This window comes from Delphinus delphis, chromosome 6 (genome assembly GCF_949987515.2).
Source record: "Delphinus delphis chromosome 6, mDelDel1.2, whole genome shotgun sequence".
NCBI classification, from domain to species: Eukaryota; Metazoa; Chordata; class Mammalia; order Artiodactyla; family Delphinidae; genus Delphinus; species Delphinus delphis.
This window is the reverse complement of record NC_082688.1, coordinates 48,611,631-48,755,809: the sequence shown is the minus strand read 5'-3', so window position 1 is coordinate 48,755,809 and position 144,179 is coordinate 48,611,631. Positions and strand designations below refer to the sequence as shown.

At 42.4% G+C, this 144,179-nt stretch overlaps 1 protein-coding gene across 1 annotated transcript; it reads right to left on the bottom strand.

Moving 5' to 3' along the window:
* Positions 1-31,726: 31,726 nt before the first annotated feature.
* Positions 31,727-120,055, bottom strand: LOC132427661 (transient receptor potential cation channel subfamily M member 3). The gene is made up of 14 exons (XM_069540807.1): positions 119,993-120,055; positions 117,892-118,032; positions 116,487-116,516; positions 113,904-114,193; positions 113,022-113,250; positions 110,461-110,628; positions 105,604-105,744; positions 98,834-98,962; positions 94,106-94,357; positions 87,883-88,057; positions 47,711-47,861; positions 47,391-47,590; positions 45,300-45,432; positions 31,727-35,262 (listed from the first exon to the last, which is right to left on the bottom strand). The coding sequence occupies exons 1-14, from the start codon at positions 120,053-120,055 to the stop codon at positions 33,810-33,812; spliced, it is 3,555 nt and encodes a 1,184-aa protein (XP_069396908.1). The 3' UTR covers positions 31,727-33,809.
* Between the last annotated feature and the right edge of the window lie 24,124 nt (positions 120,056-144,179).

Below are 144,179 nucleotides of genomic sequence, written 5' to 3'. Positions count from 1 at the left end.
AAGATGGATAGTTAGAGCCAGCATGAGCTTGCAATGTTGTTGTGACCGTGTTGCCCCTTTCACTTCATCCCTGGTATCTTTTGGGGCACCTGAAATTACAGAAACTTTCCAACGTGATGTGAGCCAGGAGTAACTGGTCACCATGACATCGGTGGTGTGGTTTAGGTAAATTGGGTCTCAGTTTAAGCATGCTCAGGTGTCTTTTGCCTAGAAAACACCTTTGCTTGACACTGCTGTTCTTCCCTCATCCCTCTTCTTCTTTACCCAGAAAATAGCCTGGTGTGCTATCTGCCATTTTCTCACTGTCTCCTTGCCTCTTTTACTTCCTCCTTCCTCCAAGTAGATGGTTTTTCCATTTGTCTCCCTCTCTCCACAGATCCATTCTCTGCCCCTCTTGGGCTCCTCTGCTCTGGGGTTTCTGGTTGGTTCACCCAATGGGAGGCATGGCAGGAAACTGGAGGGTGTGAGGGCTGTGGGATGAGGTGGGGGCTGCCTCTGACCCTCCATGGCAGCCTCATGAAGGCTCTGGTAGAGGCTGTGTCCCTCTGCAGCCCCAGTTCCTGGTGGGAGGGTTTCCTCCACGGCTCCAGTGTCACCACCCCCTCTCCTGCTCCTTCAGGCACAAGGATGGAAACAGCTTCCAGCAATCATGAGTCTCTGGGTGACTCATTATCTCTTTCTGGCTCCTTTAATCCTGCCTACACCTTATAAAGCCCCTTCGTGAAATTCTTTAGAGTCCAACTTTTTTGAGTGTCCATCTGTTTCCTGCCAGGACACTAACTATACAGCCTTCGTCCTCGCCACTCTTCCAGAAGAGCTTCCTGGCTGGTCACCAGGGACGCTCAAAACAGGTACCCAAGAAAACCTCCCTGCTCTTCTTTTTAACCCCTCGTGCTTAGGTTATTTCTTCCTCTTTATCCTCTCCTCTCCTAGATGCTACCCTATCCTCCTTTTCTTCTACCTTTCCACTCATTCTCTGACAAGAACTACTCTTAATTGTTTCTTAAGTGGTCCTCTAATTTCCATTCCATCCTGCCCTATCTGGAACATCACCCATTAAAAAATAATATTCCCAAAACCCCTGGAAACAATTTATGGAGCAGTCTCACTCGGGATGGAGACGTTCTGGAGAGCTTCCATTTGCCCCTCTTGATCAATTCCTCCTTCTCCATCATGCTCTGAGTCCTGGGAGACAGACCTTTAGGGAGGTAGCAAAGGGCTCCCTTGTCCTCTAGCCTTCCACTGGGCTCAGCCAGTTAAGAATCACTGGCAAGGACTCTAAGGGCAGGAGGAAGATAAGGTTGCGGTATTCATCTCCCAGGCTGCCTCCCAGATGGCCAGAGGGTCGGCAGTGGCTACATTTCTCTCACATAGACCACAGCCCCCTGCTGGGTAGCCCTTTCTACAGCCACACCTACTTTCTCGCCTTTGGACCTCGGGATGCTAGCATCTCCCTGCTACTGCTAGGCTTAACTTGCCCACCACTTGTAAATAGTCCTGTCCTATTAAACTCTCTTAAATTACCTCCATTTGAAGGTACCATGTGCTTCCTGCTGGGACCCTGACTGGTCCTGAGGCCCCAGTCACTGCTGTCAGTCAAGCTCTGCAGACTTTCCCTCTCCTATCACTGAGGGAGCTCTCATTGTATCCTGGTCATTTCAATTTATCACCACTTAGGTCCAGTCTGGTTAGAAATTTAATCTCATCTCTGACTTAATTCTCATCTCTTCTCTTCCCCTCAGGAATAGGGACCTGAGGGGGAAGGCATGGTGTACTCTTTCCCTTCCTGCCGCCTCTACCAGGCATCTCCTGTATGCAGGTGCTGGAGGAAGGATGAGGAAAAGGTACGGGTCTCTCTTTTCATAACCAGCTGCTGAGATAGTTTGGTCTTTCTGCCAGTGTCTCTGGCTAATGGAGGCTGTCTATGGAGCAAGAGTTCACATGCTGATTCTTGCAGGTTGGGCTAGGTTATGCTGTGGTAACACATCATTCCCAAATTTAGTAACTTACATCATTAACGGCTTACTTCTCTTTCCTGCTACATGTCCACTGCAGGCCACGAGAAGCTCTGCTCACCGGATCACTCGGACGCAGGCTCATGGGACAGCCCTCACCTCCAACACTGTCAGAGCCTACGGCGGGAACAAGAGCTTGCAGAAGATCTGACACCAGGACTGAATCCGGAGGCCTGGAATGACTTCTACTTGCATCTCATTGGCCAGGACTGGTCATGTGGCCCCACCCAACCAGAATGGGAACAGGAAGTACAATCTTACCACGTGCCCAAAAGGAGTGCCCTGAACATTTGCACATTTGGGAGCAGCACTGATGATTACAACAGGGCACCCGTGTGAGTTCTCTAGAAGATTCAGCATGGCCTCCTTCTCTGGCAAGGAGGGTCAAACTCCTGGCTGAAGACCACTGTCCCTCCCCTCACATTACTGGAAGGATTACGTTCCATGGCATCTTCCTTCTGGATCTCCTCCCCTCACAGGCAGCCCTGGGTGACTGACAAGATGGCTGAAGCCCAGCTACTGTTTTTTAAGGAAAAGTATTGTGGTCAAATATACAACATGAAATATACCAATTTATTTTAAAGTATACAAATGAGTGGTATTTAGTACATTCATAGTGTCGTGCAACCATCACCACTATCTAGTTCCCAAACCTTTTTTTTTAAGCATCTTTATTGGAGTATAATTGCTTTACAATGTTGTGTTAGTTTCTGCTGTATAACAAAGCAAATCAGCTATATGTATACATATATCCCCATATCCCCTCCCTCTTGCGTCTCCCTCCCACCTTCCCTATCCCACCCCTCTAGGTGGTCACAAAGCACCGAGCTGATCTCCCTGTGCTATGCAGCTGCTTCCCACTAGCTATCTATTTCACATTTGGTAGTGTATATATGTCCATGCCACTCTCTCACTTCGTCCCAGCTTCCCCTTCCCTCCTCCCCTGTGTCCTCAAGTCCATTCTCTACATCTGCATCTTTATTCCTGTCCTGCCCCTGGGTTCTTCAGAACCATTTTTTTTAGATTCCATATATATGTGTTAGCATACAGTATTTGTTTCTCTCTTTCTGACTTACTTCACTCTGTATGACAGACTCTAGCTCCATCCACCTCACTACAAATAACTCAATTTCATTTATTTTTATGGCTGAGTAATATTCCATTGTATATATGTGCCACATCTTCTTTATCCACTCATCTGTTGATGGACACTTAGGTTGCTTCCATGTCTTGGCTATTGTATATAGTGCAGTGAACATTGTGGTCCATGACTCTTTTTGAATTATGGTTTTCTCAGGCTATATGCCCAGTAGTGGGATTGCTGGGTCATATGGTAGTTCTATTTTTAGATTTTTAGTTCCATACTGTTCTCCATAGTGGCTGTCAATTTACATTCCCACCAACAGTGCAAGAGGGTTCCCTTTTCTCCACACCCTCTCCAGCATTTATTATTCGTAGATTTTTTGATGATGGTCATTCTGACCAGTGTGAGGTGATACCTCACTGTAGTTTTGATTTGCATTTCTCTAATGACTAGTGATGTTGAGCATCCTTTCATGTGTTTGTTGGCAATCTGTATATCTTCTTTGGAGAAATGTCTATTTTGGTCTTCTGCCCATTTCTGGGTTGTTTTTTTGATATTGAGCTGCATGAGCTGCCTGTATATTTTGGAGATTAATCCTTTGTCAGTTGCTTCGTTTACAAATATTTCCTCCCATTCTGAGTGTTGTCTTTTCATCTTGCTTATGATTTCTTTTGCCGTGGTTCCCGAACCTTTTAATCACCCCAAAAGTAGACCCTGTACCCATTAAGCAGTAACTCCCTATTTCTCATATCCTCTAGTTCTTGGTAACCACTAATCTGCTCTCTATGAATTTGCCTGTTCTGGGTATTTCACATACATGGAACCATACACTACGTGACCTTCTGTGTCTTAAGCACAGCTACTTTTTGAGGTGTCCTGGTGACCACGGGAAGCCCAGGCAGAACTGTGGTACCAAATGGTGGCTGTGCAGGTGCCCCACAGCTGCCTTCTCTCTCCACCTGCTGTCACTCAGATTTCCTTTTCCTTGGCTCAGAGGGAGAGCAGCACCCTGCTGCCTAAGCAGGCAAAGGATGGCTGCCTCCCTGTCTTCCAAGTGCCTCAGTCTCTATGGGAATCCCTCCCAGACACCGGTGGTAGGTGGGGCGGGGAAGAAGGCGTGTCCCTGCTACACGGAGGAGGCAAAGCCACTGTGTCCGCATCCCTCCTGATCCCCAGCCCCTCCCCAGTGGAAGTGCTTATACAGCTCTTCAAAGTGGGGGGGATTAGAGTGGAGCCACAGTTAATCAGTTGCGGAAGAGTGTGGTATCTGGCCCATCTTTTTCCTTTATTTTTCACAATATGTGTTACTTAACTGCTGTTGTTTTCAGCTGTGGTCCGAGCACCAATCCTGCTGCAACAAGAAAGGCCCTAGTTTGATATCTTCTTATACATCATTTTGATGATGTTCCTCTCGCTCCTCGAACTTCCATATCTCACTATTATGAATGGAGAAATTCCAAAGGCTTGTCTTGGCATTCAAGGCTCTCTTTACCCCCCCACCCTTGCCCCTCTGCCCCAGTTATCCTCAATAGGATAGGTCAAAAAGCAGCCCCAGCCCAGAGTGTATTCCTCCTTGGCAAACTCCTCTGTGTGCTGTGCCCAGCTTTGTTTTTGTGTTTCTGGTTTAGTTTGTTTCAGTGGGAGGGACTGACTTGTGCCTTGGAGGAATTATTCCCAGCCCTGGAGAAATGCCTAGCCCAGAGCTATGGCCACATCCCAGTGCAGTCTGACCTTTCTCAGGATGGCCTAGAGCCACCCTAGACCAGAAATTGCCCTTGGTCATGCAGGCACTTGGAAGTGGGCATGCCCGGTGCCTGCTGCCCCACAGCCTGCAGGGGCCGGGTGCACTCTGTCTCCTTTTAGGGTTCCAACTAGCCAACTAGGTCTCCCTACGTCAGACCAGGCTGGCAGCATTCTGTGTTGAGGCACTCTGACTTTTGCAAATCCCTTGCTCCCCTAAAAGTGAAGGCAGAGGCTAGAGGCACAAGGTGTTTCAAGAAAGTTCGCCACACTCCAGGCTTCTGTAAGGCCTATGACTTGGCTTGCATCCAGGTGAGGGGGGCCCACTGCCCTCTGTTGTCTAAACATTATCTCTTCACTTCAATAATGCTAAACATTATTCCCCTTCACAAAGACTTCTCACCTAGACCTCTATGGCAACTCTCCAAGAAGCTCTCTTCCTCTAAATTCTCCCCTCCAATCCATTCTCTCTGTGGCTGCTAGATTCATTTTGCTAAAGCCCTGTCGTATCTTGTTATTCCTCCACTCAAAAACCATCAGTGGTTCTTATATCCTGTGGTATAAATAATTAGTCTGTGTAATCAAGGTATCCCGTGCTTAACTCCAGAGGGTACAGACCCCATAAATTCTGCCACCCCTCCCTGAGTGCAGGCCTGGGAGCTGAGGAGAAGGAGGGACAATATGTCATAACCCACTCCCAGTTCTGAGGGGTGCCACTTGGGGTGCTGGTTCTGGGATGCTCCTGCCGGTGCCAAACACCCTTTACATTTGGGACCCCCTCTTATCCTAGACTTTCCATCAGGCCCTCTAACAACATGACTTATATGTACCAAAAAAGGGAAGTTCTAGATGAGATAAGAGTAAGCCGGTGATGGCTAGTTCTTGGCACACATGCGATCACATTTCTCCTCCCCTCCCGATAGCAGACGTGACTAATCCACATTTGCCCAGTGAGCCCAACCGAGGCCTCAAAAAACCTTTTCAATACTACTGTAGGCAGCCCCTACCAATCAACTGAACTCAGCAAGTGAGATGAAATCTGTTACCCCTACACCCAGCTCTTCCAGGGAGTGAAACTTTAAACCTTGTCAAGATGGATACAAAAGACACGGACAGGCCGCTAAAGTGGACCCACAAGTGGCCAGGGGCTCACTATTGTGGGATAATTGTATTATTTTGAGAGTTAACCACAGTTTTCCCGCTCATTTCATTATGCCCCTAGTCCTTCCCTGAATTCAGGCTAATGACATTCTGCTTCTAGTCTCTTGGTGAATGAATGACTCTGAAAAGGCAGAGAGAGAGCTAAGAGTCTAAACAGACTTTTGAAACTCCTGGCAGAGATGGTACTTTGAGAAAAAAAAAAGAGAAAAGCTTAAGTTCTGGAGTTTCAAAAGCATGTGTCATAAGGGGACTCAGAGCACAGAGAATATATGATGAGTAGGAAAAAAGAATGAAAACAGGCAAAAAGCGAAAAGCTCTTCAAGCGTGGAAGTCAGAGTGGGGAGAAGAAATATGGGGAGAGGTGGGCCTTTGGCAAGAATTTCTGTGCCCTGTATGGCCTTGGGCCAAGTCTGGGGGAGGAATGATGGCACCCCAGGTAGTTTTGAGAAACTGAGGCACAGGGCATGAAGGTTGAGCCCAAGGAAGTGCCCAGCAGAGTGTGGAATATGAAGGTCCTCAGACAAACCCTCTGAGTTTCTTGAAGCCCAGGATAGTGTGAGAACTGCAGCCTGGACCCTGTGCTTCTGAGAGTAGCACAGACGAGGCTCAGGGAGCCAGTGAGCAGGGGGGACCAGAACAATATGGCAGAAGACAGTGGGGGTGGGGACCCCTCTGTGATGCCAGCATGGTGGATGACGACACGGAGGACCTGGCGACACCTTCCCCTGAAATCCTGGGAGCCCTAAAGGAATGCGGATCTCCAGGAATCCTGAACTTACTGAGATTAAAGTCCTGCCATTGAGCAGAGTGGGAGCTGAAAAGGGGAACTTAATCACAGAAAGGAGAGTTATACACTGTGGGCACAGTTTAGCTGCTATCTGTATGCGTTACACATAGAAAGGCTCTCCTCAAACAATGAGGAGGAGGTAACATTCTCTGGCTCTTGACTGTGGCCTGGGAAACATACCGGTGGTCTCTGGTGGGAAGCGTCCAGCTCACGGCAAGGCTCCCCTGTATCTGTAGTACTGGCTGTGGATCTGGTCCTGCACTCCAGGAAGGAACGGCTGTACGGCCTTGGAGAAGACGCAGGGATGGGCAGCGGTGAGAGAAGCAGGAAAGTTGGCGGGGACAGTGCTGACTCCCAATACAGCGGTGTAGTTATGACTGTGGCCTGGAATGCACGGCGCTGATAGGACATTTAATCAGAGTCGGCAAGGTGAGGATTTAATCCATGAGGGCCCCATGGATTGTTCGTGAATTCCTGGAGCACTGTAGATATATAAACCAGGCCGACTAAATAAGATTGGAGGGAAGGAAAGATTTTATGGCTCACAGAAGGTAGTATATTTCTGGGCCTGTTAGCCCTGTAAGAATAGGCAGGTTGGAAATATAAATATTTTAAAGAAGGGGCTAATTTAGGGCTTCTCAACCTTGGCATTATTGGCATTCTGAGTCAGGGAATTCTTTGTTCGGGGTGGGGATTCTCGTCCTGAGCATTGGAAGATGTTCAGCAGCATATCTGGCCTCTGCCCATCAGAGGACAGGAGCTCCTCCCCCACCCACCCCTGTTCTGATAACCAGGAATGTGTTCAGATAGTACCATATGTCTCCTAACGTGCAAAATTGCCCCCAGTGGATTAGTTTAATGTTCTCCTCAAATGCAGCATAGACTAGGGGGTCATACAAAAAGAAAGTGGGGTCTATAGTCCAGTAAGTCTGGAAATGCTGAATGAAAACAAGCTAAACAGAGCATTTTATTTGTAGGGCTTCCCAGGTCTGCAATATGCTGTCGGATACATTAAATCTCCACGAGGGAAGATGTGGCATTAGCGTGCATTCAATACATGCTGGGCATTGCATTTAGGTACGTTCATGGGCTGTAAACACAAGGGTTAATAACAACAAACGTGTCATTAGTGCTTTACAAGTGTTTGCCAAATAGATTTTGCATTTTCCTTATCACAATTCTCCAAGGTAGGTATAGTTATCCCTTCTCAGAGGAGAGAGAATCGGGACTCTCTCGATTAAAGTACTTGCCCATGGCCACCCAGCCAAGAGATGGGGAGACTGGGGCTGGAACAGATTTAGATTCTCAGTTCCATATTCTCAACAGGGCTCTGTGCGGCCTCAGGGGCACGGCCCTGCGTTCCTGAAATGAATGTTTAGCCAGGGTCAAAGCACATCCTCACTCTTGGGGACATGGACTCCTTCATATTTACAGTTCTCCTGAGAGACACTGTTAGCTGCATCCACATTTATGCGGGCAAACAGGGGCTTGATGGAAAAATACTGGCTTATCTGTACGGTGAAGAAAGTTTCTTTTCATTACAATTCCTATGTAAAACTTTTTTCTCCTTTCTGAAAATGAGAATTATATAACTATGCTGTTTTATTTTCCCTTGGTTGCCAGGAAGCTCAGATTCAAACTTTCCATCTTGTCTGACAGTCTTGTGCCCTTTGCCTTTGCTTCTATTAATCATGTATTGTATGTACATTTTTTTTTTTTTTTTTTGGCTGTGTTGGGTCTTCGTTTCTGTGCGTGGGCTTCCTCTAATTGCGGTGAGCGGGGGCCACTCTTCATCGTGGTGCGCGGGCCTCTCACTGTCGCCGCCTCTCTTGTTGCGGAGCACAAGCTCCAGACGCGCAGGCTCAGTAGTTGTGGCTCACGGGCCCAGTTGCTCCGCGGCATGTGGGATCCTCCCAGACCAGGGCTCGAACCCATGTCCCCTGCATCGGCAGGCAAACTCTCAACCACTGCGCCACCAGGGAAGCCCCTGTATGTACTTTTATATGGTATGAACACTGACTCAAAGGCTTTGTGGATAAGAAGGGATATAGTAATACATATAATTAATAAATGGAAACTTTTCAAAATATCCACCCCTTAAAAAAAACCCTACATTCTTTAAAAATGGTTCCACCTGATTTTATTTTCCTATTATATTGGAAAGCCCATGTGTGGATTGCAGCTAGGAGCAGTTACACTTGAGTGAAAGATAAGTAGCCATCTATATGGGATGATTAGTTTTTTTTAAAGAAATCAAACTGATATTTGCATAGTGTTCTGGGTGTACAAAGCCTTTGCATAGACATTCTCTTATTTGATCTCATCACCTGGCTTCTCCGAGAGCTGCAGCAGCACCATTAATGACTACTCTCATTTGACTGCTGATGAATAAACCCTGGCTCAAATATTTTAGGTGACTTATTTTTGCTTTCTAATGGTACTGGCCTGGACCAGCTAGTGGAAGAGTTTAGGAGTAGATCTGGGTCTTTTGCCTCCAAATGGGCTGTTGGTCTTGAGCAGGGGTGGCAAATCTGTGTTATGTGTAATCCACACATCCCTCCCTTCCCTCTGTCCCCGCCCAGACACACTCCAGGGGCTGAGAGGTGGCAGTTGCAGCCCCAATTGATCTCAGCTCTCTTTTCCCATTGAGCTCAACCCTAACCAGAGTCCTCAACACAGTGCCCCAAACATACCACCAGTGACATGATACAATACATCCCAGGACTAGACATCTTTTTAGAATTTTGTTAAACTCAAAAAATTCTCCAATTGTATGATTGTATACTAGATTAGAAACCCAAGATCATCAAACATGATGGATTTATCTGTAGCATCTGCATGGCAACTTTAAAAGTAGCAGTGTGTTAGCCTGCTTGGGCTGCCATAACAAGATACCATAGACTGGGTGGTTTAAACAACAGAAATTTACCTCTCACGGTTCTGGAGACTAGAAGGTCAAACTCTGGGTATTGGCCAACTTGTTTTCTGGTAAGGGCCCTCTTCCTGACTGGCAGACAGCCCAGATTCTCGCTGTTCTCACGTGGCCTTTCCTTAGTGTGTGGGCATGGAGAGACAGAGAGAGAGAGATTTCCCTTTTCCTCTTATTATAACTCCACAGTCCTATTGGATTAGGACCCTAACTTTATCACCTCTTTTAAACTTATCACCTCCTAAAAGCCCAATCTCCAAGCACAGTCACATTGGGGGTTACGGCTTCAACATACGAACATAGGCAGACAGTTTAGTCCATAGCAAGCAGATATCTCATTTAGGAGTAATTTTTATGCCCAAGGTTCATTCCAGTCTGGATGTGCTAACTTTTAAATCAGCCATTACTAATGGACTAAAAATAGCATAGCCAAACACCTAGAGCAAGTACTATACCTTAAAAAAAATCTGGTTGCTTCAGCTACATGGCACTGAATTCCCTTCTTAGCTGAGACTTGGAATCCTACACTCACAGTAACTGCAAGTCTCGCTCCGGGTCCAAGATTGTGACATAGGCCAATATTACAGGATAGTAGCTATAGAAGCTGTTTGGGAAGAAGGAAGAATGTCTTCTTAAAGGATGACTCAAGCAGAACCCAGTTCTCTGTCCTCATGTACTCCACAATGTCAGGGTTTTGGTTTAAAAACAAACCATTCATTTCTCCAAAGCCTTGCCTTGTGTCTGACTTGCAGAATAAATTAAGAGCGATTAAAATCAACATCCTCCTCATTGCACTGTATTGTTCATCATAAATTTGCTTCCTTTACTCTGGTCATAGATGATATAAGATCTCTATTATCATTGATGAAATCACAGCCTAGTGTTCTTCATCTAAGGATTGTTATTTAAGGCCACGTTCTTGTTCTTTTTGATCCCATTTTCTTAATTTCATATACATGTGCTAGAAAATGACCAAATGAAAAAGGAATCTTTGGACCATTGATTGACAATCATGGATCATCCTGTTTCCAACCTTTTTCTCTCTCTCTCTCTCTCTCTCTCTCTCTCTCTCTCCCTCTAAGTATAAGGGATCCTGAGCCTTGCACGATAAAGTCACAAATGGAACTAAATTATGCTGAGCAAAAATAACTTCTTTTACTGAGAATTTCCCAGGAGTTTTGATATTTTTGACTCTTACTCACTAAATATGGAAAACATTGAGACACCATGAGAAGCAGGGGAGCTGTTCTGCTTTTTTTAGTCCTTCTTTTAAGAAATCATTTCATCCCTTTAACGCTGTGTTCACAATATATCAGAAATTCCGTCCCTGTACAAAAGTCACAGCCCTTGGCATGGTCACAGTTTCTGGAGATGCTCTCTGAGCTTCCTTTTTTTTTTTTTTTTTTTGCGGTACGCGGGCCTCTCACTGTTGTGGCCTCTCCCGTTGCGGAGCACAGGCTCCGGACATGCAGGCTCAGCGGCCATGGCTCACGGGCCCAGCCGCTCCACGGCATGTGGGATCTTCCCGGACCGAGGCACGAACCCGTGTCCCCTGCATTGGCAGGCGGACTCTCAACCACTGCGCCACTAGGGAAGCCCTGAGCTTCCATTTTTATATAAAGAGTATATATTTTTATATATATTTTATACAAAGGATTTATATACTTTTATATAAAGAATATATATGAATTATAATTTATATTTTCTAATGGTCTGGAAATGACAGAAATGGACATTTCACAGCATCTTTCATCTTTAAGGAATCAGGCCCCTTTAGACATAATCTCCTCTGTCTCCCATTCAACACAGGTTCAAAGTATTATCCAAATTCAGGGGGTGCATCAGTGGAAATATGGTGGAAAGTATATATATATATATATATATATATATATATATATATATATACACTTGTGTATAAGGGCTAGGGAGGGAATTTTGTCCTTCCTCATGCTTGTGTAAAATGCTTCCTTATGAAAGAAAGACATGATCAGAAACTTCAGGGTTTATTTTGAGGATATGACTGTGGAAGTCAAGAAGAGGTGGAGCAATGTGAGCAGTTAGGTGGCTCAGCTTCACTGAAAATGGACACATTGTCAATAATCCTTAGGACTCATTAAGAGTTTTAGCAGTTTGACAGAGATGTCAATCCAAGAGCAACCTAGTAACCTGCAATACTCCTGTTTCACATCTTCCCCTGGTGCCATTTAATGCATTTCTCTATCCCTTGTGGTGCATGGTGCATGCAAATTTATAGTTAGACACAGACATTTGAGTAGATACTCCTCCTGCCCCCTCCCCCACGGCCCCCACTCTTCCTCCTCTTCCTTTTCTTGGCTAAGACTTCAGAATTGTTCTTGTATTTCTGTTTGGTTATCTCTCCCTTAGGGTTTGAGCCATTGATATTGATTGCCTGGATGCATCAATTCATTGGGGTTGCAAGATGGTAGCAGTCTAATTTTATCCTTCTTTACTGGCTGGAACACATCTATGAACAGAAACTTTCCCACGTCAACTATTTGGTTGCCTTGACATACAGCTCCTTTGGAAAGCAGAATAAATGCTTGATTCTTTCCTTCTATTTGTTATTTTTCAAGATAATGAGTTGGCTCATTAGCATCTTCCAAAAGTAATCAATGATGATGTTTTAAAAAAAGTCACTATGAAAATATAGATATAAACATATTTGTTGTGTTTTCAATCTCTTAGTATCTTTATCTTTATTGATTGCCAAGTTCTCCCATTTTTGACCAATAGGCTGGTCCTGAGTCTTTGGTATGATCCCAGTGATCTTTGGGAAATTCCTTGCTTTCAGGTATGACAAAATGTTCTAGGTTCATCTTGTACACTTTTGGCTTCAGACCAGAATCAGCAATTTCTCTAAGTCAGCCTGGTTCCTTATAGTGGAAAATGATCTTTAGACTTTACTGTCAGGGGTGCCAGAGGAGTTCGTTAACACTGGCCTGGTCATTGTTTCAAAGTTTTTTAAGGGACAGAGATAGGGAATTTTAATTTCTGTTTTAAAGACACATTATAAATTCAAAGTGAAATTTCAAATTTAAATTCAGTTCTACAGGGTTTTAATTTATCAGCCTTATGTCTGTATCTCCTTTCTCTCATGTTAAAAATTATGATTTCTAATGATACAATATAACTGCTAAATTGCTTTATTCTTGCCCCTCTCAGTCTAAAAATAAAAATACCAACACCACAACCAATAATTTAATGACTAAAATAGGGTCTTTCTTTTTTTTGCAGTTCTATGTCATGAAATGATTTAGATTAGTTCATCTCTATGTGGTTCTGCCACCAACTAGACATATGGTTAGGTTTATTTGCTTTATTCTGCTTCTTACTTCTCAGGTTGTTTTTGCATTATATTAACTTTGTTGTAATTATGCAAAATAGTAAATAGTTCCAAAGTTAAATCTACAAAACAAAGGTATATTCAAGGAAGTCTAGCCTTTTTCCTGTTCCCTCTACCTATTTCTTCCTCTGTCTATAGGTAACATTAAAAAATTGTTTTATTATTCCATTAAAAATTATAAGCAATGTGCATATATCTACTTATATCCTCCTACTTCTTAGATAAATGAAGTCTACCATACACACTTTTTCCCCTTCTTGTTTTTTTTTTTTGTATTTAACAATCTATCTTGAAGATTATCCTGAGTAGCATATAGAGATATTCCACATTCGTAAAAGGGCATATTTTTCACTGTATTCATGTACTAACCAAATCTTAACAGTCTTCAGGACCACAAAGGAAAAAACAAGACCCTATTAGAAGAACCTTCCATACACAATTGCTGGAACTGTCAATTGTTGCAACCACTTTGAAAGACAATTTGACAAAATCCGGAACAGACAAAAGTGTTCTGGCTATAACTCAGCAATTCTCTTTCTAGAGAAACTTAGTGTTGAAGGTGTACAACATCGTTCATACTAGTGTGAATAAAAAAAGAAAACCCTGGGCTTCCCTGGTGGTGCAGTGGTTGGGAGCCCGCCTGCCGATGCGGGGAACGCGGGTTCGTGCCCTAGTCCGGGAGGATCCTGTGTGCCGCGGAGCGTCTGGGCCTGTGAGCTGTGGCCGCTGAGCCTGCGCGTCCGGAGCCTGTGCTCCGCGGCGGGAGAGGCCACAGCAGTGAGAGGCCCACGTACCGCAAAAAAAAAAAAAGAAAACCCTAAATGTCCATCAAAAGGAGAATGGCTAAATTAAATCATGATATGTTTAAGTGATAGAAAACTATATAGCAGGGCTTCCCTGGTGGCGCAGTGGTTGAGAGTCTGCCTGCCGATGCAGGGGACATGGGTTCGTGCCCCGGTCCGGGAAGATCCCACATGCCGCGGAGCGGCTGGGCCTGTGAGCCATGGCCGCTGAGACTGCGTGTCTGGAGCCTGTGCTCCGCAACGGGAGAGGCCACAACAGTGAGAGGCCCGCGTACCGCAAAAATAAATAAATAAATAAATAAACTTATAAAAAAAAGAAAACTATATAGCAATGAAAATGAATGAATTAGTTCAATAACAACCATACAAAATCTATGGGATGCAGCAAAAGTAGTTCTTAGAGGGAAGTTCATAGTGATACAGGCCTTCCTCAAAAAACAAGAAAAACCTCAAATAAACAACCTAAACTACCACCTAAAAGAATTAGAAAAAGAACAACAAGCAAAACCTAAAGTCAGAAAAAGGAAGGAAATAATAAAGATCAGAGAGGAAATAAATAAAATAGAGGTTAAGAAAACAATAGAAAAAATCAATAAAACCAAGAGCTAGTTCTTTGAAAGGGTAAACAAAATTGACAATCCTCTGGCCAGGCTCACCAAGAAGAAAAGAGAGAGGACCCAAATTAGGTCAATATATAACAACAAAGATTTCAAAAACACAATATTAAATTAAAAAAAAACATTATAGAGTCAATCCAGTAACATCAGTTATGAAAAATTAAAATCTATGAAATAGTACTGTATGTCATGTATGGCTACATAGATAGTAACAGTATTAAAACATGAATAAACATCTTTTTTTTCCATGAAAGAAGGGAACAGAGAGTTGTACTTTGTAAATTGAAGTGGTTTTATAGTGTTTTTCTCTCTGTTCCTCTGCTTATTGCTCTGCCTTGCCTTTCAGCTTTCCCTGATGATTTAGGATTGATTGATTGATATTTTCACTTCGACTCATCTGTGCCAATGGGTACCAAGAAAAAAGTATTGACCATGCTGGGCAGCAATGCATCCTGGGGGACCAGGGGGAGGAAACAGTGGTAGCTAAAGTAAGACAGAACCCCAAGGCCATAATTACTTGGTTACCTCTGCAACTTTCCAGAAGGAAGAATATTCTTGTATCAACATGTCAGATCTGTCAAAAGTACACCAAATCAGCTCCTGAAATTGTGAAATATCAGTTACAGTGTTATGTGTTCTATGACAGTGTAAAGTGCAAATTTTCATCATCGTAGAAGACAGAAACAAAAACTGAGCCCTGGGCAATGTTAGGCAGGAGCCACAGTGTTTTGGGTTGGGGGAAACATTCTTACACCATGAGAAATGAGATTCAGAGCTACAGGACACAAACTGGCAGCCCACAGACATTTTTTGTTGAAACTGATTTCGAAAAAATAATTTGTTGAATTTTACTGAAAAATATAAAAAAATGTATTATTGAAAAATTTGTGAACATTTAAGTATTAGAGAAGTAGGTGAGGGAGATTAAGAGGTACAAACTTCCAGTTGCAAAATAAATGAGTCATGGGGATGAAATGTACAGGGTGGGGAATATCGTCAATAAGTATATAGTACCTTTGTATGGTGACAGATGGTAACTAGACTTATCATGGTGATCATTTTGAAATATTATATAGAAATATCAAATCACTATGTTGTGTACCAGCAACTAACACAATGTTGTAGGTCAATCATACTTCAAAAACAAAGAAACAAGCTCATAGAAAAAGAGATCAAATTTGTGGTTACAAGAGGTAGGGGGTGAAAGAGGAAAGGGGGAATTGGATGAAGGTGGTCAAAAGGTACAAACTTACAGTTATAGGATAACTAAGTACTAGGAATGTAATGTACAATATGATAAACATAATTAATACTGTCGTATGTTATATATGAAAGTTGTTGAGTGTAAATCCTAAGAGGAAAAAATCATCACAAGGAAAAATATTTTTTTTCTATTTCTTTAATTTTGTATCTATATGAGATGATGGGTGTTCACTAAACTTACTGTGGTCATCATTTCATGATGTATGTAATTCATATCATTATGCCATACACCTTAAACTTACACAGTGCTGTACGGCAATTATATCTCAATAAAACTGAAAGAAAAAATGTATTATTCGAAAATGTATAAACATCTGTTTCGGAAGATTTCACATAAAAAAAAAATCCAGATTTCTAGAATTTGTTGAAAAGAGAGATTTAAGAGAAAAGCTTTGATACCACGGGGCCCACAGTATAGTGAAACGGAGAGCCGTTGCCTGGAGGTGCTGCCCCCTTTAGGTGGAACATGTGCTCTCCTGCTAACCACAGTCCCCACCTGACAGTGCCACTTATTTACATTACCTGCCTGATTATCAGATTGGTAATGCCTGGTTTAGGGCAGTAGACAATGGCATTTGTATTTTCCCCCTAACACCTTTTCCTCCCTCTTAACATTTTAGTCATGTGTTTCTAAACTAAATTCAAATTGAAACTCAAAGGGTGTGCAAGACAGGGCACCTAGGACCTCACCATCCTTCCTTAGGTCTTTTGTGTTTTGGGGAGGGGGCGTTGGACAGTGTGATTCAATTAAAATTACGATCAGAAGGTCCTAGAAACCCTGCTTCCTCAGTGGCAGGAATATGACCTTAGAGCTCATTCTTGGTCCTATGTGGCTGTGAAAGATGAGTAGGAATAGCAGAGTGCACCAGGCCGCCAAAAATAATTTTCACAATTCAGAATGCAGACCACTCTCTAATATTTATAACACCCACAGAAACAATTCCCAACGAACTAAGTCAAATTAAGGATTCCTGCTCATCTAGCGAGAAAATAGATTAGAATGCGTCCCAGACTCCGTCCATGCCTATGGCATGGGGATGGGGTGGTGGGAGGGTGAGGGCTCCCCAGGTGGTCTCTGTCAGGAGAAAGGGAGGCCCAACAATAGGCTCAGATAGGTCATTCAACCAAGGGACTCATTTCTGCAGGGCAATCTCTCAGAAGATTTCCTATTCTATGCTGTGGGCGGAGGTGGATTCAGACGAGTCAGTGCAGATTGAAAGACCCAGATGTGGCATGTAACTATAGCTAGACTTTTTCCAAAAAGTGGTCGCATGCATTATGTGAACCTAAGGATGTCGGGAAGAGATGATCCAAGGAATATCCACCACCACCACCAGGTTTCAAATTTCACTTTCTATCTCTGCTTCCTTGCCTGCCCGACATCCCATCACTAGAGTCATTCTTTGTATTCAGGCACTATCCCCAGGCATATCTCTTCTTATATAAATATCTTTTGGAGAGGCATTTAAAAAGCTTAAAAAAAATTACTGCATGTGCCAGGCTGTTTCTTATGCATAAATTCATGCTCAAGGTTACATAGCTAGTAAGCGGTCACCAGGATTGGAGCTCCTCTAACTCCAAGTTCATTGCTCCATGCAGTGATTTTCAGTGTATGATCCTGGGACATCTGGGGTCTTAGAGACTATTTCTGTTGATCTGTGTAATCAGAACTATTTTCTCTTTTTAAATTATACTTTTTAAAATTTTTATTTAATTAATTTATTTTTTGGCTGCATTGGGTCTTTGTTACTGTGCACGGGCTTTCTCTAGTCGTGGAGGGCGGGGGCTACTCTTCGCTGTGGTGCACGGGCTTCTCCTTGTGGTGCCTTCTCTTGTTGTGGAGCACGGGCTCTAGGCGCGTGGGCTTCAGTAGTTGTGGCACGCAGGCTCAGTAGTTGTGGCTCGCAGGCTCTAGAGCACAGACTCAGTAGTTGTGGCTCACGGGCTTAGTTGCTCTGCAGCATGTGGGATCTTCCTGGACCAGGGCTAGAACCCGTGTCCCCTGCATTGGCAGGCGGATTCTTAACCACTGCGCCACCAGGGAAGTCCCAGAACTATTTTCATAGTAATATTAAGACAGTATTTGCCTTTTTTACTCTCATTCTCTCATGATTGTATGGTGGAGTTTTCCAGAGGCTACATGATAGGTGATATCACAGTGAAACAAATGCAGAAGCAGATTTGAGAATCCAGTTGCCTTCTCTTAAGCCAGACATGAAAGAGGTTTGCAAACATAAAACAATGCTGTTTTTCTTTTCTTTTTTTTTTGTTTTTTTTCACTTTGGAGCTTTTTGGAGTCCTCAGTAATTTTGAAGAGCATAAAGCATCCTGAGATCAAACTATCTGAGAACCACTGCTCTGTGGCATAGCTGGTGTGGTGCCTAGCCATCTTCATCAGAGTGTCGGCTGAATTCCTTTTTCACCAAGAAGAAAAGAGAGAGGACCCAAATTAGGTCAGTAAGAAAGGCACTGGGTGTGGGAGTGGGGTGGGGAGAAGGATGGCCTTTGTCCATGGAGGATGCAGACTTAGAAATGAGAAGATAGCATGAAGGTCTTCAGGAGAAGGAGCGGGCGCAGAGAGGGGAGTCAGGAAGAGCTAGGAACGAGACTTTGTCCTTGCGTGGGACTGATCGTTGGTTATTGTGATGTAGTGGCAGGAATCAAGACCTGGTTCAGAAGACTTGCTGGAGCAAAGCCACTTAGAAGTGGTGTGACCTGGGCAAATCACTTATCTTCACTGGGGCTTTAATTTGCTTGGCTGTTGGTTGAACTAAATCAGGATTGTCAACCCAGGATTACTATAGAATAATAGATAATAATATGTATAGCAGTAATTAAAGATAAAATAATAAAGTTGCAAAGTTTGTACACATTTACTTAATAAAAAAATGAAAGCAGATTTAGCACTGTCTCCTATCATAATGTCACTCAACTCACTGGAGTTCAGATGTGCTCTCTTGAATGAGACTACTGCTGGCACAGAATGGCTTAGCCCAGGGAGCAGAAGTCATCATAGCAGAGAAGAGAGGCAAAGAGCCATCGAAAGAGGATAGCTTAGTAAGTTTCTCTTTCAGCTCAAAGTTTCCAGAGACTAAAACAGTGTTTGATGCCCATCCTGTTGACACATGTTCTTAAAGAACAGAAGAGGGACATACTTAGAAGGAGGGTCAGGAGTTATCAGACTAACCAGCCACACAGACCTGGGATTATTTCTCAACTCTGTTATGTGATATCTGCGTGTCCTTGAGCAAGAGATATAATCTCTCTAAAAGGGGGATAATAATGCCCATCTCCTAGGGCTGTGGTAGCTGTTCAATGTGAACATGTGTCAAACTGGCTGGCTCAGAGCCAGCACTCAGTAAACACCGGCCCTCTTCTCTTTAATCGAAGTGGGCAAATAGAGAACAGAAAGACAGCACATGGAAAGTTTGTCTTTTTTCGGTGTCTCTTGATGAGAGGGGGTGCTGCCTCAGAGGAGTGAGATTAGAGGACTCAGATGCTGAGTAAGAGGGGAAGCAATCTGGCAATGCTGTATCCTGAAGCTGCGCAGGTACGGAGATGCCATGTTGGTGGCCGCTTCCTTCCTGGCGGCCACGTGGGAGGTCTCCTCACTCATATCTGCCCCCCTGAGTCTCACTTCCTGGGAGACATCAGGGATGAACCACAGCCAGCAAAGACTCTGCTCCCCATTTATCATCTCTGGCTTGCTTAGTGGAGCCATTTGCTTTCCAACAGGTGAGTTGGATGAAATGGATTACATATTGTCAAAATAGAAAGCAATGAGATGTTGTGGTCATTCTTTTGTGATGTGGAAGTGGGAAACATTTAAGCATTTCACCTTAGCTTCACAGCAAGCTCAGGAAATAGATATTCATGACTCCAGGCCTCTCTCCCATTTTACTTATTGACTTTAACACAAAAAGTGCCTTATTCAGGTGTTTTAAAAGAACGACTTGCTTGGCACAAAAGTATTTGGAGAAGATAAACACTGACTAAAACTAAACATCATTTTACAGTACTTTATTTAAATAAATATGGTAGGCAGCGATCTGAGAAGTGGTCTGATCTGGGCCAGACATTTGAGGCTGTGCAGGGCCAGTGTTCAACAGTGACACCCTGTGACAACAAGAAGTCATGGCAGCGGCAGACTGATCAGACCTAATTCTCACCTCACTTGAATGTGAAAGTAGGACTGATCCTTTGGATTGAGTGATTCTGGAGGGAGGGAGGGTGCATTTTGCAATCCGCTATGTAATAATTGATTTAGTCAAGGGCTGTATCAATGGTTACTAAAACCATTAGGTGAAAGGTCGGTGGGGGAACAGCACATTCACGTGTTAGCTAAGTATCACCCCACAGGTTGCTCACGAATTGTGGAGGTAAAATATATCTTTACATTGGAGAGATCTGGTGGTCAAACTTAGCACTACTATTCCTAGCAGAAACACCTGGCATTATGCGTTTCCTGGTGTGGTGTGAAAGTATGTAAGATACTTGTGAAGTATTCCTGCCATAAATGTTTAACCTGAATCTGATAAAGTCTTTAGACCAAGTTTTCAGTTTCCAGGAAATAAAGGGGACAGAGGAGCGTGAACAGGACAAAAGGAAATAATCATACAAATTTAGAGTGTGGGGCGTTCTGTAAGACAATTGGCCGGGACTCTTTGAAAAGTCATTGTTGTGAAAAAGTAGTGTTTGCTGGGGCCTTGCTCTAGGCTAAAAGGCTAAAGAGATATGTCAACCAAATGTTATGATTTGGGGAATAAAAATTAGCCACAGAAGTAATTTGGAAACAATTGGGGAAATTTGAATATGGACCAGATATTAGATGGCATTAAGGATTATTGCTTATTTTCTTAGGCATGATAATGGCATTGTGGTTATGGAGGAGAATATCAGTATTCTTAGGACATAAATTTTGAAGTGTGTGTAAGTAAAGTGTTTCAATTATTGCAACTTACTTTCATACAGTTTTGGAAAATAATATATACAGAGAGAAAGCACATAGAGCAAAAGGTCAATAATCATTGAACATAGGTAGAGGGTATGAAAGTCTTCACTGTCCTGTACTTTCAACGTTTCTGTATGTTTGAAAATTTTCATAGTTAAGAGTTAGAGGGAAAAAAGAGGGAGTGGGAGACTCAAGAGTTGTAACTTGTCTCAGCTAACAAGATGTGAGGGTTCAAAGAGATATGACAATAGTTGTACTGCATGTTTGTGGGACAGCAGCTCATACCGCTTTAAAAAAAATAGCAGACGAAGCCTGTTCACTTAGAATACCCGACAGAGAGGAAATCTAGTTACGTGTCAACTCCATAAAGTCACGATGAGAAAGGCTGGGTGCTTAGATAGGGGTGGCTTTCTCATCAGCAGACAGTTCTTCATGAGGTGGAGGCAGGAAGCCTGATCTCAAGACATACTGAGGTAATTGAGGAGACCATTGGTGAACCCTCATTTGCAGGCAGAGCTTCCAGTTGGAGGGCTGGGGAATCTGTGGTTTGCCGGAGACTTGAAAGTGCACAGATGGCTCGCACTGCCTTCATCGGGAATAGATTGACTGACTTAATTCGGGATCTTTCTGTATCGACTTCAGTGCATTTGTTCAGCAGCTGTGGGGGAGGACGGGTGAGCGCCTGACGCTTGCATGATGGCTCACCCAGCTGTCAGCCTGATTTCTTCTGCAGACAGATGTTTCAAAATGACCCTGTGCTCTCTGCTTTGCCAGGCTCCATGGAGTCTCAGAACTCTAGAGCTGGAGAGACATTTGGTTCTTAACCTGGGTTTCAGAGAGTCTTCCCTTGGTGACTCTGGGTGGCTTTCAGGGCTTCCAGGAGCCCCTTTAAACAGTCTCCCAAATCTAAGCTTTTTTCCCTAAGAAGGGTTCCTAGCTTTCAATAGATCCCATAAGTGGTTATAATTCAAGAAATTTAAGAGCCACTGATCTGGTCCAACTTCTAAGCTCCACATAACAGACAGAGAAACCGAGAGAACAAATTAGGAAAAGAAGCAGTTATTAAAATTTTTGGAATGTCTGTATACTTTAGGACTGACCTGGTTTTCTCCCACTGCAGACTGAGCTAATGGCCCGGTAAAATTGGTTGAATGAAACAGAGCCACTAGGGAGCTTTTGCTGTCAGCATAGAAACCCCAAATAGCAGAGACAAGTCTGGTCGAAAACCTTAAGAAGGCAACATAATTTAGGAGCAGCTCCTGCAGTCTCTGGAAGTCAGAGTCATGGGGGGAGACCAGTTAGGTTCTTTTGTGTGGATTACATTTGATCTCTGAGAGAAACTATCATTAAGAAAGATCTCTGTCAACAAATTCCATCCCTCCACCCACCTCCTTTCCCACATGACCCCTCCACCCACTGTCTTAAAAAAATGTGGGTCCCTTGGCAGGACTGACACAAAAGAGGCAAAAGAAAGCTTGATTTTCCTTTTCTTTTTTTGGCTGCACTGCCACGTGGCATGTGGGATCTTAGTTCCCTGACCAGGGATTGAACCTGTGCCCCTTGCAGTGGAAGGGCAGAGCCCTAACCACTGGACCGCCAGGGAAGTCCCTCAGTTTTCTTTCTGAAACAGAGACAGCACTCTATTTGATGAAGCACTGCTGTGCTTACCAAATAAGACAGAAAGTTTCTTAATTGAACACTGAGAAGGATAGGGGTGTGTGTGTTGGGGGGGAATTATTGGAGAATAATTATAACTAAGAGCAATGTCATTTAAGTAATTTTTGAAAGGCTTCAAGCATCTGGGTCCTGGATAGAAGGGCCTGGTGGGTCCTGAGGCTGCCTCATCTCCCCATCTCAAGATCCTTAACTTAATCACATCTGCAAAGCCTCTTTTGCCATATTAGGTAATATGCATAGGTTCTGGGGATTAGGACATGAGCATCTTGGAGAGACCACTATTTAGCCTACCACACGAGGAATTTAAAGACACTGATGTTTCTAGACCCCAAAGGTGAACTACAGTCATGTCCCAGGAAGAGTCTAGAATTTTTCTGTTTTCCATAATTGCTTCTGTCTCTGTATTCCTTGTTTCTGTCTTTCTCCTCAGACTGACTTCCTCTGCAGCTCAGCCATATGTTGGAACATGATGGTAGACAATTCCTGAGTCTGTAAGTTATGGTTTCACTAGCCAGAGACTGTCCCCACCCCTACCTCTATTCCAAGTTCCCAAGGAAAAAGCTCTGATTGGCACTCTTGGGTCAGTGTCACCTTTCGCCAAAGATGTAGCCAAAACTGTGGCTGAGGGAAAGGGTACAGCTCTTCCACATTGTATAAAACAACTGCCAGCAGGGAGGCATCTCAAAGGATGCTCAGCTGGGCACACAGTGAAAAAGAATCCTCTGGAAAGGATGACTGGTTACTCACCGGGGAATTAAGTTAGAGGTTGACATTTCAAACAGAATGTGCCAGCACTTGGTCAAGTGTTTTTCAAACAGTGAGTATCCATGAAACGTTTCTGGAATTAGGAAGAGTTGTGAAATTTCTTCAAAGTGTCTTTTTATCCAGGGGGTTTTATCTCCTTTTGCCTGGAATCCTGCAGTTCTTCTGACTGTACCTCTCCTTCCTCGGCCATGCCATATCTTTACATGTCACATTTTCGCCCAGAATTCTTCAGTCACTTTCTTTTTTATCTCAGAATAAAGTCCAAACTCTAACCTGGCATTTATGTATAAAGTGCCGAGTCACCTTTTCCCCATTCGGGACAGGAGAATAATAATGCCAGATTCACTGATGTACTGAGAAGATTAAGTGAATATTAGGGATTGTTATCCTTTCCCACAAGTCTCCAGCGTGAACCCTCTGCCCTTTCAGGTTGGCTGCCCAGGGCTCTCCCAGTGAGTTTTATGTGTTCTCATGGCTATGCATTTGTTTTGCCTGGGACTCCAGCCCTGGAAATATCTGACCCTCACCTCCTATCTTTTCAGTCCTGCATATTACTTTGGGCCCTGCTAGGCTACAAATACTCATTCTTACCTCTTACTTCTAAGGGCATCTCTCCTCTATTCTGTGCAGAGTGTCAGAGTACATTACGTAGCCCAATAGCCCAATTTCCTGCCCTAATGTGAAAAACATCCACACGTTGCCTTCCTGGTGGCCACGGTGCTTCTACATGAACACTTTTAGTGTTGATGAGCTAAACTTGGGCTGCTCATCCCGTTTTTTCAGCAGCTCTAATTAAATAACTGCAATGTGTAATTATCTTTTTAGTCACGACAGTCTTGCCTTTTTAATAAAATTTTCAGTTCTTCCAGAGGAACAAAGTACCAGCTGGAAAGGCATTGATTGTACTTGTGCCTACAATTTCATGACATTAGTAGTTAAACCATTGCTACCACTTTTTCTTTTCTTTCACCTTCACCATTTCTTGGGGGGAGAGGACTTGCCATTACAGAGCTTGTGATTATTGTGACCATGCCTAGAGCAGAAATAAGGCAAAGAAAACCCTCTTGATTGATGTCTATTTTTTTTTTTTTTTTTGGCCACAGTGCACGGCATGTGGAATCTTACTTCCCTGACCAGGGATCGATCCCACTCCCCCTGCATTGGAAGCGTGGAGTCTTAACCACTGGACCACCAGGGAAGTCCCTGGTTGATGTCTATTGATACTTAAGCCAACTTCACTTAGGCCACTTTAGATTAAACAGTATTTGAATTTTTGAAAAGAAAAATTCTACTGCAAAACTTTTACTCCTTTCTCTCCCTTTTGGTGTATTCTTCCAGTCTTTTTACTATTTATATACAAATATATCCATACCTATACACTTGGTTTAGTTTTTATAAAAATTGGGATTACACTCTATATGCTGCTTTGTATTTCCTTTTAAAAAGACTTAACAATATACCAATGACACTTTTTCATGTCAATGTACAAAGATTTAATTATTTTTAATGGCTCCATGCGGTGGCACAATTGATCTATATTTTTCTCCTATTGATCAACATATTTCCAATTGATTCTTGAATTCTGATCTCTTTACCTTAAAAGATATTTAAAAAGATAGGTGTGTGTGATAGTGTGACCATCACACTCCTATTCACAAATTCGGGTTAAATTTTGCCACCCCCAAATTTATACGTTGAAATCTTAGCCTCTAGCACCTCAGAATTTGACCTTATTAGGGAATAGGGTCATTGTGGACACAATTAGTTGAGATAAGGTCATACTGGGGCGGGATGGGTCCCATACTGGTGTCCTTCTAGAAAGGGAATATTTGAATACAGACCACAGGGAGAACATTCTGTGAGGATGAAGGTAAAGGTCAGGGTGATGCTTCTATCAGCCGAGGAATATGCCAAAGATTGCCAGAAACTCACCAGAAGCAGGAGAGAGGCCTGGAACAGATTCTCCCTCACAGCCCTCAGAAGGAACCTATTCTGCCAATACCAGATCTTGGACTTCCAGCCTCCAGGTCTAGATTCAATACATTTCGGTTGTTTAAGCCACCCAGTTTGTGCTGTTCTGTTAGGGCAGTCCTAGCAGATTAATACAGTCTGTAAAAAAAAAAATTGTTTAGTGCCCGAGGTAAAGAATATTGGGGCAACAGTTCATGAATTTGAGTGAAGGCCTTTCTAGGGTGTCTGCATTGTGTCATCATGTCTATCCGATGATATATTGTAAGATAATGACTGTGACACAGCCCAAGGCTTCTGGGAAACGGTTCATACTATAAAAAAGTAATGTGCTGTACGTTAGGGCAGAGGCCAAGTTAACGACCAGGGATCAGCCATGGTGAAAAGGAAATAATTACTGAGAACTTTCCACAGACAAGGGTGTGGTAATCCAGGCCTTTCTATGGTAAGCTGTCTTCCGGCTTTTAATCAAATTGGGTAATGTAAAAAAGGAAATGATGATATATTATCTCTAGAGAATTTAGTCTTTCTCTACCTCCATTAACACATCCTTCAAGGAAGCCCCATGTTGGTCTAAATTTGAGATTTTGGCAGCAAATGATGGTTGACCTGATTTTACAGGAAATCTGAGGGCACATGATTGAATATTGTATGTGTTACATAAATGTGCAGAAAGCTATGCCAGCCATTCCATTTTCAAAAAATTGACCAGACAGAGCCAGTGGGAAATGTAAAGATAAAGGTGCTCACTGGAACAAAGCCTCATTCTCAACATCAGGGTCCACGTTGGAGATGCAGCCCGTGAAGCTGGGGCTGCTTAGAGGTTCTAACCAGGGTGAAGCACTGTAACATTTGGGTGCTTATCAAATTAACGTTCCCCTCACCTTTAAAAATTGTGAATCACTATATTGTACACCTGTAGCTTATACAATATTGTACAGTAACTATGCTTCAATTAAAAAAAAATAATGTCCCCCTTACGTGGAATGTCCTCCTCCTATCGACTAGTTAAACTCCCCTTGTTTTTCAGGGCACATTCTGGTGTAGCCTACCCCATAGGGCCTTCCTTGCCCTGAGCCACAGAGCACTGTCACTCCTCTGAACCTATAGATTCTTACTTTTCATACTCTATTTCTTAGGCGGCGAAATGGTAATTACAAAACAATATATGATTACACTTTATTACAGTTAGATTTAAAACTCCACAGGGGCAGGGCCTTTGCCTGCTTTATTCACCTTGGCACACTACTGGGCACAGAGTAGGTGCTCAGCAAATATTTTTTAAAATAAAAGACGGTACATATATGTGTTCTGCAATTTCTTTTCCCACTATTATTTGAAGTGAAAATATTTGTGCTGGACAACAACACCCCTTCTCTGCTGGCTAGATATGACCCACAGACCACCAGTTGCAGCCTCTGCTCTACAAGTAATTTATGGAGCCCAAGGCAATTGTCTCTCTGTACCCCAACAATTCTTGGCATGAGAATGGTAGAGATCACATGGTGGCAAATAAATGCACAAGGAAGTCCAAGTCATGTTTTGAACTACTGAGTTTTTTTTTTTTATTGCAAAACATTTGTTACAGAAATTTCAGAAAGTTTCTCCCATAGTATCTGCCAACCTTTGCTTTGAATTATATATCTAAATGAACAAGCTCAAAGTGCACTGTGAATCCAATAAGAGACCTTTAAAAAAGAACAATTCCTCTAAGGATTTATATATATTTATAATGTCGATAGATATGCAAACCACTGTCTATCTATACACAAAGAACGAAAAGATGTATATGTCTTTAAGAAACCCAACTGCAAAATTGTTTATAGGAGTTCATTTAAAAATGATATCTGAATAATTTTCCCCATTATAAACTATGGTTAGAACGTTTACAAATGAGAGTCTAACTTCTGTGTTATGAAACGGCTGTGAGTACAGTACACTGCATGGACTGTTCTGCACAGCAGGAGCAGCAATAAAAACTCAGGTCAGACACTGTAGTGACAGGAAGCGGACAAGCCTCGATACAATGCTACGGTACTCTTCTTCTGAATCTCCCGCACAAAGATCCTGAGTTTAGGTACAGAATGATGCAGCTAGCAAATATACATGCACATATCATTTGGGAGAACAGAAAGAACCCTGAGTAGGGTGAGTTTCTTTCCCTCCCGCCTCCATTCTCAGTGTATTTTGTGTATATACTCACTAAGTTGGAATCAAGAATATGATCCTGGTTGGCTCTGATTCAGAGGTCCCAAACTATTGCCTCTGGGACTGAAAGCTGCTGGCAAACACGTTTGTTTGGCTACCACAGTGTTTGCACATCTGAAAGTGAATGTCTTTGCAGCAGGACACATGTTCTCTCGTGCCCTACAAACCCAACTCCTTCCTGTTGTCTTTCGCCAGCCCAGTTGACACACTTGTGTTCTGGATTCAGTCCCTCCACATATTTGAGTTTGCAACCCCACAATCTAGATGCAGATGGCCGGTGCTGATGACATGTGAGAAGCTGGGGTGAAGATGTGAGGGTTGGGATTCAGACAGGCAAAGAACTGATGAGGTTGATGCAAACACCAGCCAAGTTAGGAGCATGTGGGGTAGAGTTGCGCGGTGGATGAAAAGTCAGTGGGACGGTGAGGGCTGGACAAAGTCTGAATGTTTGTAACCACTGTTTCAGTTTACTGTGCCGGTGTCCAGAGGGTATTGAGGTAATAGAAGCAAGAGTCAACTGGTCTGGCAAAAAACACCTTGTGCTGGGCCAAGAGAAAGGAAGAAAGTTAAGGGGGTGAAGAAGGCTATGCATCCAGGCACAAGGCTGAACACCCCTCTGTGTCCCACAGCTCTCAGCAGCCTGCCTGCTCCAGAGGAAGGCCTGGGTCAAGGTTGGCATTGATGCTCATCAGAAAGCCTATGGCCTTCTGGCCACACATGTCCTTTTCACTTCCCAGCACACAACACTGTGTAAATAGGCAATGGCCTGAAGGTTTAATGGGGCCAGCAGACTAGGTAAGTTAGGGGAGGGAAAATTCACCTCACTCTTACCGCCGTCGGGATTACTTGGCCACCAAATTCCTCTCTTAGATGACATGTAGAAACGGTCATGTGTTGATTTCATTATCAGCGATCAGTGCAAGGAATTCATCAGAGAAAAGGTAACACAACTACATTCTCAAACGAATTACAAAAGAAAAGGAAGAAAAATCTTGTTTTCCTTAAATCAGAACCAACCCCTCCTTTGGTTGACTCTAATCTGAGAAAGAGACTGTTTGACAGGTAAAAAGAAGCGAAAGCTTAGGCCAGTGCAGGCTGAGAGAAAAGTTCTCTCTACTCGTTGAGAAGCCATCATTTATAAGATGTGTAAATTGTGCAAATTGGTCCCTCTCTTGTCCAGATGTTGAATGGCTTCTAACAATGAAATGGTGATTTCCTTACAAGGCAAACTCTTCAGAGTCACCCAGTGCTCAATCACACACCCAGTCACCCATCTCTCACCCTCCCCTGGGCCAGGCTCACATAGAAGGTGAAAAAAGCCCCAAGGTAGGAGCGTGGTCATATGTTGTCCACTGGATTCATTCATACTGATATGTGGATTTCTACACTGTCGCAAATGGACTTCTCCCTCTCATCTCTGTTTTAGCAATTTGCACCTAATGGCCCTAAAGAATCAGAAACATGCCTTTCATATATCACAGATGCACCAACACCTAGACCTTGGTAAACCCAAGTGGTATTGGCTAGCTATATCCAGGTCTCGCATAGCTATAGGCCCTGTGGTTAATACTTTAGTCCATATTATTTGTTCAGAGCTTAAAAAAATAATAAAAAATCCTTGGTTGCTTTTTTGTTTTTAATTAAAAAAACTGGACATAATCCCCAAACAGTGTAAGAAGCCCGACATTTTGAGTGAGTTCCTAAGTGGTTTAAGTGTCACAGCAGGCAACAGTAAAATGTTAAGTGCCTTTAAAAAGTCAAAAGAAATGCATAAAGCAGTGCATGCATTTTGTTGCCACAAAATTAAGACTGGATTTGGAGCGGGATTATTTCATTTAAGTCACATTACTATTATTAAAGAATAGTGAGCTATAATGCAATATCTAGAACAAGGATATAACCACCTACACACTAGCATCACTTTATCTAGAAACAAACATATCAGTGTTACTACATGAACATATTTATAAAATACTGTACACTGCTTCCACGTTGGGTTAGCAGATGTAAACAAACACCTAATTCAACTGGAGCTTAAAATACTATTTTCAGTTCATTTGTCATATAGTCTTTTGTATAACATGCCAGTTTGTCTTTCACAGAATCACAACTTGCCTACCACAGCTCACAGGGCTGGTTAGAAGATGCACATCAGCTTATACAAATATTTTACAGTGGTCTATGGGAATGTGGAAAACATAAAGCAGATCAGGAACAAAAGTGCCCATTTCACGAGGATGCTAAATAACATGGAATTGGGAACATCATTAATCCTTGCAACATGTGCTTCTTTATTGAATGTTACAGATTTGTAAATGATTATAAAGCTGTCCTGTAACGTTCATTAATACAACCACATGCTACAACTATGCTGAGTTAAACACGGGTTACATATATGTTTACATGTGTTTTATAATACAGCATTGCCCCATACACACTGAATGGTATAGCCTATAGATATAGCATGATCGATGACTGGATAATATTTATTATCATTACAGAAGTTAAACAGCCTAAACATTCAGAAAGATTAGACTGTACAGCCTCAGAAACTAGAATAAATGTGCTATCCAGTTATCTACCATAATATTATCTATAGAAACCATCTTTTAGAATACATTTGAAACATTCAGAAGAAACACATTTTGTGTTCTTGCAAGTACATTTTTCTCATTCGATTATTCTGATATATATTTTTTAAAGGGGGAACTTTCAAAGTATATAATATCCTAGACCTGGAAGCTTAGACTTAAAAAAAAAATCCAGTTCTGTAAAGTGCTGCATTCTGACCCCTAATACACCTTCTGGCTGGAGAAATACTCAAACTAGTCACGGCAATTACACTCAAGCTTTCCAGCTTCACTGAAATCCATTAAGCAGGAGGTTTCTAAGTATAAGTATAAAGTATGTTGGTTAATCAGGAATTTCCACGGTCATTTTCATTAAACATCCTTACTTCTTTTCTTTTTCAAAAGGACTGAGTAATTTAGAACAAATCATGACATATAGTAGTATACAAAAATTGGCACCTTAGAAGCACATGATTAAACCAAAGCTATTTACTTCCTTGAGCGCTCTATGACTTTATTTACATTCCTCAATAACTTGCTGCTCACGGGCTGCTTAATTCACAGAGACAGGTAATTAACGTCCCCTCGATCAGGGACATGGTGAAATAAATGAGCTGGACACAAGCTGACTGTACAAGGCCACAGAATCAATGCCACATCGGTGTGCAGAACACCCAGAAATGGAAAGAAATGGATGGAAACATAATACACATGTAAGTGCACAGGAAAGAAATGGCTCATGAAAGTTACACAGGTTGTGTTTAAAGTCACTTAAATTTGGCTTATATATTTCACACACTTCACAAAAGATGTAAGAACTTCATTTTCATGCACAACAAAAGGACCAGGTAGTCACAAGGTCAGGGCTGTTAAATACTTTGTTTCCCAGGTTCTGCTCGGTTCTCTCCAGAAATCACGATGAATGGAAACACTCATGCTCATAATTTCTTTCTCCTACTTTCAATCTGGTCCAGAATGAGGCCCTGGAGGTGCTGTGATATCCTGCTCTGTGGTCAAAGAATAACGATTTCACCTCCTTCTTAGATTTCTCTACAGATTTAGAGAGGCTTCTGGCTTTGTAAATGTGCTCCATACGTAAAACCATCAAAGTGTTAGGATGTAAGTACATCAAACTAGCAAAAGCTAATCTAAGGAACAAAAATAACAAAATCTTGGTTCAAACTCTGGTGCTGAGACTTGGCCTTCCCGAGAGTCACCGAGGAATGGTCTTGAAATGTCAAGTGCCTATTACAACTGCGTTGATTATGAACAAACATGGTTCCTCCTCCTCATTATCAATCAATATGGAACCAGGGGTGCATGAACCCTTTAAGGTATATTGCAACTTTGCATGTATGTACATTTTTTTCTGGGAAGCGGGCCCAGAGGTTTCATTAGATCCTCATAGAGATTCGTGACTCAAGGAAGTTTAAGGGCAACTGATCTATTCTCAAATGTGTGTTCGCTGAGGGGGAAATAGCCAATATGGAGTTCAATAAAAATTTAAGTGTTTCTAGAGCAATTATATATGAGGGACTCTGGTGACTTATTTCTTATTCACTTAAATCCAAGGAGTGAAGAAGGAATTCTTTAATTCTTTATATGTGGCCACATCATTATCTCTACAACTGAAAAGCTTGTTCAGAAGGTTTTGGGTTTTGTTTAAATATTTAAAGGCTAGAGATTTTGTCCATGTACTTACTTGATTTCACATAATGAGACAATTTGGAGTTCATAACTACAGAGAAACAAAAGAGCCAGGTAGTATTTGGGGCCAGAGACATTAAGTCCTTTTCCTTAAAGATCTTTTTTTTTTTTTTTTTTTTGCGGTACGCGGGCCTCCCACTGCTGCGGCCTCTCCCGTTGCGGAGCACAGGCTCCAGACGCGCAGGCTCAGCGGCCATGGCTCACGGGCCCAGCCGCTCCGCGGCGGCATGCAGGATCCTCCCGGACCGGGGCACGAGCCCGCGTCCCCTGCATCGGCAGGCAGACTCCCAACCACTGCGCCACCAGGGGAGCCCCTCCTTAAAGATCTTTGTTCGCTTTGAAATCAGTGATCCAAATAGGAATCCGAAGATTTCTTTATCCCACTTTAAATCCAGATTCGGATCTAGAAACGTATGCCTATATTCTCGAGTCCATAATACTATCTGGCTTAGACTGGCTTGTCTATTCTGATTGTACTTGGCATAATCGCTTTGTGTAGGAGAAACCAGACTAAATGAGACGTCATGACAGCAAGTGCTTCCGCACAAAAAGGGGCAGAGGGAAGGTAGTGAGTCATGTTCTAGTTTGGTACAAGGAAAAGCTGAGGTCATAGGGATTTAAAAAATTCATAATTTCAACATCTGTCAAAATTTAACATAATGAACTCTTTCAATGGAACTCCTTGGATATTAAAAAATCCTGGTTATATCTCAAGGTGATAGAAAAGTCCAAGCCTTTTAAGAAAGCTCTATATGTCTGTTTATATACTATATATTAACATGTCTCCCTGGGTAAATGCATATATATGTATATAAGCAGCATATACTACAGAACTCTTTACATGTTTATTTGTTTTCTATTTTAGTCTACTGTATCTTTTTTATAACTCTGTGTATAAGAAAAATATTCACGGTATGCGTGCAACTGATGGCTTGGGTTGATACCAAACTCCCAGTCAATTCTAAGGTTATTTATGGTTTTGAAACTTCCTTAAAAAGTGCTTTGGAACATCCCATAAAAAAGATACCAGCCCTTGAAAAACTCCAATTAAATTTACGCTGAGCTCAGATTAAATGGCAAAACTCTAGGTATGAAAATATCTACATGTAACCAGATATTCATATACAAAATGCTCGCGTGATGAGTGGTGCGGAAAATTGGCAGTTACATCCTGGAGACGTTCAGAAGACATGGTAGACTCATACAAATGATGAAGGTCACACAGCAGCATCACACATGACATGGATGGTGAGAAGATAACAGTATCCCATATGGCAGTTTTAGGTGAGTTCTGCCTACTATTTTTTTAAGTTCACTATTACATATTCAGTGAGTGGCTTCACTGATGACAGGTGAGATACAAAATAAATTAAAAAATATAAAATTATTTAATTACATTCATCCTGAGCTTGCTTGACTATACTTGAATGCCCACTGTTTATAATAAACCACTTGACATCTGTTTTTAACATCAATTCTTCTTTCATTTTGATTGCAATACAAAAAGGCATTTCTTTTCCCTTTATTTTCTTCAAAAAAGATAAAAGTTGTGGCACCAGAAACGAATACATAAGAGACAGGTGAACTATGACTGTTACCTTGTTTTTTCTTTATAATGATCAATTACAGAAGTGTTGGCATGAGAAGGATGTGGGACGTTAGGTAGAACTGCTTGCTGCCGGCTTATACTGAATAAAAAGGATGCTCTTCATCAGTCACCAGTGATGGAGCCAATGTGAAAAGAAAACAGAATTGAAAGTTTAGAATAGCTCATTTGTATGCTGGCTGTTCTATTTTATTTTTGCAATTTAGCCCTGCATCCTAAAACTCTCGATAACGGTCAGAAATGGAAAGATGACTCCTGGCACGGACAGTGCTTGAAGCCCCATTCATTCCCAGAACTCATGGCTTTCTGAAGTGACTAGTGATACACATTCATCTCAACCCTTCTTCTCCCTCTTTCCCCTCCCTGCCCATCAAGTGTAAACATGACTTAAATCCCATGTTTGGCACTGGGCCAAAACAAATGCTTTCTTGATCTCTGCCCAGAAGTCACCTTTGAATTAACACCTCCCAAAGCAATATTTGTTTTGCTCAGCTAAGAATAAAGCAGATAAGTTTCAAGAAACGGGAACAGGTGAATTTGGGGGAGACTTTTAGGGCTGGATTCTTGAGCCTCCTGCAAAGCTTACTGGGAGGTTTAGTTGTGTTTGCTTTCAAAGCTGTGGAAAGCGGAGGTTCTGGAGAGTCTCCTCATGGACAGACTGTCCCCTCGGCCCTCTGGCTTGGAGGACTTACTCCTCTGGAAGGGATTTCTCAGGCTTGCTGCGTTCCGCTGCCTGTCGAGCTTGTCACTGATGGAGAAGCTCTTCCTGGTGTGTGCATATGGCACACTTGGCTCCTCTGCTGAGTAGCTGCTGGCACGCTCTAGCTTGGGAACTGTGATGTTGTTGGACAGGGTTCTGTCTGAATTATCACCCTCCTGGGGGCGTATTGCAATGGCGGCTCTCCGGCCCTTGGCCTCATTCTCCTCACTGTCAGAGCTGGGGTGACTCAGTTCTGCTTCTCGTTCGGGATGGCAGCATGATGAGTCCTCCACTTTTCCTCCGAGATCTCCTGGGAAGGTGGCTCTGTCAGCAATCACTTGAGGGGCATTGACACACCTTGTGTCAATACAGTCTGTAATACTTGTGTATTCTGCTGTTTTCACAGGCACCCCAATGTTGGCATAATAGCTCCTCAAAGGAGAAAACATAAAGCTGTGAGATTTCACGATGGGGGCCTCTTCTAGAAAGAAGGGGGTGGTGGCTAGGTAGCGGCTACTTTTGGAACGCTCGATGGTGTGGTACATTGGAGGGTCAGTGTCCCACAGGTTTTGGCATTCCGGGTGGTGGGTATAGTCTGAAGAAAAAGATTTAGTGTCCATGGAGGTGATGTCCTCGAAATCAGTGTTCCGGCTTGGAGGTCCGTCTGTGGGTGCAAGAGTTGCATAGGCACTACTTGAAGGAGCTGTGGAAGATACTGGAGCCGAAAAGCTTGGCTCTCCCAGCCCAAGGATGTTCATGGAATTGTCCAGAGGGTCTATATCACAGTGGAGCTCATCCATGGCAGAGACATAGATGTCTATACATGAAGACGGTCTCCTGGAATCAGGAACAATGGCCAAGGTGTTTGCAGGGGCTGCAGGAACTTTGGATTCTTTTGCTACAGAGTGGGAACTAGTGGCCCGGTGTAGGCTCAGGGACCTTTCTTTAAAAAGACTCTCCAACTTTTCTATCCCACCTTTGTCTTTCATACTGACTGAATAGAAAGAATGGCTTCGCACACGGGGCATTAGGGTTGGAGAAGTTGGGGACAAGGTCTCCTCACCTGCAGGATCTATACTCTCTTGGAGCTTGAAGGTGTTCCCCTCCTGGCTGTTGAAGCTGCTCTGGCGGACAATGTAGGCTGCGTCTGTGCAGTCTGAGGAGGTCCGCGAGCGGATTTTGTTGGACTCGGCCCGCTCCAGACCCGTCAGGCGCTCCAGGGCTGTAGCCATGCGCCCGATGAGGTCCTCGAGCTGCGCCAGCCGGATGTCCACAGTCTGGAGCGAGGCCCTCATGCAGTGTTCCCTCTCGTTGACTTCCTCCAGCCGCATGGACATGTTCTCCACCCTGGGAGGGAAAAGAGAGCCAGAGTCAGTTGGGGCTGGTTTCTCTGCAGGAGGCTGGAGAGCACAGAGGGGATCAGAGTTACACCCAGACTCAGTGCCCTCGCTGTCCCACTGGAGGGAAACTAAGGGGGTGGGGACGAGAGGATGGCAGTGACCCTGTCACTGAGAATCACAGAATCTCCACCTTCTAGAGCTGGAAGAGGCTTTAGAGATTATTGAATCCAGCTGTTTTTAGCTACTAAACCCCTTTTCCCTCAGTGAAAATTAATGCTCAATCCTGATAAATAAACACCAAAGTTGAGTAGTTCTTCTTCAAGTAAAGTGGGCCGAAGCCCCACCTTTTCCCACCCTCCTGGCTTCGCTGTGGCTTGGGGCAGGGTTCAATGACCTAAATAAGTATTAGGGTGTTGGCTTATCAGTCACCAACAAAATGAGAATGTTACATTTGGATAACTTTACCCAGACTTTTGTAGTAGAATTGCAGAATGTAGCTATTCTTACTGCAGTGTACATTTAAATTTGTATTCTATGGACTGGGATTATGTTTATTTTACGTTTATATAATAATCTTTTGTTGTTGTTGTTATTCAAAACGATCCTTTTAGAATGTAGTGCCTCCAAAGGAACTGATATAGTACTGTCACTGGGTCACCTGGAGCTGATCTAATTTAACCGAATCCTTTCATTAATAAAGGAAAATCAAATATCAAGAAATTCAGCCAAGATTACATAGAGTAATTTATGGTAAATTACTCTGGAGTGGCTATCAATAAATAAATAGTCCTACTCCTCTGTCTCTGTCTCTCTGGGTAGCTGATCACAGATGCTTTATATTACAGTTATTTCTCCAGGTCTTGACCCTCCCCACTGGAAATTCTTAGGTGTGTGACCTGTCTCATATTCCTGTTCCCATTTCTGTGTTGCCAGCCCAATACATGCCAGGTGTCAATAAAGGTTCACTGAGTCAATCACCGTGATGAACTTGATTTCAACTGTCCAATAGGTTGCCTGGCCATTTATTTATAAAGACAGAGACCACACATTTAAAATAAAATTGTACCATATTTTCACCTGCTCAGATTAACTTGGAAGGGACAAACCAAAGCCAAGTTTTGGTTTGAGCTCAAACTTTCACTTTTAGATGCCCAAAGGCAAATCTTTTAGAGAATCTAAATAAGATCCATTCACAACTTTTTTGGGGAGCATAAAGATACTTTTCCAATACTTCCAATATGCACAGCTAATCACTGACTGCTGACCCTTAAAAGGAACATGGCTGCATGCTTTACGAAGAGCGGTGGGCATCAGAGCTGGGTCCCTCCAGCTGGTATAGTGGTGGTAGTGATGGCGATGGTGGGTTGACAGTAGCAGTGCCTCTATCAGAGAAGACTGTACATTTCAGTGCCAGAATGAAATGTGAGGCATGTGGTCCCCCTCGCTGAGGAACCTGAGGCCTTTTAAAAGCCTCCTCCTCTGCTGCTGCAGCCTTGGGGCCCATTTCTGCCTCTCTTAGCAACAACCTCCCAACTCACTCTACCTACTCTGCTCTTTTACCTCTCAGCTTCCCTTCACTGGTCCAAGGTTCTGGACTGCTCTCGAGAGCCCTGCTTTGGGAACATTTTTTTCTTTTGCTCCTTCCTGCTGCTCCACAGCCAATCCAGAGCCTCCCGGGGTCCAGGCACACTCTGCCATCATGTCCAGGTGTATTTCCAGCAGACTTATAAATCGAGCAATTCTGTGTCTGGCAAACACAATGCTATTCATCCAGCTGACACAGATGATTCAGAAGGAAAATTCAACTTTCATCTGTTTCACTTTGTTTTGTGGTATAAACATAGCCTGAGAAACAAATTACTTACAATAATAAGTTTGTGTGTCTTACAGACTTACAATTCACTTCTTCACCATCTAGCCTATGGAGTTTTCAAGTATTACAATTTCATTTTTTTTGGTAATTCAATAAGCTTTGCGTAAGTGGACAAAAATACTTCTTCATTAAAGTCAGGAGAAGGACAGATGGTACATTTCTATAGAATGAGGAGTTTTGTTTGGCATACCCTAGGTACTGGGTCCACCTAGCTTTTTAGTGTTGGCAGAGTAACAAAAGGCAGTATAGTTTTCTTCCTCCCTCTCCTGCCCTTTCCTGGAGCCTGGTGTATACAAGATCGGTATGGAAAGAGATAAAGATGCTCTCTGAGCATAAATGCATGCGATCATTAGTCTGAGCATGGTGAGCTATCTCCCTGCACTGTGGGGACCCTCCCCTCCCTGCATCCCACCTCACTTTAGCCCCAAGATCCAATACTGCAGAGAAAACTAGCAGGTGAGAGGCCAAGCTAAGGCACCAAGAGGCAATTGAAGACTAAGGCCTTGGTTGTGGGGAATAAACGGAACCCAGAAACTAAGGAGCCCAAGAGGATGGGAGGAAGAGAGGGGAGGTACAAGGAGGAAGAGGGTCGTCCAGGAAAGCAAGGAGGTGCCCAGTGGAGCCTCAAGAGCAAAGATAAAGAAGCATGGCTCCAGGGGATGGAAGTAGGGGAGGAAAGCCTGCTAGAACAGGGCCAAGGAGCTATTCTTCACCAAATCTTAATTCTCCTGTGGGCTCTGAGGTGCTTTGGAATGTAAGATTTGAATTTAAAAAAAGAAAAAAAAAAAAGGACTGTTTGATCCATTTCCTTTCAGAATTCTAGATGTGTTTAACCACCTAATTATATCATCAATTAGAGCACGGATATAACTGATAGGGGTTTAATGTAGGAGTTATAAAAGAATAAACGTTCCCAGAGTCAAGTTTACATATGCTTGTTCCATAAATAGAGTACTTCTCTTAATCTTTAAAAAAGAATTCTTGAAAAGTTATTTGCAAATGGGCACGCATCACAGATAAAAATAGGTCTGAGGAACAAACCAAGAGTTTCGAGTCATGATTGCAGTTTCTAGGAGCTGACTCTGGTCAAATAAATCAGGAGATAAAATGGAGATAAGAATTATAAGAACTTAAGGATCAATAAGAATTCTTAAGGAGATAGATATGGGAAGTGACTAAGTAAGAAAAGAAAAAGGAACTGTGGAAAGGAAGATGTTGTATGAAGGAACACTTTATTTTTCTTTCTTTCTTTCAAATCTCCAGACCTTGCATGGCTTATTTCAGAATAACTCACAAGGCAATCACAATAGGGACCCAGCAGAACCCTGGGAAGATGTGAGGTGGCTCCTGTTCCCGGGAGGCCAAGAAAGTGACAGCCAGAAGCCCATTAGAGAGGACACAATAGGCTGGTGAAACAAACAAACAAACAAAAACCAGGTAGTAAAACAACCAGCCTCTAACAGCCAATGTGATAAGGAAAAGGGCATTCAAAAGAAGATTCTGGTGGCACAGAAAATATCAACTTCAATATGTAATTTCTTAAGGATTATTGTATTACCTTCCAGAAATTCATCTTCTTTTCTGATAACCTCAAAATGTAGTTAAAGGAAATATGGTAAAAGGAAAAAGAGAACTGGCAGACCATGCCTGCTCTAAATTTCAAATATTCCCTGGAGTGCCAGCAGTAGAATGGGTGTAGGATGAAGAGCAAAAACAATCCCAGAACGCATGAGCCCAATTGTGGGGACTCTTGCGGGGGTGGGGTGGGGGGTGGGGGGTGGGGGTGGGGGGGCAGGGAGGGTATACTGACACAGGTTTTCAGATCAAAGGCAACGATGCAGAGCAGCTAAAGCGAACTCTTGCTTATCCACAGGCTTATCCACCTAATTTGTGAATTATTTAAGTGCTTTAGGCTTATCCACCTAATTTGTGAATTATTTAAGTCCTTTAGGGTCACCTACCCTTCCCTTTGGGCCAGTTATCCTTCTCACTAACTCTGGAACCAAAAAAAGGGAGAAAAGTTTAAACTTGGTTCTATCAATGGAGATATCAAAGATGAGTTTTAGAAAAGGTCATGGTGGCAAGTAGGTGAAGTTCATTTTTTTTGGCTTACATTATTTTTTGGATTATTTATAAATTTCATATATCCTAAGTTATTCCTCTCTCTTTGTTATGAAAAATTATAAGTTGTATATGCTATTAATAGTCATTGTCTAATACGTTTTAGATCCAGGTGAAGTGAAAAAAGGGCATAGAGCCCATTGGTTTGGGAAAGATAATGTTAGATTAAAAGATGACAGCAAGGAATAATGTATATCCCAGTTGCTCCAATTGTTACTGTCAAGGAGAAAATTCAAACTGAAACTTCTGACAGGTGCGGCCCTGCGGGTGGGTGATGGTGAGGATAAACTGGAAGCTCTAAGTTAGGGGTCTGAGAATCAAATGCCTATAGAAGGGTAGATCAACTGAGTAGGTGAAGCAGGCAAGGCGTAAGAGAACAGAGGCAAGGAGTCTGTGTCAGCAGAGAGCACACACAGTCCAAAGGCATTTGGAGTGAATTTTAACAATCATTGCAAGCTCAACACAACAGCCCTCTGTGGGCAGATGCTGCCCATGAGCAACCAGTTTGCAAATTCTGCTTTAAATGAGTTAAAGGAACCAGAAAAGAACTTCCATCTCTGATCAACAGAAAATGTACGTGACCCTTAAAAACCAAAGGGAAGTAAAAAGAAATGCCAGGGACTTCCCTGGTGGTGCAGTGGTTAAGAATCCACCTGCCAATTCAGGGGACATGGGTTCGAGCCCTGGTCTGGGAAGATCCCACATGCCGTGGAGCAACTAAGCCCGTGGGCCACAACTACTGAGCCTGCACTCTAGAGCCCACAAGCCACAACTACTGAGACCGTGTGCTACAACTACTGAAGCCTGTGCGCCTAGAGCCCATGCTCCATAACAAGAGAAGCCACTGCAATGAGAAACCTGCAAACTGCAACGAAGAGTAGACCCCTGCTCATAGCAACTAGAGAAAGCCCGCGTGCAGCAACGAAGACCCAACGTAGCCAAAATAAACAAATTAATTAAAAAAAAGAAAAGAAATTCCAGGAGACTGCAGATAGGAAATGTTTTTTCCTGACATTCAACATTCCTGGATTCTAGGAATTATGGGAGTTTGACATCAATTGTAGGCAGCATTACTGAATGGTTTAGTCGTAGGTTATTAAGCAGATGGTATCTTTTGAGTACTTTAAAGAGACAGGATTAGTTAACACGCAACTACATGGGCTCAATGTTAATCTTGTCTCTCTTTTGATAGTCTAGACTAATAGAGAGACACAGATGTATAATACTTTTGACGAAGTACATTGTGATTTTGGCAGGGAGGTTGACACACTGGAGTGACTAGAGAAATATGGACACCTGGCTGGCTGATTAACCGATGGGCCGATGTCATGAAGAGAGGTAGTTTTTGGAGTCATGCAATATCTTAGTTCTGTCTTGGTTCACCTGATCTGTGCTGGTGACATTTTGGTGGATTATGTTGAAGGCATAGTAGGTATGCTTATCAAGCAAACAATGATATAAAAAGAATAGGATGAAAAATTAATAGACTGATGATAAAATCAGGATCCAAAATTGTCCTTAAAATGCGAGAATAATCAGCCAAAGGGGGAACAACTTAAAGAAAAATTTCACAGCGATGAATGTTAAGTCTTGATTTTAGGTTAAAAACAAACATTTCACAAGAAGAGGTTTGAGGATATTTGAATTAGCTCACGTGAAAAAGCCCTGGTTTTAATTAACTGTAGTCTCACTCTGAACCAAAGACGTGACTTGGCTGCTATGATTGTAATGCAATCTCACAGCAAATAAAATGTATGGATCAAACAATAACTACCAGTTACTGAAAGCATAATATCTCATATATGTTATCTCAATAACTTTTAAGATTCTACAGTTAGGTATTAATACTTCATTTTACAGATGGGGACATAGGTTCAGAGGAGTTAAGTAACTTGTTCAAGGTCACACAGCTAGTTACTGCAGAATTAGTATTAAAATCTTTCCATTATACTGTGTTCTTTCTCTTGTAACATGAAAAGAACTGCTTGTTCTATTGTACTCTATGATTATTAGCCTAGCATATAGTAGATGACAAAAACAGTAAATGAATGAATAAAGGAATTGAATCTAGGCTCTAACTAAAACACAGAATTAAGTTCCATTTAGAGACCACATTTAAAGGGTGACGTTGACAATTTAAAGTGCACACTGAGAAAGTGAGCAGCGTAGTGGGAGACCTGCTGTATGCATGGTAAGTGGTTAAAAGATCTTGGGATATTTAGTTTAGAAAAGACAAAGCAAAGTGGGGAGATGATAGTGATCTTCACCTATGTAAAATACTTTCTCAGAGAGAAATGAATTTAATTTTTTTCTGTATTTATTCATAAGGCTGGTATCTAAGGCAATTTCTCCTCTTTCTAGGAGGTGCTCAAATAGAGGCTGAGTGTAACGACTATGCATTCTTTCAAAGCAAAGTCCTTATATCCCCACCCCAACCCAGGCTCTGCTCAGTACCTGCTTGTCAAAGTGCTGTTGGTCAGGTGTGGGGGAGAAACACTGCTTTGGGTACAAGTAATCTGTATTCACTGACCTCCCGAACTTATTCTGAATGTAAGGTGCCGAATTTTGTATGTTCCACAGTGAATAATTTTGCACCGTCCTGTCCTACTTTAACCTTTATCTTGTCCATCGTATTCTATTCGTGGTCCCCAAAGTGTGGTCCAGAACCAGCATCAGCATCACCTGGGAACTTGTTAGAAATGCAAATTCTCAGGCCCCACCTTAGACATAGTGAATCAGAAACCCGGAGTGGGGACGGATGCCCAGCAACCTATGTAGTAACAAGCCTTCCAGATGATTTTCAGGCCTTCTAAAGTTTGACAACACTGAGTTAGATGTTTCTGGTTGTTCCTGCCTTGGGTGTACACTGGAACTCAATGAGACTGTGGTTTTTGAGGACAGGGCCCTGCCTTATTGTCTGGTATACAGTAAAGATCCAGTATGCATGTACTGAAACAGAACTGAACTAGTTAAAGGATGATGAGCACAGAATTTGATGGAACAAACTCCAAGGATTGGTTATCTTCAGCCAATAGTCAAAAAATCCTCAGAAAAGAAGCCAGTCACCAATGTTGCTTAATAGTTTAGAAATTTGGTTATTTTAATATAATTATCACCAGCTAGATATTGTCCCAAATAAGTGAGGGCACTGGTTACAATCAATTAGCTCATTACATTCTGGAACTGTATTGCTTTAGATACATCATGGTCATTGCTATATAAAAATGGGAAAGTCGGGCTTCCTTGGTGGCACAGTGGTTGAGAGTCCACCTGCCGATGCAGGGGACACAGGTTTGTGTCCCAGTCCTGGAAGATCCCACACGCTGTGGAGCAGCTGGGCCCGTGAGCCATGGCTGCTGAGCCTGCGTGTCCAGAGCCTGTGCTCCGCAACAGGAGAGGCCATAACAGTGAGAGGCCCGCGTACCACCAAAAAAAAAAAAAAAAAAAGGGAAAGTCAAGGATTTTTCAGGATCAAGTTCCTCCAAGGTGTTAATGATCTCCTAAATATTGTATTGAGCCCTATACATACCATTTGGTGACAAAAATATGATTTAATAATGATCCATTTAAATAGACAATTATGGAAGTATATTTGTATTTCTAAAAAGATTCATGCAAATAGAACATGTATAAATAAATTGTATTTTAAAGGTAGTAGCAGGGGGAGAAGCATGGGGCTCACTATGTGAAAAAACCCTTTTCCCAAGTTTTTAGTAGAGCAAAGAACCAGCTCTTAATTTTTCTGATTTCAAATCTCTGTATTGAGGTTATCTAATATGAAGAGAAAATTATAAAATATTTTATATACTATATAGAATGTGCACAGTTAACTTATGTAAATTTAACATATGTATTCAAATGTGTGTTTATACATACTTATCTATTTATCACTCTCTATGCATCTATCTATCCATCTAGCTAGCTAGCTAATGTACAACAGGACAGGTGATTTCACATGCCACTCCACTTAAGGACATGGCCTAGAGAATGTGTGAGATTGGTAACATGGACCCACTCTTCCCTTGGTTGATTCCCTTATGCACCTCGTGGTGCTTCTATTGTGCTGAGTATAATCCTAGTGTTTAAAGATGTTATTTTCGGGTACAATTACAAATGCAAAACAAACCAAAACTACCACCACCAACAACAAAAGCAAAACCTCAAATAAACACAGACAGAAGCAACAGAAGCAGAATGAGGCCCGGGTTTAAGTTCACTTCTCTGGCACCTGGGCTTGGCCGAGAACTCGTCCTGGTCCTCTAGGCCAGTGTTACTCCAGGAGGTCAGCTAACGCCTGGGACACAGGGAGGGTGCGCCTGCACGCTGTCCTGATTTCTGGGAATTGTTCCTCTTGGTCATGCTCTGAAGGGTGGGGCTCTGTAACCACCCACAGAAGAATAGGGCCTTGGGGAAGAAGTCTCCTGGAAGCGTTTGTAGGTGTGGGGTGAGAGCCTCAGTTGGAGGTGCTATAGTTCCTTTATGTTTCCATCCAAAAGGAATTGGTGACAAGGTCACAGTTTACATGCCCTGGTGTCTGTAACTCTCATTCTAGTTCCCCAGAAAGAAAGACAAAGACTTCCTTGCATCTTAACACTCCTTCCCCTACCTTTCTTTCCTCCCAGGTCTGTGGTTTTCTGAATCCAAAAAGCATTTCAAACATATGCTTTGGAAATATGTCTGAGCAATGGACAATGTGTCCACAGGGCACAATTTTCTGGGAACCACATGGCTGTATGTCCATTAATAAATAGCTTTTTCAAGGCCTCAGCATGAGAGAGATCTTTAGATTTGCAGCTCCTTCCTCTGTTTGCTGGAAAATTGCTTCACACCATATCATCATAAAATGCTCTATTTTGCAATGACAGATGTGTATAAAATCTGTGCATGGCTTTAAACTTTATTAATATTGGCTGAGTACGTATGGATACAATCACTCAATAGCATATGTGTATATACTCACTTATCTAGACTGCATTCTTTCAAGAAATAAAGGGCCAGGGACAGAAAAATGCCATTTGTGTAATTTCTACAGAGCCACTAGAGAAAATGTATGACATGGGTAAGCAGACAAAATGTCATTTCATGAAAACTAGAGGCAACTGACTCAAATCTTAGAAGTCTGAGTCATATATCATCTGAAGTCATCAGTATATCATCCTTTTCCCATTATTTATAATTTGCTTCTGCCACCTTTATATTGAAAGTGCTTAAAATTTAAAGTTACACTGCTTTGTAACACTTGGGGTGTTCTTTAGAAGAGTAGTTCCTAAATGCTGGGTTTTGAGCGCCAGCCTGGAATGAAGTTTGTATTAGTCTACAGCAAAATGGGGAAAATAAGAAAATGTAAGTTCATTTACATAAACTTAGATTTATTAACCTTAAAGGATTCTCTTCTCTTCATTTTGAGATTTTTTTCTTACAGCCCTACTGGTCTACAAAACTATTTGGCCAATGAGATCTAAAATTATATAGTAAGTAAGTAAAAAATCTGCCCTTATTTCTTTGCTTTTATCTTGTTCTATAAGAAGAAAAAACAAAACAATTGAAAAAAAAAACCCTCAACCATTATTCTATCTAATTCACAAGTCTCTTGCTATTGTTTATTCAGAAGGTGTTGGGCACCCACATAAGCCAGGCACTAGGACCATCCTCACCTTTGGAGAAGATGCTCAGTGATCTACATGAAACACAAACTTGATGGAGAGCCTTGAGTTGGGCTGGGTCTCTCTTGGTTTATGTCTGGGTCAGAACTTTCCAATTTCTGGTCTGAGCCAGCAACTCTTGCCCTGTCCTGGACTCAACAATCTCTAGTGTCCAGGAAGGCGGCTGCTACTGCCTGCTGGAGAAGTCTAGGGTGTATAAGTCTGGGACTTTGATCTATAGACATTTCAGACAACATTCTGTTCTCTCATAAGCTCGATGATTTCTTGGACAATAAAAATAAGCACAACGGGGTCTCTGTTTTTTTGTGGCCCTGCAAACAAAATCAATTGATAAGGCATGCCATGGTATAAAACAACCCCAGGAGGCATGTACCCATGGGAACACACCTTTCTGAAGTCACTCGTATCCTCTCATCATTGGACGAGTTGAATCGGTCATCCTTTTCTCTGAAATATTCCTCTATGCACTGCTCTTCAAAATCATGTACTTTCTTGAGCTCATCATCAGTTATGAAGAGCTCTGTGGAAAAGAAATGAGAGATATGAGGCAGAGAAGTAAAAGCGATGGCACCTGACTTGTGGGTCGAATGACATTCCTAATCTAACTCAAGGTTAGGGAATGGGGCCCAGATTCTTCACTGAGTCTCAAACTAAATCCAAATCTGGTCAGGCAACTTGTGTCACTGTCCTCTTTCTCTGTGTTAGATTCATTATGGGTCTCTGAAGCTCACCTGAGTACACCTGGTTTACTGCAGAGACCGGTTAGAACTATATATATCATAAGGACAAAAATGTAGCTAAATAAAGGAAAGGGAAGCTATGCAGAGAACGGAGGTTTCTTAAAAACTCAACTTCTGGGCTGAGGAGTGTGGCAGACAGACATTGTTCATTCACCTTACTAAAAGCCCTTTGCAACCCAAGTTCCCTCTTCCCTCTTCCCACTACTGAGACTGGAAAGCCAAATACACATTTCCAGTGTCCGTTCAAGCTAGCAACAACCATGAGACCCAGTTTGGCTCAAGGAACAAAAAAAATCTGCTGCAGGAAAGGGTTGTGTATTGAGAAGAGATTTTGCTTTCCTGATAAACTGTACGTATGTGGCTGCTTCTTTCTACCTTTTTTCCCCTTCATGCTTCTTTCTGCCCTGAACATGAATGTGATGACTGGAAGTGCAGCAGCTATTTCGCTACCATGAGACAAGACAGTGTGACAAGGAATAGCTGACTTGGGGTCTTTGACTTCAGTGAGTCATTGTTGAGCTCTGGGCTATTTATTTACCTTTTCACTTTTTGTTGTGTGAGAAAAGTAAAACCTTACATATTTGTGTTACTGTTAGTCTGGTTTTCTATTTATAGCTGGTAAACAAATTCATAACTGATTCAGTGGTAGAAAGAGCCCAGTGGAAATCTGAACCTTTTCTCCCCCTGAGCTTTCTACTTGCCTAAATGGGTGTTTCAAATGGAAATAGTGAATTTTGGAATTCTTAACCCCTCTCCAACTTTCCAATTTTAATGTCTCGAAAGAAGTCAGGCATTGCTGTGTCAGAGAAGTTGTTAAAAGCTTCAGACTTAGAGAAGCAGTTGATTATTAAGTGGCTTTGGTTTCAAACTTTAGTTGCACTAGTGATCACCTGGAGGTCATTCTTGGGCCACAATCCTAGAGGCTCTGGTTCAGTAGATTTAGTGTAGGTGGTCTATCTGACACACTTTGAGAAACCATGGTAGGTTGCTTGTATGGGGGCTGGATTCCCAATGGTTCTTAACTGTGGGTGGTACCCAGGGGATATTTAGGAATCTGCAGGAGCTATTAGTATTCAATGTGTGGAGGCCTGATGTGCTAAATCTCCTGCAATATGTGGAACAATCCTATATAATGAAGAATTATTCCACCCCAATGTCAATCTAATTTCCTTCCAGAAACACTGGGCTAGAAGGTGGTTGGTGGAGGGTCTTTTTTTTTTTTTGTCCTTGGAATCATGGAAAGCAGGACTGGTTTCCTCATGAAGCCATATAGGCACAACCCTTAAGGCTTGGGAAATGTTTAAGACCTAAAAACATGATAGATCCAAAAATGACCATGGAAAATCAAACTTAGTCACCTACAACTCAACTCATGTCAGGATGCTTAAATTATATATACTGCAGCATTGGGAGCATATTAACATGGTTGATATATCTTGTGGTGGGATGTCTGTAAAGTAAGAAGCTTAGAACCTATGAAGGTGTTAAAACAGCCCTGCTGGAGCCTGGTTTTATCTCACTAAGAAAGGTGTGAGGCTAAGAGTGCTCGCTTTAAGCCTCTCCTGTCTCCCTTCCAGCACCATTTCTCATCATGCATACCCTCCCATCCCTCCCAAGTCTTCGGAGCTGTGGGCAGGAAGCAGGAGGACCCAGGTGCCCAGTGGTCCTGCACGGCCGCGTATAGACGTGGTGGGGATTTCTGCTCTGTAGTTGCGGGGGGTTGTCACTCAAAGCTTACTCAGGCCATAGTCCCTTTCATCTGGGTCACTCTCGTGTTTTCTCCATCGGCAACACAGGTGCTGGAATATCATGGTCATGTGGCTGAATATGATCAGAGGTGGGGGCAGAACGGGCCTTTCATGGAAAGTCATGATGAGCTGATACCTCTGAAACTTCCACACTTGGTTGGATATTGATTTTACCTCAAAAAATGTATTGCTGAAATAGAGACCAGAGAGAATCAAGTGAGGAAAACCCCTGCTTTCTGGAGCGTCATGCCCCGCTCCTGCCTCAGTCTCCCTACTCCATTTCAAGGGCTCTGAAGAAGGACCCTCTTACTTAAAGACAGCGATGAGGAGGTTGACCAGCAGGATGTTTGCCACTAGGAGGTAGCAGGCCATGATGGCCGGCACGATCCAGGCTCCTGTCTTGCAGGGAGGCAGTTGGATTATTTTACCATCCTCTCGAGTCTCATTCTGTCCACAGGGAGCTGGAGGAAGCAGCACAGGCAAGATGTCAGAAATCGTGTGGCTCTGTGATAGAAACCACAGACTGAGTTGAAGGAGGGGTTTTTACATGAAGGAAAAATACAGCCATCTCAAAACAAACAGAAAAAGGAATTCCAGAAAAGCCAAAACAAACAAACGAAAGCTTCATGAATATCTCTAGGGGCTGTCTCTGCAGAGGGGAGTTGGTTCTGCCAGTCTCCCAAGTTGTCATCTGACACGAAAGAGGTGGGTGGAGCCCCCTGCTGGCTTGCCGAGTCCCTGGGGCACTTGGTGTCCCCCCCAGGAAGCCTGGTGAAGGCTTTCCCAGGGAGCGCCGAGTCTCACTGCCCCGTCAAGTTACTTTCAAAATGTGCTGTGGAGGCCAGAAGCCGACAGCTGTAAGAGCAGCAGCCTCGAGGGGCTATTGACTCGGAATTAACACCGGGGCAGCTGTTAATTGCTTCAAGAAACAACCCAGGGACTCTGAGTTAACGATTTGCTGTCTCAGTGTGGAAGGAACGAAACAGGGCAGCACCTTGGGAAGTATTTAGGGGGACTGTTGCTCAGTGCTCCTGATGGATGGCATTTCATGGGGAGGGGCAGTGAGGGGAGATGGGCCAGGACCCTGGAGCCTGTAGCCACCTGTTTTTCCTGCAGCATTTCCATTCCAAAAATGTGCTTCCAGTGCACAGGGAACAAAACCCAACTGCATTGAATAAATGGGCAAATAGAGAAAAATAAAACATCTGACTGCACAGGGGACCATGTGGGGATCTTTAAAAACTGCCAATGCCCAGCTCCACCCCAGTCAATTGAACCAGAATCTTTGAGGGTGGCCCCGGCATCAACATTTCTTTCAAAATTTCCCAGGTAATTCTCAGGTGCCACTAACATGAGTCTACTGAACTAGAATTAGTCTAGAAACATTATATGATTTTTGACATGCTCTGAAGTCCAAAATACATCTCAATTTATGAGGGTTTTAGTAATATCAGGACACCAAGACTCTGTTTTTATAGCCAGAAAAAGATGGCCAAAGTGCTTCCTTTGGACCAGCCTGTAAGATGATCAGGTGTTGATGGACTCAGATGTTCTCAAGGAGCCAGCACCTTTTTTGTTGTTGGCAGCTGTGGCACTATGCACCCAAGACAGCCCTGTGAGAGGTTCTGATCATTTCCTCCTTTGGAAGGAAAACCCAATGATAGAGCCCGCATTGGCTCCAGGATGAAGTCCAAGCTCTGAGGGTAGCTAGCCTGGTGCCACCTCTTGCTACTTCCCACCTCTCCCTCTGAGCACAAACTGGACCAAGTTTCTTGCAGTTCCTAGAACTGTCACGCCCTCTCTTACTTCCTGATTTTTTTTTTTTTTTTTTTGCGGTACACGGGCCTCTCACTGCTGTGGCCTCTCCCGTTGCGGAGCACGGGCTCCGGACGCGCAGGCTCAGTGGTCATGGCTCACGGGCCCAGCCGCTCCGCGGCATGTGGGATCTTCCCAGACCGGGGCACAACTTGTGTCCCCTGCATCGGCAGGCGGACTCTCAACCACTGCGCCACCAGGGAAGCCCTGATGGGCTATTTCTTGACCTGGGTTGTCGTTACATGGGTTTTCATTTTACACTGGGCATATATGTTTTATGGACTCTTCTGTATATATGATATATCTCACAATGTAATATAAAAAGGAATAAAACAGACAGGCTGCTATCACATTTTCTAGATTCTAGTTAGAATGGATTCATTCATTCAGTGACATTTACTGAGCCCTATAGGGAAGCCCTATTTCCTGATTTTGAGCCATGCTTCTTCTTTCCCTTCCCAAAGGCCCCCTGACACCTTGCTCCCCCCACTCCCATGCTTCACCTGGATGAATCCTATTCACTTTTCAGTGCTTACTTAGCTTTCAGCTAAATTTCTGCTCCTTTCCAGCTGGGACTGGGATAGGTATTAACAAAGATCCTCTGCTTGACCAAACTCCACTCAGGCAGGCTCTTCTGAGCTCTTTTGTGGCCTCAACTTGTGGACTTCCATGCTTGTCTCTGCATTTGTCCAATTTTAGCAAGAATCCTGCTAAGTACGTTTAGCCAGAATCCCCATCCTCAATTTCTAATCACCATCGATATCTAATCAGTTTCCTCATTCTCCACCATCCTCCATCTGAAGTCTGATCACACTGGTCTGTCTTCAGTAAGAATCCATTACGTCAGGTAAGCCAGAACCCCCCTTACTCCTGATGTTTCCTCTTAGTGAACTTCCATCCACTGACCCACACCCAGCTCATGGCTATAAGTTTCCTTTTTTTTTTATTTCTTCACTCAGAGTCGAGCCCAATCTCTCTCTCCTATTACAGAACACCACTGCAGTAGCCCCCCTTGAACAAAGTCTTCCTTACCATTTTTACCAAATGTCATGAATAATTTTTTCTTTAACAAATAATCTTTTCTTTAGTAATTTTGTCTTCCATATAATCCCAGAACTCCGTTTGCTTGCCCCTTTGGGGGGTTTCTCAGCACTGTATCACTGCTGCCAATTTACTGGGCTCTGTGTCCTACGTAAGATTTCCAGTGGTAACATATCTCTTCATGGTTTCCAATTACCTGGCTCAGTGCATACACACAGCACATCCACACATATCCACACATGAAAACTGTTGAGTGAATAAAGGTCACTAAACACAGTTTGGTTGTTGAGCACTAACATTCCCCACAGCTCTGCAAGCCTACTCATGATGGACAGTTCTAGCTCTAAGCAGTTGCTGGCTCCTTCCTTAGGTTCTTCCCAGAAATCCTGCCCTTGGTCTGGCAAGAAGGCTTCTCAGGCTCAACCAGATACCTGGGTCTCTGACACCCACTTGGCTGCAGGCCTCATGGAATGGCTCACTTTGCTTTTCTCTCCTCATGAAGCTTGCCCGGCCACCCTACTCACTTCCTCCTGACTTGACCTCCCTTGGGGTTGTCACTCCTGTGCTGCCCTTTTCTTTGGTTCCTGCTCAGATCTCTATGGGGAAGCCGACAAAGAGCAGGAGAAAGAACTGCTTGGGGTAGGGTACAAAGCACACACAGTTCTTACAGGTGTGATCCCTGATTTCCATTTAATGATGTCCTTCTGAGATTTCTCTTTACATTCTGGGAGAACGTAAAATAAACTTGTGTGGCGCACAGCTCATCCAGCTTTTGACCCCGTATTTAGTGAAGATGCAGACACTTCCTCCACTAGAGAAGAAATCTTCTAGCCTAGAGAAAAACCCAGGGAGAATAGTAGGTGCTCGCTAGTTTCAAGTGGCCGGTGCGCATTTCCATGGGTCTTCAGATAGTGTCATTAACATGTCTCTAGATCTCTGCTTTATTCCCCTACTAGTTGGAAAATTGGACCAACTCATTACCTTTATACAAGATTTAATGTCATCATGATTGGCTCTGGGAACTCTCTGCCAATTCTTTGGGTATTAATTTATTCCACCTTCCCCCACCTTTTTTTCATCCTGCCTTTATAGAAGTAGTATTACTTTAGTGGTTAGGAACATGCATTATAATCCGGCAGACCTGGGTTCAAATCCCAATGCCACCATTTTCAAATGATGCGACATTAGCTTACTCCATGAATTTCAGCCTCCTCATCTGTAAAATGGGGTAGTAATAGTATATATGGGGGGGAGAATGTCAAAATCATTAAATGAGAATGCATGGAAAGCACTTGGCTCAGTATCTAGCATACAGCACTTGATTAACATTAGTTGATGTCATGACTGGTATTGTTATTTTGTAATTAATAGACTTGAAGCGTCTCAAGGTTAGGGACTATGTCTTATTCCTCTTTACTTTACAATCACTAAGCAGAGCACTTATTCTACAAACATTCATTGAGTGGTTATAATATGCTGGGTACGGGAGATGCTGGGGATTAAAGAGACAGTCCCTGTTGCTAAGGAACTCACAGTTTAGTAGGGGGCACAGAAAGGGAATAGAACATTGCATTTAACGGGTGACGTGAGCTCTGCTGGGGGCTCTGAAGAAGCACAGCAGAACTGCTGCAGTCCTTCTAGCCTCGGTCACACTGAGCAGGCTGGTACTCAGGATTAGCCTTGAGGACTACCATCTAGACTCTACAGCAACACGTGCAGTATAAGTGAATTAGATGACCCTTGTGATAATGAAAATAAAAATGAACCGGTAAGAAACAGCCTTCATTTGGTAATATCAGCAAAGAGGCAGTGAACATTATATGCAGCAGTTAGTGCAAAACATTGCTTTGTAATGGCTCCTAGTCGTGTCCTTGCTCAGAGCATTTATCTGCACTAGAAAGTGCTATGACTCAAACTTACAGATGTCTACCCCTGATGAAGATGAACTGGGTGCCTTAAAGCCCTGACAAGCAGATTTGGGGATAAGTTATCTGTTATAACTTATATAAGTTATAGTACCAACCAGTATCTGGGGGTTCATATTCCCAGGGAAATACTCCAGGGCACACAAACCCAAGATGGCCCACGGGTGGATGTTTAGGAACGTGTGGGCTGGTGGCTGCCATTGCGCCTCCTCCTTCCCTGCTTTGGAACCTGACACGAGTGGTTTTTCTCCCAACCCTCTTGCAAGAAGTAAATGCACAGTCACTACCACCCTCATACCAAGTGACATGTTGTCACCTCCCTCTTTGTTGATGACAGTCAGTGCAGGGTGCCTCTGGTGGATGTTTGGTGGTTCCACCTGCCTAGTATATACATTTCCCCTTCCTCTGCTAAGAGCATCCTGGTTTCCCTTTGTGGAGCTATTCCTCCCTACTCTCAGTCCATGAAGTGTGGGTGAAATGAGCTGCATGCAGTTCCATATTGAGGAAATTAATCAGTGTATTTTATCTCCTGATTGCAGTGATTAGTTCAGGGATGGACATGTGATCCTAGCCTGACCAATCAGAGCCAATGAGCATAAACCTTGGGACTTTTGCTAGAACTTGTATTAAAGAGAAGCTCTTTTTACAATGCGATATAAGTCTACCAAGCAAAGAGAGCCTGCCCAGGAGTGACTACATCACAGAGAAGAGAAACAGATTCCTGATTCAGCCATGCCTAAAACCAGAATTCTTCAGTTATATGAACCATAAAATTCCTTTTTTCCTTAAGTCAATTTGAATTGGGTTTCTATCACTTGCAGTGAGTCCTGGCTAATACAGTCACCCTTGCCTCCCTGTCCCCTGTCCACGGTCATTAAGGATGTTGATATTTTGTTTATACCACTCCTGGGAGGCAACATCTGGAGCCTTGGAGTAGCATGAAGAGATTGGAAGAGGCAACTGGCAATGTGAAATCTGACCTGACATCAAGGTTGAATCACAGTTTCAGGGTTTCAGGAGCCAGAGGCTCTGTTGCTCTTTTTCTTCCCCAAACATAGAAGAACTTAAGGGGTCTACACTGCTCAAAGCTCAATTGTCCTCTGACTCAGAAACTAATGATACAGATTTCACTTATTATCAAGTCAGTAGGGTAAACACACTTGAGAAACTGGTCAAAGTTTCCAGCTACTCCCAAAGTGAAGAAAACCTTGCTCTAGAAGCTGATCATAGATAGATTAGGCCAAAGAAGCCCCAGTGTGTGTGGGGGGTGCGGGTACAGAGTGTAAAGCCTACATCTATGCAATTATGGCCAAATGAGAAGGGATCAAACATTTGGAAATGCAGATTCTCTACAGTTTATCTACGTGGGTCACAATGACACATCACAAGGCAGAAAGTTGGAAGTGCATTAACGAGTAGAAGTGAAATGGATGACTGGGCTCTAGAACAATGATAGGTTGTGCAGTTATAATCCAGCCAGGTTACGCAGGTCAGAGTAAGAACGTCCTCCCCTTTCTGTACATGTTCTGGAGAGCAGCCTTCCAATGGCTAAAATTTTTTTTATCATAAATTTTTATAATAACTAAAATAAGGGTCAACAGAGTCCCTCACTAGAATGTAAGCTTCATGTGGAAAAGCATTTTTGTGTGTTTTGTTCACTAAAGAAACAACAGCTATAACACTGCCTGGCACATAGCAGATGCTCAATAAATATTTGCCAAATGAATGCAGGCAGGAATATCACATACTGTACATTTGACCTGCAATGTCAGGCATTTCTGTAAGGGTTACATTCGATCAATTTCACTGGGTCAGTGGTTGTTTTCCTATTTACTTCAAGATCTTAAGTGCCACCATGACCTGCTAACATGAGATGGTTCCTGTAAGAGCAAAAATCTGAAAGAGGGGAAAAAATAGATTCTTGATTATTTGTTTTTGCAATTAACTTGCAAAGGAACATGCCTGACTTCGGTAAAGGCTATAGAAAATCTCCCTTCTGAATGCTGTGGCATAAATCTCCACGGCACACCAGACATAACACCCCATCTTAAACTCACGGCAGACATTTGGTAATCAATCATTACACTCTTCTGTCAGGTTGTAGCCTTGGAATCCTTTTTACAACAAAACTCCCCAAAGCACGACTAATCAACTGAAGTTGACACAAGAGATGGAAACTTTCTCTTAGTTCTTTCAAAAATGAGAACATGAGGTCTCGGTGAAAGATAATTTCTATACCTCTTTTCAGGATCCTCCTTATGCCCGCATGGCCTGGCCTTTGCCCAACCTATACTACCTTGAAGTTGCCCAGGAACAAAAATGGGTCAAATTAGACATCCTGCTTTTCTTAGACCCTGACACTTTTGATGAAGGGCCACCTACATAAGTCCTGGGCTCCTGGACACTGCCCACTGCCCATTTTAAAAGTTACCTTTTAAAATGGATACTTCTGGGACTTCCCTGGTGGTGCAGTGGTTAAGAATCCTCCTGCCAGGGATTCCCTGGTGGCGCAGTGGTTGGGAGTCTGCCTGCCGATGCGGGGGACGCGGGTTTGTGCCCCACTCCAGGAAGATCCCACATGCTGCGGAGCGGCTGAGCCCGTGAGCCGTGGCCGCTGGGCCTGCGCGTCCAGAGCCTGTGCTCCGTAGCGGGAGGGGCCACAGCGGTGAGAGGCCCGCGTACCGCAAAAAAAAAAAAAAAAAAAAAAAAAAAAAAAAGGCTCGAGAAGAATCCTCCTGCCAATGCAGGGGACATGGATTCAATCCCTGGTCTGGGAAGATCCCACATGCTGTGGGGCAACTAAGCCCATGCACCACAACCACTGAGCCTGCACTCTAGAGCCCACGAGACACAACAATTGAGCCTGTGGGCCACAACTACTGAAGCCCGTGTGCCTAGAGCCAACGCACCGCAATGAAGAGTAGCCCCCGCTTGCTGCAACTAGAGAAAGCCCACGTGCAGCAACAGAGACCCAACACAGCCAAAAAAACAAAAAAACAAAACTAAATTAAAATGGATACTTCTAGTGGAACTGCTAATCCTAGTTTGTTATTTGGGATCCACTAAAGTGAAGGACAATAGAGATTTGAAATAAATAACTGTGGAAAGCATAGCGTGTGGCAGTCTCTGTGCTGTGTACTTCACATCAGCCATTGCACTTAAGCTTCCTTGCAACTCCATAACAAATGTATTATCCTTGCTACATAGTTGTAGAAACATGCACTGAGGGGTGCAATGCCTTATCTAAGATCACACAACTAATAAGGGAATATGCCAGAACCATTCATTCATCCATCCAAAAAATAATGAGTTCCTGCTACATGCCAGTGGGAATTGGCTCTGGAGATGCACTTATGAATGAAGCAGAAATGGGTCCTCCTCCCCTCTGACCCCAAAGCCTGTATGTATGCCTCTCTATCTCATACAGCCTTTCCAATGTAATATTGCTACTGACTACCTATGCAAGCTTCAGTGTAAGGCCCTGTGCTATGAGCCTTACCTATATCACCTTATTTTAATCTTTATAATACTTTGACATGGTGGATTTTATTGCCCCATTTAAAGGTGAAGAAGTGAGGCTCAGAAAATTTTAGTATCTCTGTCGGTTATTTCAGAGACAGTAAGAACAGAATCAGGATGTCCACGCAAACCTGTTCAACTGTAAAGTATCTTTTCTCTCTGTGCCTCTGAAGGAAGAGCCAACATGGGGTTGAGAGGAATCTCAACTATGAACAAATGTAAAGACAGATTGATAGACATCTGCATTTTTCTTGTTTCCATCAACACGAATAAAGCCTGAGCTGTTCAGATCATGTACAAATGTATAGAACACTAAAATTCGAAGTGTGGAGAAAGAAATTTGATTCATATAATAGGTACCAGCTGTAGGCACCCACATCCCAAAGATTAAGACACTTGCCCTTTTGATTTTATCCTATAAGGCATGGGGAAAAGAAACATTTGTTTACTTAATACACATACCACACTGTTTCCAAAAAGCATGAGAGATTAAAAACGAAACACCAATATGTGATATAATGAGCATCATCTTTAAAAATATGAAGAAGAAGGATATTTCCAGAAGATCATCTCTTCCTCACCTGGCTGAAGAAACGTCTCAATAGCTTATTCCAAATCACAGGCAATGGAATAAAGAGCTTAGTTAAACATATGACTACATTTATCCTATTTTTTTTAAACGAAGGATTTTCAACTAAAAATCCATCCTGAAAAGCTAAGGAGACAAAGAGGATTTCCCCACCTCATTTTGAAAATCCATACAGTTTGCCATGGAGGATTTAGAATGCCATTACACAGCTCCTATGGCTTACTCCAAGGAACCAGATAGCTCTGCCTTTTTGGCCTTTTTCCTGACACACTGCTTTCCTTGGCAAGAGAACTGGAGATGCCTCCTCTTGTATGGCTGTATCTATTTAGAAGCTCCTGATCTAAGAGTCCTGGATAACAGTACATCCAGGCAGAAGTCTTCTTTATGTAAGTAAGGGGCTCTTTCTGTTTCTTTTAATAGGCTATAGTCAATGTCCTCTAGAAATGGAGGTCAGGAAGAACAGAGGTAATTGAATACCAGGTAAGCTCCAACTTTGTAGAGTCAAAAGCACCACCCACCAGCTCTTTTACCTCTTTTGTGGTTCATTTCTTTTCCCTTCCCCTGCCCTAAGTGTTGGGCAAGATGCAAGTTGGTAGTGACATGGTACAAAGGCAACCATGAGAAAGGAGTAAGAGGTCTCAGTTCCTCCATCTGTGAATGGAGGGACTTGGACTATTGATATCCCCTACAGTGCACTGCCCACACAACTCAGGAAGTCCAAGATGATTGTGGGATACAGGAACAGCTCACTAAGTAGCACTGAATTGGATAGTGAGAAAGTGATGACCTTTTCAAGCCTCTTTCCATCTTCCTGACTCCATCAGAGAGAATGCGTCAGTTTGAGGATAATATTTCTTTAACACTTCCTTCACATCTGCTAAACTTCCTTTTTAGTAGAGACTGGGCAGGCTGAAGGCTCAAGCATCTGGACAGAATTTCCTAACAATGCGGTGTTTTCATTCTGTTTATTTTATGCTCATTTTCTATTACATCAAATCACACTGATTTTTCAACTTACGGCCATGATGTAAATATTTTTCTTTTCTTTTTTTTTTTTTTGCGGTACACAGGCCTCTCACTGTTGTGGCCTCTCCCATTGCGGGGCAGAGGCTCCGGACGCGCAGTCTCAGTGGCCATGGCTCACGGGCCCAGCTGCTCGGTGGCATGTGGGATCTTCCCGGACCGGAGCACGAACCCATGTCCCCTGCATCAGCAGGTGGACTCTCAACCACTGAGCCACCAGGGAAGCCCAATGATGTAAATTTTTAAAAATAAACTAATTTAGGTTTTAAAATTGAGCCAATTGAACTAAAAACATTAAAGAGTGGACAGATGTTACAAAACAGTGAATGGTTTATGTGACTAACTAAAGGTTGGGAAACGCTAGATGATCTCTAAGCCCCATCTAGTCCAGACATTTTATTACTCTATGAATCTAAGAAGAGGAGCAGAAGACCAGAATAAGCCCCAGGCTGGATTATCTATCCCAGGAGCTTACTGTAGGGCACCTATAAAAGCTGTATTCTTTTTATTCCTGTCAGAAAAGCAAACAAATACCTAGCCCCCACTGCACAACAGAGAACCCAGCCACCACCAAGGGGGAAAAAACTCACCAATGACAGAGCCTTTAACTCTTCACAGGGTTAGGGTTACACATGCTCAGCTTTCAGCTATTTAGGAAACACAATTAAATTAATAAGCTTTGTTTTTTAATCTGGTGAATCAGAAAGCAGGATGTGCAACTACGGAAGCCTGCATGCCTAGAGCCCGTGCTCTGCAACGAGAGAAGCCACGACAAGGAGAAGCCTGGCATCGCAACAAAGAGAAGCCCCTGCTCACCACAACTAGAGAAAGCCCGCACGCGGTAACAAAGACCCAATGCAGCCGCTCCCCACCCCCTAAAAAGAAATACATATATATATATATTATATATATATATATTATATATATATGAAGCAGGATGTTATAAGCCTAGGTATGTTGTGTGTGAATTGTGGGCGGGGGAGGGGGGAAGGGGAGAACATCCAATTCCCTCTGTTATCTTGGTTCTGTATTTTAGTTATTCTTAACTTCTAGCTTTACCTAGAGACAAACATGTCATTTATTTGCTGTTATTTGAGAAGGATTCAAAATTCCAACCTTGGTAGTTCATTATTTGGGATCAGGAGTTAGTATCAGTAAGATCCTATACAAATTTTGCCGGCGAAGGATGTGTATCTAGCCTGTTGTACGTGTCAGTGAATTTGTTGCCATGATGCAGCAGATTGATTGCATTAATAGCTCCAATTTCTCTCTCTGTAACCAACCTCCTTTGCCATGTGAGTTGAGAGTTTCATTTCTTTCAATAAACAGATAGGATCTATTTCCTTGCCCCTTGGTTCTGAGTTTAGCCATGTGAGTTTCTTTGGCAATGGGGATGTTAGCAAATGTGACCCATATAGAAGCCTGGAAAAAACCTTGAGTGTTTTTGTTTCCACTCTTCCACTTCAGCCATCACCACGAGGAACATGCTTGAGCTAGTCTTCTGGAGGATGAAACACGGGAACCTCTGCTCCCAGTCATTTCTGCTGTGGGAGCTAAGGTTGTTTTGGATCAGCTGACAGCCAGCTGACTCCCTGGCATATGCCCAAGCCCAGCCAAGACAGCAGAACCATCCAGGCAACCCACAGGCTCCTGAGCTCAATAAATGCTTACAGCGTTAAGCCACTGCCTTCTGGGGTGTGTGTCAAAGATATCTGATATACATGCTCCACTTCCCTTGACCTGCTCACAGCTAGAAGAGGTAGCCATAGGTCACACAGGTTAACAAACCCGTTCCTAATTTCTTCATCCTCCCCCCTCAATTCAGATCAAATCCCATCATTACCCAAGGAGCGAGGAGCAAATCCATTGAATGACCAACGGCGAATCAGACTTGGTTTTTAGAAATTAAACTGAGATGCAGAGACTTTAGTTAGGTGATGGCAGGTACTTAATTGAAGATCATATAGAATCAGACCAAGTTAGGTCATTTAAAAGTAAAGCCAGGGACTTCCTTGGTGGCGCAGTGCTTAGGAGTCCGCCTGCCAATGCAGGGGACACGGGTTCAATCCCTGGTCTAGGAAGATCCCACATGCCATGGAACAACTAAGCCCATGCGCCACAACTACTGAGCCTGCAAACCACAACTACTGAGCCCACGTGCCACAACTACTGAAGCTCGCACGTCCTAGAGCCCATGCGCTGAAACTACTGAGCCCACATGCTGCAACTACTAAAGCCCGCTTGCTCTAGGGCCTGCGTGCCGCAACTATTGAGCCCGCATGCTGCAACTACTGAAGCCTGCACGCCTGGAGCCTGTGCTCCACAACAAGAGAAGCCACCGCAAGGAGAAGCCCACGCACCACAACGAAGAGTAGCCCCCACTTGCTGCAACTAGAGAAAGCCTGCAGGCAGCAACGAAGATCCAACACCGCCAAAAAAAAAAAAAAAAAAAAAAAGGAAAGCAAGCCATCTGAGAGAGGAGAGGGGAAGGAACGGAAGGAAAGCAGACAGAGAGCTAGAGAGCAAGAGAGAATGAGAGAGATGATTGATTGATTGAGCCTGGAAAGAAGTGGAAAGAAGAGCAGACGAGTGGTCATGTCTTCAGATTCTGGCTTCCCAAAACAACTTCCAGCTTCATTTCCAGTCAGTTTATGTCATGCTTTGTTTCCTGTCTTTGAATGTTTTTGAGGTTTCCTCTTAGACACTTACAGTCAATCTTTCTTTATTTAATCTAGTTTGAGTGGGTTTTGTTTTCTTGCAAGCAATGTTTCTCTAGTTGAGGGCACAGCCATTAACACCTTAGAGAGAATCAGCTTCTCAGGCTGGTAGTTTCATCAGAGCAGGCCAAGATCCAGCAGGCTGGGAACTTATGGCAATTAGGGAGGGGGCCGGGGACGGGGGGGGGGGGGGCGGGAAAGAGGCCCAGGGAAGGGTCGGAAAGGTGGGAATAAAAAGCATTTAACTTACAATTTTACAGAGGGCTCATCTCATTCCTTTTGATATTTGCCTAAGCAAAAATAGGATTAGATAAGCTTTTTTCTGCTTCAAACCAAAAACAAAAACATTCAGAGAAGAAGTCAAATAAATGATTTACTCTCCCAGATTTTGTGCTATGTCCACTTCCACTGTAACTCCTGACTGTGACGCTCTTGTACCAACTCCTCATGTTGGAAGAATACACTCTCCAGAGCTACAAGGGCAGAAACAGGTGTCCCTTCCATCCCAGGTGCAGGGAGCGTGATTCCCTTCTCATTGCCTTAACCGGGAAAGGCTTCCCCTGTGGGTCCATTCTACCTGAGCCACCACGCCTCATGTTAAGGAACACTCTTCTTGTTTTTGTTTAAAAAGGGACTGCATAATTTTTCAGAAACCCATATATCTGTCCTGCTGGCTGTATGAAGAGAGAGGAGCCAGGGTCTTCTTCGAGAGGGAGTGTCTTATGAAAAGAAACTAGCAAGCTGACCTCAGGCTCTTTGTGCTGAGAAGGATCAGTCTAGCGAGCCAGGCTATGCAGATCTCTGTGCGGATGTACATCAGGGAAACTAGGCTGGACCAGCTCCACGGAAATGATCCACAGCTCCTGCCAGCTCCCATCGGATTGCGCTCCCGGGATTACAGGACATAAAGGGAAACAATCAATGTGGCCCCTAATATTCAGGAATGTGCTTGTAAGCAAACACAAGCTCCTGCTGACATTATTTACAAATCCCCTGGTAAGTGACAGATAATGCAGGAAATCCATGTGTACTCAGAACTCACGCTCCTGGCTCAGCCTCCCGGCACACAGCCCTCTTGGGCTCCCTTTACTGCCCCCTCCAGACCCCAGGCTCTGTTCTCCCCGTCCTCTCTTTTTACTTTAAGGCCCCTCTGCCCACTTGTCTCTGTTTACTGCTAAAATGTGAGCTTTTCACACTTCAACTCCTGCTCTTCAAACAGCAAAGAATCCGGACCATAGTCAGTTTGTGTTCTACTTAAACCTCAACTGCTATGGGCGGGCTCAGATTCCAGGGTCCATCACTTGCTGTCATGCTGTGAATAGGAGTCCAACTGTATGCAGAATATAAACATTATTATTATTATAACAAAAGATTGGGTGACAGTACACCCTCGTACAGTGTGGACTACCAACTTTTTTCTTTCCCAGAGCAACACTAGCACACATCAGTGAAAATAAAATAAACACTTTTATCTTGAAAGATTTATCTGTTAAAAATAAGAAACTCAGATGCCAATTAAGTGGAGAAGCAGGATGGGAGGAATAGAAAGGAGCAAGATGGGAAAGGCACTTCGCTGTTAATTGTGGTTTGAATATTTTAAATAATCTCCTTGTTGTACATTTCCTGTTTTGGGATCTATCCATAAGTGACCCATCTTATTAAATCACTCTTTGAAGTCACTAGACACAAGCTACTAATCTTAGTGAGCTCAGTTTGAGTCCTAGACCTGACATTTGCCATCTATGCACGTCATAGAGTACGTCAATTAAAATGTCTAAGCCGGATAAAATAACAGTAATGTTAATAGAATATAGTAGTAATAGAAATAATATTAATAATGATGCTGATACATGCCCAGACTCCCTCATCATTCATTCAACAAGTATTTATGAACCCCCTACGATGTGCCAGACACTGTTCTAAGTGTTTGGGATACACCAGTGAATGATGCATCAGAGATTCCTGGTCTTCTTCAGCCTGCATTGGGAGAGGTAGGTGGACAGAAAATAAACAGCAGCATCAAAAATAAGTAAACTAAGTGGTGTGTTAGAAGGTGATAAGTGCCGTAGAAGAAAAGAAAAGTAAGGCAGGGCAAAAAGGATCAGGCGGGCGTGTGGGTGCCTGGGAACAGCCATGAGAAGGTGAGACGGGAACAGGCTCCAGTCTTGGATGAGGGAGTTAACCAAGCAGCAATCTGGGGAAAGGGTGTTTGAAGCTGCAGGCAGGGCTAAGGCAAAGGCCCTGGGGCAGAAGTGCTCCTGCTGTGTTCTGTGTCTGCCCTAATGCGGAGGAGAGCAGAGAAGAAAAAAGAGTGCTGAGGGGTGGAGGGAAGTCGAACTTCATGTGGGGCCTATGGAAGGACCTCCCAGGATCCAGTCAGATAATAAGGCATTGCTATTTATTGTAATCCTTATTGGCTGTATTAAAGAAGCTGAGTAATTCCCCTTCATCCATTCCGGCTCCTGCTGGATGGTTTTTTGATTTACTTAGTAAGCCCTCTCTTCGTTATTTCTGTTTTTCCCTATAGACCCCCGATGCCCTTAAATGAAATAGGGACCAACCCTCTGTCCCCAGGTGGTGAACTGAAGGCAGCTGAATCCTGGCCCTCCACAATCTGCAATGAACAGTAGCTCTCAGACTCCCTCTGCGTCCACCTACCATAAAGGGATGGAAGGCTAATGCGAACAGGTGCCTGGGCTCACCCTTTCTCTCAGTCCTACCCACGTCAACAGCTATCCTCCCTTTATCGGCCAAACAAGCAGCCTGCTGAGGGAAAGCTGATTTCTAATCTAATTTGAGCAAAATCAACTTTTATAAATAGGAGAAGTCCTCACAGTATGAGGCTTGGGAGAGGGAACAAGGTTCTCACTAATGACTTCAGAGCACAATCCAGCGTTTCTCATTGCTGCTAAACTCCTCAGTGGTTGCTGCTTAGTGCAAACTATTTGCTGTACCTGGTGTGTCAAAGAACAATAAGCTTAGGGACAGGCAAAGCCCCTTTGTTCCTTAAGTATCCTAACCTTTCCCCGAGGCAGGAAACCTAACCAAAGGCTGTAGTCAACAGTTAGTCTGAAAAACTTGTAGGCAGTTTTATTCAACAGTGTGCCTACCCACCACAAAGTATATGCAGAGAAAGGGTGGATTTAAATTCTCATTTCTTTTCTTCGTGAAGATACGAAGGTTGTTACTTCTTTTTAAAGTGAAATAGATGGTTTATATAAAATCTGTATTTTTCTCCTGTACCTGGACAAAACTCACACATACAAAGATGTTGCTTTTTTCCACAAATGATCAACTGAGTTGACCGTGTTGATTCATGTATTTGAAAATTGGATGGCTTCACTTTGTCACTGCACAAAGTACAAACTAGTGACATGTGAGAGCCGACATACACACACAAACACACACACACACACACATTTTTTAAAAGTCTTTCCCAATTTTCATAAGCTTATGCCTCACACAGCTCTACTCTAAGCAATGCTGTGCAGTGGCATTTCCTTTGGCCAAGTTGGTCTCAATAGACCTGTGGGAAAATCTGAAAACTAAACCAAAAAGCAGTATAAAATTGGCTAGTTTCTGGGTCCTACACAGAAAGGAAACAAGTTGGGCTTTTTCCACTGTATCCCTTGCCTAATTGTGAAACAAAGGCTGTTCTCTGGGCTCTGGTGGACCAGCTTGTGGGTTGCAAACTTGGGGAGTTTGTAAGTGAATGTTCTGTCTTTCTTTCTCTGTATCTTATACAACTATTTAGTAAAAAGAGGATGGTTAACATGCAGGCTCTGGGCTGCATGCTCAATGTTGACAGCAGGAGAGAGAGTGGAGAGAAAAGGAAGAAAAGCTAAAAGAAAGTTATGGGGTAAAATCCAGCTTGATTGCTAAGTTAGCTAACAAGATGTAAAGGAACAGTCTCCTACATGCATTTAATGTATGACCTGGCTACAATCAAGTCCCAGTGCAAGATGCAATTCTACTTAAGACGACGTAAAACCAATGTCCGGTGGATTGAGTGTGATCATTGTTCCTTGGGGCCACAACAGAACATGTGGACTTGGACAGACATAAGGCAGATGGCCAGGTTTTTCACTACAACTTTGCAAAGAACAGGGTTGATATGGATCTGATGAAACAAGTTTCAAACTCAAGTACAACAAGCATTTATAATTATACAGCAAACAACTGTGGTTACAAACACCCTAGAGATGGGTGTATCAGATTCTATGCCAGATGCCTTCATATATATTAGCTCATTTGTCATGATAACAAACACATTTTTTAAAAGATTATTAAGATTATGGAGACTGATCATAAGACAAAGTGGTGGAAACCCTGCAAGAAACACATTAGAATTTCCCGCCCATTCATTTATTTTTTAGAAATTTCATTTGACAATCAATGAATAAGACACTTGCTATATTTTAGGCATTATTCTGCATGCTTTATAACTTGCAGCTCACAAAAATATGAGAAAAAAAATAAGGTGGTGTCTTAGCTCAAACAGCCATAAAACAAAATACCATAAACTGGGTGGTTTATATAACAGACATTTCTCACAATTCTGGAGGCTAGGAAGTCCAAGATCAAACAGCCAGCTGATCTCTCAGTGATCCCCAGTGAGAGTCCTCAGCTTGGCTTCAGATGGCTACCTTCTCACTGTGTCCTCATAAGGCAGAGAGAGAGGAAGAAAGCTCTCTGCTGTCTCTTCTTATAAGGGTCCCACCCTTGTGATTTCATCTTATTACCTTCCAAAGGCCCCATCACAGTCACATTGCAGGTTAGGGATTCAACACAAGAATTTTGGGGGGACACAATTTAGTCCATAACAGGTGGATTCTATTATGTCCATTTTATAGGTGAGTAAACTGAGGCGCAAATAGGCAAGTAACTTGCCCAATGACACACAGCTAGTAAGAGAAAGAGACCTCAGAGCCTGGATTCAAACCTAAGATTCCATCATCTTAACTACCGCATTGTGCTATTTCTCACGGTCAGGGAGTTGAAAGTTACATTAGAGTCATGAAGGTTGGAATGTCCAGACATCTGTATTTAGTCTATCCTTGTGTTTCATTCTTTTGTCTGGGTCAGTGGCTCTCAAGTGGTGATGTCCATAAGTAATACTCTTTCCATGTTATAAAGACTTTTGAGAGTAAGTTGGACCAGAAGTGACTTTTGGCCAACATGCTTACTTTAGAACCACATCTGTGTGGATAATACATTCAGTGTAAATGGAAAATGTATATTTATCACCACAAACATAATGAAAGAAATTTAAAAGCCCAGTTTTTATTTTATTTGTTGTCCAGTGGTGCCTTTGAAAATGAGTAAACTAATATTCTTTGGAAGGGGTATGAATAATTCAAGGCCAGGAAATATCATTTTGAGTGCCCTGGGCAAGGCGCTTCATCCCACAGGCTTGAAGACTCGATTTAAGCCCTTCTTGGGCCTCATTTATCCCAGTTAACTGTGTAAACAGTCTGTTTTTAACCCATGGAAACAGAGATTTCTCCATTTCACTAGAGTGTGTAGATGGGCCCAAGAATAAGCTGTTTGCTTAGGCATAGCTGTTTACACCCACCATGACTGATAGCTTCATTTAACATAGTAGTGTTGGGTTTGCAGTAGGATCTCTGTTGAGAAGAGGCTGAGGACCAAAATAGTGTACAATCAAGGAACAAAACCAAATCTTGTTTTGCTATGTGTTATAAAGAATAGACTATTATTTCATATTACTAGGTGAGTGAAGGAATTGGCTATACTGATGGTTGCCATGGATATACACTGCTCCAGCTGGTCCCACATTACAACAGGAATCAGTGATGTCGAGTCGAGGACTATCAAATGAAGGGATTTGGCTTTACTAACTGGTAGAAGTCTGTGTGTCAGCATCTGAGACCAACAGAGATGTTCACAGTCATGTTTATGTGCTTCAAAATGCAAGAGAATTGCCACTGTTATGGCAGGTACACAGGGCCAAGTGGGCAGAGTGGTGCCAATAATACAGTCCTTGCAGTCTCTTTCATTTAATTAATTAAATGTTCATATGAATTAGTTAATAATTTTTTTATACTTATGCCTTGTTTAGGCCTGGCTCTAGTCTACGTTATATTTCTGCAGAACTGACCCAGAATATTGACCCACAAACAATCGTTCATGGGACTTAATTTACTCTATTTTGAGATTTAAAGAGATAAAGTTAAGGATGTTTCCATATTTTTGTAGATTTGGTGATCTGAATTATTTAATGCTCAAGATTTAAATTACTTTAGATTCTTAGACTCTTTATTCGTGTGGAATCGTCTTGCTAGGCAATCCATAGCTAGCCTAACTTAAGATATTGTACATGTAAAAATAATAAAACTGCATTTTAAAATATTCTGTAATTCAGATTTGTTGTTGTTGTTTTTTTTTTTTTTGCTAATTTGATTCATCTGATAGTTAAACTTAGTAGAGTTGTAGGTCATATTATTAAACGATACTTTAAAAAGTTAACTTGCTGGGGCTTCCCTGGTGGCGCAGTGGTTGAGAGTCCGCCTGCCGATGCAGGGGACACGGGTTCGTGCCCCGGTCCGGGAAGATCCCACATGCCGCGGAGCGGCTGGGCCCGTGAGCCATGGCCGCTGAGCCTGTGCGTCCGGAGCCTGTGCTCCGCAACGGGAGAGACCACAACAGTGAGAGGCCCGTGTACCACAAAAAAAAAAAAAAAAAAAAAAAAGTTAATTTGCTGAAGAGAAACATTTGGGTACTTTTTTCTTCTCTGTCTAAGAGAATCTGGGTATAAATTAAGTAGACTGAACATCGGGCCATTATGACATGACTACTAACTGTTCGATAGAGTAGATCCAAGCACCAAATGTCCACTGAATGGCCAGCCAATCATTTAAGAGTAGGAAGAAGCTAGCCACTTGCAAATAAAATACTTGATTCCAAATATCTCCAGCATAGAAACATCTGAAATACCTTCTGTAGTCCATCTTCCAGTCCTTCACATTATGTTTCTCTCCTTCTGTTCCATTATCATTCATTCTCTCTTTTACTTCCTTATTTTTGAAGAGATTATGAGGTCAATTTTCTATTCCATCAGAATAACAATGTCATTCATTTTGAGCTGGCCAGAAAATACAATGTCCCCTTCTTGTGTGTCCTTCCAATGCAAAGCCCCTAGCAGCTCTACCAAGGTTTGACAGGAAAAGACTCTCCTATCCAGATTATTGGGTGATTATCATACCTACCCTCAAGAGTATTGATGCAAAGATAAATGAGTTGTTGATACATGTAAGACTTTAGACAGTGCCAGGTACACAGTGTGCGTTCAGTAAGTTCTGGTCATGTCTATAAGAGGCCCTCTAGCTGGTAGTCTTCCAGTCTAGACACCTGACCTAGCTGCCAGGGTTCAAAGTTCAGCTCTGCCTCTCAAAATAGCCATACACTTTAGGCAAGTTACTTATTAGGTCAGACCATATGAACTTTCTGAGAGTAGATCATTTTTGACCTACAAAAATGGCAGCTTCACAGGGCTGAACCTAACATGAACATAATATTCTCTGTGCCTCAGTTTCCTTACCCATTAAAAACAGAGGCAATGGGCTTCCCTGGTGGCGCAGTGGTTAAGAATCCACCTGCCAATGCAGGGGACATGGGTTCAATCCCTGGTCTGGAAAGATCCCACATGCCACGGAGCAACTAATCCCGTGTGCCACAACTACTGAGGCTGCACTCTAGAGCCTCCAAGCCACAGCTACTGAAGGCCCACATGTCACAACTACTGAAGCCCGCATGCCTAGAGCCCATGCTCTGCAACAAGAGAAGCCACCGCAATGAGAAGCCCGTGCACCGCAACGAAGAGTAGCCCCCGCTCGCCGCAACTAGAGAAAGCCCGTGCATAGCAACGAAGACCCAATGCAGCCATAAATTAATTAATTAATTAATTAATTTTAAAAAGAGGCAATAACCCTACTTCATAGGATTGTTATGGGGAATACATGAGTAAGCATTCATAAAACACGTGGGACAATGCCTGATTACAGAAAGTGCTATTTAAGTATTTACTATTATTATTTTTATTACCCTCACATCTCATTACTGCTTGACACAAACTTTTCCCAAGAATAGCCTGCTTCTGTCGATCAGCCTTTCTGTCTTGCCTGCAATGCCCCTCTCCCTCCTTCAAAGCTTGGTCTCAATTCATGTGATCGACCCCCCCACTCTATTCCATTTCTGCCATGTCTCTTCGCATTTGTTTATTCACTAAGGACAAGTTATTTTACATCAGCTGACAGTGGTTCCCATGTTGTCTTTGTCTTCTTCATATATTGACCCTGGAGTGTGAGGGTCCAGGAAGGTTATGACATTTCTGCTGTTTTAATTGTACCTTTTCATGTGATAATTATTTTATATCTTTAGAAAAATTAAGTGACATAATGTCTTAAGACATAATGTCTTCCTATGTTTTTTAAAAAAGACTAAAAAAAAAACCTTGAATAATGGACATCCACATGCCAAAAGAAATAAACATTGACCTAAATCTCACCTTATGAAAAATTAATTCAAAATGGGTCACAGATCTAAATGTAAAATGTAAAACCATAAAACTTTTAGAAGAAAACACAGGAGAAAATCTCTGTGACTTTGGATTGGGCAAAGATTTCTTAGAAATGACACCAAAAGCACAACCCATAAAAGAAAAAAAAACTGTTAAACTAAACTTCATAAAATGTAGAACTCTTCTCTAAGAAAGACATGGGTAGGAGAATGGAAAGACTACCCACAGACTGGGAGAAAATATTTGCAGAGATAGATCTGACAAAGGACCTGTGTCCAGAATATATAAAGAACTCTTACAACTCAACAACAAGAGAGCAAACAAGACAATTTAAAATGGGCAAAAGATTTGCAGTCACTTCACCAAAGAAGGCCTATGGGTGGCAAATAAGCACATGCAAAGATGCTCAACATCACTAGACACTAGAAAAATGCAAATTAAGACTATAATGAGATATCACCACAAGCCTATCAGAATGGCCAAAATAAAAATGAAACATAGAGGAAGAAGAACAACAAAAGTGACAATACCAAAGAGGATGTAGAACAATCAGAACTCTCATACATTGCTGGTGGGAATGTAAAATGGTACGATCACTGGGAAAACAGTTTGGCAGTTACTCAAAAAGTTAAACATAGAATTACCACATGACCCAGAAATCTCAGTCCTAGGCATTTATCCCAGAGAAATAAAAATTTATGTTCACACCAAAACTTACACATGAATGTTTACAGCAGCGCTATTCATAACTGCCCCAAACTGGAAGCCACCAGAATATCCATCAACAGGTGAATAAGCAAACTGTGATACATCTATACAATGGAATCCTATTCAGCAATAAAAAGGAATGAACTAATAATACAAATTATTGATATGCAACACCATGGTTTTACTTTCAAGGGCATTTTGCTGAGTGAAAACAGCCAGTCTCAAAAGGTTACACACTATACGACTCCATTTATGTGATATTCTGGAATATAGTTGTCAGGGATTGGGGTCAGGGGGAGTCTGATACAAAGGAGTTTTTTGGGGGTAATGGAATGACTCTGTATCCTCATTGTGGTGCTGGTTACAGAAATCTATGCATGTATTAAGACCCACAGACCTGTATACAATCACCACTACCAAAAGCAAATTTTATTTATTATAGGCAGATTAAAAAAATATAGCTCCTTGTTTATTTTGATCCCTAGATCTACCTTGGTCAATAAAGCAGAAACCTGAAAAAAAAAAAACTTGAATAATCTTAGGTTTATAGAAAAGTTGCAAAGGTAGTACAGAAAATTCCTGTGTACCCTTTACTCAGTCTCCTTTAATGTTAAGGTCTTACACTACTATTGTGCATTTGCTGAAATGAAGAAATTTATATACATTGGTATATTACTGTTAACTAAACTCCAGACTTGAGTCAATACTTTATCAGTTTTCCACTAATGTCCTTTTTCTCTTCCAGGACCCCATCCAGGATGCTACGTTGCACCTGGTCATCAAGTCTCCTTAGTCTCCTGGTTTGTGACAATTTCTCAGTCTTCCTTGTTTTTCATGATCTTGACAAAGTTTTGAGGAGTACTGGTCAGGTGTTTTGAAGAATATCACTCAATTTGTGTTTGTTGTATTTCTTTCCCCTCATGATTAGACTGGGGTTATGAAATTTAGGGAAGAATACCACAAAGGTCAAATGTCTGTCTCATCATATTCTACTGAGGGTAAATGACACCCACATGACTTCTCACTGGTGATGTCAATCTTGATACCTCTCTGGCTTATTTAACAAAGTAAAATTTTTACATAGAACTCTCGACATATTAAAGTTCCCAAGAGACTCTTCAAAGATAGTAAGTAGCAAAATTCCTAAAATCATAGTATTTTGAATTACCAAACATGCTTGTTCAGTTGTTATCAATCTTATCAGACCCAACACCTCTTTTTTATAATAAGTATTTTCTACTGCCTCCTTTACTGCTCTGAAATGAAATTTATTGATGGCATAATTTACCTGTATGCAAAATCAGAAAAACCAGAAAAATCAATATAATGTCCTAATTTTAAAATAAAGGGAAACTAAAAAGGCAAGTGAGTTATAATATAATAATAAATATTTCAATATATAAATGCTCAGGTCTGACTATTCCACAAGCCACAGTGAAGTGGTCAGGTGCTTACACCTACATGAAGAATCTCCACGTATGAGACAGACACAAATGTAGACTGACAGATGACTCAAGTATAATGGGCAGGATTGTCACTGGTGAGTTGATTTTCTAAAAGGGTGAACAACCCTTGGGAAAGTTCCAAAGCAAACAAAATACCACTGCCATCAATCTTCATGGTAGTTTCATTCCTGGAAAAATTTACTGCTTATTAAAAACATGCAAAAATATTGTATCTTTAAATGTAAAACAGAGCTAGGCTCAGATAATCATAACCAGGTTTTTCACCTACATGAATGCCTGCAGGAACTCTGGAAAACTGTGTGGGACAGAGAACAATGCTTGATTGTGGGAGTGTCCTGTATATTGCAGGACAGGGGCCCTCCCTGGACTCCACCTACTGAATGCCAGTGGTCCCTCCCAATCAGGGAGGGCAAACAAAAATGCTCCTCAAGGGCTTCCCTGGTGACACAGTGATTGAGAGTCCGCCTGCCAATGCAGAGGACACAGGTTCGTGCCCCAGTCCGGGAAGATCCCACATGCCGCGGAGCGGCTGGGCCCGTGAGCCATGGCCGCTGAGCCTGCGTGTCCAGAGCCTGTGGTCCACAATGGGAGAGGCCACAACAGTGAGAGGCCCGCGTACCCCCCCAAAAAAAACAACAACAACAAAAAGAAAATATGGAGGCCATGCTGCCCTGTCAAGACCACCACTCAACTAGTTTAAGTCCAATCAATTCAGTCCACAGCAAGGGGCTGGGTTTAGGTCCACGTAGCCAGCATACGAGGGCAAAACTTAGCCTGAAATTCAGGTCTGTGCTCCTGTTCTGCATGATCTGGTGCTTGCTGAGCCCTCAACAGTACCCATGGTAACCGCTGGATTGATGCTGATTGATCAAATCATGCAATTCACATCACATACACAAATACACACTTACATAAGCATGCACACATATATACACCACCACAACCACCACTATCATTACACTATAGCTAAATTCCTGTACCAAACCCTTCAAAGATTTTCCATTAAATGCAAGAGAAAACTCATATCCTTACACTGGCCTAGAAGGCCCTGGACAACTTGACCTTCATTTGCTCTTCAGTTTTTTTTCAAACTATATTTTCCCTTGAATGTTATGCTTCTACCATGCTGGTCTTCTCCCAGTTACTGACAAGAATGACCTCCTTCCTACCTCAGGGCCTTGGCACAGACTATTCCCCCTCCCTGGGTTCTTCTCCTACTCGTTGCTTGGCAAACTCCTACTTATTCTGCATAGCTTAGCTCAAAAAGTCACTTCCTCAGAAAGCCTTTCCCTGAGTCTCCGTGTCTGATGTTCTCATATTACCTCTATTTCTTGAACACACACTTAACAGAGCTTATGATTAAGTATCTGTGTGATTCTATGTTTGTTATCTGATGGCCCCACTCAGATTTTACTCATTACTGTGCCCCCAGCACCCATCATAACGCCTGGAACAGAGTAGGTTCTAAACATTTGCTGAATCCACGAATGGATGAGAAATTGTGTTAGCTGTCCAAAATGACTTTTGGGTTGGCTAGAAGGCAGACACAATAGGGCAAACAAGATCGTGGTTTTTCATTATGATCAGTAACAACAGAACCTTGGTTCTATTTTGCTGTTAAGAGAGAGAGGCATACTATTATTTGAGACAGATTGTTTTGGCTTAACTGTTTCAATGGGCTTTGTTTGAAAAGAACACAGTGGAATAGAGGATGCTGGAAAGCACCCTGTTGTTTGGATGACTCAAGGCTCCTGCACCTATTTAGAGCTGGCTTCCCTGCTGGAAGGGAACAGATTTGCAAACTTTGGCTTTATAGGACTCAACCCTACAAGCAACCACACTTCATCCTTTCCCTGTTTACTACCAATAACACCTTATCTCTGATTAGTCCTTGGTATTGTGCCTTTTAAAGTACAAATTTTGGGACTTCCCTGGTGGCACAGTGGTTAAGAATCCACCTGCCAATGCAGGGGACATGGGTTCGAGCCCTGGTCCAGGAAGATCCCACATGCCGCGGAGCAATTAAGCCCATGCGCCACAACTACTGAGCCTGCACTCTAGAGCCCACAGGCCACAACTACTGAAGCCCGTGCACCTAGAGCTCATGCTCTGCAACAAAGAGAAGCCACCGCAATGAGAAGCCCACGCACCGCAACGAAGATTAGCCCCCGCTCGCTTCAACTAGAGAAAGCCGTGAGCAGCAACAAAGACCCAATGCAGCCAAAAATAAATAAGTAAATAAATAAATAAAGTGCAAATTTTGTTTCATTCTTTCCCAAACTTCCAGTCCTTTGGGTATCACTTTCATTAATTTGGCACATCTGCACATCACCAGGGTTATTATTCATTAATGTTTTCTTTGAACACACCACACCTTGACATTGATGCAGATTTCAGCTTCATCATAAACATTAATATGCATGAACTCCTGTATTTCTTGGGCTTATTATACTCATTGGGGAAAGACTGCTCTTTTTCTTAACAGTGTTCCTGGAGGGAGGTTTACCAAGCCAGACCTCCTTACTGTCCTTAATTTGTTAGGAATACTGAAGCATAGAGAGGTTCACTAACTTGCTCAAGGTCACAGAGTTATCAGAGGTGACAGAACTGGGATTCAGAGTGCCTGGTTCTTGGTTCCATCATGGGCTGTCCCTGCTACAGGAACTCACACCATTCTTAACTGAGTTCTACACGCATACCAGGCACTCATGTGTAAATGTGAACTGCTATGGGACTAATGATCACTCCCCAAAGCAAACTTTTCTGTAAGATTTTTTTCACTGAGTATGTTATACCCAGTGCACAGTGCTGGTATCTCAGGGCTAACACTTTTAGCTGCCTCTTCCCAGTCTGTAATCTTCTGACCCATCTGTGAATACGTCTCATTTACAAGTGCTGTATTCTTGTTTACATTACTAAGATGTTCACAGTTCTGATGATGGATGCTGAGGTGCTCATAGTGACAGGTCAATATCCTCTGTGGAGGTACAATGTGTTATTCATGTGGGTGTCTAATTCATCCATGATGGGTGCTTCTGAGAGCGTCCAAAGTATCACCATCCCAGTGTCGAAGCAACCCTTCAGTGAGGCCAAAGGATGGCTCCAACAGTGGAGGCAGCTCCCTTCCTGATCCTGGAAGCCACCAGCTTCTGGAAGATTCCCTACCCTATCAGCACATGGTGGAGTGCTGTTTCCTGAATGACTGCAGAGTTGCTGATCTGTTCTTAAATCCAGTCCCTAACTTAGAATTAAGCCACACATTTGAACCCAGGATTTCCAGTATGGCATGTTATACCAAACTGAGCTGCTTTAGACCTTAAACTCCAGTCACGCTGGCATTCTTTCTGATCCTAGTTAAGCACAACTAATAGATCATTTTTACCACATGGCTTTTGTCCTTGCTGTTCCCTCTGTCTGGAATGTTCTTTCTCCAGTTCTTGCCACACTTGTTTTCATCATTCATATTTCAATACAGCCTTATCACTTCAAGGTCTTCCCCTGACCATTCTATGTAAAATTGTACCCTAATTCCTCGCCCCAATGACTCCCTAGCCTACTACTTGGCTTTATTCTCTTTATGGAACCTATTACTATCCCAAAGTATCTTATTTGTTTACTAATTGTCTACCACCCTCCTGCCCCCAATAGACTGTAACTCCCACTAAGGGAAAGATGAGGTCTCTCCTGTGTACCACTTTCTCTCCAGGGCCAAGTAGAGCACCTGATAAGTGGTTGCTAAGTAAATGAATGCATAACTGTGGTCCAGTCACTGGAGCAAGGTGCAGGGGAGAAAGGAGGCCTGTGGAATCAGAGGGAAGCAGCCTTCTGTTACAATGTAGAAATGAGGGCACTGACTTAGCAGTTAGACAGGTCTGGGTTCCAATTCCGCCTCTGCAACCCTGGCTGTGTGCCGTAAGGAAGTTATTTAATCTCTGCTCTTTCTGTACATCAACAGTAAATCAGGATTAAGTGGGTTGCAGTATATCCTGTGCCTGGTCTGGTGCCAGCCACTGTAATAGGATCTCAACAAATGTTAATTGACTTCCCTTCACCTAGAAATGCCAGAAGAAACCCATGAAACTCATGACACAGCCTTTGTAACACACCTGACAGCTAATAAAGCACTCAGGCATCCTTATATTTAGTACAATCTGCTTAAGTGCAACTGCCGTACATTTTTCAAAAAGCAGTGACATTTTCGACATTTGGTTATCTTATGTAGACTCCTGACAGGTTGTATAATCTTAAATCCACTGAAAAGAATCTAGTCTTTTAGTGCCTGACCTGTTTGATGGAGACGTCCCCCACCCTGTATATTCAATTACTCGCTGTATAATAGAACCCATGCGCCATACACAGTTCCTCTGGTCATTGAACACTATGTTCCTCAGGTGGCATCCGTGACTTTGAAGTACTTGTCAGCAACTGGCTTTCCTGCAACTGTACTGCAACCACTTAGTTCACAGTGGCGTTTTACTTCTAAAGCCCTTGTTCAGAATATTAAAAAGGGCATGCCACACACTATTCCTTTGCTTCAAGGACTGTGATTTTGTAAAGCTGGATCCTGTGGTCTACTCAGGAGAGAGTCACTGGCTCCAGCACAATGTTTAAAAATGGTTTTGGGTTTGGTCCAGTGGTGTTAAGTTGGTCAGTAACTGTAACTATTGAGTCTGCTTATGGGGAGTGTGGTTCTCCTTCCTGCTTCATCTCAGATGGTGAGCTAGACTGATTGAACTGGACAATTTCACAGGACTTCTGAGGTCACTGAAGCCACTTTCTCTGGTCATGCAGGATGATCCTTTCCTATTAAAAAATCACTGACATCTCTCAGATAAAAACTTGGGAAGTGTTGAAGTTTGCTAGATTTTACCTGGATCAGCAAAACACGTGGTGAATTCTGAATGATAAGAACTCTGGGTTCTCCTCATTCTTCACTGCAATGGTAGCTGGACTTATTCCATCCAAAACTGGTACCCAAGAACAGGTGATGGGACATACTGGTGTTTGCTAAAAGTGGCTTGTCATGTTGACCATTCTGACACCATAATTGCATGATGTCCTAACTTGGTCTTTGGTCTGAAGATCAAATGAGTGAGCAGAGTGGAGAGAGATGTGAAACTCTGTAAGCAATGGCAGATGGGGGCCTAGAACACTGTTCCTGGCATCAGGTTGTGAGAACTTGGGATCTTTTCAGATCTGTCCTTTAGGACTTTGCAGATGTTGACGGCAACTACCTTGTGCCATTTTTTTTTGAGAAGCAACAATAAGTTGAATTTTGGATTCTAATAGACCAGGTTTTCTCAACCTCAGCACTACTGACATTTGGGTTGGAAGATTTTTTTGCTTGGGAAGTTGTCCTGTGTAGTAGCATCCCTGGCCTCTACCACTAGATGCCAGTAGCATCTTTCGAGTTGTGGCAAACAAAAATACTTCTAAGCAGTGCTAAATGTCCCCTGGGGGTGGGGCTGGGGGGCAAAATTGCCCCCGGTTGAGAACCAGTGAGGCAGACCTAACTGTGGGAGATCCTGCGGTCACAAGAAAACTTCTTTGAAGGTATTCCAGCTTCTGTTGGCATTCCCGGGGCTTTTTTAGACATTTGAGTTTCCTGGGAAATAGATTTTTAATGGACCTGAAGATAAATAAAGGATGAACTAAAGGAAAAGGTGAGAGAGGGTGGTACCTGAATGCATGTGACTCCTCTCCTCTGTCTTCCTCTCTCTCTTGACTCCTCTCCTCTGTCTTCCTCTCTCTCTTTTGCATCTGTTAGTCTCCTAGCAGGGAGAGGTGGGGTGTAGGTGAGGAGAAACCTGGCTGAACTGGAGAAGCAGGAGTTGGGAACTCCAGCACCTGCAGCCTGAACTGGGGGGAGCCTGAGGCTTTTAGAACTTCAAGTAGTCCTGATATTTAAATTCAGGTATCAGCAATTTATTGCAGACAGCAGAGAAGATGGTTTTTGGAGGTAAGCCGGGCATCTGCCAGGGCCCTTGGCAAAACTGCAAGGTAGGCATAGTTGTTTCTGCCACCAGCTCTCTTTCCGAGCCTTCCACACACCCCGCCTCACTTTCCCTGCCCTCCAGGCACACAGTCGCCTCATGGTGCCCTCTGGGTGCTCAAAGTCTGCCTCGCCCTCCGTTGGAGCCATCTGCTTCCTTCCTTACCTGCCCCCATTTTAACTTTCCTTCCCTGAATGCTGATTTCAGCTTTTTTGGGGGGTTAAGATGAAAGATTCAAATACTTCACACTAAGGGGAGAAGAGTCAGTAGGTTTAACCCATTCAGGGGATGTTCTGACTCTTCGAAACTTGCTATTTCTCTTTTAAAAGACATTTTGGAACAAAGGGCTTTTCTACGGCTCACCGAGCTTCCCTGAAATGAGCATCATGGTTGTATACTTTCCAGCCACAATATCCCCACTGGCATTCACAACCTGTGAATTCCATAAACTACAGCCTTAACTTAGAAATGAGCTCCATACAAGGTAAGCTGTGCATTTCCCATAAGAAAAGATTCAAATTCCTTAGCCTGTCATACAAAGGCTTTACAATCTACCTTTCTAACCTCTTCTCCATTCATTCACTCAAATATGGTGAAAAAGATGGACACGAACCCCGGCCTTCACCCTCCCAAAATGCATATAGTCCAGTGGGGGATACACATAAGAAACCAGAAAAAAACAATATGGTGCCATGTGTTAACCCAGGGTAGGTAAAGGAGGCTTGGGAGCACCTTGTAACGGGGACTAACCCTAACTGACCGGTCCAGGGAGGGAGTCTCACTTCTCTGCTGTCTCCACATGCCTACACCTGGCATACCTTGTCACCTCTCTCTAGCTTTGTGCATGATGGTTCCTCTGTCTAGAATGCCCTCTTATGATCTGTCTGGGAAACTCTTAATACCCTTTATGATCCAGCTTAACTGTTACCTCCAGGAGAATTTTTCTGGCTGTACTTTGCCTTCTCTTGTTTTTCTGCTTCAACACGTCCCCCTCACCCCACCCCCCCTCAAATAAAAGTATGTTCTTTACTTTGAGTTAAGTCCTTATACATCACATCTATGGAAATATATATCATACTGATTTGTTTACTTGTCAATCATCCCTATTAAACATTTTTCGAAGCCAAGGCAATAATGTATGTTTCTTTTTAATCCCCAGCTCCTCGCACAGTGCCTGGCACACAGAAGCGCTCAGTAAATGTCACTGAATGAATGAATCCATTCTAACTAGAATCTAGAAAATGTGATAGCAGCCTGTCTGTTTTATTCCTTTTTATATTACATTGTGAGATATATCATATATACAGAAGAGTCCATAAAACATATATGCCCAGTGTAAAATGAAAACCCATGTAACGACAACCCAGGTCAAGAAATAGCCCCTCAGGGCTTCCCTGGTGGCGCAGTGGTTGAGAGTCTGCCTGCCGATGCAGGGAACACGGGTTCGTGCCCCGGTCCGGGAAGATCGCACATACCGCGGAGCGGCTGGGCCCGTGAGCCATGGCCGCTGAGCCTGCGCATCGGGAGCCTGTGCTCTGCAACGGGAGAGGCCACAACAGTGAGAGGCCCGCGTACCGCAAAAAAAAAAAAAACAAAAAAAACCAACAACAGAAAGAAATAGCCCCTCAGGTTTTAACCCATCAGTGGATGTCATCTACTTGAACTGGGTGTGTCACCATGGCAAGGACTCAAAATTCTATACCCGAGCTGAAGTTATTGGGGTCTTCTGCCAAGCATGCCCTCATCTTGAACCTCAGGCCTGATACTCTAGACACCAAATATCTGGCTGAAGGCCAAGCGATTCAGTCAAATGTCACTTGCCAGACAGAGTCTGAAATCTAGCAGCAGGAAGCTCTTCACTCCACTGGACAGTATCTTGTAAAAGATCCTGAGCACCTAACTTCCCCTCTTCACTGAGACTGCAGGCTTATTTGGATTCTCGTCACATTTGAGAAAAAACAATTAACATGTAATCTTGCTGGCCCTGTCTGTTAATAGTTAACCTGTGTGGAGGTCAGTCTATTTTTTGGTTGTTGTTGATACAGATCAGTTAAAATCTTGCCACGTTATCAGAAGGGATGTACTCTGCTCTGCTTTGAGTGGAAATCAGCCATCTGCCTCGTTGCATTTGGTCAGGACACTGTGCCTGTGGAAAGGCCCGTAGTTACAGGATGCATGGCAACCACCTCCAGTGTGGCACAATGTGGAGCTGGCAGGGCTCTCTGGGTCTCATCCAGCCCCACTGCTGGGCTCACACAGCTCTCTCTTCCTTCCTCAGCTGCCCTCAACAACCAAATGCCTACCCTCCCTCCTTCCCTTCTTTCCTTCCTCCCTCTCTCCCTCCATCCCTCCTCCCTTCTCTCCCTCTCTTCCTTCCTCTCTTCTAGCTACCCAACAATCAATCTCTGCACAGTCTAGAATGATGACTTGTTCAATAAATATTTCTTGAATGTGGCTGTAATTCTCTTCTTGAATACAAATTCAGCTAAACTGCAGGAAGTTATCAACTCTAGGATCCCATTTGAGTTCACTTTTCTCTGTGTGTGTGTGTTTGAAGTATGAATCCATGATCACTACATTTAACTTAACCCAAATTTTAAATTCCTTTATAATAAACTTTTCATCCTCTCAATTGAAAATTTTCAAATTCCTTTATATGTATCATTGAAATCTTTTTTTATATTATGTAAAGCAGGTAACAACCTTACTTTCTTTCTATTCCTTATGTCAAGGGGTTTATTTCATGCACCAACTATTTTCTGAGCACCTACTTTGTGCCAGACAGTTTGAGATGCTGAGGCTACAGTAGGGAACAAGGCAGATGTGTTTCCAGCTCTCACAGAGCTGCTGTTCTGAAGGATTTTTATATACTAGAACTGAGCTGTCCCATAGGGTAGCAATTAGCAATGTGCAGCCCTTTAAATTAAAACTTCAATTAATTAAAATTAAACAAAAATTCAGTTTCTCATTCACACCGGCCACATTTCAAGGGCCCGCTAGCCACATGTGACTAAAAGTGCAGGACTAGATCAGTTCCACCATCACAGAAGATTCTACTGGACAGGGCTATTCTAGAAGAACTTGCAAGACCTACTACCATTCTGAGACTTTAGGAAATCCCTGCAGCAACACCATGAGACGATTTATTATGATTCCTACACATTTCCTTTGAAACACTGAGATTACATCTAGCATGCCTGGCGCCAATAAGTTTATTTTTATTTGGGGCATCCTGTTTTTACTTACAAGATGGTTAAATCAGTGTGGTGGGATAGCATTATGAAATACTCATTCACATTTCCCGCTTGTTTTGCAAGCAGGTAATGGCTCTGTATCAGGGAAGGAGGGGTTGCAAGGCACAACCCAGAGACAGCCTTTGAGTCTCTGGCTGCTTCTGTGGTCCGGATTTACCAGCTCTCAGGACTTTCAAGCATTTGTAGAAGGGGTAACAGAGAGAGGAATTTGGGGAATAGATGAAATTACGCTGGCGGGAGCAAGACTGGAGGGGAGAGGAAAGAAATGTGTGTCTGTGTGTATGTGTGAGGGTGTCTGGGAGTGAACGCCAGCTTGCATGTGCTTTGTGGGCGCAGGCTGCGTGGTTTTCCTGGCAGTTCTTTTGTGGGTAGCAGGACCCCAGAGGGAGCAACTGTCTAGGATTTGGGACTGTGGGGAGACCTCATAAGTCAGCTACACTTGGAGGGTCACACTGACAGGCATAATGGACATTTTAGCAGCAAACTGTGTGGACAGATTACTCAAAACTATAACGTGCTCCCACCCCCAACATTAACCCACCTCAGGGAAGGTAGAGAGGGCTGAGCCTGAGGTCATGATTCTCCCCCAGCATAAGGGGTAGGTGTTCAAAAGAGAAATAAGCAGAATTATAATAAAAAATAAAGTTGATTTTCTGGCAGCCTCTCCATCTGTGATCTGGGAGCCACACCCATTCCTCAGGCACCAGAGCAATCTGTCCCCAACACAATCTTGGAAGCCTGAGCAATGGCCACTCTAGTCTGCCTCTGAGACCTAGATCTCATCAGCCTCATCTGGCCTCTTATGCTACTAGGGCTCCAGTCTCCAGCTGCCTCAAAACTAAGGAAAAGTTATTCCCACCATACCTTTCTTACCTATGATCCTCTATATCTGCAATGCAAACTCCCCTGGTTAACTATCCTGCCTTATGCTACTGTCCTCATGTGATGTTGTGCTTTCTGCCCACTGAATTTTCCCATTTCTCCCTTTCCTCCCTTTCCCCAGAGCCTTCTGGAAAACGCTTACCACTGAACACAAACTCCTCTGCTTTCTTACACTTATCGTAAGAGCAATACCCCATATTCTTGGCTTAGCTAAACCCATTTTGTAGGAAGACACCACCTCCCTGTAACCTTCTCAAATGGAAATCCCACATTTCCGCTCATCTGCCAGTGTGGTTCCCATAAGTAACGTGTGCATTCTCGCTGACACTCTTTGCCTCTTCTAGACCACTGTTGTTCACTGCTGTGCAAAAAGCCCTTCTCCTTTGGGTTTCAGATCATCCCGCTCAGTCTTCCCGTCCACCCCCTCTCTTGTCATTACCATGGACACTTCAATATCTGTAAGTGACAAACACAGAAGAACCTAGCTTCACGATGTGGGACCCTGATTCCAGCATATCCTAGAACCCATTCTTATAGCCACTCCTGGACCTTATCATTATCCTAAATTGTTCCACCTCTCCATTTTGAATGCCCGTGTACCATTCTCTGACCACAGCATGTTATCATCACTACTCTCAGGATCCTTAGTCCCCAGTGCCCTTGGTGTTCAGGTTAGAATTCTAGTCCTTTGATTATTCTTTTTTCCTCCTAGGTACTTACCAACATTGTACCTTTATTTTCTTCATCCTCCATCCTAGACCTTATAATGCATAACTTTAAGAACCCTTGCAAGCCTCTTCAAAATCCCTAGGCCCCTTTCTTTCTGCCGTAATGGCACAACAAATCTTCAATCTTGACTTAATCCAACTATTTGTCTTTCCTGATCTGGGCTGCTGAGTCTTGACTGAGAAAACAGACAACCTAACTATGCAAAGAGGCAGCCCTAAGCAATTCTTTGATATGTTTGGGTCAGTGACTTTCCTGAGGGGTGATTACAAAACAATACTCTTCTTTTCCAAGCCTCACTGCATGGACACCCCCAGGCCATACATATACAACACTTCTCTCCCTCCCTTTTCCCTGGTAAATGCTTTGCCTTGCTACTCATTTACTCTTAAATCACTGTAATTGATTTTTGCACTCCCCACTGAAATGCAAATTCTCTGGCCAAAGTCACCAGTGACTTTCTAAAGGTCAAACTGAATGGACTCTTTCAAATATTCACCTAGTTGCACTCTTCTCTTGCATTTGATACTGCTGACTCCTCCATTCTCAGTATTCTGCTCTGGCCTTCTCTTCTCTCTCTACTTGTGCTCTCTGGGAAGCTCACCCACTCCCATGGCTTTGACTGGTGGTAATATTCTTGAACCCCAAATCTGTATCTCCAGTCCAGCTTTTTCTACTTAGCTCCAGAGTTCTATATACAAAATAGTCTTCTTCATAATTTTTTTGGAATTCCAATGGAACCTTCAAGCTCCATCCAAGCCCAAGTGAACAAGTCCCCTTCCCCCCACAGTTCATCCTTCCTGCTCCTCTATCTCAGTAGATGACAGCACTGTTTAGACTGAGCCAGAAACCTTGGAGTGAACTTCATCTCCTCCATCTTAAATCCTCTTCCACTTCCCGCACTCCCACCTTCTGCACCATATGACTTCCATCCAGGTCCTTCTGACTTTACCTTCCTGAAGTTTTATGCTGCCTATCTTCTCCATCCCAACTGCTACCGCATTAGCTAATGTCCTCCCACCTTCCACCTCCATCCCTTTTATGGACCCTTTACATTTTGCTTGATAGCTCCAACTAAAACATATATCATATCATGGTACTACCCTGAGCAGGGAGTATAACTCCGCTAAGATCTATACTCCTGTCTCTCTTCAGACCCATCTGTCCTGCTTCCTGCCTCCTGCCTCTCACCCTGCAGTCAGCCATATTAAACTACCTGCTGTGCCTGGAACTTTCCATGCTAAGTCTCGGTTTGGAATGTCATTTTTCTCCTTCACACCCCCCCTGCTCCCATCTGTCTAGCAAATATCTACTTAAATTTCAGGGCTCAGCTCAACCTTCCCACTCTTTGCAAGGCTTCATCTACTGTGCTCCTCCTTTCACCCCAGGAAGAACTGACTACTTTCTTTCTGGGGCTCCATCTCCACATGTATGGACCACGTCAGTCTGTCTCTCCTGGACTGTAAATTCCTTGAAGACAATGTCTCTGTCACATGCATCTCTGTACCTCGATGTTCAGCTCATAGTAGGAACAAAATAAATATTCATTGACTGAGAAATGAACAAATTAAAAATGGAGCCTAACCTGTGAGCAAAGACTAAAATCAGCATGATGACAGTGGAACAAATGTTGGTTACAACAGTGAAATGAATCATCACAATGGCCTGTCTGCAGATAGTTCTGCTGTTTGTAAGCCCGCTAACCCTCAGGTTGCATTAGTAAACAAGTTGGGTGGGGATTCTCTAGAGTGTAAGCTGACTTTCAGGGACAGTAAATGGGGGTGGTGCCTCATATTGGCTTACTTCCTTAGCAATTTGCAAAAACAAAACCCAGCAAAACAATACCCCCTTTCCCAAAAGTTGGCACAGGCTCGAGTTTGTCTTTTCCAAAATACTTTCCTTCGTCAGGGAACACTCCCCACGCCACAGCTGTCAGGCATAGTGTGCTCTGAATCCATTAGAGAAGGTCAGTCCTGAATACCAAACAGATGCAGAGCCCTGAGTTTCCAGAACTGGAGTCTATGGCTTGAAATGCATAACAACAGTCATCTTCTGTGTTCTTGCTGTTCTAAGCATCACCATAAGTAGGCATATTTTAGAGACCGGCCTTGAGCTATCCTAATTTCCACACCTGAAGTGAGCAACAAATGATTTGAGACAGAAAAGTAATACAGGAGAATGTCTGAGCTTTACATGCCCATGCATGCTCCTTGTTTCCTGACAAAAACAACACTTTAAATCCAGTCAACATCACAGAGACAACAAGCCTACAGAGTTTTTGAACCGCAAAACTTCAGTACTAAATAAACAAATGAGCAAAACCAAATCAAACCAAACAACAACACAAATATCCCTCTTACTCCAGATAACCTATTAATTTCAGACGGAAAGGCCCTAGGCAATAAGGGAAATAAAATGTGATCCATGCATTAGGTAGGTTGGATAGTTAATTTAGGGAGAATAGAAACGGCTAAATAATAAGTTGTCATGGTAGAAAGTAAGTTTTGGACATTCTGCTTCCACATTACTAACCAAACTTGTGAAAATACTCAAGAGAGACAGAAAAAAGGACTAAATTTAGATGCTGATTTAATGTATTCAAGAGCATGATTCATTTTCCCCCTGCCCTGGTACAGCCTGGGGAATCTGTGTGTATGGCAGGCAACGCAAAGATGCCCTGTAAATAAAGGGATGTCTCATTCATTCAGAGGCTCGAGGAAGCTAGAGACCCCGTTTTCTCTGCCAACAGAGGTGAACTTCCAAGCACCTCACACACAAAAACGTAGAACCAGATTTCTCAGCTGGCGAAAATCCATCTAATTTTAGCTTTGCCCCCGCCTTGGCATGAATGTGCTGGAAATTTATTCTGCTGTTCCTCTACTCTGAAGTGGCTTTTTTCCCCTCAGGCTCCAGTGGGATCCTGACCAGCTCTCAGAAGCCATGCAACGTGGGTCATTTAATGAGATGCCCAGAAGGATATCATCATTCGGTAGCAATGCTTTTAGCAACCTGGAGCCCAAGTCCCCTCACGGTAGCCCAGAGATTGGGTCTTAGAGAGCTAGTATATATAACATAAATACCTGAGATTATTTTGGGCTATGTGAAAAAAACAAAAACCAGAAACCCACCAATCAGACAATGACAGCAGGTTCAATTCCCATCCATTAATCAGGGTGTTAGGCAAAGTGTCTAGAAGAGCAGATCATCACTGTTCCTTCCTGAGTTTCATTATCTGCTGTTTCCAAACACATTCTTGCACTCACTTCTGCTCCCAACACCAACGCAAATGTTTTAGCCTCTACAGATAATTAAGATTAAGGCTGGACTATCGTTTGTGTTAACCCAACTTGGCTTAGAGGTCAAAGTATATGTCATTTTGTAAATTTACATTCTTTTTTTTTTTTCTTTTTTCCTTTTGCTTTTAGTCTTTAAGCACATTTGGAAAGTAACCTTAGAAGTCTCATTCTAGCTTTTTTGGCCTTATTGATAGTCTCTGGGTTTAGGACTAACTACAAGAAAAAAATGGAATGTATATTAAAAATCTGTAGTTGGGTAATACTGCCTCCCAGAAGTGAGGGCATTAAAGCTGTCCTCCCTTCTGAGGTGTGAGACAGATGTTAATAACCCACCCCGAGGGCCCCATTATACAGCCATATACACTCATCTTAATTAAGAAACATTATTTCTGCAAACATGAAACGGGTTTGACAATTTTGCAGCTAAAAACAAGAAGAGTTAGACATGGAGCGCGTGCGTTACATTAGCAATGAGCTGCTCTGAGAAGGTGTGCGAGGATGGGCAGGACTTGGAGAAGTCCCCACTGGGCACATCCACACGATGGGGCTGGTGGACCCTGGGCAGGGCTGTGCGTCCAGGGGGATATGAGATCCAATCAGCCTGAACACATGCTTCACAAACCAACCTGCACACAGCACAGAAAGGAGGCCAAGACACCGCAGGGCAGCATAAACGATTTGTACCTTTCTCAAATAGCTCGGTACTTGGGTCTCCGGGGCAGTTCTGAACGTCTGGGCAGGGCCATCACCCAATCCCCCTTTGGCCCACTCAGTGCCATGACATGAAGACCAAATCATTTAGAGGACAGGGATGTTCAATGACTTTGGCCAAGTGTAATGACAGGTTTGGGGGCAGCGTCCTATACCCATTTGAGAAAGGACAAATACTCTTTAACACTCTAGACAGAAAACTGGCTGATTTAGCTTAGAACAGTGGCCACCATTGCAGCCAATTTCAGAATATCAAAAAGGAAGGTAAGTGGTCGGGGGGAAGGGTGTCATGAAGGTTACATCCATCCAAGGCTGAGTTGGCTACATACTGGGATATGTGGGATATGGGGTAGAAATTTATTCTCACACACAAAGAGCACCACAGATCTAATTAACAATGTGGGAAATCTCTATTCATACTTCACTCACACAGAACACTGCACTTCCATCTCCAGGGTTTTTTCAAGTTCTAAACTACAATCAGCCCTTCTTTTAAAATAACAATAATAGAACCTCTGATTCAGCCAGATGGTGGTGTTTGTTGCACTAGGCTGGGTTCACAGTACAACATCAATAAATGGCCACTTGTAGACGGACGGACAGAATCCCACTCATAAAGTACACCTACACCTCCCTCCTTCTCCCATCCCAAAATGTTGCACTGTCAAAAGACCCATAGGGGCTTAATTTCATTTGGGGAAAGAAAGGAAAGATAGAAAGAGTAAAATAATGTAAGTGGAAAAGCAATTTCTTGGGGAAAAATAGTACATTTAATCTCTGAGGAGAATGATCATAGGTGGGCTTTTTAAGTGTTGCTTTGCCTTTAGGGACCATTTGAAAAAAGGAATTCAAAAGAGTTTTCCCCAGTCCCTGGAAAGCTGTCTTGGTGAAGGCTGCACATTGTCAAAGATATTCCAACTGGGAGATGGAGTTAAAATTCTTGCTCAGTGAGATGGCTAAGTCTCATGAAATGAGTATTTGTTCCAATTAGGTGTTCCAAAAAACCTTCTTGCCTCAGATAACTCACTGTGAGAAGGAAAGAGTATTTGTTCAAAACCCGTCATGGAAGGGAAAATGAGAGACTGGTGTGTTCTGTGGCCAGTGTACACATGCTCTTCACAGGCCTGTAGGACTCACACTTTTTGGTGCTTTGTCCTTACTTTCCTGGTCTCAGTCCTACCTGGGACTGGCGGGGAGGGGGTGGGGCGGGGGAGATGCTGACTAGTTTCTGTTCCTGTTTTTAATAAGCTATACTACCTAGTTATATAATCCTAATCCATGTCCATAGTCCAGAGCTCAGATGGCTGGCCTGTCAGCAAAAAATGTTAGAAAAATGTTAATTCAACAATGTTGGAAGGATGTTATTTCTAGAGCTAAACTCCTCAGGGAAAATGAGAAATGGTTGCTCCTGGGATTCAACTCCTCCACACTGAAAGATATTTCTTTCCTGATGCTTTCTTCCCAAATAATTTCCCAGTGCCTGGTGTGCCCTGACATTTGATCCAAATAAAATGCTGGAACAGACTCCTAGGACACAACTATCTTCAAACTCTATACAAGAAGGGTGTTTATTACAGAGAATCAGCATCTATTAGGGCATGAAACATCGGGGGCCTGCTGGCACTCGCTCCTCACAATGAATCACTTCATGATATAGATACTATTTTTTTTTCTGGCATTTACAAGCAAGCAACTCATTTTATAACCTAAGGCATTTTCCATACTTTCAGGCAATGAATACTAGCTTCTTTTGAGTCTCAATAGCACATAATTTAAGACAGTGGGAAAAGGAGCTGGAGAATAGTTTCCAGTGCAAGGAAAACACCATGCAGATGTTTGCCCTCTTGAATTCTGATGGCGAAATTGAGAATTGTTTATTTGTTCTGAAGTCAAACCCAAGGAATTTATTTTTTAAAGGCTGGGGTAGGGTGGGGAGTAGTGACATAATATACTCCTAATATTGAAATATTCAACACATGGCCCTAGGATTTTGAATCCCCAAAGAATTTAGACCTTTTTAAATGGTTCATTCTTGATCAAATTTGGCACAACAGATGTCACAGAAAGGACATACCTGAAAAAAACACCCGAGGACTACTTTGCTAAAATTGTATATTCACCTTCTGTAGTTGTTTTTTTTCCTCCAAGATAGCAAGCTAGGAATCAGTCCTCTATCTTGAGCCATTTATTGAAAACAAACAAATAAACTTGGAAAAGATATGACCCAAATGAAGTTAAATACCTGACTTTGGTGTATGAGAATCATAAACTTGCTTACGGTCTATCTGGTCTGCAAACACTTCCCCATAAATCATCCAATAGGGCATGTAGAAGATGTTCTTGGCCAATTTCCATGATGGCTCCTCGTTGGGAAACAGGATGGCTTGCCTGGCGACCCCAAAACTCATCAGCACCACCAGCATAATGATGACAAAGTACATCATGTCTATCATCTGGAAGGGTGGGAAAGCAGAGGGAGAAACAAAAGAAAACCAGAATGACCGAGTATTCCTGTGGTGCTGACATTGAAGGAAACCTTTGAAGGAGGTGCACTTTTGAGACTGCTGATAAGGGATGTTGACATAGGGAGCTGTGTTCAGGTAAGAGAACACTTGGTCTATTGAAGCCAATGTCTATACAAGCTTGTCAGTAACTTAAAAATCATTTTTAAAAAAAAGAAAGCACATGCACAGTGGAACCCCTCCATCTTCCATTGTTTTCTGTGGGACCTAGTCAAGACTAGGCATGAGAGTCATGTAACACAGAGGCTTGAGTCTTTATATTAATGCAGTACTAACTTTTTTTCTGCTCCTGGGAAAGGCAAATGCCCTTGCTGGGTCTCTTTCTTCTTAGCAAAACTGGAATTGAGATAGTTGAACTATTTCAACAACTATTGCAATGCTGTAAATTCCCTAAATTCTGAAAGGCTTATGGAGAGCTGAAAAGCTCAAGAAAATAATCATTTGTTAACAAGGCTAGGACAACCCAGATATCTACCTTATACCATCTTATTCTTGTGGCCCCTCCCTCATTGCATGCTATTCTATCACAAACCAGTCTCTCAGAGAACCACTTCTTCTGTGCTTTCTTCTGCAGTGCATCCTATCAGTTATGGAGGGTGTTTTTGTAGGCATTAGAATCAGGTAGCCTAATGGCCCATTCCTGTGTTTGCTGCTGAAATGTTGGATTTTCATCTCGACATGTTTATAAAATTCTCCACTCCATTCACGTACAATGTTATCTCTTGTTCCTCTTTATTCCTTTCTTTTTTGCTTGTTTTCATGATACATGTTATCTGGGATCTGTTTCTCACATGCCAAATTACTTTCCTTTTATCACCGAAAGTAGATGAGGATGTACTATTATTTTGCCTGGCCAGAACCCACTGCCTCCTTCTTTCAGAAACAGTTCCCACCCACTTTGGCCCTAAAGGCAGGTGTCTTTTCCAGGCTGGGTTAATCATGGTACCTTGCCCTCTGGCAACAGTGACAGGAGGTAGGCATGTGACACAGACATGCCAACCAGAATTCCTTCTTCAGATTTTTTTTTTTTTTTAACTGAAGCAGGAGAGAGAAGCTCCCTTACTCTCTCTGTAATGACGTGAATTCAGAGTGTCTGAGGCTGAGTCTCCCACTAGAGAAACTGACCAGAGTGAATGAAGCAGCTATTCCGGAGAGAAAGAGTGTGCTGTGATGGTAGTTGGGGGCCTGGCTGCAGTAGCTTTTAAGCCCAGTTCCATCATGCCCTGCTGTAAATCAATCTACCCCTCCTGGGCTTAAGCTAGTTGGAGATTGGTTTCTATCCCTTACATAAAACCACCTAATACAAAACACTATCTTCCCTTGGATACCAAATTTCCTGAAGGAATGTCCATCCACAAAGAAAGACTGATGATAATTTTATCAATAGTAATGAAGGCTTTAAATTAGTTTTAAAATTTTATTTTGCAAGAATACGTGTCATGGTGCCAGTTATTGGAATTAAAACATTACAGCCTTCCTGTATGCCTTAGGACACTGGGGGCTCAATACATTTTAGGCCAATTAATCAACTTCCAAGGCAACTTAAAAATCTCTCAAGTATTGTCTGACTTTGAAACTAAATAAGAATCTCTCAAAATTTGATGTTCATTTGTATTTGTTCACTGTCCTTAAAAATATATGCTGGTTAATTATTCTTTTCACAACTTAGTGGCCTCAGAACTCTCTTAAAAGTAAACAAGCCAGCTGTGCTGAAACAGTTTTATAGGGAATGTGGGTCTATTTCTCAACCTCTCCCTCTCTTATAAAATTCTTTCATCATTTATTTACAAAAAGTTCTATTAGTGAGAAAACACAAATGGGTCCTTCATGTTATATTTATTTAGACTGATGGAAAGGTGGGTGGGGAGAGGAAGGTGTATACTTATGAGACTTAGGAACTAGCCTGACCCAAGAAAACTCAGCCAGTAAATACAGCAACTGTTCTAATTTCTCAGGACTGTTTTCATTCAGCTTGATTGTAATATCTATTCAAAGGGTCAAAACAACCAAAGAAACATTGTTCCCAAACACTCAACTTTATACATTTCAAAAGAGTCTTAGCTTCCATACAAAAACTGGTATCTGTTGGAGTGAACTGCAGAAACAGGACATTATTAGCGAGAACTGGGTCTGGCTACCTCTATTTTTATTTTTTACTTATTTTTTTAATTTACTTATTTAATTTATTTATTTTTGGCTGTGTTGGGTCTTCATTGCTGTGTGCAGGCTTTTTCTAGTTGCAGTGAGCGGGGGCTACTCTTTGTTGCAATGCGTGGGCTTCTCATTGCGGTGGCTTCTCTTGTCGTGGAGCACAGGCTCTAGGTGTGCGAGCTTCAGTAGTTGCAGCACACGGGCTCAGTAGTTGTTGTGCACAGGCTTAGTTGCTCCGCGGCATGTGGGATCTTCCTGGACCAGGGATCAAACCCGTGTCCCCTGCATTGGCAGGCGGATTCTCAACCACTGCGCCACCAGGGAAGCCCTGGCTACCTCTGTTTTTAAAGCTAAATTGTCCAATTGGTTCAATATGAAGAGAGCTGATTGTGTCTCATTCTTTCAAATATCCTTTGGTTGGTTTCTATAGAGGAGAGTATATACTGTAGCTGTTAAGTATGTGTCCTCAGGTGTCAGAATACCTGAGTTTTCACCTTGACTCTGGTAGTAAAAACAACTAGGTGATCTTGGGCACGTTGCTTGGTCTTGTTTATTTGTAAAGTGGGGAAAATAATAATAATGCATATTATTTTTGTAAGGATTAAATGAGATAATGTGTGAAACACTTAATGTGGGTAGTTCTCAGTAAAAGTTTATTATTAGAATTGAAAGGAGGTCAGGCTGTGGAGTCAGATAGATAGGAGTCTGAATCCTTCCTTTGTTCCTTGCCTAGTTTGTTTGTTCAATTATGAAATGAAGATACTAAAACCTATTTCATGGGGTTGTAATGATGACTGACAAGTCTGACATGGTATTTGGCACATAGTAAATGAAACCTATTATTGTTGTTTTTATTCCACATTATATAAGTGAGCTTAGTGCTAGGCTTAGAGACCCATTAAGAAGTGGAATATGAAGAAAAGGGGTTGGAATTCCATTAAGTGATTCTGCATCTGAAGATTAATTGGAATCATACTTGATCAGTATGAGTCGAGGTACTTTGGCAGCCTGCAGTCCCTAGACCACAGGGCACAGTGAGTTACTTGGCTGTTTAGTACTTAACAGGGGCTCTCTAATGTTGGGGGCTTTCGGTATAACCACATCTGGGCATATTTTGTTAAGCCTCCATCCTGGCAGTCCATCCAGCTCACTGATAATTTCCATAGGCATAGTTTACCTACCTTCTGGATCGGTGACTCTATTACTGAACTAATTATCTTAAAAGCCCCATGAAAGCAAACAAAGCCCCCAAATATACTCATTTTCTACTTATGAATGACTTCACTAATCAGTCAAGAATAAGTTAGAATGTAGAAAAACTGCAGTACAATCTCTTTTGCTCACTCCACGGTAAGGTTTCATTCTCATCAAAACTGGGGATAATTATGCCATTATTAAAAAGATAGATATGAATTTGAAAATAATCTTACTGCATTAGTGTGACTAGTTATTTCAAGGATTTAAATGTGACTCAACCTCTTAAAACTAATATATCTGGCTTGTTTGGGTCTTTCCCAATTTTATTTATTGAAATAAGATAAGGTAATGATCAATTAAGAAAAACAACCAATCAGATAATGTATTCACCTAATGTACTGGTTCTCTACAGAGGGCAATTTGCTCCACGGGGGACATACAGCAATAGCTGGAGATGTTTTTGTTGTTGTGAGTGTTTGTGTGTGTGTGTGTGTGTGTGTGTGCATGCGCGCTCATGCACACACGTTACTGGCACCCAGTGGGTAGAGGCCAGGGATGCTGCTAAACATCCTATGATGCACAGGACAGTCCCCCGCCCCCCAACGAAGAATTATCTAGTCCAAGATAGCAATAGTGTCAAGAATGAGAAAACTTGGCTTAATTTTGCAGCTGTTATAGTTCTTCACTTTCATTGGGTCCATTTGAGAATATATTTGAGAATTTCACATCTGAGAATCTCATAGATGTCTGTCCCCTCTGTCCAGAAAATTCATACACCTACACATTTTTATACATAAATTGTGTGGAAAGCCAACAGATCCTCTCTCCTAAACCTCTTCTATAGACTAAGTGGAGACTCTGCTTTTAGATGTGGAAATTTTCACCACCATCTCAAATTCATTACTAAAGTACAAAGATGATGTAAGAGTGTTATACAGTAAGATACACATTTGTTTCCTACTCAAAAACCCCCCAAATGAACTGGGATTCAGCTTTGGGTAAGTAACTCAAGCTTATTGAATTCAAGTTTTTCCACTCTAGAGTGGGCTTTGTAATATTTTCCCTAAACAATGCTGGTTTTATAAACACCAAGCTTTTGTACAAAAGGATTAGGAATAGAGCAAGTAAGTATGCTCACCGATTTTTCCTTTTTCCATTGTACTTTAACAACGGTAACAGATATAATTTATCAACTACCTACTGTGAGCCAGACACTGTTGACCACTTAACCTGTGTTATTTCTAACTATCACCACAACCTGAAGAGATATGCATTTATTATTACTACTGGGAAATGAGTAAACTGCATCTCAAAGAGGTTAATAAATTGCTCAAGGTATTATAACCCTTTCCTTTTAGATTCAAAGTCTCCCTCTCTTCGTATGAGTTTGCCAGTGCTTTTGTAGGAAGAGTTTTTGTTATTTAAGACTCATTTTAGTAGAGTTACATATATACACACACAAAAAATAATAATAAATATTGATTTGCTGACTGAAAGGTAAGCAGTAATGATGTAAATAGTAAAACCTGAGTGAGAATGATGAAGGATATCTGTGGACCAACTGTTCAACTGTTTCAAGAGCTGATACAATGGGAGTGGAGTGGAGGACATTAGGAATGAGATTTTTCAGTAAGAGCTGTTTGCCATAGTAAAATGGATGTACTTGGCTTTTCCATATATGCCCTGTAAAGGTTAAGTAAGGGGACACACTTAGAAAAGTGGGGTAACTGATAAAAAGCACTGAGCATCAGACTCTGATTCTTCCTCTAGTAAGTTTGGAGAGGGGGCTGATTTACTTGTGCATTTCCCAGGGTTACACCGATGCTGTCCCGTGAGGGCTCAGTCTTTATGGAGAAAGTCTGGAAACTAGTGTATGGTCCAGGAATACCGGAACAAGTCCACAGCCATATGTGGGAAGCGTATTAACTTGGCACTTGGGATTCTTTTTTTAAAAGAATAAGATAAGTAGGAGCATCATTCTGGAACCTAGTTTTCAACAGATATCATTCTCCAGTAATGTAACAAAACACAAAATATTGACAGAACTTAATGTTCAACTCAAACTCAACCTAACTCAACTCAAATAAACTATGTTTTTTTCCCCTCTGTGTAGGGAAAGATGTTTTTCCAGAACTTCATTAAGAAAAAAGGAATCTGTTAAAAATTTACAGTGGAGATCCATACCTTCTCCGATATAAAATGCAACTTCTGTGTGAAGGCTTCCCTGACCAACCGTCTCTTTTCCATGCTCCTGAGGTATTTTATACACAACTGTGTTACAGCATTCTCACACTGTATGGTAATCACTTCTCTCTTTCTCTCATCATCTACCTTATTAAATGAGTGTCCTTATATACCCAACTCCTACCCAGGTGCCTGGCGCAAAATAGATGATGTTTATAAATATTTGTCAGTAAGTGAATGAGTAAGTGATAGTTAATCCTCCAGTTATGTATTAATAATATATAGATGTAATCAAACTTCTGAACACTCAAAAGGAATTAAAATATAAAACACCCCCAGGGCCATCTCAGACATTGACAGCAGACCCAAATGAATTATTTCTCTCTTCCTATGATAACCACTCCTTCTCTGAGAACTTATAACATGGAATCAGAGGACCCTGCTTACCATTTTTCCAATCATCATTACATATGGGCCCAAATACTTGTTCACGCCGAAGATGTCTAATAGACGAATGTACCAATAAATGATGTTCACACAATAGATGACCCTCCCGTCACTCCTGAAGGGCTGGTCTTGGAGACGAAGGATCATTCCAACAGAGAACAGAAGGATGGCTATGAGGTCTGTGACATTCCAGTACTCTTGCAGCCACACCTTTACTTTTTGTAGCAATTTCCCTGGCTCTGACATCAAAATCTAAAAGTCAGGAAAGAGAGTGGGGTTAGGTTTGATTTCTGTCTATATTTTCAGCCCAGTTGCAAAGTGCTTGGTCTGTTAGCTGATATCAGTAGCTTGTTTTGTCTACCTGTATCTACTCATCTGGATGGCCTAAGCTTAGCTCAGATGTATATAAGCAATTAAGTTTGTTCCTTTGGGATGCCTTACAATTCTAAGACATGCATTAGGGTTTTGCTATAAAATTATTGATTCCTAATACCCTGCAAATCTCCAAAATCCTCCTTCATCTCAGTAAATGGTATCACCATATTGAGCTACTCAGGCCACTAACTTAGGAGGACTCCTTCATTCCTCTTTCATACCCATATCCTCTGCATCAACATGTCCTATTACCTATATTTCCAAATACGACCTAGTCCAACCACTTCTCACCACCTTCACTGTTGCCACTCTATCCTAAGCCCCATTATATTGCCCAGATGATTGCAACAGCCTTCTAACTGGTATCCCTGCCACCACTGTTGCCTGACCAGCCTCAATGTATTCTCTGAGCAGCACACAGAAAGACCTTTAAAAGCCTAAGCCGTGAGCTGGGTGGTGATTACACAGTTGTATGGGTAGGTAAAAACTCATCAAGCTGTACCCTTATGAGTTGTTCGTTTTCTTACTGGTGAATTATACCTCAATTTAAAAAAGAGAGACTTGAGAGACATATGAACAACAGCAAAACTAAAGCAAATTGTGATAACTGAATATTTAAGCCTTCTGATGGCTTCCATTACGAATACAGAAAGATCCAAACTCCTTACAGTGGCCTCATTTCATGTCCCACCATATCCTCCCCGTTCACTACCCTGAGGCCATAGTGGTTTGCTCTTAAGCATAACAAATCCATTCCATACTCAGGACATTTGCACTTGTTCCTTTTGTTGGGCATTTTCTTCTCCCAGATTTTTACATGTCTGGGTTCTCCTTATACGCAAGGTCTCCACTCAAATTTCCCCTTCTTAGGAAGAACTTCTTTGACCACCTCCCTGCAGTGGTCTCCACACGCCCAAGCCACTAATACATTATCCTACTCTATTTTTTGAAGATTTTTATCACTATACGGAATCTTCTGCATGCATGTATACGTGTGCGTACACGTACGCATGCCAGTCTAGCTAGCTAGCTATCTTCTATCCATGCATCCCTCTCAACATCCATCCATCTCTCCTCTCATCTATAACTGTAAACTTTGAGGACAGACCCTTTGTTTCCCAGGCCCTGCTACATAACAGACACTCAAGAAATATGTGTTGACTGATTGTTGCAGAGACACCTCATAGCAATTCCCCACTCCCTTGTATATCTTAACTGCTGGGTGGTACTCTGAATTATCTTAAATCTAGAGGGGCTTTTTGCTGCTCCACACTCTATGAAATGAACAGTTGGATATCAGGAGTTGACACCCATTCTGCACCACAGGATGTGAGGAACCTGGTGAGGCTATACAGTAGGGCTACCTTCACGAATCACTTGTGTTTGCCTCTGAGACTTCCACCTCTTCAAGCCATGACACACCCCTTTCCCGACTCAGGACCTCTCAAAGGAGAGGAGTGCAAAGACTGGGGCCAGGTCTAATCTACAGCTATTTATTTGAATCCTCACGGTGCCTTTAATAGCTTGCCTTGGCCTGAAACATTAAGGAAGGGAGGTTTTAGTGAGTCAGGACTGGGGCTTGGAAGGCTGAGCAAGATACCAGGAGCCACGTGGCAGCCTCATTCTTCATCCTCTAGTGCCTCATTCCTAAACCCTAGCCCTTAGCATGCATCGGAATCACCTGGAGGGCTGGTGAAAACACAGTTGCCTGGGCCCCACCCCTGGAGTTTCTGCTTCAGTATGCCTGTGTGGGGCTTGAGGATTTACATTTCTAAAAGCTCCCAGGTCATGCTGGTGACCACAGGTTGGGAGCCACTGTCCTACCCATGAAGAATTCCTGCAGCAGCTATTGTCCTGATGGCTTCCCACCCAGGCTCCACCTTAACTAGGGGAAAAAACCTGTCTGTGCACAAGCGTATGTGCTGAGGTGGGGAATGCCTTAGAGTTTCTCTAACCCTTTGCCCACACTCGCCTAAGGTTTATAGTATATATGTATATGTATTTTAAATAGTTAAAGTATTTTTCTGAAATCTCAACGTAAAAAGAGATAAAAGCAGAGTGGCTGGGGTGAGGTCTCTCTTAGGATCCCAAGGATCCGGGGAGCGTCTCAGTTTGCAACCTCGCGGGGAGTGGAAAGAGCCGTGGGCCTAGGGCCGGGTCAGTCGGGTTTAAGACCCAGCTCTCCTCTCTAGCTGTGGGACGCAGAAAAATTGCTCAATCCCTCCTGGGTCTTGGTTCCCATACCTGTGCAGTGGAGATGTCTTCACAGCGCGCCACCTCCCTCACGAGTCGCGGGGAGGAGGCCCCACGTGAGACGCTGCCTACCCGCAGCCGGGGGCAGTTACGCGCTATCACGTGATGACCGGGCTTGTTTGGCTGACTGCGCGCAGAAGTACGTATGCCGGAAGGGGCGGGCCCCGGGAGAAACCACAGCGCCCGCCTATGTCCCCGGAGGCGCGGAAGCCTACAGACTTTCCCCTGTTTTCAGGCTCCTGCGTCTGAGGTCTGGAGGGCCCGCGTGCTGTGAAGAGGCACCAGGCGGGACGCTCGGCGCCTGAGCATGTCCTTACTGGGTTCAGGGACGTGGGGTGAGGGGCCAGGGCGCAACCTCATTGGGCCGAAGGGAAGGTCAGATACTTAGGTGGTCAGTGCCTCCCGCCCCACTACTTCCTCGGAAACAAGGACTCTTGGTTGACCCCCCGCTGACCCCAGGCTCCAAAGCCTGCTCTCCCCGCTGTTATATGCCGCCTCAGGAGAAATGGATAGCCAGCCTGGAGATTCCTGGCAGCCCGCCGGCTTGGCAGCCTCTTCCAGAACAGTCCGTGGAGTACAGACTGCTCCCTGTCTTCTTCCAGTCTAGTCCCTGGAGAGATTCCAGTCTCCCTGCTCAAGTCTCTCCCTTTTCTGCTTGTCCTGGGGAAGGAATAGGCATCTGGGCTTTAAATCACAAAGCCAGTGAGCTGGCGCTGCACAGCAACAGAGCCCTCAGCAGTTGCGGCCTCAGTTCTCAGAGAGCTACACAAAGACCAAAGCGAATTTATTACTGTTTTCAGTTTACAAATGGGAAATGCACAACAGTGGTCAGGAAGTGGAAGACATTATGAATGGGAAAGCCTAAGAGTAGACAACTAGTTGGAATGAGGCAAAGGCAGCCACTTAAAAAAAAAAAAAAAAATCCAGTCCCTTATAAAATGGTACTCTCAGGATAGGGGCATGCTGGTTAGAATTTAAATATCCCCAAAGCAGTTAAAAAACCCAAGGAAGGGCTCTAAATATTTATACATGTTTGCTTTTTTTAAAAAAATGATCCCACTTTTTCTCTGGAGGAGAACATTCTAGAGCTAAGCCCTAAGAGAGTAAGGCCCTTTTAACCTTAGTAATGAAGGCAAGGGTGAATTTGTGGGTTTGTAGGAATCCTTTTTTCTATGGAGCTCAATATATTTTCCTACTCACTGTAGTACAGCAAGTAGGGTTGTTCCAGAGCTCTCGAGAATGCAGTGGACTTGACAGGGAGTAAGAAATGCAGAGGAATCATTATAACTTACAAGCCTGCCTCCCCTGTGGGCTTGGGAATGGGCTTTGGGAGCTTGTTGGGCAGGGTTGCAGAGCCCTCTGGTGGATTATTGCTTGACTACATTTATTCTAATGGCTCTGAATCTGATGACCCGAGGCTAGCTTTGACTTCAAGTCACAGGAGGGTGGCATTTTGATGGCTCCTTTTATGCGATGGCGTTGGGGGGAGAAGAGAGGGACCCACATCCTCAACCTGAAGGACAAGAAATATGCTCAATTCACTTAGGGCTGGTAGAGAGGCTGGTGCCCAGCAGGGACATAATAAATGTTGAGAAGGAATAAACCAGGGAATAAATTAATGAATGAAAGCATAGTTCCTCCTAGAGCTGCTGAAATGCATTTGCAGAATCATAGGTATTGGTGGACTGTGTCCAAAGAGACACAGAGTAAGGGGTTGCAATGGGAGTTAAAAGTGGAAAATTTAAAGATTAAAAAAAACTTTCTTAAAGTAGAAAAAATTTTAAAGTCATGTTTATCAGGACGAGGAAAGAGAGGTGTAAACAGTGTTGAAGACAACTGGAGGGTTTCTTGGGGTAAGAGATAACTCTAGCAGAAAACAGACTAGATCCCAAACATGCATGGACTGACAACCTATAAACACACACTGAAGCCTCCCAGGTCTGTCAGCAGCTGTGGAAGCCAAGTCCTTTATTTCTGTGGCAGTGTTAGAGAAATAGTTTCTGGCTTAACTTGGATCCCGAGTGTTCCATGATCCCCTCTATCCACAGATGTAACTAACCACTGTCTTTCTCCTCTGTTCTCTTTTATGAAAGCAGTTACCTCTCTCATCTTTTCTATTCCCAGGGTGAAAATATAGGAAATGACGATCCATTCCTGGGTGGAAGGCCAGCGCTCCATCTTCACTAACACGATATAGTTGAAGAGCATCAAGTATCCGATGTACGCCAGCTGTAAGGAAACACAATACAGTGCTCTGGCTGCGAAGACCTGGGAGCCCTGCCCTTGCGCCAGGCCACTGTGAGTCAGGACACAACAAGGTCAGCAAGCAGGACTAGGAATTCACGACGAAATGAACTTCTAGGCTCTAAACGATCAAAAGAAGTTTAAAAGACTGTGATTTTGAAATAATTTGATATACAATCTTCCTTTTGATCCTTGCGTGTCTCTGCGTCCCAGTACTTTGCTCGTACCTATGTGTCATGATGCACCATTTTGTTTTGCAATTCCCTGTTTCTCGTATTTTCTTGGCTAAAAATGGAACCTCTTTTCTCAGGGGCTGCTCTTGCTCATGCATGAGCCTTGGGTCCTTGAACTAGGACAGCACAGTGAATTTTTGCCTAATGAATGCCAGATAGCTTAAATGTCTGTAAGAAGGAAAGGCAGACACATGCTATACGTGTAAATTGGTCAAACCGACATAAATAATAGCCCGGAATTTCTTGGAGCCCCACTTTAATTCTCTTCTATGTTAATGTCTTCCTTTTTCTCCTATCTTAATGTGCTTGGTTTGGCGGTACCCTGGGAAGGTTTTACCTCTTATCCCAGGCACTACTTTCCTGCCCTATCCAAGCTGGGATATTCCTTCCTGGTTTCTGCTTCTTTGAACAAAACAAGAGAAGACAAGCAATTTATAGGAAAGAATGAGTCTGTAAGGCCGACTGTGGCTTGGAGTAAGGTTTAATCTTCAGGAGGCACTAGCACTGCAGGTTGAGCCCTGATGGAACTAGCTGAGTTGCTGGATGTCCCAGGAAAACGCCTCAGGGTTCAGGTTTGGTGAATGCCACTGGACAACTCAGGTACGTCTAGATGAGTGGAGTATAGGAGGGCTAGTGAGGTTCTTACATAAGGGGCTGAGGAGCCTCTGGAGAAAAAAACTCATCCTAGGGGCAATGGCATAGAAGTTAAGCCTTTTCTAGGCAAGGCTTCAGGCCGAGTAAGGTACTTGCTGCCTTTAGGGGCCTCAGGGGCTGTGAATAGGAGCTAAGAGTGAATTTATTGAAATCGGCACTCTTTGGAGCTTAGGTAGCAAAGAACAGGATATGGTGTGGGCAAAAGGATTGAGACCTTGAGAATTTTGGAGATACAGCATGATTCTGGAGCCCTGGAGGCAGCTTAGAAGGTGGAGAAAGATGCAGCCTGGCTGGGAGACAGGGGAACGGGTGGCCCTGCAGAGCTAGAGAAACACTGCTTTCTCTACTAACGGACCTCTTTCCTTCCCTTTTTCTTTTTTCTTCTGCTTTTTTTCCTTTTTCCCCTTCTTTTCTTTTTCTCTCCCCTTTTCTTTTTCTTCCTGTTTTTTAAATCCTTTTTCTTTTCTTCTCTTTTTCTTCCTGTTTTATTCCCTTTTCCTTTTTTTATCCTCCCCCTTTCTTTTTACCCTCCCCTTTTCCTTTTTTCCTCCCTTTCCTTTTTTCTTCCTTTTCTCCCCCCTTTTCTTTTTTCCTCCCTTTCCTTCTTTTTTATCCCTTTTCTTTTTTCTCCCCCCCTTTTCCTTTTTATCCTCCCCCCTTTTTTTTCTTCTTTTTCTTATTTCTTCCCTTTTCCTTTTTTTCCCCCTTCTCATTTAAAAAATAAATGAATACATAGGTCCTTAATATGAGTCAAAGGTACTTTCTGAAACACTATTACACTGATGGATTTATAGACACAGAGATATAACTTTTCATCTCTTGAAGGGTGGGCATATATCAGAGTTGAATTGAGATCACGTATGAAAGTGAGACGGCAGCTGCATAGATGCTGGAGGATCAGCAGACCTCCTCCCCATCCTGAGAGATTCACTTTGGTATACGCCCCGCCCAAGGACCTCCATTTATAACCATGCCTCAGTTCCTACCCCACCCTCTTCGGGATCATTAGCATGTTGTGAAAAACCTCACCTGAAAAGAGTCTACTCAATGTGAAAGCGTGTAGGATGGTGTTTAGAGTGTAAATCATTTCATATGGTTCCTGTTTACCATTATACACTGGCATCCACTCTCTAGTCCCTGTGAGTTCTGTATTTTACAAAACACAAGGAAAGGACTTCAGTGGATAAACGGTGAAATATGCTCTTAGCCTCCTTCTGACCTGAAATCCTTCTCTCTTTCTAGTTGCTTCCTTCTCTTTGTTGGACCAAATTCCACTGCTTCCAGTGGGCCTTGTTAACTGCCCAGGTTTTGTCATTTTACTCAGTTCATTACAAAACATTCCAAAGCGTTATCTTCTCTTGTCACAGGTAGGCCCAGTGACACACACACAACTCTTCCAGAACCTCTTCATTTCAGTACTTAAATAACCCCTTCAATCTGCCTCTCTCCTCTGAACACAGGTCTAATGTACTTGTTTGGCAGAAGGACTAGTGTTGGTGGAAGGAATGTAGACGCAAAGTCAGTGAAACTTGGATTTAAATCCTGGCTCAAGTACATCCCAGCTGTATCTTTTTGTGTAAAATCACTTCGCCTGCCTGGGCCTCCCTTCTGTGAAATGGAGATGTTTGCTACCGACCCTGTAGAGCATTCAGAAGGATGGGGGAGGGGAATATGCATCTACCTCCTGATACAGTATAGAGGCCCAATGAATGGTGACTGATATTATTATACACCTCTTTTTTCAAGAAACTTCTATGCCTCTCGCCTCCTCTTACCTCAGTCCTTCCTTCCTTTTTTACCCCCCTTAACTACTCATACCTCTCTTCTTCTTTTTTCTTTTTTAAATTGACCTCATTGCTTATGCCTCCTCCACGAACATCCTTTTTAGCTCCTGCCTATTTTTTAAATCAGTTACTCTACAATGCTTTTCTTTCCATAAACAAGCTACAATATAATATTTTGGGACAACTCTCAAAATACGGACTTCCAAAAATAGGGCTTTAAACATGTTTCAGTGGTACAACAGAGGACTGGATGCTGCCTTGGAAGAAACCTATCTTAGAACTCGCTAACATTCATGGGGCCTTGCTGCAGATAACCCTAACATGACATGCTTTAATGTGTGTGTGTGTGTGTGTGTGTGAATATATATTCACATATACACACACATATATATTCTGTAAGCTTTAACAAGCTGTGTGTAGAATGCCATAGCTTCGAAAAGAAACAGAACCTTGTGATTCTTAAGTTAGTGGGAATCCTATAAGAATTTGTATTTTATTTGCTTATATATTTTTATAAATTTACCATTAACCAAGGTGCCTGACTCCTAAAGTATGAAATGCGAGCACCAAAGCCTGCTGAAGCTGCCTGGGGATCCCTGGTGGGGCCTGGCCATCCCCGCTTCTTCCCAGGCCTTTTCCTACTGCCACTAGAGCCTGGAGGGGCCCATCGTGTTAGCAGAGGAAGGAGTCTGTTCCTGCTGGAGAAGCCCAGAGCACACCCGGTGCCCTCTGACCTGGCACCACTTTGCACCTTGAACTGGCATCCTCTCCAGCTGGGCACTTGAAACAGGCCCTCACCACAAACTCGTCTGGGAGCCAGTTGGATCCCTGCCTCCTTTATTCTTGGAACAGAAGAGGACTCAACCTGCTCCTCTGGAAACTTGCTAAGACATGGAAGTGAGGTTATGTGGAAGTGAGGTGTGTCCTACCTTTCAGAACCTTGGGAGTGTAGAAGGGGACACTTTGGGAAATCAAGTTGGGAACTACTCTTACAGGAAAAAACACAACCAAAAGCAAATGGGCCCTTTGATCTAAAGCTGCATTTTACTGTTAAGCATCTCTGGGGACTTTAAAGATTGACACTCCGCATCTCCATTTACTTCTTTGAGGCTTTGTCAATACATATGGATTTCTGAAAATCATTGTGGAAACACAATCAGACATGACTGGAGCATCCAGTCTGATGGGTTTGTGGAGGGTAACCAGTCAGCCATACAGAAGGGAGCTGGACACGTGGGCCCCACTTCTCAAAGGGACAGCCTTACAACCTGCAGTATATGGTACAAGAAAAGCAGTATGCCCCAAGCTTCCCAGACCACAAGACTCACCTGGGAAGCTTGTTAAACACAACCGCTCGGGCTCCTCCCTGGAGATTTCATTTAGTGGGTCTGTGATAGGGCCAGGAATTTGCATTTCTAACACAATCCCTTATCATCATGGAAGTTTTGGAAATACCAGGCTGAAAACTCAGCCCTTTGTCTAGGGCAGTGGTTCTCATCCCTGGCTACTCATTACAACCACTTGGGAGCTTTGAAATATCCTGATGTCCTGGCTGTGCCCCAGAACAATGTCAACAGAATCTCCAGGAAAAGAACCCAGGCATCTTTTTAAGTAGATAAACGTATCGATTAAATAGAACTCAGGTTTGTTTTTTTTTAAGCACTCCAGGTGATTCTAATGCGTAGCCAAGGCTCAGAACCACTGGCAAGGCATCTGTGATTTAAAAACATTCTGGGCTAACAAATTGCCTCAGCTGAGTAAATGGGGACTAGAGGAATCAAGGAAGTAAAATTAATACTGAACTCAGACAAAGAAAAAAAGAGATGCCTTGGAAGGGTAAGAGATGCTAGTATTCTATTTGTAAAGGTGATAGATAATTCTTGATACTACTACTGGTTTCTTTCATGCTCTAGATCAGGAGTCTGTAAACATTTTCTGTAAAGGACCAGATAATTTTTAAGGCTTTGTGGGCCAGATGGTCTCTATCGCAAGTAATCAACTCAACAGTTGTAGCACAAAAGCACCCACACTATAGGTAAATGAATGAGTTTGGCTGTATTCCAGGAAAACTTTTTTATGGACACATGAATTACATGTGAATTTCATGTAATTTTCATGTGTCACAAATTAGTCTTCAGTAGATTTTATTTCAACTCTTTAAAAATGTAAAAAACATTCTTAGCTCACGGGCCACAATAATGGGCAGTGGGCTGGGTCTGGCCTGTTAGCTGTAGTTTGCCACGCTCTGTCCTAGACAATTAAAGCAGTCTAATATAAGAGAAAGGTAGGTATTCAATAAATGATAGTTTATCATTGTTGCCTGGGTGGATGAATAAAACACTGACCTTTGCTCTGCAATGGGACCAGCCTAGGAATAACAAGTTACATTTATATTGTGCTTACGTGTTCCAGGCCCTGTTCTAAGTGCTTTACATATTTTAACACAGTTAATCTTTACCAAACCTTATAAAGTAGGTACTATTACTATCCCCATCTTAAGAAAACTGGGAACGTAGTGCTAAAGTAACTTGCTTAAGATGACACAATAATAAAGAGGCCCAGACAGGATTTCTACTTAGGCTGTCTGACTGCAAAGTCCATGCTTGCCACCACTCTGTTGTTTTCTGCAAGGTAAAAATAGTGTATATCTGCATGCAATAGATAAATAGAAATGATTTCTGCATGCCTTAGTTATTTTTTTGGGGAGGGGGGAAGGATTTTTTTTAATGCTAATAAATTTAAACTTTAAATTTTTACTTCACTAAAAAGATCATATTTGTATTTTAATAATTTCCCATCCTCTTTGAAGACCAAACTTTAAAGTATTGGTTTTCAACTTGTGGCAGTTTTACCCCACAAGGAGACATTTGGCAATGTCTGGAGACATTTTGGTTTCCTACTTGGGGGCTGGAGACTGCTACTGGCATCTAGTGGACAGAGGCCGGGGATGCTGCTGCGCATGGACAGCCCTCCTCAACAAAGAATTATTCCGCCCCACATGTCAATCGTGCAGAGGCTGGGAAAGCCTGGCTTAAAGCCAGCGTTGAGTGTTAGCATACAGGACCACACAAAAAGGACCTCATCTGGTCATTTGCGTCATCTCGGCCTCAGACTCAGATTATCCTGTTGCTGACTCAAGTGACTGGTGTGGAGCTGGTTGTGAAAAAGGCCAAAAATACAGATGCACTATCTTTCATCTGGCACAGCTCCACCGTTGGCTGGAGAGCAGCAGAGACGACCTGGGTCAAAGCTCACCTTAAGCTTAAAACATCATGAAAAACAGGGGCAGACGGGCCATTTCTCCCATATGAGGAGGCTATTTCAGGGATAATCTTTTATCTTGTGGGCAGAAAATATTTGCAGGGTGTGCTTACTGGACAGTATTTGCTGTGATTGTAGGTTGCTTTGCATGTTTTTTGCTGCTTTGGTTTGCATGTTGTTTAACGGTGTCAGAGCAAGAAAGGTTGTTTGATGACATACCGGATTGGGAGTAATTACACACTTCTGATCCCCATCTTTAGTGGTTTTCCTTTTAACACTCTGCTCAGCCCTTACCCACCAAATGTCCCCCCAAACCCAGGGCTGGTGTCTAAAATGGGCAACTCTGATCCATTGCTCATCCATCCAGAAAAGGGAAGCGTTTTGTAGAAGGACCTCTACTTCCCTTCTAGACTAGACTCATATTCATCTCACCTCTATTCTGCTAGTTCTCACTTTTACCATTTCCTTTCTTTTCTGCAAGGAGGAGAAATGTAGAAGCTGTGGAAGCTGCCTCACAGACTCCACAAATCTTGCAAAGCTACAGGAAAAAGCAAGGTCACAGAGCCATTATTCCTGCCTGTATGGTCTTTATATAATGACTTGTAGAAGAAACCACCCAGGTGTGTGAGAAACTGACATTGACTCTTTGTGGCCTTTTCTCCTTTAATAAAAGGAGAAAAGGAAAGATGCTTACAGTGTAGAACCAGAACTTCACAATGGGTGCATTGTAGAATTCATAGATTTTTCTGCCCAGGGGGATTAACCGGTGTCTGCTCTGAACTTCCTCTTCATCCTTCTTCCTGGAGGACTCCCCGTTGTTTCGTCCCAACATTGCCTACAGTGGAAGAGAACCAATACCATCACAGCAGGGTTCTGCAGAACATGTTTCAACATGTATCTCATTTTATAGATGGGGAAAGTGTGTTCATAGAACCTAACAGCTTTGTTCAGGGCCCCCAGAGATTTAGAGATTGTGCCTTCCCTAAGTGTGCATTTGCATTATACATAGAATCTATGTATCCTTTCCCTGGGATGGAAGGCCTTAGGGATACTTCTTGACCATTCTCTTCTCTTCCAGCCTGGAACGTCTGGAAGATGAGCTGTTGGAAGATACCCAGAGTTCTGAGAGACAGAAAGAGCGTAACCTGGAAAGGCCAGGAATCTATCATTCCTCCCAACCCCTCTCTCCCTTTATGTATCATGAAACAGGCAGGTCTGGGTTCTCTACTCATGCTAACGACTCTTAAGTCAAGGGTAAATTGGACTAGTAATACCTTATTTATCCGAAGGTGTTGAATATTCAAGAGGTTAAGTTATCTGTAGTGCCTGAACTTAGGAATGTCTACCCAACTCCTAGGCATATGCCTCGGTTCCCTGATTTCAAACCCTGTAAAGCCTGAATTACTGCTGGTGCTAGTTTGGTGATTCCTGGGCACACTGCCTTCCTCTGCGTGGCAGAGTCAACCAGATGGGACTGGAAGTCAGGGCTGACCAGAAAAGGCCCTAATCTCCCAAGTTATTACAGGTCTCCTTAAGAATTCACTATTTCCTCCTCATTTCTGACAGGAGAAGCGGCAACAATTAAACATCACAAAAAAGGCAGAACTTGAGAAAAAGCGGACACAGAAAGGGACTGGGTCCTACCCTGGACACTTAGAATCTGTGGCACCTTGGGCAACTCTTTTAACCTCTCTGAGACTTAGTTTCTTTAACTGTAAAATAAGGGTAGTAATAGCACCTGATAGAGGGTAGGTTTACAAATCAATCGGCATCTGGAACGTAATAAGCGCTCGGTAAAGATTAGCTGGTCTTTAAAGTGAACTAAGACCTTCTCGGGTACTCGTGACTGAAATGATCTAGTTGGGATCTCTCACAAGAAAAAAAAAGTATGATATTAGGCACCTATTACAGCACAATTTCTTGGCTTTAATTCTTTCCATATTGTTCTAAGCAAGGTTCGTTCTACAATGTTTGGGAAATGAAATTTTTATTAAGTGTGAGAACAGGGTAAAACCTTATAACTACTGAAGACAGATAAGAATTTGGGAGAAGAAAAAGTATAGGAATATGGGTTTAAAGTTGCAGATCTAATTACCAAAATAATTTACCTTGAAGTTGATAACAGAGACAACAACTAGATAATTCTGGTTTCAAACTACCTTACCCACAATATAGATATATTAGTTTCAACTATTTTTGTCATTGCCTCAAATATCCACTTTACTCAAATATGTAACAATCAACAAATGATTTACCTGTAACCATAGGATTTCGGGAAAGGGTAACTTCCATTCCTTTATGGACTCTCTGGCTGGAAAAGTACCTTGAACTAATGAATAGGTAAGATTCCATACTATGGCCCATCTAAGAATTTATTTTGATCAGTGAGCTGAGTCAATCTTTGTGATGGATATAGCACACTAGACAGCAATAGGGTTCTATAAATATCGATCATCGACCTCAGGAAACTCTGAAGTTACATGATATTTCTCTTCTATAATTTATAATATATGTAACATAATTATCCTACTTCTATTCTGCTTATTTATATGCTCAATAATACAAGACCATTTGGGTACACAATTAGATGAGAGTAAAGGCAGCTTGGAGGGTTTTAGGCATCTTGGAGAATGGCATCTTGGGGTAACCTCTAGGGATGGTGGCTTTCCCAACAGAGTTGTAACAATGCCCTGGGTCCGTGGATGTGTTGAGGCTTTATTAGGAAAAATTCAAGACACTTACCTAGCAAGGCAGGTAAAACAAAGTGAAAAACAGAACAATCTATTTTGCCTTTATTGTTCAAAAATATTTCAAAGTGAGTGCATTTTTAAGAGGCTTGTCTTTCACGGTTTAAGTAAAGCATTTTCGACATTTCATTAATTCCAGCTTAAGCAGCGTAACTTGCTGATTTTGTTGATTTCTTTTCCCAGTAGTCAAACATTTCCTTAGCCTACATTTCTTAAAGCAGATTGTAACAGGGTCAAATACAGACATGACTGCACGATATGGATTTCAGAATCTTTGCTGGCTAGACACAGATGTCAAGTCTGGGAAAGATCCTTTGAGGTGAACTAAGCTATTAAAGGCTACTAAAGTGAAGCAAACTGAAGCTGATATTCCATGTATAATTTTGGAAGGGCCAAGGGAAAATGTTCCATTCCAAGAGAGGATATATTGGTTTAACACAGAAGCTCAAATATCAATGCTATGAAGGGAGTGGAGTTGTCAACAAGCTGTATTCTCCAATCCTGTCTGGGGTGAGCTGAGACCAGTGGTCCAGCAGTAACAGAATTTGTCATTAGGGTGAAAGAAAGTGCCACCTTAAAAACAAGTGCTGTCCAACCCTGACTTTGCCAGCCCATAAGTCCTTTCCTTCCTTTCCTTCTCCCTGCTGTTTCAGCCTGTGGAGAATCAGCTCAGGCAGTAACGCTGTTGTGGTGTCTTCTACTTGGGTTCTCAGTAGACAACGGCGGGGGCTATTTGGGAAGTAGACTGCTCTTAGTCCAGAGATGCATCTTTTATTGTGGCTTCTTGAAAGATCAGATCCTCAAAACTCTGGACTGAGCAGGAGAGGCAGCTGCCTCTTTTGTTATCTTCCTTCAGACCCACCAGAAAGATACTGCTTTAGCTTCTGGCTACCTTCCTAGGTTCCTTCTTTGAGCCTTCCTAGGATGTACACCAATGTCAAGGCCATGTCATACTTGACACAGGAGGCCCATGCGTCCCTACTGGATTCTTTCTACTACGTGGTGGACCAAACCAGCTGAGCTCCTACATTTGAGACTAGGAAGAAATTCTTTGCATCCCTTAGCTTTATCAGGTAAAAGCATGGCCAGTGGAGTCTGCATGCCTGGGTTCTAATCCTGGCTTTGCAACTAATTAGGTGGGTAACCTTGGACCATTTAACCTCTCTTGAGCCTCAGCTTCCTCATCTATAAAGTGGTATAACAATAGTACCTACCTTGTGGGCTTGTTGTGAGGATTCCATGCGTACGTGTATGGTTAAGCATTTAGCACCATTATAGCAACATTAGCAAACATCTACCATGTGCTAGGCACCAGTCTACGTTAGTTACATGCACACTTGTTACATAGTTTACATGTACCTGTGAGCTAGTAATAATAATAATGTCATTATTCCCATGTTAGAGGTTAAGAAACTGTGCCCAAGGTCCCACAGTGAGTAGGTGACAGGGCAGGATTCTGGCTCCAGAGCGCACACGCTTTACCCCTCTGCTGAAGCATTCAATGAAGATTTGGTATTACTACTACCAATGTTTCTGCTAATGATCAAAATATCATTTCCTATCCTTGAAGGGGTTCAGAGGCCAAAATTATGGTAAGTTCTTTAGGCAAGACAGTCATTTGATCCTGTCATAGAGGAAAGCAGACTCCTCCACTAATTTATATAAGGATCCTGAAACTGAAAGCAAACGTAGGACTTGAACTCAGTGAGTCAAAAGCAGTGAATGATTAATCAATCCAAAGAGTGGCCCGATGCATAGCCCCTGTTGTACTTGGGTCTGGGAATGTGCCTGCAAATAGATCTTTAGGAAGGACCTACTGAAGGAAATAGTGTTTATCTGGAGGAAAATCAATTCGCAGGGTGGTCCCACTTAGGATAATAATGCCAAGGCCTTTTGTCACCTGAGCAAAACCAATTTTTGTTTTTTCCCCAAACAGCTTCTTCTGGCTCGTCACAGTAATTGGTCAGGGTGGTGGGGAGGGTGGGGGGTATCCAGGAAGTCCTGTGGAGCTGTTGCCTTATGTCTCCAAAGCTCTGAAGCCTTGTTTGTCCCTTTAATAGCATGTGATGTTTTTAGACTTTGGATACAATCCAGTGGTAGTCATGCTGCTCCAGCAGGGGTTACAGGAAGCTGTCCCATGCCCAGCTGCCCCATTCCCCCTACAGAACAAACCATCCATGCTCTATAATTATACCAGGAAGAGCTAATAAAAGCCTTCCATACAAACCCCAAAATTCAATTAGTGCTGTATTTGTGAGCCTGACCTCGAAGACAGATAAAGGCTTAGCTTCTGATCAGCACAACGGCTCCAGCTCAGTGGAGCCAGCTGCTCCCAAATCAGATTCCCTTTCCTTCTTCGTGTGCTAAGACTGCCACATCACCTGTTGTTTATAAAGTGTCGCCTGTTTGGAAAATTCAGGGTGTCTTGCTTCTGAATTTCATTGGGTTGTTGAGTGCCGCTTACCTGGCTGAAGGATTCGAATCAGTCCCTTTAGTTATGTTATTTGTGCACAGAGAGGACACTTATTTTTTCTTGGCTGCACCATGAGGCATGTGGGACCTTATTAGTTCCCCGACCAGGGATCAAACCTGTGCCCCCTGCATTGGAAGCACAGAGTCTTAACCACTGGACCGCCAGAGAAGTCCCCGAGAGGACACTTTTGTAATAACCTGGTCTCAATACTTAAATGAAAGTACCTGGTGGGAAGCTGACCTCAAGAGTTATTAAATCTTAAGCCATATCCATGGGAGAGGTGGATTAGGGGTTCTCCCCTCTGACAATAACTGAATAGTTTTTTTCTTACTGTCAGTTCCATGTCCTCTTCGTCTTTTTCCTTCGTGGGCTTCTCCGGTTCTTCTTGCTCCTTCTCTTGGAGGTGAATTTCCTGGGCCTGAGTCATATAGGGCATGTCATCTTTGTTCTTGAACTCCAAGCTGAGAATTGAAGGAGGAAGTAGAATTCCCAGAATTACCTAAAGTAATAATAATGATAATAATAATAATCACATTTAAAGGATTCAGATAAGGGTGGTTGCTTAGAATCAGAGAGCCTGGGGGGTGGGGTCTGTGTGTGTGTGATGTGAGGGTGTATGAGTGTTGGGTGTGCCCACAGTGGGGACCTGCATATCTGAATAACTAAGAACATCCATGCTAAGAGGGTCACTTCTGCCCACATGACTGGGAACTGTTAACTGTTAACTCACAGTAGCTCAGTCTGATCTTGGAGAAACAAAGCATCTTATCCAAATACATCTTATCCAATTAACACCTACTTTGCATGAGGGAAACAGAGGAAAAAGATTCTACCCAAGGCAAAAATGGGAAAAAATCCAGATTCCCATTGAGTCACTTGATGGCACTTTGTGAAGTCAGTTCATACTTACGTCCACTGGCATTTATTTATTAATATGCCAAGTGGAACTGATTATGTGTCACCTGGTTACCTCTGTAAAAAATACTGTCCTAGGGCTTCCCTGGTGGCGCAGTGGTTGAAAGTCCGCCTGCCGATGCAGGGGATGCGGGTTCATGCCCCGGTCTGGGAAGATCCCACATGCCGCAGAGCAGCTAGGCCCGTGAGCCATGGCCGCTCGGCCTGCACGTCCGGAGCCTGTGCTCCGCAACGGGAGAGGCCACAACAGTGAGAGGCCCGCGTACCGCAAAAAAAAAAAAAAAAAAAATACTGTCCTAAGTTGACCTTGAGAAAGTCCATGTAGGAAAACTGTATTCATTTTAGAGCATGCCCCAGCATTTGCTACTATCCAACAGAAACCCCCCACACACACGTGGGCTCTGTATCACTATGAGAGTCCCTCTGCACAAATGCCCCAGGAGGCTCAGCACTGTATTTCTCTCATTATAAACCACATGCTTAAATCTCCACGTGATGACACTAAATTCATTGGCTTTTCTCATGAGAGGGCAATAATTTCATTCTCTATTTCCAGGGACCAAGTTTCTGAATGATAATACTGACATCTGATTTGTGTTTCCTAAATCTTCTCTCACCTCTTCCCTCAGTCCTAAAATGGTTCTGTGTACAAGGCTTCTGAATACAACCCTCCCTGAAGAAAGTATACCAAGGTGAGGGGCTAAGAGAGGCCATGAAGGATAAGTAAAAATGATTCTCAAGTAATGAGGCAGGGACAGTCTGTGCTCGAGTGCCCAGGGACTTGAGAGCAGCTAAGGGAAAGGGGAGAGTGGTGACCCTGACTAAGGGTGCCTGGCAGCCCTGGGAACGCTCAGGTGGCATGCCTGGCAGTCTTCAGGGGACATGACACCCTGTCCTCAGAGCTGAGAGCCAGGCTTGGCATTGTTTGCAGTGTAGTGATGGAATGCCCATGACCCACTTCATGGAACCCTTCTGTGACTCTGGGCCAAGAGCCCACAGAAAGGGTGGAGTTGGGGAGGGTTGCTGGTTCAATCAGGGTGGCCTCAGCAGACTGCTCTGGTCTGGTGGCCCTTTTATTTTGGGCTGACCTCAGAGTTACCTAGAGCAGGTAGTTCTAGGTAAGTATAAGCCTGGCTGGCTTCAGTTGTAACAGCCACAGACTCTAAACAGATAAAGCATTTTAAAACATTCTTTCCATCTTCCCTTCCCATTTTTTTGGTCTTTTAAAAAATTCTCTCAGTTTAATGTTTTGCTTGTAAAACACTGAAGAAAACAAAAAATCAAAAGCCACTTATTATCCTATTTCTTATACTTTCAACCCCAGGGGTAACCACTACAAACAATTTACTGTGTATCCTTTCTATTTTTTTTAATAAAAAAATGAAGTTGTACAAATAGAACTATACAGGTACATGCTTTAAAAAAACCAAAGAAATGGACTCAGGCTCTACCTGTTGGTCTGCAACTTGTTTTCCTTCAATGAAAAATAGATCAGGATTATTTAGCAACATCTTTACATATAAATCTATCTCATTTTTATTTCATTTAAAAAATTTCTAAAGTACAGCTGATAAGAGCCAATGTCTCTTTATGGTGCCAAGGAGGGGCCAAGGCGTTCAGGCTCACATGGAGGTGAAAGGTTGCCTAAGTAAGTGTCTCCTGGTGCAGCATGGCTTGTGACAGAGCAAATGATACCTCCTATGGTACCCCTGTGTGACCACCACCTTGGATCTTCTGAGAATATTACTGTCTAGGCATGCCATCTCTAAAGGTTCTGATTTAGCAGAACTTGGGGTAGGCCCTCGTCTCTGTATTCAAAAAAACAACCCATTATACAGAAGATTCTGATGCACAGTTGGGGCTCAGAACCACCCTCCCGAGTTAAGAGAATGCCCACTACCACTGCAGATTTGGCTTGGAAAGCTCCCACCAGCCCTCTGGCCCTCATAGCCAACAGGGCCTTCTGGACTCACTGACCTTGAGGCCTGAGTTCTTGCGCATCCGGAGCCGACCCATCCACATGTCCGTGAGCAACATCTGGCTGCATGTGTGTGCGATGAAGTCACGGTGCTTGGCAGCTACTGCGAGCTGCAGGCATGTGGCGTTGCTCCAGTTCTTCAGCTCATACGTCAGCAGTTTCATGGCCAGCTGCTCATCCTGCTTGTAGGACTGGTCCAGGAGCTCCACGGCCAGTTGGCCAAAGTCCCTGAATGAGAGAATGTGAGGAACTGTCTTTTGGCCATCTTGGAGACTTAGATGATGAAAGTGGGGACCCACTGGCCAAGCCACAAAGGGTGGTTGCTGAGTGGTCTAGTTGTTCCTTATGGGGTCTAGTCTGTTCATTCATTCATTCAGCCAACACCCATTAAGCATCTACTGTGTGCCAGATACCATGTTTAGAACTGGGGGTGTAAGTCAAATGAAGCACAATCCCTGCACTCAAGGCCCCCAGTTCAAGGCATATGGATGTGGAAGGCAGACCCAAAACTCAGAGTGCAGTATGTCTTCTTAAATGTGACAGACCTCAGTTCAGAGCTGGGCCTTGTCAACCACAAGTGTGTGATCTTGGACAGGTTACTTAAATTCTCTGAGTCTCATTTTCTTCAGGTGTAAAGTATGCATCATAAGGGACCTACCTCTTGAGGCAGCTGAGAGGATGAAATGAAATCTATGTATCTGTATGTACCTCTGTATCTAGCACTGTGCACTGTAAATGTTAACTGTTTGTGTCCGCCCTCTGTGTGCACCATTGGGTTGATTCTGTCTCCCCTTGAAGTATTGGATAGCTCAAAAAACCTGTATCTGGGGACCACCTTCCCTTCTTCTCCCCTGACCACGCCATTTGCTAGGCCGTCCAACCTGGAGTTGTGGTTCAGCTCCTGGGAGATGTCATCAACCATGTCGTTCTCGGAAGCCTCGTGGGCCATGGCTTTGCAGAGCTTACAGGCCACCAAGGCCTTGGCCATGGCCTCCTCGCCGTGCTGCCAGAAGAACAGGGCCATCTTCTGCCGCTTCATCAGGACGGCCCACACCATCAGCTCATGAAAAGGGAAAGGGAAGTGGTTGATCTCAGGGTCATCCAAGTCAATGTCCACCTCTTCTTCACGCTTCTTGGTTGTCTTTCTTCCTCGCCTCAAGGGAACATCATCCTGTAATTTTAGGGAAAAAACACAGAGATGGAGTTAGAAATGAATCCACTCAATTCAGTAAATAGTTCTTGTATGTCTACTACTGGCCCAGCTCTGGAATAGATACAGAAAAAATGAACTGTCTTTTCCTAGCTTCTATTCTAAAAGAACTCACAAGCCCCTGAATGCCTAACTTTAAAACAAGTTATAATAAATGAATAAGCACAGTCCTATGGGAACATGTCAGTGTTATACTTTAATTTTAGAACAGTATTTTTTAATGAGCTTTTTTTTTTTAACTTTTGTCCATTCTTTTCCTCTACAAGTAGGGTTATTTGTACCTCATGATGGACAGCACTACCCTTTCCACTGAAAAGACAAGGACATCCTATACTTGCAATTGGATATACGATAATAACCACATGAACAGAAGATGGGAGACAGATAATCTTTCTTGAGTTTCTGAATACTTCATTAGATGCATTTGTGAAGAATTTCTGGTCTTTGGATCTGTTGCCATTTGTAAACTTCCATGAATAGATTTCACTTACTGGAATTTATATGCTTTCTTGGTTTTCAAGTCAGTATTTCAAATAGGATTTTTTTTTTTGTTTGCAATGCTAATATAACCCCATGATAGAATTTTCAAAGCTACTGTGACCTGCCCCCTCGACACTGGAAAAAATTTCACCTCCTTATTTTAGAATCACGTACTAAGCTCTACCACTGGAATGACCTTATATATATATATATATTTTGAAATGTGTAATAAAGAGAATTGTAGGGCGCGGTCAGCTAACTGCTACGCGGCAGGAAGCTGAAATAAGTTGAGTCATCCTTCCTGTGGCCACTGCGCTTGCGCTAAGTATACTAATGAGGTTTTAAAGTAGCGACCTATCCGATGCTGGCTCACAAATCGCACCATCGGCGAAAGCCAATCACAGAGCGACACATGTTCTTAATCCCTATATAAGCAGACTGCTATAGGATTGTGGGGTCTTCCTTCCATCTTTCTTCAACCAAGCTGTGCTCCAATAAAGTGTGATACGAGAAGAATCTTGCGTGTGGCGGCTCGTTATTCTGCTGGTCGGAAGCGGCCCGCCGCAAGTGGTGCCGAAACCCGGGAACTTCGCGCCCTGCATGGAGGACCGATTCAGAACTCGACACACGGAGTGAACCGTCGGATCAAGATCCGATCTGGGTGCCATCAAGACTGACGAGAATTGTTGAAGAAAACTTCAGAGAAGATGCTGAGCTGGATGTTCCTGATGATTCTTAATCGAAGTCTTTGTATTAGTTGGAATTCCACAAAGGATTATTCAGATTGTGCAACTGAGTGCTGCCGGGCTGGAGCCCGTTGCCTTTGGAGATTTTGCCTCTTGGCTCTCTTCTGCCTTTTCCTTCTTTGGGGAGTGGGTGGGGGTAGGAATCTTTGGAGTCTGCTGTGTATTTGGGATTATGCTGTGTCTCTGGTTGGTCTGTCGTGTGCGCATCAGGGCACATCGAGATAGGGTCCTGCTCACTCACTTCTGGCTATTAAGGAAGGAGATTCTCCCGCAGCCTGGCTCTCCGCCCTGAATAATTCGAAATGATTGCCCTTGCACAGAGAGGCCTTGTTGCCATTGCACCTCTATAGGGAGTCATTCATTGTCCTGATTGCCCTTGCACAGAGAGGCCTTGTTGCCATTGCACCTCTATAGGGAGTCAGCCATTGTCCTGATTGCCCTTGCACAGAGAGGCCTTGTTGCCATTGCACCTCTATAGGGAATCAGCCATTATTCTGAGTCAGCCTTTGCACCCTGCAGCCCTTGTTGGCATTGCACGCAGGAAGGTGTCTCAAAACATGCCAACGGAAAACTGCCCTCGAACAGTGAGCACATCATGAGGTGAACACTTGTACGGGCTCCATTCTGCTTGGTGTTCTAATAAATAAAAAAGGGGGAGATGTAGGGCGCGGTCAGCTAACTGCTACGCGGCAGGAAGCTGAAATAAGTTGAGTCATCCTTCCTGTGGCCACTGCGCTTGCGCTAAGTATACTAATGAGGTTTTAAAGTAGCGACCTATCCGATGCTGGCTCACAAATCGCACCATCGGCGAAAGCCAATCACAGAGCGACACATGTTCTTAATCCCTATATAAGCAGACTGCTATAGGATTGCGGGGTCTTCCTTCCATCTTTCTTCAACCAAGCTGTGCTCCAATAAAGTGTGATACGAGAAGAATCTTGCGTGTGGCGGCTCGTTATTCTGCTGGTCGGAAGCGGCCCGCCGCAGAGAATAAACAATTGACACTAATAATTTGAGCAAACACTTACCTCCATTCCCAGCAGTTTCAAGGCTTTGGGCTGTTAAAAAAAAATGTTATGCACAAAGTTAGATTTCTTTATAGAGGTAAGAAAAGAATCCTAATGTATCTTAAACAGGTAATGGAACAAATCTATTGTACCACACAGCATGTATTCATTTCACTAAATAAAACACCACAGGGGAAACTCTTTATAGAAATTCTAAGAGAATTAGGGATTTAGTGATTTTGGTAAATTACAGAAAATTAGGAAACTGGAGAGGCATAATGAGATTGCCCGAGGGTAGAGCCTGCAGGTTTATAATCTCTTTTGTGGACCAAGATTTCTTCCATCATCCTAAAACCATCCCGCTAGGCCGACCTCTCCATGACATCAAGCACTTGAGTGAACAATGAGACAGTCAGTCAAACTATGAGATGTTTCCCAAACCTCTGAAAGACCTCTATTATCTGGAGACTTGGGATATTATTCAGAAATACTATATGTTGAGATGCTTCACGCTGGTTCTCTCTCTTTGCTGCTGTCCAGTAGAGCAAGGGTGAGTGGGACCAGAGGGGCATGTGCTGACGGCAAAAGGCACTCATGGCATGGAAAGTGTAAGCACACACAGTAGCACCACCGGTGATGCTGGGGATGTGCAAAACAGGCACAGACCAAGACGGAAGAGAAGGCAACTCAGCAAATTATAGAACAAGATGGAACTCATACAGATAAAAATCTTTGGGGGGGTCCTCAATAATTTTTTATAAATAGATCCCAAGAGCAAAAACCTTGAAAAGTGATGTGGTAGATAATAAGATTATTTGAATATAATTACTATTCTCTGATCATTAAGGTTCACCTTTTTTTTTTTTTTTTTTTTTTTGCGGTACGCGGGCCTCTCTCTGTTGTGGCCTCTCCTGTTGCAGAGCACAGGCTTTGGACGCACAGGCTCAGCGGCCATGGCTCATGGGCCCAGCTGCTCCGTGGCATGTGGGATCTTCCCGGACCGGGGCACGAACCCGTGTCCCCTGCATCGGCAGGCAGACTCTCAACCACTGCACCACCAGGGAAGCCCAAGGTTCACTTTTTTTAAATGAGAAAAATTACTTTTTTAATATACAAAATGACTTATTTAGAAGTTGAGCATGTCGTCTCAATTCATAGCATGTAGAAAAGCTAAAAAAGGTTCACTTTCAATGCCAGTTTCTGGTTTGAATTGGATCTAGTGAGGAAAAGAAAGAAGTGTAACACCCAGCATATTCCTTTTTTTCTTTTTTCTTTTTTCAACAGATTTGACGGCAGAGGGAAGAGGCAGGGCAATTGCCTTGTCATCTGATCTCCCCGTTGGAGATGACAAAGCAGCCGCACTCCAAATCTACTGCACACTAGTCCTCCCCAGAGTCCAGGAAATGGGATTTGCTGCCAGCCTCACCCTCTTGGGGCCAAAGAGATTGTGGTAGAGCGTCCGGAAGCGCTTTCGCGTGTAGTTGCAGCGATAAGCCCCTCCCATCAGGTACTCGATCACCAGGCCGATGTCTATCAGGCTGATTCTGTAGTCTGGGGGCAGGTTCCCCTATCACGGAAGAATGGAACAAACAGACACATCCAAAAGACAGCATGGTTTACTAGGGATTCTATTCCATGTGTTCTGTAACTATTTTAGAGTAAAATAATAATAATAATTAAAAAAGAAACATATGAATGTATTATTATTCTGGTTAATCAATTCACCTTAAAATAGATCCAACCGAAACCTGGATATTCTCGCTTGGAAAGAAGACATAAGTTAAATAAGAAGGTGCAGTAATCGTCGGCAATAACAGAAAATCAAAATATTTATTCAAGTCTTCAGCTGGGGAGAAAAAAACACCAGTGTAGTAGAAAGAAACACAAGGCTAGATATGGCAAATTCTACCACTCCCAGCCACTAGGAACTATGTCCCCCAGATACTCTCCCTGGACTCCCTCGCTGCTCTGCCTCTGACCCAGGCCTGTTACTGTCCTCTTGCTGATCATTTATTTCTTCACACTCACTGTATGAAGACTCCTTCCAGAAGACAATTGTGATTACCAGGGACTGCATCAGGTGAAATATGCTGAGAGCTCAAATATCTTTTATACAAAACTTCTATTAAACTTTTTAAAAAATTGGCACCCTTTTAATAAAAGGACAGCAAGATGGATGTCATGACAAAGTCCTTTATGAACATCCCCTGTGTTTAAAGAGAAAGAGGGGTGAAATAAAAGAAGTTTTATCAACAGAATATTTATTTTCTCAGAATTAAAGAGGTTTTTCATATTTTCTTTTAGAGAATAGTGCTTCTTAAGGACCTAGAGCTATGGTATAAGTTTAATGTTGTACATATAGATGCAGAAACAAGCGTTTTTATTATTATCTGCTCATTACTGGTTTCTACTTCAAAAGGGAACTCTATAGGGTCTGAGAAAATCCTTATTTTGTTAGGTCAAGGAAGAATTAGTTCTGTTTGTGGGAAATTCTGAGCTCACAGTGAGTTCCAAGGGGTACAAATGATCAAGTCTCACTGTCTGGTTTAGTTCCCTGATGCAGAAGTGTGCTCTATACCATGAATGGCAGGGGTACCACACCGTGTTGGAAGCCTGGCACACTGCATTCTTAGATACATTTTGGATGGGCCTGAGGGCTTTGTTCACTTTGGGGTTTGTCTTTAATGGAGGATCCATCCAGGATGCTGTGTGAGATTCCTGCCACTTCACAGAAGTGGCTCATAATAGTGGTGGTTTTCCAACTTTGTGGCATCTGAACCATCTGAGGAACTTGGTGACAATGCAAAGGTCTGGACCCTATCCTGCTTCGAGTATGAGACTCTATGCACTTTATGAGCTGTCCAAGTGATTCTGAGGTCTACTAAGTAAAGTTCAGGTGGGATTACACAGCAGAATTGGGAAATTCATAGTATATGAAGATATCATTATCTCTAGGAAATTAGCTTATGTAGTTTTATTAACTGAAGGTAGGTTTTCAGTTATCCTTATCAGCTTTCCTATGGTCAACAGCAATCACTTGAAAGGGATTCAGGATTACAGGTGGCCCACTGTATCCTGCCATCAAACCTATAACTTCATATTTTTAATTGTTTTATTTATCTTTGTATTCCCAATGCCTGGTGTATGGTAGGCATTCAATTTTTTTTTTTTTTTTGGTCAAAAATGTGAATAAGTAAAACACTGAAATTAATCAATGTATTTGGGATCAAGCCTCAGTTTGGGGTTCTTCAGTATTATGTTCTCAGTAACAACTAACTAGTTACAGTTTATGAGTCACTCCTGGGTGGGAAAGCCCCAGCTATCCTCTGGTTATCAAGAAAGACCAATTGTCTGACTTCTTTAAAAGGGAACTTAGAGAAAGATTTATTTTAAGGTAGTAACTTTTTATGTATTGTCCTTTCCATAAACATTAAACTGAATCTAAAAATATTACCTGTGCAACACTTTTTCTCCATTATTTTGGGCAGGTTAACAAGACTGCGCTTTCTGTATTGTCTGGCTCTTACTGGACGGTTAGGCGAGGCTATTATTTCACGAGTAGAAGAGCCCCAGAGCTTCTCTGGGCACATCTCGGTCAGCCTCATCTCCTGTGCATTTGGCTCCTACACGGATGACCTCCAGAGGAGGCTCACCCGATCGGTGCTATTTTCCTTGGCACTGTGAAGCTGGCAGGGGGAAGAGTACTGGCTGCGAGTCAGTTGCTCTGGACTCTGTCCATCCTTCACAAATCATCCACTTTCCCTCAAGGCCTCAGTTTTCTTCCCAGTAAAAGGGGCTAAACTCCATGCCCTTTACGGTTTGTATTGCTCAAGTACCAGGTTTCAGAAAAATCCCCAAAAGGTTTATTGTGATGCTACTGAACAACAATCATAGTGGGTCTATGAATTTGTGCCTATTTTTAGTCTTGTAACAATTTTCCAAATTTAAGACGTGGGTAATAGTGAGCCTAACACCTGTATATTTCCTTTTGAGAAACGTATGTGTGAACATCAGTTTGAATTCTAAGAACAAGAACCAATATTGCCTGAAGACCAATAGTGAATGGCAATATTTATGCTTTTGAGGTCTCTGTAAGCGTGGGTTGTCAGGAAAGTGGTAATAGTAAAATCCAAAATAAACAAAAATTTTAGAGGGGCAACACTTTTTACAAATGTTCTGCAAACACTGGCAACATTGTTTTGCAAAATTTTATGCAAATTCATAAAGGGCTGATAGGCTTACATACTACCAAAGAAGGTGTTAGAATCTTCTTTTCCTAGAAATTTCTTATATAAAGCTTGATTATTTTGGAGTGATTTTTGTATGATCTGGTCTGAAGTAGGAGAAAATATTCTGTGACCATTCTGGGTTACTGAGCTTTGAGTGATGGCCTGAAAGGAACTGGCCTGATTTCTGTTTGACTACAAGGGGGCGATGGTCACCTAATACAAGGCAATGAGGGTTCTCTCTCTGTACTTCAATTCATGCTCTGAAAACAGGCAATGTGGACATAGTTACTTCTAAGGTCCTGTCTGTTTCTAAAGGTCCAGTTGTTTGATCACTACATGGAAGGCTGCTCTTATTTCTATGCTGCCAGGTCACTGGCCAAAGACCCCTGTCCAGAGCTTCCAGAGTTGATGCAGTTTCTAATAATCTGCTGGAATTTGGTTAGTAGAGATGGAGGCTTAGAGAAAAGAGAGGGTAAAGGGTTAGACAGGGATGGGCTTGTGCTCGTAACATCCACCTCCTTTAAAAAAAAGCAGAGAAAAATGCCTCCTCATATTCCACAAGTAATGTCCAAAAGCCTCTGGAGGAGTCTTCCTTTGCTTGTCTCCTTTTCGAATAGGAAGTCAATATACTGCAGTAATATTCATTCTGCCTGCTGTTTCTGTTATTCCCTGCTCCCCGTTTTTGGTAATTACTTTGGTAACTGGTAAAATCTGGACACTTATTTCCCATTTCATGCCTTAACAACACATAGCAAGCCACAGGATTCAAATAATTTGATCCACAGAGTAAAATAGAGAGGCTTGGATCTATGGGTAAGTAAATTTTACAACTTGAAAACATTGTCTCCTTTTTTTTCATGCCATGAGATACTACTCTGAGGCTAAATTTTAATCCATGCCATGCCTAAGGATGTCTTTTAATTAAAAGAATAACTTAAATTCACTTATTAGATCTGCTCTTCTAAATGCACTCTGTTTTTCAGATGTCAGCTCATGATATCACTATCAGATTTCAGCTGTTTAGGAAACTTTTTTTTTCTTTGAAACTCATAACAAGCCTTCAAAGAATACTGTTTCCTTCTGATGTATGCAAGGTATAAAATGATAGCTGGTTGTAAGATTTACCAAGGGAGAGTGGGGAAAAGACCAACCTGGTGAAAATTCATGGGAAAAGAGGACATTCCCTCAGTGTTTGGCATGGCAGTAGACTGGGCAACCAATCTTTTAAAAATTAAGAATTTTGAAAATTTGCATGAATTCAGCAGATGGAGTTATGAAAATGTCCTTTTTTTCCCCAAAGTGTGTCCGACATGCTTTTTCTTTAAAATTCGGCAAAGCTCTGGGTCTTGATTCCCATATAACTGAATTTTAAGTTATCATAATTTCACCACTACTCTTACATAATACTCAAATATCACCCTTCTTTGGTGGGGAGGGATAATTGAGGCAATCTGAAGTATTAGTACATTTAAGAAAGAAAAACTACTACTTTAAAACATACAGAGGCACAAATTGAGCAGACAGTTAGCTACTAAAATGGCAAGTTAGATTTCATGGAAAAGCGGACAGACTCAGGCCACTCTGGTTTAATATGAGAGCATTGGTACATCCAATGGATTTATGCACAAGAAAGGTTCAGGGAACTGGGTTGGCTGATATTTTAAATTTCTGATTGATACTAACTCTACCTCATTGCTCCTAGATTGCTCCCTTCATATAAATTATTTAAGGTTTTGAAACTAGCTTGGGAGTAATTCTCCACGTTCAGTTCTGTTGGTTTCAAAGGATAGTTGGACTTGGAGATACGCTGGTTAACTTAATGATGGTCTGATAACTCCTAAATGCATTCTCTGGGTTCATTAGTTATTTACATTTTATTTTACAGACATATTATCAAACACTACATTTTATTTTACAGACATATTATCAAACAAGGTCCCGAACTGTGTTTCTAATTTTTGAACAGCATTCATTTCATACTAGGGCTTATCACTTACTGATTAATTTTTGTCATAGATTAAATCAATTAACATGTACATAAAGTCCTATAACCATAAAGCACAAAGCACATGCTAATTATTATGTTCCTTAATTTTGAAAACTGTTTAAACTGCCCAAGATTTTCTTAGCATTTTAAACCTAGATTTGTAGATTTTGCATATCTTATTGGCATAAACTGTGAGGAAGATGTTTACCAATATTAATTTCTCTCTCATTCACTTCTTAAAAAAAACACAAACAAAAAAATCTCATTTTTAGCTACTTTCATCCATAAAACATAGACACTTACAGCTCCTTTGGCTACCATTGTTATTCTTTCTTGCTCTCCAATAGTCAGACACTCACCTTTATCATAGAAATAAATGGAGTCTGCATTTCCTGCCCCTATTTCTTCCCAAGGGAAGAAACTAAACATAGGCTTTTGTTTCTCCCAACCATATTGGCAGTCTCTTTTCTCAAGAAAAAGGATAAATTTTTCCTAAGCCATTTCAGTACTATCCTGAATGATTTGTTATTTTTTCCCCCGCTACTAAGTTAGTAAGTAGATGAATCCTCATATAACTATATTCTTGCTCTAGTATTTGGATCACACTTGAAAGAAAAATAAAACTGCTCCTAACTGATAGTCCTCCCAAATTCTTACCATCCTGTCCTGTCTTGTTAGTCTATATTATTTTTGAGGTATACCTTTAGCTAAGAAGTTAAAGAAAACCCTACCTTAAAAATACTCTACATGCCTTCCACTAAATGTAAGCAAATGTAAGAGGCAGCTAATGGAACTTCAGAAAAAGAAAATGATATGCAAAGCAAAGTCCTACGAGGAAGAGAACCTATTAGGAGGGATTTCAATCATTTATATTCATTAAAATCTAACTGCAAAAATCTCTTTGAAAATCAGGCAAGACATTGAGAAGCTTGGTGATGGAGGTAGATGAGTGACTTTATATGAAGGCTTGGCCTGCCCAGTGGCTGGGACCAAGGGACAAAGGCACACAGCTGTCTCTTCAGAAAGCCTCATAATTCCTTCAGTGACACAGACTAGATTAAGGTGAGGGGGATATTTTACTTATTATTTTAGAAAACCTCAAAACATTTTGAGTTTTGAACATGAGCAACAAGTACCTTGGCAAAGAATACATGCTTGGTGTGTACATCTAATCTTCTGAGATACTTCTGTTTAGTTACCAGGAAATTTTACGCCAAGATAAATTAAACAAAATAGGAAGACTTGAGGAAAAGAGAAGTGGGTTTGTTGAGGGCAGGTATGTTTATGGCTTGAAATGAGGCAGACCATGCAAAGGTGTGATCTTGGTAAAATATACAGATGGCATAGCATCTATTTCCCTTGCTTTGAAAGAACTACAGGCTTCACTCACTCACACGGATGAGAAATTTTTCAGTAAGGTTGTGCAGAGGTGGGAGTAAAGTTCCCAAGGCCCTACAGAAGGAGGTTTTTTAGTACTCTTTACTCATTATTAGCAAAGGTCCAGCTGGTTAATAGGTACATTATAATCAGCCCCAGGGCCTTTCGAAGGAAAAATTAGTAAGCGGCTACAGGACACCTAAAGGGTAGTTCTAGCCTATGACTTCCTATGAGATGAAGGAATGGCACTCTACTTTTTACCTCACTTTGTAGCTTTCTCCGAGTATGTCCTATGGAATTTGGCAAAGAATTGCTAACAACTGGTAGGTGGATATACCTGTGTATGTGTGTGCGTGTGTACATGTGTATGTGGTAGGGGAAGCGTCACCATTTATTTTATCCTTTGGTGTTAAAACATCACTTTCTGGGAACCCTGCCAAGCGTTCAGAACTGAAGCTACCTCGGAAAGAGATTTTATGGGGCAGAACAAGCACTTGGTTAAGATGAGATGTAACCTCCCTTTGCCTCATTTTTCTCATCTATAAATGGGAGTAACACTATATAGTAAAAAAAAATAAAATAATAACTCTACTTCATATATTTGTTGTGAAGATGAAATGAGCTAAGACATAGAAGGATTAGTGTCACATACCTAGTCATCACTAAATCCTAGGTACCATTACTTATGATTATGATTATTAAAGGATTTGAGTTCTAATTCTAGCTCCTTACCAACCACTCAGTACAGATCTCACCTCCTTGTGTTTCAACCTCCTCATTTTTAAATTGGGCATAAATCTACTAGATCCAAACCAACTGGCTTTTTCCCCCATCAAATTTGATGATGAATGTGAAAAAATATATTGGAGAAAATAAAGTGTTAGCAGAATGGAATGTATATATATGTTGTAGTCTCTGTTTCTCTGAGACTTTTTGAGCTACGCTTACTATATGCTCTGTGTCATGCTAGATGTGGCGGTGATACACTGTATCAGGAGCTAGTAAATAAATATACCTTTCATGGTCAGTTGGATAGCATGGAAACGAGTTCCCCAAATAGTGAGGAGCACATGAAAAAATACAGGTAATGGCATAAATCCACAAGGCATGGGGGGAAAGCCTAGGGTTCCACTACCCGAAAGCATTATGTCCAATGAAAGCATCTAAAACCATGGAGACTGGCGATAATACTGCAGCTGCATCATAAGCAGAGATGTCAAAGTTAAAAGACATACACGCACACTGTGTCCTGAAATGAGGGGGTCTGGCAGGGACAGGAATACTCTGGCAGCTCATGCAAAACAGGCACTTTCTAATCACAGGAAGCAGTCAAGACAGGGCCTCCGACCTGCAGTCGCGAGGGTTCTTACCTTTTTGACATCCCTGACCAAGTGGTACAATGTGTTTGAGGGCCCATGTCTCTGAAAACAATAAAGAAGAATCAAATGGTTTTGCTAGTCAGGGGCTCTCATTGGCAAGGCAACAAGGATCTGGAAGGAAGGGTTCTGGCTGGCGGAGGGGAAGTTCATTAAGATGAACCTTGTTCTAGTTGCTCAGTTGTACCTGTCTTTTCTAAACAAACACAGTGGCAGGTTTTTGGATTGTGGCTCCTCAAGAAAAAGCATTTGAGGTTCTAGATTCAAACTTTGCAAAGGAGGCCATCAACTCTGTTGACAGCTGGGCCAAAACATCATTCAAGAGGCTAGCTGTGCAGCAGGGGGAGACAAAAGGGCCAGTTTACTGCATCAGAAGTATAATTTGGCACACTGCCAATCACAACTTGTTTATTACCCATAATGAATGAGAAACTGGCTAAAGCAGGGTTTGGCAGACTTTTTCTGTAAATAGCTAGATGGTTAGTATCTTAGACTTCATGGGCCATACAGTCTTCATCGCAACTGTTCAACTCTGCCATTGTGCAAAAGATCCTTACCGTTGCTTAAGGTAAGAACAAAGTGAAGTGGTTTGCCATTCTCTTGTCTTTCAGGAACAGGAATATCAGATGAAACACAGGATGCCTAGTTAAATCTGAATTCCAGACAGCCAATGAATAACTTCTTTTTTTGTTTTAATTTTCATTCATTTTATTAATTCTTAATGTTGAACTTTTATTTGTCATATTGATGGCCTTTTTTTTTTTTTTTAATCTGTTTTTATTTTTGGCTGTGTTGGGTCTTTGTTGCTGTGTGCAGGCTTTCTCTAGTTGCAGCAAGTGGTGGCTACTCTTTGTTGCGGTGCATGGGCTTCTCACTGTCATGGCTTCTTTTGCTGCAGAGCATGGGCTCTAGGCACACTGGCTTCAGTACTTGTGGCACGCGGGCTCTAGAGCGCAGGCTCAGTAGTTGTGGTGCACGGGCTTAGTTGCTCCGCAGCATATGGGATCTTCCTGGGCCAGGGATCGAACCCCTGTCCCCTGCATTGGAAGGTGGATTCTTAACCACTGCGCCACCAGGGAAGCCCTGGTGGCCTATTTTGTATTTCTTTTTAGTATTCATGTATTTTTTATGTATCAAATTAAAAGTTTTAAATGTAACTATATCTCTTAATCTTTTGATTTACAGCTTCTTTTGCTTTTATGTTTCCTCATCTTTTTTAAATTGAGGTATAATTGACATATATTAGTTCCAGGTGTACAACATAGTGATTCGATATTTGTATATGAGGCAAAATGATCATTACAATAAGTCTATTTAATATCTCTCACCATACATAGTTCTTAGATTTTTTTCTTGTGATAAGGACCTTAAAGATCTACTCTCTCAGCAACTTTCAAATATGCAATACAATATTATTAACTATAGTCACTGTGCTGTATATTACATCCTCATGACATTTATTTTATAAATAAATTTGGAATTTTGTACATTTTGACCAATAACAATGAATAATTTTGAGTATGTCTTGTGCAATATGTGAAACATACTAAAAATTATTTGTTCTTTATCTGAAATTCAAACCTAACTGGGAATTCTGTATTTTTGTTTGCTGAATCTGGTGACCGTATTGGAAGATCTTGAACAGTGATGGCAAATCCTTAAGCACTGTTGGAACACATTCAAGTATTCAAGACAATCCCTGTGTACCGCCTCAACTACTGGTCCCTTCAGGCGGACATACTCATCAGAACTCTTTTTCCACTGAGGGATGCAGTATTGTGTAGGGATTAAACATGCAAACTCTGGAGTCAGAATGCCTGGCTCCAAACCTGACCCTGCTGCTTACCAGCTGTGACCATGGGCAAGCTGCTTAACTGTGACTCAGTCTTACTATCTATAAAATGAGGATAATACTACCACTTATCTGGTAGGGCTGTTGTGAGGATTAAATGATGAAATGTTTATAAAACTATTAAAATAGTGCTTAGAAAATGCTAGCTATTCTTATCACTGAGGCCATTCACTGTTCCATAATCCTTTTCAACAGAGTACTCTAGGGAACGCTGATCAGACTTGACTGGAGTGATGAAATCTATTGGCCTTTCTTGATCTATAACTTTCCTACTTACTTCTTTCCAATCATTGGAATAAATCACTCTACTCCCTTGATTCTCTAATTTATATGAAGGTCATTCAACTCTGTGTTTTCATTTATTTATTTTACTGAAAACCCCATTATTATTTTTCCCCAGTTTTATTGAGATAAAATTGACATGTAACATTGTGTAAGTTTAAGGTGTACAATGTGATGATTTGATGCTCGTCTATATTGTGAAATGTCTACCACAATAAGGTTAGTTAACATATCCTTCACCTCACTTAATAATCATTTTGCTGTTGTTATGGTGAGAACATTAAAGCTCTGATCTCATATTAACTTGCAAGTATACAATATAGTACTGTTAACTACAGTCACAATGCTGTATATTAGATCCCTGAAACATATTCATCTTATAACTGAAAGTTTGTACCCTTTGGCCAACATCTCCCCATTTCCCCCGCCCCTCGGCCCCAATTTTTTTGAGGAACCTCCATATTGTTTCCTATATTTTGTTCCCTTGTCTAATATTAGTTAACTGTATATGCATGAGTTTACTGCTGGGCTCTTGATTCTGTTCCATTGGTCTGTGTCTGTTTTTATGCTGATACCATACTATTTCGATTACTGTATCTTTGTGATATAGTTTGAAATCAAGAAGTGTGATGTCTCCACCTTTGTTCTTCTTTCTCATGATTTCTTTGGCTATTCAGGGTCTTTGGTGTTTCAGTGCAAATTTTAGGAATTTTTTTTCTATTTCTGTGAAAAATGCCACCAGAATTACATTGAATCTATAGATGGTTTTGGGTAGCATGAACATTTTAACAATATTAACACTTCCAGTTCATGAACATGAGATATCTTTCCATTTATTTGTGCCTTCTTCAATTTCTTTTATCAATGTCATAGTTTTTGATATATAGATCTTTCACTTCTTTGGTTAAGTTTATTCCTAAGTATTTTATTGTTTTTGGTGCTGTTGTAAATGGAATTGTTTTATTTCTTTTTCAGATAGTTCATTGTTAGCATACATAAATGCAATTGATTTTTGTATGCTGCTTCTGTATACTGAAACTTACTGAATTTATTAGTTCTAATAGATTTTTTGGTGGAGTCTTTAGGATTTTCTGTATACAAGATGCTGTTATCAGCAAACAGAGACAATCTTCTTTCTTCCTTTTCAATTTGGATAAAAATTTTTTATTGCTTTTTCTCCTTTTATTTTGGCCTAATTTCTCTGGCTACGACTTCCAGTACCATGTTGAATAGGAGTGGTAAGAGTGGGCACAATTTTCTTGTTCCTGATCTCAGAAGGAAAGCTTTCAATCTGTCACCATTGAGTATGATGTTAGCTATGGGTTTGTCATATACGGCCTTTATTACATTGAGGTGTGTTACTTTTATACTCAATTTGTTGAGAGTTTTTACCATGAAAGGATGTTGAATTTTGTCAAATATATTTTCTGCATCCACTGAGATGATCATGATTTTTGTCTTTCATTCTACTAATGTGATGTATCACATTTATTAATTTGTATATGTTGAACCATCCTTGCATCTAGGAAGACTCCCACTTGATCATGGTATACCATCTTTTTAATGTGCTTCAATTTGGTTTGCTAGTATTTTGTTGAGAATTTTTGCATCTATATTCATCAGGAATATTGACCTGTAGTTTTCTTTTCTTGCAGTGTCCTTATCTGGCTTTGCTATTATGGTAATTCTGGCCTCCTAAAATAAGTTTGGGAACATTCCCTCCTCTTCAATTTTTTTTGAAGAATTGGAAAAGAATTGGAGTTAATTCTTTAAATGTTTGGTAGAATTCACCTGTGAAGCCATCTGGTCCTGGGCTTTTCTTTGTTGGGAGGTTTTTGATTCCTGATTCAATCTTCTTACTTGCTATTGGTCCACATGCAGCCTTGGCTGATGGAGTGTACTCATGTAGCTGCAGGGTCTTGCAGTTCTAGGGTCTTGCATTTCCACAGCCGTGGCGGTGTGTGTCAGGCCAGCAGTGTACAGGTGCACAGCCAGAGGTGCTAGCTTTCAGAGTGTGCACAGCAGTGGAGGTCAGCCATGGGGGTCTAGGCTGGGTTCTTGCAATCGTGTAGCCACAGAGGCCTGGGCTGGCTGCTGGTGTGGACCCCAGGCGCCAGCAGGGGTGAGGGGAGAGGGAGTGGTGAGGGGCTTGTGTGACTGGTGTCTATGAGCGCAAGTATCTGTAGAGCAAAAGCCAGTGAAATCTGCAGGGCTCTGTGGCAGCTGTGCTGGCTATTGGTTTCTTCACTGGTGAAAAATGCCGGGGTCCTCTGCAGAGCAGGTCCCTGGGAACCGTGGTTACTCAGCCTTCAGCCTGGCTCATACTGTGTTGCTAGCTATCACAGTACGTCTCAGCTTTGCAGGTCTCTGGGCGGGGTGAAACCGAAGTGTGTCCTTTGTGCAGTGCCCTGAAAGGCTCACTGGCTCTCTTTTCCAGTGAGGGGAACTATTTCTAGCTGAGGAGCTTCCTCTTGGCACAGAGCTGTGCTGGCCTCAGGGGACAGGGTGATACAGACACAATGAAGCTGTTCTTCCTCTCCTTTTTGTGTGGTTATTTTCAGATATTTTTTGTTCCACTGTTTTGCTGAAGTTTCTTAATTGAACTCCTGAGCTCTCCTAGAGCTGTCTTTGTCTGTGGATAGCTGTCTAATTGTGGATCTTTGTTGGGGGTGGGGGGGGCGGGGATAGAGGCTGGGTCTACCACTCTGCCATTCTGGCCTATTATTACTGAAAGTCTTAGTATCCGGAACTGAGAAAAATCTGCAGAGAAAACAGAAACGTGGGGTCATTCCGCTAACTTGTTTTCTACTTCCAGCAGTGGGAATGTTACAGAGCCAGGGTGGCACCAGCTAATACCTATCACTGGCTGGGGACAGGCCAACAAGCTCCATCTCATTAGTGCTGTGGGTGGTGGGACAAAGAGGCACTGTGACAAATGAGGGGAAAACAGTTTCTGAGAAAGAAGCTTTGGTTCAGTACTGGCTTCTTTCTTTACTTAGAAATTCTGTTATCTTGAATAAGCCAATTCTCTTCTTGGCCTCAGTTTCCTCATCTGTAAAATGGGGGAAAACAATATCTACTCTTTAAACTTCATTGTATGTTAGTGAGTATCAGCTCAGAGCTGATGTACTTAACTCACTGGATACTCTCAACAACTTCATAAAGAGTAGGTTTTCTTTTGATTACTTCTTGGTATCCCTAGTGAATGAATTAACAAATCATTATAAAACAAAACAAAAAAAATCTTTCTGGGTAACTCCAAACAAGAGGTTTTTACATTTTATCCTATTATAGTGGAATGAATGAACTTCATAGCTCTGAGGATAACAAGATGGTGCAGGATAGTTAATCAGCCTCCTTTGATGCTTGGAGTTAAATCAATCCTCCTCTGCTGATTGCCTCAAACACCCTCTGGGCTTACAGAATAAAGTGTGTTCTAATTTCCAGAGCCGTATGCTTTTGTGTAAGAACCTGAGAACATTACCTTTTGGCGATCACGTAACTTTCTGCTTCTTAGATGCTGACAACTGAGCAGTTAAAACAAGTGGATTCTTGGTGACTTGGTGTTTGTTGTCTATACAGGTCTAAGGGAGCATTTGTGGAAAATGATCCATGCATTTGGAGGGGAGGGCAGGGACTCACAGACATGTGGGGGGCAGGAGAAGGTAAAACAAACACACACAAAAAGTAGAGAAAATAAAATGTGCCTTAGCTTGGTCCTACCGTATTGTACAATTCCTCTAGTCTGGAGATGGTGAGAAAACGGTGCATGCTTACTCCATTCTCTATGAGTAATTTCACAAAATCCACTCTGTCCAGAACTAGGGCATCCAACATGGCTTGCTCCAGAGACCCCACCTGCAAATCAAGTCAGAGTTAGTCTGACCCAGGGTCTAAGGATGTAGTTCTCTGGCATTCTCCTGAATAGTTTAGAAATGGATGCCTTTGACATCTGGTAAACCTTCAGCACCCCCAAGAACATGCTAGCAAGAGTTTCCCAAACCCACTTCTGGGACAGTCACACTCTCTCCTATGTTTTGGGGCTTGTCTTTGCAAACAGAACACAAGGATCTCTAGTTCCAAAAGCTAATTCTTCCTTGAATCTCTTTTTTTGTTCTAGATTCTGAGAAGGTGCAAGGGTTTACAAGGCTTTCCCTCTTCCAACTCTCTGACCAAACTTCTACAAAACCAGTGAAGTGCCAAAGTGAGTACTTTACTGTCTTCACTGTCATCTTCCTTAGGCTCTAAATTGGACTCCTGGCTGACCTGAGAGGAGGGATCCTAGTAAACAGACCAGAAAGAAGGCTGCTCTTTTTTTTTTTTAGTTAAGTGATACTACCTTGTCTCCACCTCGCCCATTTCTACACAGAGGCCCAGTAACTATTTAGGTCATTTGGTCTGTTTACTAGGGTTTTATTTAACTTCTTTCACAAAAACTTCCCAGTGTCCAGATTCCTTGACAAATCTTTCCACACTAGCAATTCATTTGCACTAAATGAAGCCAGGGTTTCAATCCTAGGCAGAAGCTCTCTGGGGCAGAGGAAGGGTTAAAAAAGATCTGTACATGAAGGTGTTGCCCTGCAGTGATTCCAGGCACAGAAATCAAATCCCAGACTGTTGGCTGCCTCCTGGGCATACAAGCATACACCACCCAATGGCCAATTTTCCAAGTTTTTATTTTTGGTAGAGCCAGTTGACGGAAACAAACCAAGAACAGTTATATAAAGCTTTCGTTGACTCTGTATTGTTCTTGGGTTCAGGGAGGACCTGTGCTCAGCCTCCAGGACCAGATGGCACCGGCACGTGGAAGCCTGCTAATTCTGTATCCTAAGGTGCGACCCAGCCCCACACCAGCATGGGGTGCCGCCACATGGCAGCAGAAACCTCCGGGACAACCAGAAACAAACTGCTAACTCTGCTCCTTACTTAGTTTTAATGAACACAATTTTGTCTTATATATATTTTTTCAGGCATATAAAAGAAATGGCATTAGTTGCAGCTAAACATAGCTATCAAAGGCCACTCAGAGAGATGGAAATGTTTGGAACATTTGGAGCTGTGCTTTGTCGTATCTTCCACCAGATGACAGTGTTTTCCTAAATATAAGAAAGGAAGCTGAGAATGAGGACAGCTACAAAGGAACATTTCCACCCTAAAGAAAAAGCAGCGGTTTCCTGAGCCGCTCTCAGAGATTCCTTAAACAAATACCCTTGCCCAAGCAAGTGGGCTTTTCAGGGGTGACAACATATACTCTACCGGCCACTGTTGCCCATAAATAAAGATCTGGCTGCGGGCGATGTCGACTCTGTTCCAGGCTAAAGCTAAGCTCAGTTGGTCTGGGGCCGAGGCATTGGCTCCTGTGTGTAGATAAGTAGGAGAGAAGAATGAGAGAGAGAAAACAGCACTCAGTTATTATACCAAGAAGACCCACTCCATCGCTCTCCCATCCACCCCCTCTTCCTGGAGAGCAGACTTGGCTGTACAGCAGGGGTTCTCATACTTGGCCCTACTGCCATTTTGAGCAGGATAATTATCATGTCCTATATATTGTAGAATATTTAGCAGCATCTCAGGACCCAGTAGATGCCAACAGCACTCTCCCACCAAGCCATGACAACCAAAAATATCTCCAGACATTGCCAAACGCCCCCAGGAGTGAAGGGAGACAATATTAACCCAACTGCTGCTCTACAGCTTTGCTAGTCAAGGTGTGGTTCACAGGGCAGCAGCGGCAGCATCACCTGGGCACTTAATAGAAAGGCAGAATCCCAGGCCCCACCCCAGACCTACTAAATCAGAATCTGTATTTCAACAAGATCCCAGGTGATTCCTATACATGTTGAAGTTTGAGAAGCCTGCTCTACAACACATTTTGTTTCTGCTGGCCAATCACTGGTTTCAAGGCATCATTTGAATTATATATTGCATGGTGATGGTGCCCTTGTCAAGAAAGTGAGCCAGCTTTAACACTCTATTGAAAAAGAGTTAAGAAGATCTTTTAAGACAAAGGCAAACAAGTGGCTGAGGTTTACTTTGATTTGTGAGTAGAAACCACTGACCAATTTTTCAGTTTCCCATTATTCTCCAGACTCTGTCACTAGATCTGCACTGTCTACGTGTGGCTATTTAAATCTAAACTAATTAAAATTAAATTAAAACTTTAATTCCTCACTCATAGTAGCCACATTTCAAGTGCTCAATAGTCGCATGTGGCTGGTGGCCTTTGAATTGGACAGTGCAAGTACAGAACAGTTCCATCATCACAGAGATGGTTTACTAGGACAGAGCTGGTCTAAATCAACGTATCCTGTCCATAAATGCAACCTGCCAAGCAGCGGGATGTGAGATTGAGAATGAAGAGAAAAATGGGCTACAGTCAGAGGATCTGAGTCTGCCATTTCACTGCTGTGTGGCACTGGACCTCTCTAAGCCACTGTTTTATCATCTGTAAAATGGGGACAATAAAAGTTATCCTGTTGGGCTTCCCTGGTGGCGCAGTGGTTGAGAGTCCACCTGCCGATGCAGGGGACGTGGGTTTGTGCCCCGGTCCGGGAAGATCCCACACGCCGCGGAGCGGCTGGGCCCGTGAGCCATGGCCGCTGAGCCTGCGCATCCGGAGCCTGTGCTCTGCAACGGGAGAGGCCACAACAGTGAGAGGCCCGCGTACCGCAAAAAATAATAATAATAATAAAGTTATCCTGTTTACCCAGCTGAGATGTGAGACTGAAATGGGATTATATAAATGAACTCACACGTGAACAGGGTTATTTCAATTCATCAATATCCTTGGTGCACTGAGCAAGACACATCCCTAAATATTTGCCAGACTTCATGCTGCTGGATGTCCCACCTCCAGGGGAGCAGGATAAAGAGATGACACTCTGTCCTGCATCAGATGTTTTCAAATGGCAAAGTATTAGGCACATCCACATGTTATCATATGTAATGTCCCAAATAATCCTGGGAATTTGGTCTTACTGTCTCCATTTGACAGATGATACTGAGGTCCAGAGAGGTTAAAGATCAAACAGCTACTAACAGAGGGTAAACAGAATAAGCATTCATTATGCCAGAGGTGAGATTCAGACTCAGTGCGTTTTCCCTTCATTTTGTCCCTGCTGATTCCGATGTTTGTGAAGGAAGGAGGGATGGAAAATGCTGATGCTGCCCATTCCTCTGGGTTCTTCATCAGTGGAAGCCCAAAGCAAGGAGCTGGGGATATGGCTGTTGTATCAGTGATTCCCAATCTCTGCTGTACATTAGAATCACCTGGGAAGGTTTTACAATATCCCTGTGCCCTGGTTGCACCTCAAACCAATGGTATCAAGGTGCCTTGGGTGGCAAGCCAGGCGCAGATAGTGTGTAAGATCTCCAGGTGTTTTCAATGTGCAGCAGAGTTTGGGGACCACTGTGCCACATGTTTCTTTCCTCTGCTTACCCTTACCTCTTCTCTCTGGGCTTTGAGATAATGATGTGAAGAATTAGGTAAGTGAAGTGTTCTCTAGATGACCCCTTCTCAAATTTGAGCATGCATAAGAATAATCTGGAGAGCTTTTTAAAACACAGATTCTTGGGCCCCACCTCCAAAGATTCTGATTAAGTACGTCTGGGGTGGGACCTGAGTCTCTGTATTTCTAACAAGCTCCCAGGCGATGCTGAGGCTGATGATCTAGGGCCACCCTTTGAATAACAAGGCCTTAGAGAGCTGCAGTGCTATGTTCCCTTCATAGGTCAAAGGGTCAAAGAGCATTTCTATTCTGGTGTCCAGATATTGATGGGTTCAGTATAAATCACATACTTGTAGTAAATTAATTAGGAATTAAATTAATTGGAATGATAAATATTAATTCGGTTTACATAGGGATTTTTCCATTAAGAAAAGTATTTCTTGTCTCCTCAGATAACAGCAGGGACTGCAAGCTCATACCAGGGTAACTGACATGCATAAGTGATAAATAGGAATGTGTCAGAACGTACTGTCAACATGTTGAAGGAGAATGAAAAGTGAAGGCTCAATGGAGTTGCATTTGGAAAGGTAGCACTTTATGCTAACTTCCAGCTAAGGAAGCTTAGCTGCCCTATTGGTCCTTGCTGACCTGCTGTAATGGTTTAATCGTTCGCTTGCCATTTGTATGCCACAAATTAGTATGTCACCCAAGTCAACAGTAGCCACACAAATCTGAACAAGAACACAGCAGAAAGCAGTCATTGAGGTCAACGTGAGCTGCCTGAATGTAATCAGGTACGTGTCAAATGAAAGCATGAAACTGATGAGTCTTAACTTTTCAAAAATTGAAAATATATCACTCAAGATTGGTGCTGGGTGACAGTTTGAATCAGTGGTTCTCAGTTAGGGTAACCAACCATTCTAGTTTGCCTGGTATAGTCACAATGTTAGCACTGAAATTTCTGAATCCTGGGAGATCCCTCAGTCCTGCACAAACCTGGATGGCTGGTCACCGTATTCTCAACTGTGGTTGAACACTGAAATTTCCTGGAGAGTTTAAAATATACTCATGCCTGGGATGTATCCTCAGAGATTCTGATTTAACTGGTCCTGAGCACTGCAGTTTTAAAAGTTTCTTAACAGCTTTTAAGAACTAGAGGTTCTTAACGTCATTTACACGTTAGAATTGTGAAGACAAGGTTAAGAACCTCGAGTCTAGATATTATATGGTCATTCATTCACTCATTTATTTATTTATGTATCAATTCAAAGATATTGACCTCATGCCTTCTCATATGGCAGGCACTATGCCAGTATGAAGACCAAGGTGAATAAGACAAAATCCTTTGTCTTTTGAGAGCTTACATTCTAGAGAAGGAGAGAGGTCTGTAATTAAATACACTATTTCATGCAATCATTCATTTATCTGCTCAATAGGTATTTACTGAATACCTTCGGTGCCAGGAACCGTTTTAGCACTGAATGTCTGGTGGTGAACAAGATATCTAAGGTCACTCTTTTCACATAGCTTACTACTTACTTCTAGTGGAGGAGTGGCACTCAGAAAATAAATGAATAAATGAATTAATAAACAGTGTGTGTAAATGCTATGAAGAAGCAGAACGTTCAGAACGTGTAAGTGCTATGAAGGAGCAGTGTCATTCCCAGGATATATGGGACCTGTGTCTATATAAAAAATTTGAGTCACTCCAAATCAAAGTGGCAGCAACATTCTGGCAACCCATTTCATATGATCCCAGGACAAAAGTATTGTGCCAGTCAGCTGGAGTGATCTGCTGGCCAGGCTGCCCTCCGAAACCAAGGCTGGACATGGAGCCATTGGATAACCTCATAGCACAAGTCTGGGAGTACTTTGGGGCATCTGGTTGATCCTGTATGGGAAACAGAAGTTTCAAAAATGCCCTGAAGTATTGAAATGGGTCTGGGGTCTATGCAGGTCCTGGTGTCAGCTCAGTCCCTGCCCTCCCCACCGTATGGTACTACAGCCCTAGCTGGTGCGGGATCCCTGGTGGCCATGGAGAAGGCCCTTGAAAGCACAGGTCTAAGGATGGTACTGATAATGATCAGGGTGGTGGAGCTGCTCTGTTAAAATGAGTGAACAGGAGACCCGCCTGAGAGTAACACTTGAACCGAGACCTAAATGATTAGAAAAAGCCATCATGTGAAGAATTGGGGGGAAAACATTTTGGGAAGAGGAAACATCAAGTGCAAAGGTCCTGACATAGAAATGAAAACAAGTAGGTATAAGACATTAAAATATGGTTTTATTATTTCCTCTTTCTGCAGGTAATCTTCCCTGCATAAGTAATGGCCACACCTGGTTTTAAGGGATTAGTTCACTAGACAAATGAGAGGAAGAAAAGTGTTCTAGCAAAGGGAATCATGTATGCGAAGATTGGGGAGTTAAATAACTCAGTGAATTTGGAAAATTCATGGGAAGACATTGAAGATTCAATGCTTGGGGTATAGTGTGAGTTAGAAGCAGAGGGAGATGAAGCTAGAATAGAAAGACATAAATAATGTGGAGGAGTTTTGTTTTATCCTGAAGTCATGGAGAAACCACTGGAGGACTCTGTCTCAGAAACAACGCAGTCAGATTTATGACTTAGGAAAATCACTAGAGCAGTGTGAAGGATGGATTGGAAGAGCAGTGGACTGGAGAAGCAATTAGGAAAGTTTTGCAGCATTCCAGGAAAGGGATAATGAGAACCTGAAGAAGCAGCTTTGATGGAGGGATATTTAGAAAGCAAAATTGATAGGCTTGGGTAAGATTTAAAGTGGGGAGCAAGAGAGAAAGAGAAGTCAAATGTGATCCCCTGTCTCCAGCTTGGGAACCCAACTGAGATTGGCAATGCAAGATATAACAAGCATTTGGGGGCAGAAAAATTTCATTCTTTAAGATGTTGAGCTTAAATGCCTGTGGTATGTCCAGGTGGGAATGACCAGAGGCCACTAGATATTGAGGTCTGCAGCAGGGGAGGGGTCAGGCCTGGAGATACAGATTTGGGAAACATTAGCATGAAGGTGACAAGAAGAAGACAGCAGAAGATGGGTAACTGAAAAACCAATACTTAAAAAGCATGAAAGTAAAGCAAATGTTTAGAAAGAAAGCACACACACACACAGAGAGATAGGAAGAGAACTGGAGATCATGGTTTCCTAAACTATGGAAAGAGAGGTTCTCAAGAAAGAGGGGATAGGCATTAGGGCAAATTCTGCAAAGAGAGCAAGTGAAAAGACTGGTCTTCCTTCTTCACAACTCTTCTCATTACTGAGCACTAGCTTATGCATCTATTAGTTTATTACTTATTTCCTTCACCAGAATGTAAACTGCAAGAGGTCAGGGACTGAGTCTTCTTTATTCACTGTTGTATTCTTAGAGTCCAAAACAGTGCTTGGCACATAATAGGTGTTTAATAACTATTTTTTGAATGAATAAATGAACCCAAAAGTGTGCACTGGATTTGGCAATTAAGAAGTCCTTGATGAAATCAGTGTGTGCACTGTCAGCAGAGTACGGGAATGGAAGCATGTCTCCTAACTCTTCCCTCAAGGAAATTATGATCTAATAAGAATGGAGGTGGAATGGAATAAAAGGAGAGATATGACAAGTATACAAATCTCTGCATCAAAGAACAAAGTGGTAAGTTCTGTAAAAGCTATACAAATAAGTCTAGAGCACTTCTTGTCAGTTAAGTCAGAGCAACTTTAAGGAGGAAGTAGAATTTTCTGAGAGATGGGGAAGGATGAGGGAGACTTGAACAAATGGAGTTTGTGGTAGGCTGAGTGATGCCCCCATCTCTCAAAGATGTCAACGTCCTGATCCTGGGAACCAGTGAAGCTGTTACTTTATATGGCAGAAAAATTTTGTTGCTGTAATTAAGATTTTGAAATGGGGAGATTGTCCTGGATTATCTGATGGGCCTTATGCAATGTAATCACAAGAGTCCTTAGAAGAGGAACATAGGGGGATCATAGTAGTAGGACATGTGAAAATGAAAGCAACAGGGTGGATTGATGCAAGGTAAGAGCCACAGTCACGGAATGTAGGCAGCCTCTGGAAGCTGAAAATGGCAAGGACATGATTCTCCTCTGAAGCCTCTAGAAGGAATATAACCCTGCTAACACCTTAATTTTAGACTTCTGGCCTCCAGAATTACGAGTACATTTTTGTTATTTTAAGCCACTAAGTTTGTGGTAATTTGTTATGGTACCAATTCTCAAACTTTAATGTGCATATGATTTACCTGGGGATCTTGTTTAAATGGTGATTCTGATTCAGTTGGTCTGGGGTGGGCTCCTAATTATGATTCTCTAGACAGCAAGCATTAATTAGTTTTCTATTGCAATCATGATAAAATTAGTGCATGGACCCTTTCTCCCTTTCCTTTCCTCCACCATTCAGTTTTAGAATATAAGATTGTATTTTTAGTGTTTTACTCTGCGCTGTCAAATACGCTTATATTTCTTTTACTAATACTTGAATTGTGTCTTAAATTATGTTCCTTAGGCAAAAGGCATAGATATAATACTGGGCAAAAAGCCTACCAACTTTACCTTCACCCTTTTTCCTCCTGTTAATTTTTTTTGTTGTTATGTAAATGGAAAGTAACATTTACATTCTGTTCTGTTACTCAAATTCCCATTTTTAGTTTTAATCTTAGTTCTATTAGATTCTAGTAGCAATGCTCACAATTAGTGATTTTACCAACCTAGCATCTCTTGGTTGGTAGCTTGAATTCTCCAATAGTTTTTTTTAAGAGGAACTTAAGGGAACAATACTGCCAGGGTTCTAGACTGTTTTAAACTGTTTTGTTTTGCTTTTTCAGTAGTCATTGTAGTTGAATGACATTGGTTCAATATAAAATCTACTCCTCTATGGACTCCTGGCATTGAATGTTACTGTAAGAAGGTCTGAGGCCAGCTTGATTTTCACCTCATAAAAGACTTGATTACTTTTCCTGGTGGCCCAAAGTATCTTTTATTTTTCTTTGATGTTCAGTAACTTTACTAGGATTTTAAGTGTGGGTGTTGAGGATTCTGAATCCATTTTTTTCCTAGCATAACGCAGCCCTTTCAATATCCAGGTCAAAGTTTTAAAAATTTTGAATAAAAAAATTCTTAAATTATATTTTTAAATTAAGTAATTATATTTCAAAATATTTGTTCTGATCCGTTATTTTGGTTGTCTTCTTTGGAGTCACCAAGTATGTTTATGTTGGATCTCTTTTCTATCTTCTATAAATATTTTCCTCATTTCTATTCTTTGTGTCCTGCGCTGGGGTTTTCACAATGTGTATTTGATCTTGTACCATTTTCTATTTCTTCTGCAATTCTGTGATAATTTTATTTTTTCCCCCTTTACTTTATTCCTGAGTGCTATTCACATTTTATCTCCTCTTGCTGCCTCACCTACTCTTACCTGAATTTTGGTATTCCAACTCTGAAGTATTTCTTCATAGATAAGTGCTTCATTGAGATTTAATTTTTTTTAAAGTTCATGGTAAAGTATTTACTCATAATGTTCATCTGTTCCCTGGAAACATTTTTATAGAGTATTAGTCTTCTGTGAATACATTTTGCTCTTTTGTTATTTTTTTCTTAGAATAAATCTTATGCTAATTCCTTTTTTATTATTTATCATTCAGTGAGTTGGGTTATAATGGGCCCAGGGTAGCATTCCAGGCCAGTTATTACTCACAGCTGGAAGGCTTTCTTCCCAGCTACCATGAAGGAAAACTCTCTCCTGCAAACATGGCTTATCTGAATAATTCCATATGTGGCTCACCTCCTCTACTTACATGTACTAAGTCAGGAACAGGAGGGTCTCCTGCCACCATCCAACTCCCTCTTGTTCTTGCACATGCTGTTCCTGACAAAGGAGAGAACTTTGTACCTTAGGGTGTTCCTCACATCTAGGAATTACATTTTTGTTGGTGCTTTCTGAGGACTGTCACTGCTGGTTTCTCTCTCCTCAGCTTTCACCCTTTCCTCCTACAAATGTCCCACATATACAAATATTTTGGAATTTTTCCTAGTTTACCAAAAATGGAGTTTGTTTGCTGTTGTCTTCCTTTTTCATTATTGATTTTTGAAGCTTTCTAGGAAGATAATGATAAATTTATGTTGGCAGGTCTATACTGGAAGTCCTGAAGGATTTTGTAGGTAGAAGAGTGTTTTGATCAGATCTTTGCACTAGTAGTATTCCTCTAACTGAAGCATAGAAGATGGATAGGAATATGTTCAACAAGAAGCAGGAAGATCCCTTAAGAGGCCATTGCAATAATTCAGATCAAAAGTCCTGAAGGCCTAACGATGCTGACTGAGCAAGGAGGGAAAAGAAGGGATAGACATAAAGGAAATTATGGTGGTAAAAATGTCCAGAATTAACAAGGATTTGCTCAAACAAAGGGAGGAAGAACTTGATAAAGGCTCTGAACCTCGATAGCCAAAAGGATGGCTGTTATATGAACATAAATGGTAGAAATTAGCTTTTTGGGCAAAGAATTTATTTTCATTTATTTATATTTATTTTTATGATAATTAATTTGATTGAATTTGACTACCTAGGGAGCAGGGAGGGAAGCTAGGGTTGGAGGTGAGTCTGGAGGTTATTCATGCAGATGTGCTGTTTAAAGTTATGGTACTTTTAAAGTTTGACAGAGGCAGAGTGAGGAAGTAAGAGGGTTTAATGAAAGAAAACAAAGGAGTAGTCAGAAAGGCAGAATATTCAGTATCTCTGACACCAATGAAAAATAAAAATAACTACCATCATATATACAATTACATGCCAGGCATTTTATATGTATTATCTCATTTAATGCTCACAAAGATCTGTACAGTGAATACCTTTATACCCAGTTTGCAGATCAGAAAACGGAGGCTCAAAAATTTTGTGAATAGAATATGTAGCTAAGCTTTTTGAGATTTTCAGAACTATAGTACTTACTTTTTAAGGAATTAAGAGGGCTCCGGAAGTTGTAAAAAAAAACGAGAAAGCAGAAAATGGCTGTCTTCCCCATATAAGGAACTTTAGAAAACATCTTGTCAACATGTAGCTTCATGTCATGAAATGAACATATTTCCAACAAAATTGGAGAAGGTAGGGGCAGAACTGTGTTGAGTATTTGTCCACTCTTTCTTACCTTGATTTTGAAGGATCTCTACTCACTAAATGTTATTCATAGTACTTACTACTAAAATCATTTTTAATTTATTTTTTAAAATAGATTTTCTTACTTTGGGGGATCAGAAACAAGATGACCTTGTTATATTTATGATATGACAGTGAAAAAAGCTTTTTAAAGTATACTCAAATAGATTCTATTTTATTCAAATTTTTATCCCCAGTCCAAAACACTTTGTGAGCCCCTCTTATGGGTCAAGAACTGTTGGTTGAACTAAACTGAACACAATGTATTAACCCTCAAAAATTCCATCCCTCTTTCTTTAGGACATATCATATAAACCACCCAAGAAAATGAAGACATGATGCTGTTCAGCCTTTGGAATAATTTTGAATCTGTCAATGTCAGTATGAGCAGAAAACAAAACATTGTGTAACATGTTTTAAGATTTATTATAAATCCTGTGTTAACAGTTTGTGTGTCTGCTGCTCTGATTTTGAAACACATATGTATATAGATAGAGAAGTTGGCATAAATTTTGTTAAATAAAGCAACTATAAAATTAAAAAAAAAGAAAAGAAAATAGAGGCTCAGAGAGGTGGATTAACCTGTAGAACTAGGCTTTAAATTGAGGCCTTCCCTCAAAATAGAAAAGAGTTGCAGTAAGAAGAGGATAAAGATGACATCAAGTCACTGAAAGCTGTGTGAATAAATTGGCTGGGATAGAATATGGAATGTAAGAATTTGCAGAGTGAGTAAGTCAGTCAAGAATTTAGAGTGAGTGAAGGGTGAGGAATGCTGGTAGAAAGGCAGGCTACCTTTCAGAGTTTGATGGTTAAATGAGAAAAGTAGGATGCTTCCTTGAGGGTCCTGGTGGAGAGGAGCCAGGTCTTCTTAGGTGACAAGTACCTGGAGCGTGTTTATAGCAGAAGGGAAAAAGCCACTGGTGAGGGAGGCATTGAAAATGTAAGAGGAAAGAAGAGCAAGTGTGTGATGGTTGAGTTCCTGGAGAATGGACGCCAGGGAGTAGTTGGTTTTAGCAAAGAGAGGTCTTCAGGGAGAGAGGAGGAAAAGCAATGAGGCTGAGTGAAGAAACATATTCATGAGAGGAAAAGAAGGGAGCTTAGATGAACCTAAATACTGTAAGTTAAGTAAGAGGGGATACCATCTGCTGTGAGTGAGAGGAAGTGGGGACTTGAAGAGAAGGAAGGAACATGGAGAATGTGTCTGAGGCTGAGGCTTAAAGAATGAAGCAGTTTTGGAGCAGAGTTAGAGCCCACCTGAGGTAAGGCATCCCAAATATGTCATGGCACCAATGGGTACATGTTGCAGGCAATATTTATTTAGGGACTTGAGCATCACTATTAGGGAAAGTTATGTTTTGTTTTGTTTTTTATTACCCTGAGGGTCACTAAACACTTCAGTGGGTTGTAAATAGAGCTGTGGACTCTCTTTGGGAGAGTTTCCAAATAAAAATGTTGGGTGAGTCATTTGACCTGGATAGTTAAGCATGGATAGCTGATGGACTGGGTGGTGGTGGGAGAGGGCAGGAGGTACTGACCTTGCAAGGTCTTAGTAGTGCATTGATTCTGTGATATATAGGATGATGCCGCCCATCCCTATATTAATTGAGGAACATTTCTTCTTGCTGGGATCTTTGGGCCTTTCCTTGTCTTATCTAAAGAATCTTGTCTGGATTAAATATTCTTCCCAGGAATTCTATTCATTTCTATCAATTTACTTTACTGGTAAGTTTTGCAACTAAATGCAGTAAGTCAGTGAAAACCCATCCATCCATTCATTTAAAGACTTCAGATTCTCTACCTACATGAAAACCACAAAGGTGGAAGGAAAGTAGTTGAAAGGCCCTGCCATGTGACTTGGTTGCTAGGATACACCTTCAGTTATCTCTCAGAGTAGAGACATGACCTAGCCTTGTGAGCCTCTCTTAGGAATGCAGCTGCTATGTTGAGAAAAAACAAATTAAAGGCTTGAAACACACACATATAAAGTATG

What these genes read in the sequence shown, in the direction of transcription:
- LOC132427661 (XM_069540807.1), bottom strand. Translation starts at nt 120,055, where the DNA reads ATGTGCCCAGAGAAGCTCTGGGGCTCTTCTACTCGTGAAATAATAGCC. An exon ending in TAATGATGATTGGAAAAATG is followed by an intron (nt 88,058 to 94,105) that starts GTAAGCAGGGTC and finishes CCACCCTTCCAG; the next exon opens with ATGATAGACATGATGTACTT. An exon ending in CTCCTCATCGCTGTCTTTAA is followed by an intron (nt 47,591 to 47,710) that starts GTAAGAGGGTCC and finishes TCTCTATTTCAG; the next exon opens with CAATACATTTTTTGAGGTAA.